At 53.5% G+C, this 141,743-nt stretch overlaps 3 protein-coding genes across 3 annotated transcripts; 1 reads left to right on the top strand and 2 right to left on the bottom strand.

The window, feature by feature from the left end:
• The first annotated feature begins 33,985 nt into the window (after positions 1-33,985).
• GPR37L1 (G protein-coupled receptor 37 like 1) lies at positions 33,986-48,522 on the top strand. Its single transcript, XM_077839445.1, has 2 exons — positions 33,986-34,744; positions 47,707-48,522. The coding sequence occupies exons 1-2, from the start codon at positions 33,986-33,988 to the stop codon at positions 48,520-48,522; spliced, it is 1,575 nt and encodes a 524-aa protein (XP_077695571.1).
• Positions 48,523-54,880: 6,358 nt separating this feature from the next.
• On the bottom strand, positions 54,881-93,707 carry ARL8A (ARF like GTPase 8A). Its single transcript, XM_077839193.1, has 7 exons — positions 93,516-93,707; positions 66,269-66,349; positions 65,171-65,244; positions 62,671-62,764; positions 60,363-60,430; positions 58,014-58,084; positions 54,881-57,605 (listed from the first exon to the last, which is right to left on the bottom strand). The coding sequence occupies exons 1-7, from the start codon at positions 93,636-93,638 to the stop codon at positions 57,556-57,558; spliced, it is 561 nt and encodes a 186-aa protein (XP_077695319.1). The 5' UTR covers positions 93,639-93,707; the 3' UTR covers positions 54,881-57,555.
• A 12,035-nt stretch (positions 93,708-105,742) lies between these two features.
• PTPN7 (protein tyrosine phosphatase non-receptor type 7) lies at positions 105,743-123,207 on the bottom strand. Its single transcript, XM_077839153.1, has 10 exons — positions 123,117-123,207; positions 119,039-119,273; positions 118,076-118,259; positions 117,273-117,357; positions 116,846-116,922; positions 111,674-111,811; positions 110,382-110,492; positions 109,197-109,354; positions 108,011-108,124; positions 105,743-106,417 (listed from the first exon to the last, which is right to left on the bottom strand). The coding sequence occupies exons 2-10, from the start codon at positions 119,167-119,169 to the stop codon at positions 106,324-106,326; spliced, it is 1,092 nt and encodes a 363-aa protein (XP_077695279.1). The 5' UTR covers positions 119,170-119,273; positions 123,117-123,207; the 3' UTR covers positions 105,743-106,323.
• Positions 123,208-141,743: the final 18,536 nt, after the last annotated feature.

The following is a 141,743-nucleotide window of genomic DNA, read 5'->3' as shown; positions in this document are numbered from 1 at the left end:
TCCCAAACACCGATCCAGCTAGAGTGTGCTTTGCGGACCCCACTCTGTAGAAACCGCTCTGTCGCCGTTCACTCAGCCTCCTTGGGGGATGGTCTGAATTAGCTCTGTGCACAAAGCGAGCAAGTGCCTGACCCCTCTGGAGTGCGCTTCGTCGTGTGGGATTCAGGGGCGGGTTTCTGGAATGGCAGCCTTTAGCGTTACTGCAGAGCGCCTCTTCTGGGGCTGGGAAGACACGAGGCCCGATTCTGTACCATGCTGATCACTTCTTTGATGGGATACGGGTAATACACTGGTGTAGCGCATGTGAGCCTCTCCCTCTAGTGGCTGACCCCACTAATTTAAATAGCTGCTACTTACTCCCAGGTAAGTCTGCTGCAGTTTCCACGGTATGCATCTGATGAAGTGAGCTGTAGCTCACGAAAGCTCATGCTCAAATAAATTGGTTAGTCTCTAAGGTGCCACAAGTACTCCTTTTCTTTTTGCGAATACAGACTAACACGGCTGTTACTCTGAAACCTGTCATTACTCCCAAGTGAAAGAGTTCTCCTGTAGGTCAAAGAGTAGGCGTGCTTTGTGGGCTAAAGCTCGTAGACGCAAACTCCACTAGTGACTGGGGCAGGTGCATTATGCTCTGCATCCTCCGCTCCTGATTGAGTTCAGCGTCTTACAGAATCAGGCAACCAAGGAGTTTCCTTACTTACGAGGTAAGTGGTGAGTAAGTTAAGCCATCCGTCACTCAGACAGCGCTCACAGGACCAGTTTTTAAGAAATCTGCACCTTGACTCTCCTGACCTAACCTCTGGCCTCTGAGTAAACACAAGATCCTGCGAGAACAAAAAGCCAAGCAGGTGGAAAATTATATCTGACCGCAGCCTCAAGGTTCTTAGACAATATCTGGATTTCCTAAGAGCTGGTGCAATGGAGCAACACATGCGTGCAACACCAGGCTGGCTGGGTCGGAAAGCACTTGGTGAGGCGTGTATTCTGCACAGGGGAGAACAAAGTTCGGGGTAAACACAAACTGCACAGGAGCCTTGGGGAAATTACTGCCTGACGTCATCCACATGCCGATTTTGCAACTTGGTCTATTGTACATTGCAGCTTTGTGTGCGTAGCCGAGTCAGTTGCCCTGTACAGCCCACGATAATGGCAAGGGATTGTTTCTCCCCTCCGGTACATGTGGGCCCTCATTGCTACACGGCCTGGAAATCCATTCCCCAGGCTGCTCTGTTGAAAGAGAATGGGACTTTTTGCATCAGAAATCTCTGGGCCAACTGAAATAAACCCAGTCATTGACTATCCTGGGCCACAGTGCCACAAGCTTGGTAATGTAAAGATAGTTTAGTGATGCTCCCAACATCTGGGGGTGGGACACGTCTCCATGGCTGGAGATGGGACATTGGACGGGGTGGGCCAGTGCTCTGAAGCAGTACAAAGAACTCTTCCTCCGATGCTTGGTTGGCTGGTTCTTCCCCCACATGCTCAAGGTCTAACTGATCGCCATCCATGGGGTCAGGAAGGAGTTTTCTCCCAGCTCAGATTGGCAATGACCTTGGGGAGGTTCTGCCTCCCTCCCCAGGATGCGGCACCGGTCCCTTGCTGGGGTCATCAATCAGTTCCCTGCCCTCAGGGCAGGCTCCAGGCACCAGCTTTCCAAGCAGGTGCTTGGGGCAGCCTTGAGAATGGGGCGGCCGTCCCAGTCCCACGGTGGCAAGTTGGCGGCAGCTTCGCCGCTCTTCCGGGTATAGCAGCAATTAGGCGGCGACCGCTTGGGGCTGCAAAATTTGTAGAGTCGCCCCTGCCTGCCATTTGGAGATAATGGTCCAGAATCCTGAAAGGGCTCTTGCCAAGGGCTCACATAAATCCTTTGCTCCCCCGACTGACTACCTTAGCATGTCTCTTTGTTTCTAAATGGAGTTTTTATGTGAATTTAGTGCTGGTGTCAGGTGCTGGCCTGTTTGCATTCTGGGCAGGTGGTGAATGGCATGCCCTGTGGACAGAACAGGTACATTGTGGGAACAACCAGTCAACCATGCACGCTCTCACACACTCTCACTCTCACACACACACAGACACACACACACACCCCAGCCTCAGTCCAGGTAAACCACCAAACAGCCACCAGTCTCACACAGGAGCTCCTGGTCAGTGCTTAATCAGGCTTGGCTCCCACTAGTGACCTATCATCACTATTCTTCCTACTATATATTATGATTCTGCTAATGCCCTAAATCACCCATCAGGATCGGGGCCTCCATTGTGTTAGGTACTGTGCAAATACGGAGAACAACATGGTCCCTGCCTTGATGGTCTTTTGTATGTGGCACATCTGACCTGTGGAACTCATTGACACAGGACACCATTGATACACACATTACGTTGATTAGCAGTGAAAGCATAATTGTCCACTGGAGAGTGTTTCTTGCACCCCTCTCTGAAGTAGCTGGTGCTGGGTATTGTCAGAAACAGGATAGCGGGCTAGATGGGCCCCAGGTCTGATTGGCCTGGCAGTTCCTATCTTCCTGTCCATTTCCAGTGGAGCGGGTGCTTGGGCATTTGGCAAGCACCCAACACTGCAGCTGACCCCACACAGCAACTCTGTGCCAGGCCCCAGATCTCACCTGTCCAGCGGGACGGGCCCCCTCGGGCATCTGGAGCAGCATCCCAGTGAAGGAGGTTGTGTTCCCTGCTGGCGAAGGGCCAGGGAGTCGGAAGGGTCTTACAGTCCAGTCCTGTCAGGGACATCGACTCGCTGAGCAGCCGCTGGCTGAGGACTGACCTCCTTATGCCTCCTCCTGGGAAAATGAGTCTGAGCCAGGCTGAGGGATAACAAGCACCTGATGCTTCACTCTCCCCTCCCTTCCCCCTTCTCCTGCTATCTCCTCCCAGATCCTCCTGCCACTGTCCTCCCTGCAGCACTCCTGTACTTTACAGACATCACAGAGGCCCGGCCTTTTTGGGATTATCCTGACTGGCAGTGACTCCAGGATCTGTTTCCTCATTAGCCTCTGGAGCTGGGTCGGCCAGTCCAGCCTGCACATCCAGAGTTTGTCTACATGGGGAAATGTATCGGTGTGGGCTGCTTGTTCCTAGCTCAGCTATCGGTCAGTGGCAACCAGCCTGCTGACCCGCAGGGGTGAAGATGGGGTGTGGGGCTGGTGTGGGTTCGCTGTCTCCTGGCTCTGCGCAGCTGGGCCTGGCATTTGAGGTCTCGCCATGCAGGATCTGCACGTCACGGCACCATAGGCATTTGGTTTGGGGGGCTGTCCAGATGCCCACAAACTGCCTCCCATCTGCCTTGGCCCTGCTGGCTGTCTGCAGGTGTGAGACACGCCACAGAGCCAGGCACCTTCTGTGCTGGGCACCAGCAAGCCCAGATCAGCATCCCTCCCTCAGCCTGTGGGCCTGGCATGCTGTGTCCCGCCCCCTTCTGTCCACAGGTCTGGTTTGGTGCCTTTTTCTCATTGCCCGGGGTGCCCCTCCCCACCACCTGTGGGACCGGCATGGTGCTCCTTCCCCATTGCCTGCAGAGCTGGCTCAGAACCCCTCTCCCACGGTCTCAGTCCAGCTCCCAAAGGGAGGGGTGGCCCGTGTCATACAAACCCTTTGGGGCATCGACCCTGTGTTTGTACAGCGCCTAGCACAACGGGGCGCAGCCTGATAGGTGCCACCACCCTGTGAATGTTAGATGATACCGGGAGTAAAGCACCGTCCTGGGCGCTGCTCTGCTGGGTGATCTCCGCTCCAAGGGTGGCATTGGTCTTGGGAGTCTGAATCCCCCTTCACCCCTATAGGCCAGTGCACTGGTGGGGAACGTGCCTTGCCACTCTCCAGGCTGGACTCAGTCTACGGAGAGAGGACTCCCTTCTCCACAGCTCTGCCTCCAGCCCTGAACGTGTAACTCCCCCACTCCCCAAATGCACTAGGTGCTTTTAAAGCAACCAGGGTTTTGCTGTGCTGAGCCCAGCTTTCACGCCATCGAAACCGATGTGCAGGGAGGTCAGTGTCCAAATAGCAGAGAAACACAGCGCCCCCGGCGGGTCCTTCCCAGCACAGTCCAGCTCACCCGTTGGGAACAGGGAATGGGGCCCCGCAGCCCTAGCCGATATGTCTGCCTCCTTGCCGCCCACTTGCCGCTTGCCAGGTGTCTCTCCCGAGTTGCACCTCGGCAATTGCCCAAGCAGTGTGAGTAACGGGCAACTTCGCAGGCCAACCGGCTGCCATCTTGGCATGTCGTTGGTGGCCACCGGGTGGCTGGGCTCCAACTCCACGTGGTGTGGGCACCGTGCCAGAGAGAGCCTGGCAGTGCACGGCTGCGTCATCTGGTGACTCACAAACAGTAGCTATTGCGAGACGACGTCTTCCTGGTACTTGGCTTTTCTAGGGGGCAGGGCAGAAAGTGCACACCCCACCTTTATTCCAGAGTTTAGGGACTCCGGGCTTTCCACGCGCTCCTGACCCTGCGGGGCAGGTGGCTGTGTGGGGAAGTGACCCCCGTGCTGACAGACACAGTGCTCATGGGACAAGGCCCCGCAGGATGGAAACAAAATGTTCCCTTGGCAATGCAGCCTCGTAAAGCATCCAGACCCTCCTCAACCATCCAGGAGTGGGCAGCCATGCCAAGCCACGCAAGGCAGGGCAGCCCAGCACCTCTGCTGCATATCATGGCCCCCGTGCAACATGGTGACAGGCACGTTAGAAAGACACAGAGAAACCGAGACTGGAAATGCTGCACCGTATGTCACTTTCCGAGGCTTATTTGAGAGTTTCTTAACAGTGGCACCTTTGACGGGCTAAGGATGTTAACGCTACCCCCGATCCTCAATCTGGGGACCAGTGCAGTGCTGCTTAGTCTGACCCCTGTCCTTTGACCTGTCCAATTTGGGAGAACCAACTGACAGCAAAGCTACCGACAGCATAGCTCGCAGGGCCAAGGGGGACAGAAGCCATGCCAAGGTCACTCAGCCCCCAGGAAGGCAAATTGTGAAAGCAGCCAAAGACCTCCCTAGTCTATAGAGGCAGAAGATGGGGAGTACATTGCTTTGCACGTGTGGGGTCAGCCCAGGGGTGAGAGTAACTTAAAGGGCTTACCGGAGCCAGGGGTGAGAGTAACTTAAAGGACTTACCTGTACTCTGGAGTCCTGGGCAGGGGGCGGGGCCTCAACCCGAAGGGGCGGGGCCTTTAGAGCTCCAGGCTCCGGCTGCGGTAGTGGTGGCTGGGAGCCCCGGGCCCTTTAAATCGCCGCCGGAGCCCCAGGGGTCCCGGCCACCTCCACTACCCGGGGGCTCCGGCGGTGGGGCTCTGGCCGCTGCTGGGAGCCTCTGGCCCTTTAAATTGCCCCCTGGGGAATCCGGTCTGCTCTGGCGTACCGGGCGTACGGGCTTATTTTCACCTCTGGGTCAGCCTGTCAAGTGCTCACGCGGCCTCGTGGCTCGGACTCCGAAGACCTGGGTTTTATTCCTGGCACGGCCCTGGCCTGCTGGGTGACTTTCCCTCCCTGGGAAGCATCCCCATGGGGTTTAAGATACTGACTCCTTAGGAAAACCCTTTGAGATTGGCTGATGCACGGAGCTATATAAGAGCTGGGAGTGATTATTATGCGCAGGCTGAGTTCCTCCGAAGATCTGCCCCCTTTTGGGAAATCTTGGCCTAGCTTACACGCTGCGTATTCATCGGCAGCATTATTATTATTATGCTCATTCGTTCCCAAATGTGCAGCTTCCCCTGTCTCTGGAACGGGGTCACCTGGCCCCAGGGTCGGAGCACCCTGCGTGGCCAGGACTCTGCCCTCAGGATCTTCCACCTTGTTCTGCTTGGGGTAATGTGTCCCATTCATAGCAGAGAGGGGTCCTTTTCTCCCCCTCAGAGCAGATCACAGCCCCCAGCCCCATGCCCCTCAGTCTTTACTGTCCCCCAGCACCCCTGCCGTGGGCAGCGATGAATGCCCAGGAGAGCCAGCCCCTGGCACACCCGACGGGCTCTGCTGGAGAAACCGAGGAGTCGCATCCAGGAGCCTGCTTCTGACCCCAGCCTGTAGTGGATGCGTCAGAGCGAGGTGAGAAGAGGCCCCAAGCCCTCCAGCCCCATGGGAGGATTTACTCCAAAGACGTCAATACACCTCCCACCCCTTCACAGGAGGAGTGGGGCTGAGTTGGCCACTCCCAGGATCCAGCAGGGAGCAAGCCTGAGTCAGGGAAATCTCCCTCCAGATTTTGTGTCCCCCAACTACAACCTTGCTCCCTGCCATGCCTACCCCAGAGTACTCTGCCAGGAGCAGCAGGGCTGGACCTGGGGGGCCCCTGACTCTTTGGCTTTATTTGCATGCATGGGGTGCAGGGAATTTCCCAGGTTTTCCCGTGGTGGCAGCAGCCGGATGTTCTGTCAGTGACCTTGGCCCCTTGGGGGAGGGAATGCCCTGGTGCGCAGCATGCCCGTGGTGCCCCGCCCATCACTCCCGGGCGCAGAAGAACCCTGACGTGCCCAGAGGCATGTCACATGGAGCTGTGCCCGCAGGGGCCTCTGCGGGGGGGGGGGGGGGCGGGGGAGAACACGTGGGCAAGAAACGCTGGGGAGAGGTTAGTGTAGCAGGCAACAGAATACACTGTACACGTCGCATACAACACAGAGCACATGTCCACCCTCACAACACACACACACAGAGCACACATCCACCCTCACAACACACACACAGACACACACACACACACACAGAGCACACGTCCACCTGCACAACACACACACACACACTCACACACATCCACCCACACAACACACACACACACACGTAGAGCACACTTCCAGCTGCACGACACACACACAGACACACACAGACACACACACACACAGAGCACACATCCACCTGCACAACACACACACAGACACACACACAGAGCACACATCCACCTGCACAACACACACACACAGACACACACACAGAGCACACATCCACCTGCACAACACACACACAGACACACACACACACACACAGAGCACACATCCACCCTCACAACACACACACACACACACACACAGAGCACACATCCACCTGCACAACACACACACAGACACACACACACACACAGAGCACACATCCACCCTCACAACACACACACATACACACACACAGAGCACACATCCACCCTCACAACACACACACATACACACACACACACACATCCACCTGCACAACACACACGCACACACACATAGAGCACACTTCCAGCTGCACGACACACACACACACGGAGCACACGTCCACCTGCACACAATTCATACAAATAGAGCACACATCCACCCGCACAACACACACACAGACAGAGCACACATTCACCTGCACAACACACATCCACAGAGAACACACATCCAGCCTCACAGCACAGAGCTCACACAACAGACACTCGCAGCACACATCCACCCACACAACACAACATGCACAAATAGAGCACACATCCACCTACGCAACACACACGCACAGCACACATCCACCAACACAACACAGACGCCCAGAGCACATCGACCTGCCCAACACACTCCCAGCTGACACACAACGTGCTCATACATCTGCACAACACACAGAGAACACACCTTCCACCCACATTCTCACACAAAGCGCATGACGCAATCTGCTGTGTGACCCACAATGTGCAATGCTGCACAGATTTACTCATTTTTTACAATATGGTGTGGTCTGTTTGCATAGAAAGCAGACGGCGCCCGGCTCTGAGCATGAACAGTGTCAGGGTGCCAAGTCCTGCCTGAGGGAGGGGAAGGTTTTAGCTGGGGTTGGTCCTGCTTCGAGCAGGGGGTTGGACTAGATACCTACTGAGGTCCCTTCCAACCCTGATATTCCATGATTCTAAGGTCCCCTCTTTCGGAGACAGAGCTGTCCCAGGAGGCTAACAAGCACTCCTCGTGGCCTTGCTTGGCCCCTGCCCCTCTGGTTCAAGTGACAGCCTGGTTCCCAGTGTCACCTCCTGGTTTCACTGGCCCCTCCTTTCGTGATGGGTTTGGCTTTGGGCTGGGACATTCTGCATTTGGTCTCTGTCCAAAGAGGCCCATTCATTTGGAAACTTGGAGCAAAGCCCCCTCCGCTATATTTGTGCTTGGCAGCAGTCAAACAGACCTCCTGGCAAATCCGGCCATCCGGGAGAGTGGCCAGGAAGGGAAAGCCCAGATGGAGACCTCAGGACACCTCTCATTATAGTGCTGGTGACATTCCCCCTTAAGCCCTCCTCAGGAAATCAGTGGTGTGGGCTTTGCTTCCCGCTGTTCAGTTGTAACCAGCCCTTGCCAAATAGAAAGGACACACAGTGCAGATAGCAGGCTTCCCCTTGCACTGTAAACAAGCACCTGCTGTGGGCTAGGGGGCCCATGGTCAGCCAAGGGCGTGATCAGCGGCTTGTAGGAAGTGCCTGAGTCTTTCCTCAGTGGGAAGGTCAATCAGTTGACAGGAGTTCACTTTCAATGGCGGCCTCGGGTCAGACAAAGGCCACCCAGCTGGGAGGGGAAGAGACCATACCGGGCTGACGCTGGGTGGAGCATAGAGGTGGCTGGGAATTTTTGGCAGAGCGTTTTTACATCAGAAACTGCCAGTTTGTTGGAACCGGATCATTGGCGGAAAGGGCGGGCGCTGGGCACCAACCATTCTTGCAGCTCGAAAACATTGTGAAAACAAACATGAAACGGCCGGAAGGTAAACTTCTGGCTTTGCACTAGGAAATGACTTTTGTTTTGACCTTTAATCTAATGATCCGAAAACCAAAATGTTCATTTGAAAGGGTTGAAGTAGAAATGAAAGGTTTGAAAATTATTGAAATGAAACATCGATTGACCCGAACCGACATTTTGAGGGATTTTTTGGTTGGCAGAAATGGTCGAGATTTTCACCTTTTGTCCTGAATTGGGATGGGATTTCCCACCCAGCTGCAGCGTGGCATTCGTTTGGTTTAGTATTGCTAGTCTGGTGGGAGCCAGCAGCTGGCGCTGGGCATGTTGTCCTAGCATGTGAACAGCAGACAGCCGTTGAAGACCTGCTGGCTTGTTGGTTTGGTGGGGATGCAGACAGCTTGCGGGGGAGCTGTGGCAAGCTGCAGGAGAGTTTGCCGTCTGCCTTAACCTCTCTAACTCAAGTTGATTCTGGGGGCACAGTGGCTCCTTGGGAACTGGGCACTGCTGTCTGGGTTGAGAGGTCAGAGAGCTGGGATTGCCTATCCTTTGTGACCACCTCTGTTCCAGGACTGGAGTGTATACGCATGTATCTAAATGAGTTATACAAAAAATATGCCCAGACTCTGTGACTGTTCCCAACATAACCTGCAAGGCCCCAATACAGGGGGGCCAGAACATGAGGGTCAGGGGGCCATGGCCCCATCACCTTAAGGATGAGTGATGGGGGGAGGGGTGGCGAGGAGTGGGTGGGGCCTCAGGGGAACAGGCAGAGCGGGGGCCGGAAGAGGTGAAGATGGGCGGAGCCTTGGGGGAAGAGGTGGAGCAAGGGGATTTGGGGCAGAGCTGGGGAGGACTGGGGGTGGAGCCACAGGGGAGGGGAGGGGCAGTGGGCGGGGCCACAGTCTGGGTGCCGGTGACCACCCCACTTTTAGGGAACTTTTGGTGCTCCTGCCCTGATATCTGTCCCCACATAGCAGAGGGGCGACACTATGCAGGTCTGGCTTGGCGGGGCGCGGGGGTGTGAATCTGCCCCAAGGCCAGTGTGAGCATAGAATGGATTTAGAGAACTACCATACACTCCCATTCTCTGCCAGGCTCCCTGGGCCCCGTGCTCAGGAGAAATTTCCATGCCCTGTTTTCCGATCCACTGGACTGTCCCGCCTGCCAGAGCTGCCAAACCCACACCTGCCTTGTAACTGGGGCGATGCTCCTTTCCACTGTGCTCCAGTGTCCAGAGATACCTCTGACGGGAACGATCTCGCCACGCTTTGCAGCTTCCTCCCTGAGCTGCAGCAACTGCCCGTTACTGCCGACAGCCTCCCTAGGGATGTGGCAGTAGCTCTGGCAATCACCTGGCAGTTGCTGGTGACAACGATGCATGTTCCAAAGACTGTGAAAGGCTTGCCATGCCAACAGCAGCCTGCCTGTGCCCTGGAGCCTCACCCACTAGCCACGGGCCTTGTGTCATGGAGTCCCCGGGCGATGCTCTGGAACTGCTCCCTACGAAGCCAGGCAGGACTCTGGGGGAGCCTCCTTTCTGTGAGCAGCCTGTCTGCAGGACACAAAGCTCACACAACTTCCACCTTCCTGGGTCTGACCTCGGAGCATTCAGCATCCTCTGGCCCTCCCTGCGCTTCCCACAGCGAGTCAGCCCAGGCGGGGTCCTGGGGAAGCCAGAGGGTCCTGCCCCCCAACTCCACAGTCAAACGTGACTCTCAGCCAGCCAGTAAAACAGAAGATTTATTAGATGACAGGAACATGGTCTAAAACAGAGCTTGTAGGTGCAGAGAACAGGACTCCTCAGCTGGGTCCATTTTGGGGGGCAGTGAGCCAGACAACCACGTCTGCACTTCACTCCTCCTCCCCAGCCAGCCCCAAACTGACTGACCCTCCAGCCCCTCCTCCTCTGGGCTTTGTCCCTTTCCCGGGCCAGGAGGTCACCAGATTCCTTTGTTCTCCAACCCTTTAGCTCTCACCTTACAGCGGGGAAGGGCCCGGACCATCAGCTGGCCATTTATGTACCCTGGCCCTTTGCTCTGCAACAATTACACCCCCTTATCCCACCACCTAGAGACTTAAGAAATGCATAGGGAAAACTGAGGCACCCCTACAGTATTCAGAGGAAACATTAAGAACAGTCCCACTTTGTCACATCTCTCCCCCCTTCAAGACTGAACTGAGTGAGGTCACTTTAGCCGGTGACCTGGGGAAGTTTGAACCCTCCAACGTTCCCACGGATGCCCCAGCATCTCTCCCATTCCTTGGTGGGAGTTACAGCAGGCCCTTCCAGTTTTACACCCTTCCTGTTTCATGCCCTCCCTTAGGTTGGGTGTGCTCGATGGCACTTGCAGGCTGCATGTGGGAAGGTTTATGCTGCCCGTGCCCTTTTGCCACCCCAATACCCCGGGGTTCAAACTGAGATCGGGTCTTCTCCCAGTGCTCTAGTCTGAAGGGCTGCAATTCGGGCTCTCTTGGTTAAAAGCCCCATCTTGACCTTGGCCTGCTCTGGGCTTAGGCAGCCGCTCCCTACCTTGTGGCCCAGGTACAATGCCTCTGCCATCCCCATCTTACATCTTCCAGCTTTTACCATCAGTCCTGCCTCCTTGAGGCAGGCCAGCCCCCTCTTCACCTGGGACACGTGTTCCTCCCAGGTCTGGCTAAAGACACAGATGTTCTTAATGTACGCCAGGGCCAAGTTCTGCACCCCCTCAGCTTGTCTAGAATCACACCAGGCCTAGGCCTGGGGTAGGCATCAGACACGGTGGTGGCTTTAAGCTTCTGATAGTCCCCACAGAATCAGATCGACCCATCTGTCTTGGGGACCAGCCCCACGAGTGAGTCCCATAGGCTGTTGAACGGCTGGATCGCCTCTAAAGCCAGCATGTCCTTGACCTCACTCTCCAGGTTCTGGGCTGTTTTCCCAGTGACTCTGAATGGGGAACACCTGATGGGAGGACTGGCTCCCACCTCAGGGAAGAGATCCACCAGGGGGTCTTCCCCCTTCTCCTCCCAACCGTCCCTTACCAGGTCCAGGGGTCCTCTCACTCTCCTCCCATACAGCAGCTCGAAAGGGAAGAACCCGGTGGATTCCTGGGGCACGTCCCCGTACCACAGGTGGGACAGGTCCTTGTCCCCGTCCTGCGGATGCTGATTCATAAAAGTCCTCAGCATCATCCCCAGGGTCCCATAAACTCTCTCCACCAGCCCGTGGGATGGAGGGTGACCTGCAGAGGCCCAGGTGGGCCAGACCCTCCATTTCTCCCACCAGCCCCGGAGCCGGGCTGACAGGACATTGGACCCCTGGTCTGTAAGGACCCCGCTGGGGACCCTCCCTCTGCTGAAGATGATCAGCAGCACGTCTGCCCCGGTGTCTGCCTTGGTGGAGGACAGAGCCCCCACCCCTGGGTAGCAGGTGGCGAAATCCATCACCCCCAGGACATATTTCTTCCCTGCACAGGTCGCCTTGCTGATGGGCCCCACTATGTCCATGGCCACCTTCTGCAAAGGCTCCTCTATGACGGGCTGGGGTCTCAAGGGAGCTTCTCCCTTATCCCGGCCTTCCCCCCCTCTGGCCGGGGTCACAGGACCTGCCGTGCTGCCGGGCTGCGTCCCAGACTCTGGGACAGTCACGGTTCTGCAGCAGCCGCTGCCTGGGGCCCTGGATCCCCTGGTGTCCCGAGAGAGGGACATTGTGGGCCAGGTACGATAGCCTGTGGCCGTACTTCTGGGACACCACCAGCTGCCTCCTGATCCCCCACAGTCCCATTTCCCCTGGGCGAGGCCCTTCCCGGTACAGGAGTCCCTTCTCCCACCGGAATCTGTCCCTGCAACCTTCCCCAAGGGGGTTTGCAGCCTGTGGCCAGCAAGTCCCCTCAGCTCCTCCAAGGAGGGATCCTTCTGCAGCTTGGTCTGGGATTCAGCTGCTGGGGGAGGAAGTGGGACCTGCTCCCTCTCGCGGGCTGGGACTGGGGTCACAGCCCCACTGAGCCCTGTCCCTGGTCACTCCCTCCCTGCCGTGGACTCACTTCCCAGCAGTGCCTCTGGACAAGGCAAACCTGGTTGGCAGCCGACCTGCCCTGAGTGTGGGTCCCCCCTCAGCTGGGGTCTTATCTCCCCCCTTGCTCAGCGCTGCCCTTGCTGTTCCAGTGGGGGTAGGCAGCGAGCTCTCTGCTCTCCTCACAGCATCAGAGCCAGTGTGAGCCCCCTCTCCGGTGTGCAGGGGGGCAGGGAACATCTCTCTGTCCCACCCAGCCCCAGGGAGCTGGTTACAGGCAGGCAGGTATCCCGAGCCTAACAGCTCCTCCCCTCTGCCAGCCAGGTCATCTGCATTTTCACTGACCATTTCCCTCTCCACCAATTGGTTCCCTGGATTCAAATTCAAACCCTTGGCCGTTACAGGAGCAGGGCCTGGATCCTGTCCCAAAGAGACACAATCACCCCACAACAGGGTCTCACAGCTGATATCCTGGAGAACACCAACGACCAGCCAGCCCGACCCCTCCTGGGTCTGCACAGGAATCTGGGCCATAGGCAGGGCGAGGGGCTTCATCCCTGGGACCCTCACCCAGCCCCTCAGCATCTGAGGCTGCACCACCCGGGGCCTGACAACAGTCCTCTCTGTCTCAGGGTCTCGCCACCCCAGGAATGTCTCCCCATTGACTATCACCTTCCGCTCCCACTGGAGGTCCAAGGGGCCTGGCCCCAGGAGACTCCACACAGACATATAGGTTGGGGTCAGGAGTGGGAGCCTGTCCACCTCCCCACCCATCTGGCTGATGGAGTCTATGGCCTTGGGATGCAGCAAGGCAGCTAGACGCCGAGGCTTTTCCACAGGGTCCCCCTGGCTCAAATCTCCAGCCTGCTCAAAGGCAGTGAGGTGGGCATCCACATCCCACCCCTCCTTAACCAGGGGCAGCAATTTAGTCTCAAGGTTCCCTGCGGAACTGGCCCCCCGGGGTCTATCCCCACTCACCCCGGGAAGGTCCCCTAGACCTCTCCGCCCCACCACCGCCAGTTCATGCTGCTGCTGCTTCTGCACCTCTTTCTCAGGCTCTCGCTGTCTCTCACAGTCCTCTTGCTCTCTCGGGCTCAGCTCCAATCCCGTCCGTCTCCGATCCCCCGATGGGGAACCCGCTCGTGAAGACCCTCGTCTGGTAGGGGACAGGAGTCTTGGCGATGCCTGGCTACTGCTCCAGCTGCTCCCAGATCCTGCTATAGCCCCATTTGGGGTCAGGAATCTGCTCCTTAGAGCGGTCATCCTCCTCCAGCTGCACGATTAACTGTGCCTTGGTGAACTTTCCAATGCTCAACCCTTTCTTTTTGCACAGGGTTACAATGTCCTTCTTAAGGAGACGGTGATAGGCCATCACTCCGCTCTTCCCAAGTTGTTGTGGACTCACAGGCCTGTGTGCTTTCAGCTCCCCACGGTTTCCAGGGAGAACCCCTAGTGTGCCAGCCCTTCTCGAGGTCACCACCTCTTTGCCAGGGTCGAGCTGCAGACTCCTCCGCCCTGGGACCACTCGCTGCAATCCCCAGGGGACACTGTTACTGCAAAAGTCCTTCTCTCTCCCAGGGCCAAGCCGCAGGCTCCTCCGCCCCTGAGACTGCTCACTGCAGTCCCCAAGGGGACCCAATTACTGCACAGTCCTTCTTGCTGGTCACACACTCCCAGGGATTAAGCGTAGCTCCTCCACCCCCCGAAACTGCTCCTCTCTGAGCCTTCAGCACACCTGGTCCTCATTAGCCCCCCTTCGTTTTACTGCTCCCCAGTCACTTACTACAGGAAGCGCCATCCGTGGGGTGCAGTACATCCCACTGCTAACACCAGTTGTCACGGAGTCCCCGGGCGATGCTCTGGAACTGCTCTCTCCAAGGCCAGGCAGGACTCTGGTGAAGTCTCCTCTCTGTGAGCAGACTGTCTGTAGGACAAAAATCTCACACAGCTTCCACCTTCCTGGGTCTGACCTCGGAGCATTCAGCGTCCTCGGCCCCTCCGTGCGCTTCCCACAGCAAGTCCGCCCAAGCGTGGTCCTGGGGAAGCCAGAGGGTCCTGCCCCCCAACTCCGCAGTCAGACGTGACTCTCAGCCAGCCAGTAAAACAGAGGTTTATTAGATCATAGAATCATAGTATATCAGGATTGGAAGGGACCTCAGGAGGTCATCTAGTCCAACCCCCTGCTCAAAGCAGGACCAAGCCCCAACTAAATCATCCCAGCCAGGCCTTTGTCAAGCCTGACCTTAAAAACTTCTAAGGAAAGAGATTCCACCACCTCCCTAAGTAACCCATTCCAGTGCTTCACCACCCTCCTAGTGAAAAAGTTTTCCTAATATTCAACCTAAACCTTCCCCACTGCAACTTGAGACCATTACTCCTCGTTCTGTCATCTGCTACCACTGAGAACAGTCTAGAGCCATCCTCTTTGGAACCCCCTTTCAGGTAGTTGAAAGCAGCTATCAAATCCCCCCTCATTCTTCTCTTCCACAGACTAAATAATCCCAGTTCCCTCAGCCTCTCCTCATAACTCATGTTTCCAGTCCCCTAATCATTTTTGTTGCCCTCCGCTGGACTCTTTCCAATTTTTTCACATCCTTCTTGTAGTGTGGGGCCCAAAACTGGACACAGTACTCCAGATGAGGCCTCACCAATGTTGAATAGAGGGGAACGATCAGGTCTCTTGATCTGCTGGCAATGCCCCTATGTATACATCCCAAAATGCCATTGGCCTTCTTGGCAACAAGGCACACTGTTGGCTCATATCCAGCTTCTTGTCCACTGAAACCCCTAGGTCCTTTTCTGCAGAACGGCTGCCGAGCCATTCGGTCCCTAGTCTGTAGCGGTGCATGCGATTCTTCCGTCCTAAGTGCAGGACTCTGCACTTGTCCTTGTTGAACCTCATCAGATTTCTTTTGGCCCAATCCTCTAATTTGTCTAGGGCCCTCTGTATCCTGTCCCTACCCTCCAGTGTATCTACCTCTCCTCCCAGTTTAGTGTCATCTGCAAACTTGCTGAGGGTGCAATCCACACCATCCTCCAGATCATTAATGAAGATATTGAACAAAACTGGCCCCAGGACTGACCCTTGGGGCACTGCGCTTGATACCGGCTGCCAACTAGACATGGAGCCATTGATCACTACCCGTTGAGCCTGACAATCTAGCCAACTTTCTACCCACCTTGTAGTGCATCCATCCAGCCCATACTTCTTTAACTTGCTGGCAAGAATACTGTGGGAGACAATGTCAAAAGCTTTGCTAAAGTCAAGGAACAACATGTCCACTGCTTTCCCCTCATCCACAGAGCCAGTTATCTCGTCATAGAAGGCAATTAGATTAGTCAGGCATGACTTGCCTTTGGTGAATCCATGCTGACTGTTCCTGATCACTTTCCTCTCCTCTAAGTGCTTCAGAATTGATTCCTTGAGGACCTGCTCCATGATTTTTCCAGGGACTGAGGTGAGGTTGACTGGCCTGTAGTTCCCAGGATCCTCCTTCTTCCCTTTTTTAAAGATGGGCACTACATTAGCCTTTTTCCAGTCGTCCGGGACCTCCCCCAATCGCCATGAGTTTTCAAAGATAATGGCCAATGGCTCTGCAATCACATCCGCCAACTCCTTTAGCACTCTCGGATGCAGCACATCAGGGCCCATGGACTTGTGCACGTCCAGCTTTTCTAAATAGTCCCAAACCACTTCTTTCTCCACAGAGGGCTGGTCACCTCCTCCCCATGCTGTGCTGCCCAGTGCAGTAGTCTGGGAGCTGACCTTGTTCGTGAAGACAGAGGCAAAAAAAGCATTGAGTACATTAGCTTTTTCCACCTCCTCTGTCACTAGGTTGCTTCCCTCATTCAGTAAGGGGCCCACACTTTCCTTGACTTTCTTCTTGTTGCTAACATACCTGAAGAAACCCTTCTTGTTACTCTTAACATCTCTTGCTAGCTGCAACTCCAGGTGTGATTTGGCCTTCCTGATTTCACTCCTGCATCCCTGAGCAATATTTTTATACTCCTCCCTGGTCATTTGTCCAATCTTCCACTTCTTGTAAGCTTCTTTTTTGTGTTTTGGATCAGCAAGGATTTCACTGTTAAGCCAAGCTGGTCGCCTGCCATATTTACTATTCTTTCTACACATCGGGATGGTTTGTCCCTGTAAACTCAATAAGGATTCTTTAAAATATAGCCAGCTCTCCTGGACTCCTTTCCCCCTCATGTTATTCTCCCAGGGGACCCTGCCCATCAGTTCCCTGAGGGAGTCAAAGTCTGCTTTTCTGAAGTCCAGGGTCCATATTCTGCTGCTCTCCTTTCTCTCATGTCAGGATCCTGAACTCGACCATCTCATGGTCACTGCCTCCCAGGTTCCCATCCACTTTTGCTTTCCCTGCTAATTCTTCCTGATTTGTGAGCAGCAGGTCAAGAAGAGCTCTGCCCCAGTTGGTTCCTCCAGCACTTGCACCAGGAAATTGTCCCCTACACTTTCCAAAAACTTCCTGGATTGTCTGTGCACCGCTGTATTGCTCTCCCAGCAGATATCAGGGTGATTGAAGTCTCCCATGAGAACCAGGGCCTGCATCTAGTAACTTCCGTGAGTTGCCAGAAGAAAGCCTCGTCCACCTCGTCCCCCTGGTCCGGTGGTCTATAGCAGACTCCCACCACGACATCACCCTTGTTGCTCACACTTCCAGACTTAATCCAGAGACTCTCAGGTTTTTCTGCAGTTTCATTCCGGAGCTCTGAGCAGTCATACTGCTCTCTTACATACAATGCAACTCCCCCACCTTTTCTGCCCTGCCTGTCCTTCCTGAACAGTTTACATCCATCCATGACAGTACTCCAGTCATGTGAGTTATCCCACCAAGTCTCTGTTATTCCAATCACATCATAATTCCTTGACTGTGCCAGGACTTCCAGTTCTCCCTGCTTGTTTCCCAGGCTTCTTGCATTTGTGTATAGGCACTTGAGATAACTTGCTGTTTGTCCTGCTTTGTTAGTATGAGGCAGGAGCCCTCCCCTCTCACGCGCTCCTGCTCGTGCTTCCTCCTGGTATCCCACGTCCCCGCTTACCTCAGGGCTTTGGTCTCCTTCCCCCGGTGAACCTAGTTTAAAGTCCTCCTTACTAGGTTAGCCAGCCTTCTTGCAAAGATGCTCTTCCCTCTCTTCGTTAGGTGGAGCCTGTCTCTGCCCAGCACTCCTCCTTCTTGGAACACCATCCCATGGTCAAAGAATCCAAAGCCTTTTCTCCGACACCACCTGCGTAGCCATTCGTTGACTTCCACGATTCAACGGTCTCTACCCAGGACTTTTCCTTCCACGGGGAGGATGGACGAGAACACCACTTGCACCTCAAACTCCTTTATCCTTCTTCCCAGAGCTACGTAATGTGCAGTGATCTGCTCAAGGTCATTCTTGGCAGTATCATTGGTGCCCACGTGGAGAAGCAGGAAGGAGTAGCGATCCGAGGGCTTGATGAGTCTCGGCAGTCTCTCCGTCACATCGTGAATCCTAGCTCCTGGCAAGCAGCAGACTTTTCGGTTTTCCCAGTCGGGATGCCAGATAGATGACTCAGTCCCCCTGAGGAAAGAGTCCCCGACCACCAACACCCGCCTTCTCTTGGGAGTGGTGGTCGTGGAACCCCCATCCCTAGGACAGTGCATCTCATGCCTATCAATCTGTGGAGACTCCTTCTGTTCCCTTCCCTCAGATGTATCATCTAGTCCACTCTCTGCATTAGTATCTGTGGAGAGAACATGAAAACTGTTGCTTACGTGTATCTGTGTTGCTGGTACATGGCAGCTCCCCTTTCCAGGAACACGCTCTAAAACAGAGCTTGTAGGTACAGAGAACAGGACCCCTCAGACGGGTCCATTTTGGGGGGCAGTGAGCCAGACAACCATGTCTGCACTTCACTCCTCCTCCCCAGCCAGCCCCAAACTGACTGACCCTCCAGCCCCTCCTCCTCTGGGCTTTGTCCCTTTCCCGGGCCAGGAGGTCACCGGATTCCTTTGTTCTCCAACCCTTTAGCTATCACCTTGCATGGGGGAAGGGCCAAGGCCATCTGCTGCCAGGAGACAGAGTATCGGCCGTTTATGTACCCTGGCCCTTTGCTCTGCAACAATTACACCCCCTTATCTCACCACCTAGAGACTTAAGAAATGCATAGGGGAAACTGAGGCACCCCTACAGTATTCAGAGGAAACATAAAGAAAAGTCCCACTTTGTCACACCTTGTCACTCTAGGCACCATCTGCTAGCACCTGTTCAAGGTCAGGGTGCTCTGTGATGATCCTGTTGTGATGGGTTGGGTCACAGAGACCCCCTTGGGACTGTCACCTGATGTGCGGAGACTACCTCTGAGCCCGTTTTCCCTGCCACCTTGGGACTTCATAACCCTGCCTTGTTGAGCCAGACACACTAGCCTTGCTGCAAACACAGACCCTGGTCTGAACCACGTCCCCCAAAGCTGCAGGTTTTAACTGAAAAGCACTTAGCAGGTACTCCTGTCTCCAGCACCCAAAAACCCAGTTCCCAATGCCCCAAATGAATTCATTATACTCTATATAAAGTGTATACAGGGTAAACTCATAAATTGTTCACCCTCTATAACACTGATAAAGAGATATGCACAGCTGTTTGTTCCCCCTGGTATTAATTACTTACTCTGGGTTAATTAATAAGCAAAAGTGATTTTATTAAGTATAAAAAGTAGGATTTAAGTGGTTCCAAGCAAAATAAAACAAAACACGCAAGTCTAAGCCTAATACATTTAAGAAACTGATTACAGGTAAATCTCACCCTCAGAGATGTTCCAATAAGCTTCTGTCACAGACTAGACTCCTTTCTAGTCTGGGCCCAATCCTTTCCCCTGGTACAGTCCTTGTTAGCTCCAGCTCAGGTGGTAACTAGGAAATTTCTCATGACTGGAACCTCCTTTGTTCTGTTCCACCTCCTTATATGGCTTTGGCACAAGGCAGGAATCTTTTGTCTCTCTGGGTCCCCACCCCTCCTTCTAAATGGAAAAGCACCATTTTTAAGATGGATTCCAGTAACAGATGACATGGTCACATGTCCTGGATGACCCCAAGCCTTCATTCTTCCTGGTCTGGCTCACAGGAAGGCTTGCTCGTAAACAGCCATTTACAACCAATTGTCCTGGTTAATAGGAGCCATCAAGATACCAAACCACCATTAATGACCCACACTTTCAATAATTACAATAGAACCTCAGAGTTATATTTCATATTTCTCATTTCAGATACAAGAACGATACATTCATACAAATAGGATGACCACACTCAGTAGATTATAAGCTTTGTAATGATACCTTACAAGAGACTTTTTGCATGAGAATCATTTGACAGGTGCGTGTGAGGCAGAACCTGGCCTGCAGGGAGCTATATCGGCAGCCTGCAGCCCATCAGGGACATCTCCACAAAAAGAAGACTTTGGAGGGGCGTATCAGGAAGGGGGTGCCTAGACTGGGCACATGGGAAGAGGCCCTGGGATGGACAGACAGGGCCATTTGGGTTAGGGTCTTGTTTAGGGTCACAGGGCTGGCCCTGAAGTGAGATTGGGAAAGCCCCTGCTACACTTAGCCGGGCTCCATGGATAGGTAAGGGTCTGTGTTGGTGGCTCCTTCTGTGGGATCAGGGCCTTAAACCCAGCTGTAGCTAGCACGGCTCTGCTTCCACAATGACTTATGGAGCAGGAAAGCCCAAATCAGTTGGAGAAAGGCACAGTCTGAGGAGGCTTCCTGCTTACGTAAGAAACCAGAAACCATCCCACTTAGGGCGCCTGTTTCAGCTGCACTACCCAGGGGAATCAGCAGGAGGCACTGTGACTTAGACACCGCCTGATGCATCAGTCCCTCCCTGCTTCCCCATTGCTCTGGGCTGGTAAGTCCTGGCCCTGGCCTGTGCCAGCCACATATGACAGCACTCCATCCCTTCTCAGCCACACTGCGTGGCACCTGGGGCAAGGGAGAGGGAAGAGAAGGCAAAGAAAGTGGCTCTTAGGGCCAGGATTGGCAATTCTATCCCAACATCTCAGAAAGAGCTTTTACTCCCAGTCGGAAAAAAGCTGAAACTTCTTGCAAAAGAAATTCTGATGAACGTCGCTGGGCGCCCACTGGCTCGCACATTAAAAAGGAACGTTTAATACGCTGCAGCTGGACTGGCTGTCGAACCGAATGAGAATCATGTTTCCCACTTTACGCTTTTGTGTGTGTCAAAATCAGCGTGTTCCAGCGAAACGTTTGGATTTTGACAACCGCATTGGGTGACAGAAAACCGGTCCTTTGACTCTGTGAGATGTCTCCTTTCGGGCAGCTCCCTCTGGTGGCCACACATGGGCCATTGTGGGCAAAGATGTGCTGAACACATTCATCTCTGATTTTTGGAATCAGTTTGGCAAACCACCAAGGCATTAACTTTGGGTTCATGCCTCAAAGTTTTTTGGCATGTTCTGAACGAGATTAAGTTAAAAATACCATTCAGAATCCAATCCCCAGGCCCTGGGATGGAGAATTCCTTTGTCTGGTCTTCAAGAACAGCCTGAGACGAGTCTTGGGTCTTGGAGAAAGCACTGTTTGTTAGGATATCAAGAGACCCAAATTCTCTGCAAAGCCAAGAGGGTCAGAGCAGACCGAGGGTGAGCCGGGGGAAGGACGTAGCCCGGTGAGCGCACTCTCAGAGTCACAACGGTTTACACTCAAGAATCCAATGTTATGCTTCCAGAACTTGGGCTTTGGTTCTCCAGCTGACGTGCTGTGTCACGCAGGTCCCCATGCTGGTATGGCTCCGCCTTCCCCTCGCCACATCTCTACCCTTGCCTTATTCCCCACCCTAGCCAGCACTGAAGTCTCTGCAGGATCATCCTTGGGACAATCGCATAATTCCCTCAGGTGTCGCGGCATGTCCTACAATCTGCCACAAACATTGCTCCCCATGCACTGAGCCTGCAATTAAGCTGCAGCCAGGATGGGCTACAACGCTCTGCCCCTGCTTACAAGAAAAGCTAGAAACCATCTTTGCCTTTGCTGTGCCTGCTGCTGGAGGGTGGCGGCTGGGGCAGGGATGAGGTGGGTTTCTGGGGGCTGGCTGTGGGGGGAGACAGGCTCCCCCACCAGCTCCACTCAGGGGCTGTTTACTCTCAGGGCAGGAACAGGCCATCGCTCCAGGCATAGGTGTCTCCAGAGAGGTCTTTGTGGAGGATGTTGGGCCAAGATCTTTACTGACAGGGCAGCTGGGATCAAAGTGCATTGGTGGGGTAGTGGAAGGGGGTGTCAATGAACGTCTGGGGTGATACCCCGCCTTTCACAATGGCACGTTGGGGACTTTCCTCCCCTTCCCAGGATCAGCCAGCAGGGACCATCTGCGGGTATCAGCAGGGCGTGGCCCCATACCACCCCCAGGACTTCTTGCACCTCAGCTGCCCCCGTTTCCTTCCGAGTCTGGGCCTGATCCGGCCCAGGGCAGCGGGGCAGCCCACGTGTGGTCCTGGGCATCTGACAAGGATTTCTTTCATGGGCTTCCTCATGGGCTAGCGCAGGCAGGCTGCAGCACTGAGCCATCCCGGCCTGTCTCCCCTGAAAAGCAAAGGGCATTTCTCTGCCGCTGACAGACAAGGGCTCATTGCAGAACCAAGCCACAGCAAGGCAGTCTGTGCTCCCTGAGGGCAGGGAGCAACCGTCCCTGATAATTACAGACCTTGTTAATTACTCCCACCCCCACCCCCACCCTGAGCCTCCCAATCACGCCCTTCTCTGGAATCATGGGGAGGTTCCAAGTCATCAGAGGCCAAACGCAAAAGCCATTACGCTTGGCGTCTCCAATGCCCTGCAAACGCCCTGCTTGGTGACGTGCCCCAGACATGGCACCTGAGTTCATGGGGTTTCCAATCCACTGGGAACGGCAAAGGGCCCGCAGCGTTTGTCTGTGGGAGCAGGACAAGGGTCTGCTGGCACACTCCCCTAAACAGGTTTTCTCCACCCCTGCAGGAATGTGAAGTGTGTGGAGATCCATGTTCCTTTGCCATGGCCCTTACCTGCCCACGGCCCCGCGCCACTAGGCCCAATCGGGAGTTTTTGGATGAAATAGTTTTTCCCGTCAGAAAATGCTGATTTGTTAAAGCTGAAACTTTTTGCGGGACGACACTTTTGTTGGGAGGGTTTCTCAGGTCTGCGGTAGCATTTCTTTTCACAGAGGCATTCGAATGGCCAATGGTCAGGGGAGGTACCTGGTATGTAGGAGACACCGTTTAAATCCTCACCAGGCCCGATCTGGAGCGGGAATTTGGTCATCCATGTTTTTTTTTTACAAACTGGGCATGTTTAGTGTTGAGAAAAGAAGTCAGAGGGTGGGGACCTGATAGCAGTCTTCAAATCTGTGAAGGGCTGTTATAGGGAGGACAGTGATCAGTTGTTCTCCATGTCCACTGAAGGCAGGACAAGAAATAATGGGCTTAATCTGCAGCCAGGGAGATTTAGGTTAGGAAAACGTTCTAACTCTATGGCTAGTTAAGAACAGGTTTCCAGGGGACGTTGTGGAATCCCCATCACTGGAGGTTTCTAAGAATCGAGGCGGACAAACATCTGCCAGGGCTGTTCTAGGATATCTGGTCCTTCCTCAGCACAGGGGGCTGGACTTGATGACCTGCCAGGGTCCCTTCCTGCCCTACGTTTGAGCCCCAGTAAGTGCCCTAACCACCAGGCTGTAGTCACATCCCTTCTGCCTTGCTTGGCTAGTGAATATTTATTTATTTATACAAAGTGGATCAGCTCCAACAGGACAAATTGTGAGCGAGAGAGCCAGAGGCTGACTCTGGAATCTAGTGGTTAGACCCCTGACGTGGGAGAGAGAGGTTCAAATCTCGGGCCTGCCTGATTCAGAGAGGGGCTTGTGCCGCTCACATCTCAGCTGAGTGCTCTAACCGCTAGGCAATAGGTGGAAAAGGGCAGAGGGCTACTGTAGCTATTCTGCATGCACTAGGCTGGCTGGATAATTTGTAGGCACCAAGATTTGGGAAGTTTTTTGGAACCCACCATGTGCATTGTCTGGCAAAGGCAGGCTGGTTGCAGGCTCTCTTCTGAGCAAATCCCCTGCCAGGCTCCCAGGACACCTTCAGACCCACTGGGCCCCCGCCACCCCAGCTCCTCTGGCAGACACCATGTTGTTCTATTTGTCATGCAAACAAATTGCTCAGATTTTGTGGTTGCAGCTCCACCAAACCGGTTTGCATGGCCAAGGCTGGGGTGGGGAAAGGGGCAGAGACTTGCCTTCTAGCGGGAGACCAAAGAAGCTGTATACTCTCTTTAGCTTATCCAAGGGAAGGGTAAGAGAGGGGAGGCCACACTGCTATTTGCCTACCTGTGTTGGGAATGACACCTCCAACCAGCCAGGCAGACATACCCTATATTTCTAGCCCTCCTGCAGAGAAAAGCTGGACCAGGAAATGGGACCTGAGCATAAACCTCAAGGGTCGGAAGCCAGAAGGGAAAACAAAGAACTTGACGTTGGCTGTTTTTTACAAAAAAATCTTGTGTTTTTTAAACCGATCTCATGATGTTGGGGGCCGGCCTCATGATTTTGCCTTCCCTGGGGCTGGCGGGGCTGATACCGTAGCAAAGTGAGTGACTTTTGCTCTGCATCTGGGCTCTAAAGTTCATTTGCACAGGTGTCAATCCAAGGGATGCAGCTATCCATCTAAACTGACCCCCCTCCCCGCTCACCTTCCTACCCACACTCTGCCCTCTGAGCTGGGATGGGCCTAATGCTGTGAGGTTAGGCAGTAAAATGCGGTTCTAAAAGATCTACTCTAGGATTCTTTGGGGCAGGTCTCTGGCCTGTGCTATGCAGGAGGGCGGCCTAGACAACGGCAGAGGTCCCTTCTGGCCTTGGAATCCAGGAAAGATTAAGCAGCGTAATGAGCTGGCCAAGTGCATGTGTGTTGGCCCTGTACTGGAGGGAACCAAAGCCACTAATTTACACATCGGACGTGAAAGGGGGATTGTGGCAGGGGTCTGTGCTTTGGCAGCAGGGTCTGCGTTCTCGCCCTGCTCCCCAGGCAGGTGCACCGAGCCAGCTGCAGACAGCCCTGAGTGGTGGCAAATCGCCGGGGAAGCCCCAGGGAAAGGCCAAAGGGGTGAACCGTCAAAAATGGGATGGGTTGGGGGGAAAGTCACTAAATCCAGCATCAAGTGAGTCTTCCCCCATCTTTCCCATGTGAAACCCAGAGTGTCTATCCCTTGAACCGCCAGCTGGAGGAGAGCTGGGTTTGATGGGGCCCCCTCGTTCCCCCAGCACTGTTTCAGGGATCTGTGCATCTCCCCAGCATCTGTGCAGATCCTGGAGGATCTGTAGAGCTGTGGGAGGGGCTCCCGGTCCACGTCTGTGCCTTGTACAGACAGCAGGAACTGATGCTGGGGAACTGGCCAAGTGACCTCAACACAAGTGTGGCGGAGCTGGGGATTACAGCTCCCATCAGCCCCCACCCCATTGTACATCCCTTCCTCCTGGCTAAGCAAGGACCACATTTGCCCATCGGATTCAGCCCCCTCCTCACTGCACTTCCCTTTCCACTGGCTGCCAGGGAAGGGGAAAGGCCCTGAACCAAGGCTCTGTTCAGCAGTGGGAGCCACCTGGCAGCTGGGAGCTGAAGAGAAGCCCCAGGAATGTGGGCAGAGCCACAGGTGGGATGCTGGGTGCAGGCCTGGGTGGGGTTTTATGAGGGAGCAGCTGGGCAGAGAGCCAGAGGGGTCCCAATGAGAGACACTGACTGCGCCTAGCGCGGAAACCTGCAAAGGCATATTTGAACAGAGCCTGCATTGGGGAGGGACCGCAGGCTCCAGGCCCAAAGAGCCCTGGACAGCCCCAGGGACCCAGACAGGATCCGCTACTCAAGAGTGCTGGAAACTTTGTAGACATGGAGGGCGGCCAAGGCCAGAGTGGCGGGGGAATTAAAATACTACTTAACTCTCCTGCAACGTACAGCTGTAACCTAAATAACCAGAATTCGCCATGGAGCCACATGATACTATTTAAGGTTTAATTAAATTACGAACAAACGAAAAGCCAGACAACTTTAGTTCTAAACCTCAGAACTGCATTTTATTTTTGCACTTCGTATATTGTCCTTCACTTGCATTTATCATTTTAATGCGTACGCTCCACGATGAATATTGACCTGTAACTTGCCATTCTGTAACCTTGGAATCGAATCATCCTTGTTAATGGCTAATGCGTGTTTTAACAATTGTCACCCTAAGCTGTATGGCTCCTTGGGAAAAGGCATCAGCAAAATAAATAATAATAACAAGAAACAACTTTACAGGGAGGTAAATGTGTCCCCATGGAAGTGCTACCGTATAAAATGATTTTTTTTTCTAATGTTTTATAAAAAATCAAAGTCTGGATATGTTTAGAAAACCTACCAAACCCCAGCACCAGGCTGTAGCAGATCGAAGCAATACGGTGTCGATTAAGGAAAAAAATGCAAACGTCACACGATTTTGATCGTGCGATCATCTAGGGTCGCAGTGGAGATTGAGACAGGCGTCCGACGCAATCTCACAGTGCGCCTCGTCCTTGAGCTGGGAGCCTGCAGGCTCAGATTCGCCCCGAGCGCATCAGCCGAAGGGCTTGCCTGCTCCATGGCTCCTCCCGGGGCGGGCTCACGACCACATTCAGTGTGGTAACCATGGCACTAACCACAGGCCTGGCTGGCACAGGGCCCATGTGGCAGGTTCAACCAGTCCTCCTGCCTCCCAGTTCTCTGGGCAGGAGGCCACCCCAGAGTGCATGGCTCCAGAGTGGAGCCTGTCCGGTGCTGAGGCAGTCTGGGATAGCTACCCGCTATTTCCCCAGCGTGCACTGGGCCGAACAAGGTTAGACAGCGGGGTGCACACCGTGGGGGCACAAGGGGGCAGGGTTGTGAGAAATGCAGCTGAGTGGCCACAGCTCCACCCCGCTTGCTGTAACAGGAGCAGACAAGCATCAGTCGGGTTACCGAAGCGTGGGCGTTTTGTGTAGGCAAGACAGCGGCCTTCCCCGTGTGAAAGGGACTGTTCTGGGGGCCACAGGCCGTTCTCAGCCCCTGCCCCGGGCAGCCACTCCATGCCGTGAGCGGCTGCTCCAGCAAGAAGAGTGGCACAGGACCAGTGGCTGGAGAGGATAGCGTCCACAGGAGCGCAGCAGTCAGAGGAGAGGGAGAGCCAGTCTGACCCGTCATCTCTGCCCGGCCCACCGCCAGGTGTGTCAGAGGAAGGTGTGTACAGCAGCAGGCTGGGAAATTGCATGCATGGCTCCCCCCGCCTCCGACACCGCTGAGCCAACGGGGGCTGCTCCCCTGGCTGAGCGTTCCCAGACTCAGTTCCTTTCTGAAGGCACCCCTTAGCCTTGGCCAGGCGTGCTATGGAGCCAGCTCTGATCTGAAGCCTCCTCTTCTGCAGGCCTTGGTGACCATCCCCCCCCACCGGCGGACCATCCGGACGGCGAGCTGTGAAGCTGCAGTGCCGTATTTCAGTGGTTCTGTACGGGACTGAGCCAGGGCATGGGAGGATGGGATCATTTTCTGCAGGGGCCCACGGCAGCAGCTGCCAGCTGTGGTCTCATGTTTCATGAGGAGCAGGTTACCATTGCCCCCTGGCCGAGAGAACACAGGCCAGCGTGCTGAGAATGAACCAGACACCACGCTGAAACCCGGAGGGGGTGGCTCTAGAGGAGCACAAAGTGCCTTACCATGGTCCGCAAGTTAAATCTCCCAGCCCCAGGCCCCTTCCTCCCCTGGCCCCCGATGGTATGTCTCATCACCCCCCGTTTATGGGGGGAAACTGAGGCACAGAGCGGGTCAGTGACTTGTCCTAAGACGTCGGTGGCTGAGCCAAGAGTCAAATGCAAACCTTTGGCCTCTTCGGCCTGTGCTTTAACTCACCAGCCCCTTCCTCTCCCACATTACAGGCGGCTCAAGAAAATAATGTCAGGAGCACATAGGTGAGGAGGTTTGATTTTGACCCGATGTGTGACTCCACAGGAAAGGCGTTTTAGTGCCCAGCACCACGGAGCCTATATAGGGGGCTGCTCACATCCGGGGGCTGTGGAAGATTCAAAGACACGGGAATGTGATCCGCTGTGACCTACAGCAACTGCTCCAAAGAAGATCTAAGTAATAATGGGAGAGAGTATTGGGATTCGGGCGACCTGAGTTCTAGTCCCAGCTCGACCAACGGTCTGCTGGGTGACCTAGGGCACATCGCTGCCTCAATCTGTTCCTCAGTTTCCCCATCTGTAAAAGCAGATAATGCTACTGGCCTCCCTTGTAAAGCGCTTTGCGATCTACTGATGCAGCATGCTATAGTCGAGCTAGGTCCCATGCAGTGACGTCCCATCAAACATCGCAAGAGCCGAGGGCAATACTGTAGCAAAAAAACCCCAATATACCTGGGAACACATAAGGGCTCGTTCTGAATAGGGCAGGTGGGAACACAATAACCAAAAAGCCAGTGCTAGAAACTCACAAGGACCCCGGTGCGACTAGCTCATCTCTGACTTTATTACTGATCCCCTGATCCGTGACATCCATTGAAGATGGAATTTCGGGCCGGGGCTGGGACCAGTAATGCTGAGCCACCGAAATGTCACCTGCCCCCAGCCAGCCCTGCCATGCCGTGGGCAGTTGTTATTTTCAGAGAAATTCCATGACACAACAAGCTGTTGTGTAACCACGTGACATGAGGCTAAAAATAGCCCTCTCGCTTACAGGAAATTACCTTGGCAGAGTTACACAATTTCTGGGTCATGGTCCGGTGAGCTAGTCCCACGAGCAACGAGGGTCATTTGGAGTGGCTGGGAGAGCTCCCGGGGCCCCCTCAGAGTATTCGAGGTCACGGAGAGGCCGGCGTGGATTCTTGGGCTGTGACTCACCTCCGTCCCCAGCACCGATGCCCAGGGCCCTGCTCCGCTGTGAATGCTGCCATGTATTTAACCCAGCCCCGCTCTGTGTCCTGCTGTGTTTGGCCTTTCACAGGCAGCATCAGGCTGCTCTCCAGCCTTGCTTGTGCCAAAGCCCCTCTTGTGCCACACCTCCCACGGGCACACCTGGGGCAGCCGGGCTCAGCACCGTGGCAGCTTCTGCCAGGGGACCCTTCCCCCTGGCAGAGCCAAGACAGGTGGGGAATACAGGATAGGGCACTTGGCCCTCCTGGGACTGCTGTTCCTGGTTCAGTTTCAGCTCTGACAAGGGTCTGGCAGCTGGCACGTCTGCCCCTCACCCCACCCGGCAGGCAGGAGGCAAAAGGGTTCTTGGTGCTGCCCCGCAACTTATTAAAGGCACCGAGTCCTGTTCAAAGGATACATTGGTTTCAATTTTCCTTCCCACAACGCAGCACTCTTGGAACAATGAAAGTCACCCGAACGCGTCACTGGACAGGACCTGCAGCACTGAGCGCCCTTCAGCCACGGAGCCCAAAGCCGCCCACCAAGGGAGGGCGGCATCCTGATCCCCCTTTCATGGGGGGAAGGGACTTTCCTTGGGGCACCCCACGAGTCAATGGCAGAGCCAGGACTAGAACCCTGGTCTAGCTCCTAGGAGAGGAAGGATAGCCCAGTGGTTAGGACGTGCTCCTAAGGTCTTCGAGAGCCACCTCGGATTCTCCGCCCCACCCCAGACTCTGTGAGTGACTTTTTGCAAATTGCTGTTGTACTAAGCGGGGCCCAGCAGGCCGACCAGTTGTGAGCCTAACTGGTGACGTGTGGGTAAAGGTTCCTGAATTGTCGTGATGACCCGCTGTAGGACATGGCTTTGGGAGAGCTGTAAGCTGGAGCCAGGCTGAGTTAATCTAACCAGAGGGCTCACTGGTCCCGCCCGAGGCCCGGCGGTAGGATGATGACAGGTGAACAAGAGGAATAGAGGACTCCTGTCAGGGGACCAAAATTGGTGCTTTGGAAATTAGCCCTAACTGGTGGACAGAATAATGAGGGGAAAGGCTCGTCTGCCCATCCCCCCTTTCGGGGGCCCTTACAAAGAGATGTGGGAGTGGGAGGAAGAGGAATTACCACCACCCCTGCGGTCGCCACAGAGACACCCAGACTGTCACACTCCAGCGGGGACGCCTGACCATCATGGCTGCACCAGCAAGGACCCCAGCCTGATTCATGGGAGATCCTGCTCTGTCATCCCCTCCCCCAGGGGTCCCTTTCCATCTTCTTCCCGTCCTCTCTCTCGTTTGGGGAGGGCAGAGAGTCTGGGGGTATGGGGTGGTGGAGTTGAGTGTAGAAAGGGGGTGGGATCAGTGGGGCAGAGAGAACAATGGGGTCTGGGAGGGGCGAGGCCATGGAGAGCTTTGCAAGCCTAGCAGGTAGTTCTGAATGGCCTCTCAGATCATGACTCAATGGGGTGCAGTGAGGAAGCCGGTGCTGGTGCTGAAGGACGTGGGGTGCATCTGAGGTAGGGGAGATACAGACTGGTCCCGCGCAGCCCTGAGCGCAGTCAGCACCGAACCCCTCTGTTAGGTCGAAGGGCACATGCAGAGCAGTGAGTCAAAACCAGAAATTGCCTGGCTGGAAGGTTGCAGCATCACACGACTTTAATTGCCAGGCTCCAAATTGATAACACACAAGGACAGAAAACCAGAGAGCAACAAAGCAGGCTGCTCCCCAGGGCAGAGAGGCCCAGCTCGCCCACCCAGCTCCAGGCTGGCTCTACAGCGCAGACTGATTCCAATCCCACGGCACCCCCTAGCTTGCATGCGGGAGAGCCCTGACATTTAAAGTGACAGCTTGTAATTGTAACTCAGCGTTCAATACACCACACCCTCCCAGCGCCGCCTGGCTGAGAGCGTGGGGCTGGGGGCTGGGTGGAGAGCTCAGACCTGGGTGTGGGGCAGGAGGAGGGAGGGTGTTGGGCTGGGTGCAGGGCAGTGGAGGGGGCGTGTGGGAGGCTGGATGGAGAGCAGTGGGGAGGAGTAGCTGGGGGGTGGGGGGGGCGGCTGGATGCAGGGCAGCAGCGGGAGGGCTCTGGGCCCCTCCTTAGGAAAATTCCAGTTCTGCTCCTGCCCTCCAGCCCGGGACAATGTGTCCCTGAATCTCTGTGCAGCAGGCTCTGTGCCAGGCCCGGCTCCCTCTGCGGGGGAGGTTGCAGTGGTGCAGGGCAGTGGGCATTATAGAGCATCAGAGAGTCTGATGCCGGGGAGCCCACAAGCTGGCTGCACCCCAGCACTCTCCCTGCAGAAAAGGACCTGGGGGTTACAGTGGACGAGAAGCTGGATAGGAGTCAGCAGTGTGCCCTTGTTGCCAAGAAGGCCAGCGGCATATTGGGCTGCATTAGTAGGAGCATTGCCAGCAGATGGAGGGAAGTGATTATTCCCCTCTATTCGGCACTGGTGAGGCCACATCTGGAGTGTTGCGTCCAGTTTTGGGGCCCCCACTACAGAAGGGATGTGGACAAATAGGAGAGAGTCCAGTGGAGGGCAACGAGAATGATCAGGGGTCTGGGGCACATGACTTATGAGGAGAGGTTGCGGGAACTGGGCCTCTTTAGTCTGCAGAAGAGAAGAGTGAGGGGGGATTTGATAGCGGCCTTCTACTACCTGAAGGGGGTTCCAAAGAGGATGGCTCTAGACCGTTCTCAGTGGTGGCAGAAGACAGACCAAGGAGCCATGGTCTCAAGTTGCAGTGGGGGAGGTCTAGGTTGGATATTAGGAAACACTATTTCACTAGGATGGTGGTGAAGCACTGGAATGGGTTATCTAGGGAGGTGGTGGAATCTCCATCCTATGAGGTTTTTAAGGCCTGGCTAGGATGATTTAGTTGGGGATTGGTCCTGCTTTGAGCAGGGGGTTGGACTAGATGACCTCCTGAGGTCCCTTCCAACCCTAATCATCTATCATTCTATGATTCAGGCTGGCACTGTCTGGGGTGAGTCAAACCCTGCTGGGGGTGGGGTAGGAGTTGTCCCAGTAGAGTTTGTCCGGAGCCCCGTGTCTCTGACGTCTGAGGGCTCAGAGCTTGGGCATGTCTGTGACCCTCATTGGCTATGCTCCAGCGGAGGAGCCAGCCCCACTCTTAGGAGTGGTGCATTGACTTGCCGGGACAACGGGGCACTGGCTGCAGTGTGGTAACTGACAGGGAGGTAAGAACGGGGCAGCCCCAGAGGCAGCTGGCATCCCTGCGGCCAGGCTGATGTGCCGGAACGAAATGCTGCAATGCAAGTGCCTCCTGTCCGGCTCCCCAGCCCAGCGTTGAGCACTGCCTTGGCCCAGCTCGAGCGCTGGCTGCAGGGGTTGCTAGCGGGGAGCCAGGTGCCTGGCAAGATGTGGGGCACACATCGCTGAGCCACTCGCTCCTCTCAATGGGGAATAAACCCCGTAGCTCAGACCCTCCCGAGCCCCGGTGTGAGCAGCCCCTGCAGGCGGGCCATGGTGCTCAGCAAAGAAGGTCCCGGATGTGCCCCACAGATGCAGGCTGTGGGGCTGTGGAGAGTCCTGTGCTCATGAGACTGGACGGGGCAGGGCTCACACCCTGGTGACTTTCCAGACAGAAAGGCCCGCTCGCTTTGATTTGCAAGCATGCGGTCACTGGGAGGTAGGGCGGAGCACGCGGCCCATTCACACTGACATGGGCAACCCGCAGGAACAAACTGCCCCTTCTCCTTGGATCCCTTGGACTTGCAGCCGCTCAGCTTTGTCGGAGATTCAGGGTGTCACGGTTGCGTCTTCTGATCCAGTAGCTGCACTAGGCTGAGATCAGGGCCCCACTGCACCCACAGTAACGGCCAGGCCCTGACCCGAGGAGCAGACAAGCCAAGTGAACGAGATATGGAGGGAGAACAGAAACAGAGAGGACCCATGACGTGCCCAAGGTCACCCAGGGTGCCAGTGGCAGAGGTGGGGATAGACCCCAGGTGTCCTGAGTCCCCATCCCATCCCGCATCTGTCAGGAATGAGGGCTTGCAGCTGCACCTTCCCCCGCTCCGGGCAGCCTTTGAGCACAGCCAAGCCACAGCAGGGCTGCCCGATTGGCCAAGGAAGTGCCCGAGTCTATCTGCAGCTGGGACCGTCTCTCCTGTGCCTGCCCTGCTCCTGCCTTGTTCCCAGCCTGGCTCCAGCCCTGCTCGGGTCCTGATTCCAGCTCCGCCCCATAGGCCGTACTGCCAGTGACACCATCCGCTGGAGCACACAGGTCTCCTTCCATCAGCTGTCCGTTTTATTATTTAGCATTTCTATTGTGGTAGCACCTAGACACCAACCAGGTCAAGGCCCTGTTGTGCCAGGAGCTGCACAACTCTGCGCTGGCAGTCCTGGCCCCCAAGAGCTGACAGCGTCAGAGGCAAACAAACAGCGAGGGGGAGGCGCCACCCTGTGGGCGGGCAGGAGTAGGCCTGGGGCCAGGTAGCAGCATGCGCAGAACCAAAAACTACCCTCCCAAAACAAACCACGGCATGCACAGCTCTCCCCCTGGGAAGAGGATGAGAGAGACGCAGCCATGTGGGCCAGCCAGGAGCCATGTCACATCACTGTCTGCACGGGCTCAGATACCCCGGGGGATGAGGGTCGGAGAAGAACCGGGAGACACGAGACGAGAGCAGGGAGCTGGGAGAGCGACAGGCGCAGGGCGGTCAAGTCGCGTCTTAGCCTTGTCTGCACGGCCATGGGTGCCTCAGGGGTCTCAACATCCCTCGTGAGCCACTCTGGCATCCTGCTCTGCTTCGCCTCTGAATAGCAGCCCCATCCCCTGGGCACCTGCCAGCTGTCCCAACCCTTGGGAGTGGGCCTTGGCCTTCTGCTCGGTTTTTTAGGTTTTTCCTTCTTCCTCCCCACGTCGCTCCCTTAGAGGGGCTGTAGAGTTACTTGCATTTTAATCCCGAATGTGGCAATACCGCAGGCGGCTGGATGGCAGCTTGGCCCGTGACTCTGCATCTGTCTGGGCAATGGGCAGTGTTCTGGATGGAGAGCGCACTCGGCATGGGCCTGGCTCCCCCCGCCCCGGTCCCCATAGCTACAGCCCCCTGTGATCCCAGAGCCCCCCTCTCGGTGGGGCAGGTTGGGGTGTTGGTCGGTTGCTCTGGTGAGTTGCATTGCGGCCACCAGAGGGCCCGGGGCTCTGGCAAGGGCCGGTTTGGCTGTGGGAAACTCTTATTATTCTGGCCAGAGCTCTGCGGAGAACCCAGAGCGGCGGTCGGAGCTGGGAGAGCAGCCTGCAGCCTCTCTTGCCTCCCGGCTCACCCCACGCGGCTCCTCCACTCCTCCTTCAAGTTGGGGAATTTTCCGTCTCTCCGCAGCCCCGGGCTTGGGGTCACCTCTGCTTTGCAGGCGTGGTGGAGCTGGTGCCAAGGGAGCGATGCCTTTGCCTTGGTCTCTCATGCTTTCACTGCTGGTGCTGCAGACCTCAGGGGCCATGGCGACGTTGGGCACTGCCCCGCTGAGCCGGGGACGCCGTGCACATCCCGGGCAGGAGCACGGGGACGGAGGAGGTGGTCTGGGGCCTGACCTACCAGACGATGTTCTGTTGGGGTCACCTGGGAAGGTGTGGCACGCCCGGGACGGTCACCAGGTCCCGCCAGCCTCAGAATGGCTGACGAGGGAGCGGCTGCGCAGAGGGACCAAGGACGAGGACTCCAAGTCAGTCCAGCAGTACATGCCGGGGATAAGGGTGGAGTTCCCCCGGCCCATCAACCCAGCCAGTCTACAGCCAACCAAGCCCCTGGTGCCGTCCAGCACAGACCCTGCTGAGCACCGAGACGGGACCCACACAGACCTGCAAGGCACAGTCCCCCGTGGCAACCTCCCCACGGCGCCGGACAAGCGTCTGCAGATCCAGAACCCCCTGTACCCGGTGACGGAGAACTCTTACAGCGCCTACGCTGTGATGTTCCTCTCCCTCATCGTCTTCGCCGTGGGCATCATCGGCAACCTGTCGGTCATGTGCATCGTCTGGCACAGCTACTACCTGAAGAGCGCCTGGAACGCCATCCTGGCCAGCCTGGCTCTCTGGGACTTCCTCGTCCTCTTCTTCTGCCTCCCCATGGTCATCTTCAACGAGATCACCAAGAAGAGGCTTCTGGGGGACATCTCCTGCCGCATTGTGCCCTTCATGGAGGTAAGGGGCCGGCGGGGACTCCGGCAGATGGTGTATGCCCGCTCCCGCAGTGCCATTTGCCCGGTGCAGGGACCCAGCACAACCCCTCTGAGTGTCACTTCACCCCTCCGGGCTTGTGCTGGTGTAGTTCCCCCATATGGCCCAGCACTTTAAGCCTTGCCTGGGGCCCAGGCATCTGGGTTCAGACAGCGAGCGTGGGACAGGCCCTGTATGGAGCAACCACAGCCCCAGTCCCCTTGTAGGGTGACCAGATGTCCTGATTTTATAGGGACAGTCCCAATATTCGGGGTTTTGTTTTATATAGACACTTATTACCCTCCACCCCCTGTCCCAATTTTTCACACTTGCTGTCTGGTCACCCCACCCCGTCAGGCTGTAGTCTGGGGCTCCCAGAGCCACATGGGCTGTGTAGAGTGAGAAAAGGGACTCTAAAATCCTCCCTCATTCCCGCCCAGGGGTCTGCTTTTGCTAACAGACCAGAGACACAGCAGAGACCTCCTCGCTCTTGGGCCCCTAACAGTTGGCACCTAAATAAGTGGCCTGGTCCCCAGTGGTGTGGGGCATCCACACCAGCCCTCTGGAAACCAGGCCCCCTGATCTGGGCACCCAAAGCGAGGGGCCTGGCTCTCAGCACCCCAGCTGCGGGATTGTAGCCAGTGGCTTGGACTGCTGCCAGCCCTGCCAGCTAGGGACGAGTGGACCCCCATTCTACCCCCTACGCTCGCAGCCTGCTAGTGCCAGGCCCTGTGTACCGGCGGGGTGTGCGGGTGGCTAGCCAGAGGGCAGGTGGAGTTGTCGCTCATGGAGGGCAGGCTGAGCCGGGGGTGTAGTAAGTGATGTGGGCCAGATCAGCACCTGGTGTTCAGAATAAACAGACACACTGAGGTGCCATTTTCACAGAGTCACGTCTCTCCCCGTCTGCGCTCGCCCAATACGCAGGAAAACGGGCTGGACTGGAAGAGCTGGAGCCGGTCAGGAGAGCTGGGACAGAGCTGGGGTGGGGGTTGTGTCCTTGCTGGGGGAGACAGCAGCTGACGCAGGGTCGGGCCATAGACAGACCCGAGCTAGCATTGATCGAGCTAGAGAAATGACCCACGGCAGGGAAGCTGCAGCACCATGGGCTGCCGCCAGGGCTGCACAGAGGTTTTGGGGGGACAGAGGCAAAATCTGAAACCCAGGCCCCCCCAACCCTTCCAAAAATCTTATGACTGAGGAAGGGGGTCGGGGGGGGGGGTTGCAGCCTCACACTCACCCCACAGCAGCTGCTCCCATCCTGCGAGGCTGGGCCCAGCTCCCTGCTCCAGGTGTTACAACCTGGCGGCCTCAGGTGTATCCCAGCCCAGCCATCCCGCCATCACCCCGGAGGGGCAACCAGGCCAAACCTGAGTGGCCCTGTGACCCTGCACACTAGGTCACAATGCCACTCGGCCTAGGCGCCCTCTCAAACAGGGGGCCCAGGGCAACCTGCCCCTTCCCCAGCCTCCAGGGCCTGGTACCTGCCCACCCAGGACCCTGGGAAATTATTCAGCCTGCAGCTGCCCTTCTGCCAGTACGCCAGCTCGCTAGGTCACAGCTGTGTCTTCACACGCTGCAGTCACACCTCGGCAGGGCAGACCCCACAGCCTCAGGGTACCTGGTCCTGGCAGGGCTGCTCAAGGGCTGGGGGCTTGTGCCTCTGGCTAGTTCAAAGAGTCAAGCTGAGCCGCCGGTAGTGTCTTTCCTGGGCCACCCCAGGGATGAAGGCGGGAGGGTGGGGAGAGGGGCATTGTGCGGGAGGTTACCCTGGAGAACCCATGCATGCGAGCCGAGGAAAACCCATCCCCCGCTCAGCCTCTCCTGGCCCCTGCCAGCCGCACTGAGATCATGGGGGAGGGGGACTCGAAAGTGAGTCTGGGGGCCGGGAGCTTGGCGCTGGACCTGCTGCAGCCGGGGAGTCCGAGTCTCCCCTCCCTCACCCTGATAGCATGGCTAGATAGATCTCCAGCTGGCATAGATAGCTGGTGTCAGTGAGAACAGAGGACTGCGCATGGGGGGCCAGATCCTTCCTGACTGCCCCCCTGGGGCCCCTGCCTCATGTCATCGGCCACAGCTCCATTGGAGTCAAAGGGCCGGATCCCCAGCTGATGTGGGTCGACCGTCGCCGCCCTGGTGTCAGTGGAGCTCTGGTGCTGTGCGCCGGCTGGAGATCTGTCCCGAGGAGTCAGTTCGGGACTGGCCGCAGGCTACTGGATGTGCCTGGTGCATGGCAGGCCGGGAAGTTGGTCACATTCCCCAGAGCTCTCTGCTGCTCTTCGCTGTGAAATCTGCTGGTCTCAGCCTCACCGAAACGCAGCCTCCAAAAACCTCCCGCGCGTCCCTGTTCAGGAGAGTCCAGCACTTCGCTGCCATGGTGGGAGACATCTCAGCGCTGCCTCGGCAGTGCCAGAGGCACAGAAGGGTTAGACTGGAGTCAGGAAACGTCTGCAACCATCTGTTTCCTCTTCCATCGAAAACCAGTCTTTTCCTGTTCAGCATCAGGGTTTACCGAGAAGGCAAGTGAAGGCAGCTGGTAGGTAGCCACCCGATGCCCCCTCCTCCGGTCAGCCAGGCGAGGAAATTAATGCTCTGGTGTAGCATCCCTTCCCTCCTGAAGCCACCCGGCACCTGGATCTCCGCAACTGCTGCAGGTTGCCAATCCCTTTGACTGACCTGCACGTGGCGGGGCCTGGCGTCGGGCGCTGCGTCTGTCCAGCCCTCACAGTGTGGTCCTGGACATGCGCGGCTGGAACGCAATATAATTCATAATGGCTAACGAACCAGCGGGGCCAGGGCGGCGGGTGGTCTTTGTAGTTTCTGCCTCGTGCAATAACGTGCTGCAAGGCAACGCGGGTGTCATGGAGTCCCCAGGTGATGCTCTGGAACTGCTCCCCATGAAGCCAGGCAGGACTCTGGAGAAGTCTCCTTCCTGTGAGCAGCCTGTCTTCAGGACACAAAGCTCACACAGCTTCCACCTTCCTGGGTCTGACCTCGGAGCCTTCATCATCCTCTGTCCCTCCGTGCGCTTCCCACAACGAGTCCGCCCAGGCGGGGTCCTGGGGAAGCCAGAGGGTCCTGCACCCCAACTTCGCAGTCAGACGTGACTCTCAGCCAGCCAGTAAAACAGAGGTTTATTAGACAACAGGAACATGGTCTAAAACAGAGTTTGCAGGTGCAGAGAACAGGACCCCTCAGCTGGGTCCATTCTGGGGGGCAGTGAGCCAGACAACCACGTCTGCCCTTCACTCCATGTCCCAGCCAGCCCCAAACTGAAACTCCCTCCAGCCCCTCCTCCTCTGGGCTTTGTTCCTTTCCCAGGCAAGGAGGTCACTGGATTCCTTTGTTCTCCAACCCTTTAGCTCTCACCTTGCAGGGGGAAAGGGCCCAGGCCATCAGTTGCCAGGAAACAGGGTGTCGGCCATTCTCTGTGTCCAGACCCCTGCACACACCTGCCCTCTAGGGCTCTGCAAGGATCACACACCCTTACCCCACCAGCTAGATATTTAAGAACTGCCTAGGGGAAACTGAGGCATCCCCACACTATTCAGACGAAACATTAAGAAAAGTCCCACTTCGTCACAGCGGGAAATACCTGGAAATACACCCAGTTAAGGGGCCGGTGTGAGGCTCCCCTGGGGCCTGAAAGAGCCTGGGCGTTATGCTGGGCCCACTGCCCTGGGAGGAATCCCATCCCTGCCGAATGGTGCTCGGACACCTCATGCTGTACGTCCCGGGCTGGGGGCTGGCGGCTGCTCCGGGAGGGCAGGGAGCAGCCCCGGTGGTGCGCCCAGCTGCAAGTGATGCAGCCGGCACAGCCCCCTGCGGTCAGGCTGCTGTAAGGGCGCATTCAGTGGAGGAGGCAGCCGGGATAATGGGCCTCGGTGTTGGGCAGTGTCAGTCTGACGGGGGGCGTAATATGCGCTCAGCCAGGCGCTGCTGCGTTGGTCACCACTTGCTCTCCCTGGGGGGATCTAGGCTGGGGGCTGGGGCTGTGTCCATGGGCCGTGTCTTAACAACGTGCTGCTAGGGCTCTCCCGCACCCCGGCCCTCGAGAGCTGCAGCTGGCCAGGTTCACTGGTTGGCCTCCAGATTGCTCCTAGGTCATCCTAGCACCTGCTAGAACAGGGGCGGGCAAACTTTTTGGCCCGAGAGCCGCACTGGGTTTCAGAAATTGTATGGAGGGCCAGTTAGGGCAGGCTGTGCCTCTCCAAACAGCCAGGCGTGGACCGGCCCCCGCCTCCTATCCAACCCCCCCTTTTTCTCGCCCCCTGACAGCCCCCCTGGGACTCCTGCCCCATCCAACCACCACTGTTCCCTGACGGTGTCCCCGGGACCTCTGCCCCATCCAACCCCCCCTGCTCTCTGTCCCCTGACTGCCCCCGGACTTCCCACCCCTAACTGCCCCCCACCACCCTATCCAACCCCCCCCCTCCTTCCTGACTGCCCCCCCCGGCCCATCCACCGCCCCTGTTCCCTGACCGCCCCCGGAACCCCAGCCCCTGACTGCTCCCCGCCACCCCATCCAACTCCTCCTCCCCTTCCTGACTGCCCCCCCGGGACCCCTGCCCCATCCAACCACCCCTTCTGCCTGACTGCCCCCGGAACCCCTGCCCCCATTCAACCCCCCCATTCCCCGGCCCCTGCCCCACCCTCCGAACTCCCCTGCCCTCTATCCAACCCCCCTTCCCGGCTCCCTGCCCCCTTACTGTGCTGCCTGGAGCACCGGTGGCTGGGGGGGGGCGGCTGCACCAGGACAGGCAGCCGCGCCGCCCAGCTGGAGCCAGACACGCACCGCACGGCACAGAGCACAGGGTCAGGCCGGGCTCTGCAGCTGCGCTGCCCGGCAAGAGCTCGCAGCGCCCCCCTGCCCAGAGCTGAGGCTGCGGGGGAGGGGGAACAGCGTGGGAGGGGCCGGGGGCGAGCCTCCCGGGGCAGAAGCTCAGGGGCTGGGCAGAACGGTCCCACGGGCCGGATGTGGCCCGCGGGCCGTAGTTTGCCCACCTCTGTGCTAGAAGTTCAGAGGGGTGCAGGGTTCAGAGCCTGGGGAGGGGGGCGTAGCTCAGTCCCTGGCCAGTGTTGGTCCTTTCGGTTGGGGGGGCCCGCAGGAGGCACGGTGGTTGCTGGGTTTGGAAGCAAATGGCTCGGGAGCGTGCTAGGCTTAGTGAGGCAGCTAGAGAGGGCTCAACCCAGCTCCTCCTCTAGCCTTCAGAAGCCCAGAGCCCAGGAACGTGCTGCAGTGGGTCCCACGCCGGGAGGCTGGATCCTGGCTGCTGCATGTCCTGCCCCGCAGAGACTCTGGGTCTGTCCACGCTGCAGCCAGCGGCGTGACTGCACCACGGTTGGCATCCCCGAAAACAGTAGCCGTGAGGCCACGGCAGCATGGGCTGGACGAGTCCGTCCGGACCCTGGGTCTGTACTCGGGTGGCTGGGTTACTGGCCCTAGCTAGCTCAAAGCCAGCTGGCCTGTGTCTACACAAGGTGCAGCCATCCTTGGATTGGAGTGCTGAATGGCCACCTTCAGGAGCTGCCCTCCTGCCTCCTGGCTTGAGGAAGGGTCAGGCCCTGGCAATGGGAGGGGTAGGGCATGTTGGGAGTGCAGGCCAGGCCAGGGGGGCTCCCACAGTCCCAGCAGCCAAGAACCTCTTCCTCTCCCTAGCGTAGTGCTCCGTAGCCGGCTTTCTTGGGGCAAAGGCTTTGCCTGCAGAAGGAAGTGGCCCCGCTGTGACTACATTGGTTCTGATGCCGATACAGCCCCCCGGGGGTAGGTGCTCTTATTCCGGTTTAAGAATGTCCACATGGGGGGGCTGCACTGATGTACCCCAATCCAGTTTCACACTGATTTAGCCCAGCTGGGGCCATTCTTTCCTGTAGCCGAGTTCCAAGAGCCGGGCTGCATCCCTGGAGATTGGTCCAGTCCCTAAAGGTACATCTGCCCAGCTCGGGTAAACGTCCAGATGCACCAGCTCCGCTTAAGCTAGCACCTAAAACTAGCCGCGTGCCACTTGGCCAGCCATCCAAATCCAATCCTGCCCGACCCCCGGGGACGTACCTGGCGGCTACTGTGAGCTACCATGGTTGCATTGCTCCACCTAGCACAGGTCTGTCTTCCCGCACTGCGTAGCACCCTCCCAGCTGCTGAATAGAGGGGCCCTTAATTTCCATAGCTTAGAACCGTCTTCTCTTGTCCAGTTAGACCAGAGGTGGCAGAACTGGGGGGGTGGCAGGCTGAGGGGAAGCACCCGCAAGTGGAAATATTGTGATCTGTGTTCTGCCCCCATGCCCGGAGTGACTGGAGCATGTGGGATCAGGCCAGGCAGCAGAAAGGAATTGGGGTGGTGGAATCAGGGCTGGCAGCAGCTGTCCCCGGCGAGAGAGACACCCTGACCTCCCCTTCTGTACCACTGCCCCGATGCTCCACCCCTCCATTCAAAATGAGCTCCCACGGCATCAGAGTTCAACTGCGAGCTCTCACTGTCTCTGTGTGTGCAGCGCCTGGCGCGACGGGGCCATGAGCTGGTGTGGACACCACTGGAATACCAATAGCAATGCTGAGGGACCCAGGCAGGGGTCCCAGGGGACGCGCTGGGATCATGGTGAGGGGATGCTGATGTAAGCAGGCAGGGAGGTGGGCGGAGGTGAGACCGCTGGGCAGGAAGGGACTGCTGCAGAAGGAACGTCCTTGTGTCTCTGCTGATGATGCAATAGCCAGTGCGGGGGTGGTGAGCGCCCCGGAGGCACTGCTGAGACGGATAGTGTGGACATGCTGCAGTGAGGGCTGAGTACAGGATGGCGGTGGGCAGCACCCTGCCATCCCCAGAAGGGCCTGTGCCAGCATCCCCAGGGGAGTAACTTTTTTTAAATGTTAAAAGTTGGTTTTAAAAAAAAAAGGGACCAATGTCAGATATTTGCTGAGCACTGAGAACTTCCCTTGCAGAGGTCAGAAAGGGCCATGTGTGCTTGGCAGGGGGTTGCCCACTGCTGGTTTACAGTGTCCAGTTGTGGTGTCTGCAGGATTTTGCTGTTGAAGGATGTTGATAAATTGGAGAGGGTTCAGAGAAAGCTATGAGATGGATTAGAAAACCTGCCCTATAGGGAGAGACGCAAGGAGCTCCAGCTATTTAGCTTAACAAAGAGAAGGTTGAAGGGTGACTTGATCTGTAAAAAGAAAAGGAGTACTTGTGGCACCTTACACGGGGAACAAGGAGTTGATCATGGGCTCTTTAGCCTAGCAGCTAAAGGTCTAACACAGTCCAATGCCTGGAAGTTGAAGCTAGACATATGCAGCCTGGAAATAAAGACTGTAATTTTTTAACTGGGAGGATAATTAACCATTGGAACAAATTACCAAGGGCTGTGGTGGATTCTTCCCTAGCAAATTTTAAATCAAGACAGGATGTTGTTCTAAAAGATCTGTTCTACCTCCACAAGCAGATAGTTCGGGGATGGGCTCTGGTTTTCCTGCGCTGTACAGGGGTCAGACTAGCTGCTCCCAATGGTCCCTTGGGATCTAGGACTCTGGGGAACGGTGGAGCCCAGCGAGCGCACGTGTGTGTGAACAGTTGTGAACGGACAGTGACCATGTCTTTCGCACAAGGGCTGTGGGATTGGGGTTGCGAGTGAGTGGGCAGTGTTAGCGCGGTGGCTGCAGAGTGGCTGATGGTGTTTATTTTCACTCTGAACCCTCCCAGAACTTGGCATTTTTTCCAACCAATTGTGTCCTCTTCCTTTGGCAGAGGGAGACGTTTTTCCTGGGTTTCTCAATGCAGCGGAAATGCCCAGGGGCTGATTTTGGACAACAACAGCTTGGGCTTGTTCAGCACACGGGGGAGCGGATAACGAGGGACGGGAAGGCCTGCAAGGAGCCTGGGGGTGGTCCGAAGGCATGCGGCCACTCGTGAGCCTGGGTCTCCCCCTTGTTTTCAGCTGCTGCGTTGACTTAATCATAGAATCATAGAATATCAGGATTGGAAGGGACCTCAGGAGGTCATCAAGTCCAACCCCCTGCTCAAAGCAGGACCGATCCCCAATTAAATCATCCCAGCCAGGGCTTTGTCAAGCCTGACCTTAAAAACTTCTAAGGAAGGAGATTCCACCACCTCCCTAGGGAACCCATTCCAGGGTTTCATCACACTCATAGTGAAACAGTTTTTACCAATATCCAACCTAAATCTCCCCCACTGCAACTTGAGACCATTACTCCTTGTTCTGTCATCTGCTACCACTGAGAACAGTCTAGAGCCATCCTCTTTGGAACCCCCTTTCAGGTAGTTGAAAGCAGCTATCAAATCCCCGCTCCTTCTTCTCTTCCGTAGACTAAACATCTCCAGTTCCCTCAGCCTCTCCTCATAACTCATGTGTTCCAGTCCCCTCATCATTTTTGTTGCCCTCCGCTGGACTCTTTCCAATTTTTCCACATCCTTCTTGTAGTGTGGGGCCCAAAACTGGACACAGTACTCCAGATGAGGCCTCACCACTGTTGAATAGAGGGTAACGATCACGTCCCTCGATCTGCTGGCAATGCCCCTACGTATACATCCCAAAATGCCATTGGCCTTCTTGGCAACAAGGGCACACTGTTGACTCACATCCAGCTTCTCATCCACTGTAACCCCTAGGTCCTTTTCTGCAGAACTGCTGCCGAGCCATTCGGTCCCTAGTCTGTAGCGGTGCATTGGATTCTTCCGTCCTAAGTGCAGGAGTCTGCACTTGTCCTTGTTGAACCTCATCAGATTTCTTTTGGCCCAATCCTCCAATTTGTCTAGGTCCCTCTGTATCCTATCCCTACCCTCCAGCGTATTTACCTCTCCTCCCAGTTTAGTGTCATCTGCAAACTTGCTGAGGGTGCAATCAACAGCATCCTCCAGATCATTTATGAAGATATTGAACAAAACCGGCCCCAGGACCGACCCTTGGGGCACTCCACTTGATACCGGCTGCCAACTAGACATGGAGCCATTGATCACTACCCGTTGAGCCCGACAATCTAGCCAACTTTCTCTCCACCTTATAGTGCATTCATCCAGCCCATACTTCTTTAACTTGCTGGCAAGAATACTGTGGGAGACAGTGTCAAAAGCTTTGCTAAAGTCAAGGAACAACATGTCCACTGCTTTCCCCTCATCCACAGAGCCAGTTATCTCATCATAGAAGGCAATTAGATTAGTCAGGCATGACTTGCCCTTGGTGAATCCATGCTGACTGTTCCTGATCACTTTCCTCTCCGCTAAGTGCTTCAGAATTGATTCCTTGAGGACCCGCTCCATGATTTTTCCAGGGACTGAGGTGAGGCTGACTGGCCTGTAGTTCCCAGGATCCTCCTTCTTCCCTTTTTTAAAGATGGGCACTACATTAGCCTTTTTCCAGTCATCCGGGACCTCCCCCGATCGCCACGAGTTTTCAAAGATAATGGCCAATGGCTCTGCAATCACATCTGCCAACTACTTTAGCACTCTCAGATGCAACGCATCTGGCCCCATGGACTTGTGCACGTCCAGCTTTTCTAAATAGTCCCAAACCACTTCTTTCTCCACAGAGGGCTGGTCACCTCCTCCCCATGCTGTGCTGCCCAGTGCAGCAGTCTGGGAGCTGACCTTGTTCGTGAAGACATAGGCAAAAAAAGCATTGAGTACATTAGCTTTTCCCTCATCCTCTGTCACTAGGTTGCCTCCCTCATTCAGTAAGGGGCCCACACTTTCCTTGACTTTCTTCTTGTTGCTAACATACCTGAAGAAACCCTTCTTGTTACTCTTAACATCTCTTGCTAGCTGCAACTCCAGGTGTGATTTGGCCTTCCTGATTTCACTCCTGCAAGTCCGAGAAATATTTTTATACTCTTCCCTGGTCATTTGTCCAATCTAGCACTTCTTGTAAGCTTCTTTTTTGTATTTAAGATCAGCAAGGATTTCACTGTTAAGACAAGCCGGTCGCCTGCCATATTTACTATTCTTTCTACACATCAGGATGGTTTGTCCCTGTAACCTCAATAAGGATTCTTTAAAATACAGCCAGCTCTCCTGAACTCCTTTCCCCCTTATGTTATTCTCCCAAGGGATCTTGCCCATCAGCTCCCTGAGGGAGTCAAAGTCTGTTTTTCTGAAGTCCAGGGTCCGTATTCTGCTGCTTTCCTTTCTTCCTTGTGTCAGGATCCTGAACTCGACCATCTCTTGGTCACTGCCTCCCAGGTTCCCATCCACTTTTGCTTCCCCTACTAATTCTTCCCAGTTTGTGAGCAGCAGGTCAAGAAGAGCTCTGCCCCAGTTGGTTCCTCCAGCACTTGCACCAGGAAATTGTCCCCTACATTTTCCAAAAACTTCCTGGATTGTCTATGCACCGCTGTATTGCTTTCCCAGCAGATATCAGGGTGATTGAAGTCTCCCATGAGAACCAGGGCGTGCGATCTAGTAACTTCTGCGAGTTGCCGGAAGAAAGCCTCGTCCACCTCATCCCCCTGGTCCGGTGGTCTACAGCAGACTCCCACCATGACATCACCCTTGTTGCTCACACTTCTAAACTTAATCCAGAGACACTCAGGTTTTTCTGCAGTTTCATACTTGAGCTCTAAGCAGTCATACTGCTCCCTTACATACAGTGCAACTCCCCCACCTTTTCTGCCCCGCCTGTCCTTCCTGAACAGCTTATATCCGTCCATGACAGTACTCCAGTCATGTGAGTTATCCCACCAAGTCTCTGTTATTCCAATCACATCATAATTCCTTGACTGTGCCAGGACTTCCAGTTCTCCCTGCTTGTTTCCCAGGCTTTGTGCATTTGTGTATAGGCACTTGAGATAACCTGCTGATCGTCCCTCTTTCTCAGTATGAGGCAGGAGCCCTCCCCTCTCGCGTTCTCCTGCTCGTGCTTCCTCCTGGTATCCCACTTCCCCACTTACCTCAGAGCTTTGGTCTCCTTCCCCCGGTGAACCTAGTTTAAAGCCGTCCTCACTAGGTTAGCCAGCCTTCTTGCGAAGATGCTCTTCCCTCTCTTGGTTAGGTGGAGCCCATCTCTGCCTAGCACTCCTCCTTCTTGGAACACCATCCCATGGTCAAAGAATCCAAAGCCTTCTCTCCGACACCACCTGCGTAGCCATTCGTTGACTTCCATGATTCGACGGTCTCTACCCAGGCCTTTTCCTTCCACGGGGAGGATGGAGGAGAACACCCTTGCGCCTCAAACTCCTTTATCCTTCTTCCCAGAGCCACATAGTCCACAGTGATCTGCTCAAGGTCATTCTTGGCAGTATCATTGGTGCCCACGTGGAGAAGCAGGAAGGGGTAGCGATCCGAGGGCTTGATGAGTCTCGGCAGTCTCTCCATCACATCGCGAAACCTAGCTCCTGGCAAGCAGCAGACTTCTCGGTTTTCCCGGTCGGGGAGGCAGATAGATGACTCAGTCCCCCTGAGGAGAGAGTCCCCGACCACCACCACCCGCCTCCTTCTCTTGGGAGCGGTGGTCGTGGAACCCCCATCCCTAGGACAGTGCATCTCATGCCTTCAATCGGCGGAGTCTCCTTCTGCTCCCTTCCCTCAGACGTATCATCTGGTCCACTCTCCACCTTAGTACCTGTGGAGAGAACATGAAAACGGTTACTTATCTGTACCGGCGTTGCTGGTACATAGACGTTCCCCTTTTTTCTTCTGGAGGTCACATGATGCCAAATTTCTTCACCGTCCTCCTGTCCTCGCTGCGCAGCCTGCTCTGAATCTTCAGAACCTTGTGTCCGTAGAAGCATATTCTGATGTCCGTCCAGGAAATCTTCAGTTTCTCTTATGCAACGCAGGGTCGATACCTGTTTCTCCAGACCTTGAACCTTCTTTTCCAGTATGGAGACCAGCTTGCCCTTTGTACAAAGTTGCATCTGTCCTGTGGAAGAAAGACAAACATGGCACATCCAGTGCAGGTCACAACAGCTGAACACCCCCCATCCATATTACCTTCCTTCTACGAGCTTCCTCAGGAGTTGTAGTAATTACTCAGAGAATCCGGCAAGGTGTAAGCCTAAACGGGCTCTCCCCAGGCCAACTCCTTCTGTTAGCTGCTGTGCTGTTCGCTGCTCAGCTGGTTCGCAGCTGACTGGCTTTTTATACAGTCAGGCCCACTTAAGGCTCACCTGGAACAAAGCACTCCCAGTTCCCACCCTTTTCAAACAACCAATCAAGCACACAGTCAAGTGAGCTTAAGTGAGCTTCCAACCCCTCGTCCGTCTGCGCTCTTTGGAGCTGTTATGGGAGGGGCGCGCGGGACAGGCATTCTAGTCAAGCGGGTGAAAAAAGAGGAGAGCCCTGGCCTGGAGGGATGAGCACAGGGGCTCAAACCCTCCTGGCTCTGCCGCTGGACTCCCTGGGCAGCCTCAGGCAAGTCACTGAAGCCCTCTGCCTCAGTTTACTTCCTGGGGGCAGCTCGAGCTCCCTCCCAGGTGCGGTGAGGTTCCATGTAATGTCCGTGCCGTGCGCTGAAGGTGCAGTTATGTCTCCGGCTGCAGGCACCTCTTAGGCACTTGCATTGCACAGTCACTCACAGGAATGTGTGTGTAAACTGGGTTTGTAGCTGTACTTTCACCTCCCCTGCAGCCCTTGCTCCTGCCCTCAGAGTGCTCCCCACTGCTGCAGAAGAAGCAGGAAATGGTGTTCTTGGCCCCTTAACAAACAGTCGGGTGGCTGGGAACTGTTGTGATGTGTGGTTGTTAATTCCTCGGTGGCTGCTTTAGAAATGCAGGGCTTTGGAATCTGGGAAATGGTCAAACTTTGGCAGGTGGGTCAGATTTGGGGCACAAGCCCTGGGAACCCCCTTAAACTCTGGCTCAGTAGTGTTCTCACTGACGAGCAAAGAGCCGCCTTGCAGACTTCCATCTCACCAGCTGTAAAGGCCTGATGTGTCTCTGGCCAATGCAACCCTGTCTCCATTTAGTGCCACACAGTGACCCCAGCCTGTCTCTTCTTCCATGTCCCCAGGTGTCTTCCTTAGGTGTTACCACTTTCAGCCTTTGTGCCCTGGGCATCGACAGGTTCCACGCAGCGACCAGCCCTCAGCTCAAGATGCGGCCCATAGAGCAGTGCCAGTCTATCATTGCCAAGCTGGCGGTCATCTGGGTGGGCTCCATGACCCTCTCTGTGCCGGAGATTCTCCTCTGGCAGCTGACGCAGGACACGTCGCCAGTCTCCGGTTTGGTGACCGAGTACTGCACCATGAAGCCTTCACTGGAGCTGCCGGAGTCCGTCTACTCCCTGGTCCTCACCTACCAAAACGCCAGGATGTGGTGGTATTTTGGCTGCTACTTCTGCCTGCCCATCCTCTTCACCGTGAGCTGCCAGCTGGTGACCCGAAGGATCAGCAGCACCGAGAAGAAGGCGGAGTGCCGGGGGTCCAAACACGGCCAGTGCGAGAGGCAGCTCAACTGCACCGTCATAGGCCTGACGGTGATCTATGGCCTGTGCACCATCCCCGAGAACATCTGCAACGTCGTGGTGGCCTACCTGTCCCCGGATATGTCCAAGCAGACCTTGGACCTGCTCAGCCTCATCAACCAGTTCTTCTTGTTCTTCAAGTGCTCCGTCACCCCCGTGCTGCTTCTCTGCCTCTGTAAGCCGCTGGGGCAGGCCTTCATGGACTGCTGCTGTTGCTGCTGTGAGGAGTGTAGCCAGGACGCAGCCTCCAGCGAGGGCAGCAGCTCAGACAGCAAGCTGAAGACGGAGATGTCCTCCTCCATCTTCTTCGACAAGCCCAGGGAGTCGCCTCCCCAGATCGTGGCCCTGGGCACGCCTTGCTAAACTCCACCAGCCCCGAGGGAAGCAGTAGAGATTGTTCCTTTGGCGTCTCCCAAGACCAAATGTTGTTACTTTAGCCTGTGTCTGCACATGAGATGGAGCGGGGCATCTTCATGCCTGCCATGGGCTTGTTTGATACCCAGCAAGGACGTTAGTGCTGTTGCCGGCCGATGTGGCTTCTTAGGGAGCTCTCCTGCCTTTGCTGGAGAGTCACCAAGGCCACGGGCACCTTCCAGTCGCAGTTCCCTGGCACGGCTCCGAGGAGTTGCTGGCCTGGGTGAGGGGATGTCTCGGAAAGGTCCCATCTGCAGCACTTCAAGGACTGAGAGTTGCCATAGTGTCTCCTAGAGGACATAGTGACTATTAACCTGTCCAACGTACCTGGGTTCTCACCATCCTCCTCCTCCTCCCCCAGCCCATCCTCCAAACCGGGAGGCAGCTGCAGTGAAAAGACTCCTGTAGGATCTAAACTCTCCCCTTGTACGAGTACCCTATCCTCAATAAATCACTAACTAGACAGAACAAAGGGCCTCCAGCTAGGCGGGTTCTTTGATGCAGTATCACAGGGCAGCAGGCTGGGTTTGCTGAGCTGCCCATCGTGTATCCAACGGCCTGGGGCTGCCAGCCCAGCTCTTTCGGATTTAGATCAGTGTCTTCCCACGCAGTGCTTCCCTCCACTCCAGGCATGGGGAGGCGACGGCCCATCCTGGGGGGCTGGACGCTGGGAAGGGCTGGTCATTTAGATCAGTATCATCACCCTGTGTAACTGGAGACAATCCAACTGAGCCTGCTGGGCCAGGTGCTGGGGCCCAGGGGAGCCGTGCACAGGCAGGCAGGGGGCAGGTAACGAAGTCTGCTCCCACGTTCCTGGGGCTGCTCTAAGTTACGCTGGCAGGAATCAGCCCCGCGGGATAGTTCTCCCAGTGGCGGATGGCTCAAGTGCAAGGTGCTGCTCCTCCCTGGGCCTTCACCTTGACCCATCCCTGGCACCAGAGGGGCAGGGAGCAGGTGGTGCCATGCTGGCTATACCCCAGGCTGGCTCCACGCCAGCGGGAGATGCCCCTGTAGCTGAGGCACTGCATCGGTAGCGTTGCTTTCTGGCTGCGGGGCACAGCCCTGGTGGCACAAAGCAGCCTGAAGAGGCCTGAGGATCCGGCTCCCATCTTAGCAGAAACCATGTTCGTGTGGGGCCTTTAGCTCCGGGCTGAGCGCCAGCTAATCCTGAGTCCTAATCCCAGCGCGCGGGCGAGTCCCTTACCCCTCCGAAGCCCAAGAACAAGAGCTGGCCTCGCCCCTGAAGATCCCCAGAGGGGCACAGTGAGCTTGGGGCAAAGCACAGCCCCCCAGCCCAGCTCCTCCTCTGCAGCTGCAGGCTAGGCTGGAGTCCTGGAGAGCCCCGGCCTTACCCGGAAGGCTGCTGCCAGTGGGGGTGGGGAGGGGAGTAGGGCACAAGCTCAGGGTCTCAGCCTGTCGGGGAGCCTGGCACCGCTCCCCCCTCGGCACCGACACAGAGAGCCTGTTTCTGCTGGCTGCTGCCTTCACATGGCACCTGGGCCTTTTGTGAAGTAGAAAGGAGCCAACAGGAGCCGGGGCCCAGCGCACGTGCCCACAAAGCAGGCTTTCTGTGCACCCAGCAGCCGGAGGAGGAGGCAAACAACCCAGCTCTGGGTCCACCAGCTCCCTGGCAGCTTAGAAGAACCAATGTGCAAAGAAACTCCTCTGAATATCCCTAAATGGGCAAGAACCATCTCCATGCCCAGGCAGGGGAGAGAAACCGTGACCTCCGAAAGTCATTCTTTGCTGGCATCCCCCTCAGGCCCATGCTCTCTGATCCCGCTGGCCAGGCCCGGGCAAGCCCCCCCCAATGCACACCAGCAAGGTAATGTCCCCAGGTTAATAGTGATGCCCAGCTCAGCCCTGAGCAGCGTGGCACATGGCACAGGGCCACGGTTCCCTCACCCCTGGTTCTGAATCCTACGGCACCACCCTTTGCAGGACTGTCCCCAGGGCGGGGCTCCCAGGTTTGCACCACTGGCTTCCCAGGCGAGGAGAGTTTGGGCCTTTTACCCAGCACTGGCAGGGAAACCGGGTCAGCTGCATGGAGAACCAGCCTAAAACCTCACCCCCCGCTCAGCCTGAGCTCAGGCGCTGGGAGCTCTGGAAGAGGGCAGCAAACTGCTGCGTCAATGTCATGCTGCCCAGCCCCACATGCCCCACCCCGGTTTCCAGCAGGACAGATGTGGCCACATGGAGTGAGGCTGTTCTCTTGGCACGTCTGAACCAGGGTGTGTCAGAAATCAGCCCGTCCCAGGAGAAGTCCAGTGCAGAGCGGGTCGGGGACTGGCATGATGGAGCCCCATCCGCCTTGCAGCTTACCCAGCGCTTTGAGATCTCAGGCCGAGAATGCGCCGAGTGCAAAGGGCTCATTACCCAACGGCTGCCCGAGTGTTTTACAGCCATCACCCCCGACCCTGCGGCGTCCCCAGCCCCGGCTTCAGGATGGGCCAGCACCGTGAAGCTTGTGCCAGTCACTGGTAGCACGAGCCGCTTCGCTGAGGCAGCTCGGGGAACACCTCTTCCTCAGCCCCCCGCTTTCGCTCTGCCCCAGGATCCTGTTGTGTGTGAGAGGCTGTCTCTGATCACACCCTTCAGCGGCCAGGAAAGCCTGCCAGGGCCGGGGCAGGCCAGAGAAATCTCAGCTCAGGTGGCGTGAACGAGAAACTGATAGGCTAGAAAACTGGCCTCTGTTCCCACATGGCACATCTGTGCCCAGGCCCGGTGACGGAGGCCGTGGTCCCGTGACCTGCTTGGTCTCTGGACAGCAGCTGAGTCGCCGGGAGGCCCGGCTGAACCGGGGCAAGCAGCAGGTGAATGGGCCCAGCCGGTCTTTCCTGGTGGCTCGGCGGCAATGACTGGGGACGCAGGCCCATAGCCCAGGCCGAGCCGGCTGGCTCGGCTTTGCTGCCCACCCCCACCTCAGCCTCCTGGCCCCCGGTTGCTCAGGGATGTTAAAGCTCTTTGTTCTTGCGCTTCGGCAGCCACCCCCAGTCCGGTGAAATGCCACGGGGCGAGGGAGGTGGTTGCTAAGCACCAGGAGCTCAGCGAGGGCTTTGTCCAGGGAATGACACCCACCGGTTTCCCTTGGGCCTGTCGCCATGGAGACAAAAGCCCCTGTCTTTGTTTCGGGAGCATGAAGGCTGCCCCCCCCATCCCCCCACTCAGTAAAGGCACCAGGTCCCGCTGGCAGCCGTGCATGCCCGCTAGCTCCCAAGGAGACCAGCCCTCATGGGCGGGCTGGGCCGCTCGCTCCTTTCGCTGTGCAGGCAGGGGGCAGCCCTGGCATTCGAGGGGCCATCAATCAGCCCAGCAACCCCTCATCGCCCCAAGGGTGTGCATGTGTGGGGGGAGATGATGGAGGCTTCAGGCCCTGGCCTCTGCAACCAGCTCCAGCTCAGGGTATTAAAATGTGACTCTAGGGGAAGCAGCGGGAGTGGGGGCGGCCAGGGAAATGGGGGGCCACAGGGGTGTGATGAGCGCAGGGTAAATGCCTAGATGGATAGATGGGGGGGCTGGGGGGAAGCGTCCACATGCGGAGCCAAGCTGCAGCTGCCTGGGTGTACATCGCCTCACTAGCCAAGCATCCCAGAATTGCATGGCATATGCTGGGAGATGATGGAAGCCGGGGGGGGGGGGGGGGGCTGCCCTTCTGCAGCCCCCTCACTCCCTTCCAAGTGCCGCCCTGCCCTGGTGACATGCTGGAGGAGTAGGTCCCACAGGGCTGGTGCCCGGGAGCGATGGTGCAGGAGGAGTGGAGCCGCTGGACCGGACAGTCCTTCCCGCACGCCACGGCCGGGTGCGTTCCCGGCTGGGGGGGCGGGGGGCTCAGCCAGCTGGCTGGGGGCTGCTGTGACTCGCATGCAGGACGAGGGCTGCAGGGCGGGGGGAGCTGCCTTCGTGTGGCTCATTCTGTGCTGGTTTGTCCTGAGCTGGGGCCAGGGGGAACAATGCAGGGCTTGTTCCGGAGCCTGGCAGGCTGGCTGGCGGGAGAGGCTGAGAAAAGCGAGCCGGGGAGGGGTAGCCGGAGGCAGGGATGGCTGCCAGTGTGCAAACAGGGTTGAAAGTAGCATATGGGACCTGCAGCGCAGGGGGGCACCTGCCCCAGCCCATCAACGGCCCCAGGGGTAGGATGGAGACCAGAAAGGGGCCGAAACCAGTGCGGCAGGAGGGGAGACGGGCTCCTTCACACTGCGGTAATGAGCTGCTGGGGGAAGCGCCCCTGCCCCTGAGCAAGGGTCCCCACACCCCACAGGGGATGGGATTTCCGGCCCTGGCTTTGCCTGTCTCTAGGAGGGGGCTGGAGTATGGCACTCAGCCGCATTGGCATCCCATGCCCATCCCGGGTAGGGCAGTCAGGGGACACCTTATTGGGGGAGGGGGAGTCTCATGCTCCACGTCCCCCCTTTGCTCCACCAGCCTCTCGGGCCCACGTCCACTCAACACGCTCGCTCTCTCCCATAGCGGGGAGGCCCTGGTCTTGCCTCACCGGAGGGTCTCCCTCCATGGCACAGTCTCAGTGCCCTTGGAGGGGGCCCTGAATGCTAACCCCTCTGCATGCAAATGCCCAAAAACCTGTAGAACTCCCCCCCCACACACCCACATTAGCAGCAGGGGGAGCTGCCCTGTTTTGGTCACCAGGTAGGATGGGGTGCATTTGCCCCAGTGGGGCTTCTATCAGCAACCCCCCCCCGCTCCTTCATTGCTGGCAACTAGCCCAGTGCCTAGGCCATGAGCCCACACCTGAGAGGGGGGCATAAGGCTGCACCCGGCCCTGGCCAACTGGAAGGAGGCAACTGCGTGGAGAGGTGGGTACGAGTGGGGAGCAGCCAGGTGCCTGGAGAGGCCACAGCTCAGAGCAAGAGGGGGAAGGAGCCTGCAGCAGATACTTTCCCAGCACAGTAGGCGGGGGCCATGCTGGCCCTGCACCCTCACAGCTCGGGACAGCTCCCCGCCCCCCGGTGATCTGCCCCCCAGGCCACCACCTGCTGCTGAAATTCCAGGTGTGCAACAGGGCAGGGGCAGGAGGCCCCGCTGTCGCGCGGAGAGTCAGGTACACAAGGGCATGGGTGGGCCCTGGGCATGCACAGCAGAGAGGAGCACACAGCCCCAGCCCGGCCTTTCAACGGTGGGAAAAGCTTCCCCTAGTGCTGGCTGGGGCTTGAGTGCTGCGTTCGGCGCCCCCCAAGACTTGCTGGCGTGGCTCGCTCTGGCGCCCAGCCCGCTCTGCCCCTCGAGGTGCCTTCACTGTGCTAATCCAGGACGGGATATGCTGAAAGGGGGCCCGCCGGAGCTTGTTTGAGTTTCTCCCAGCAGCACTAGGCACCTCGCCAACACTTACTCAGAGCCCAGGAAGGCCAGCAGCGCAGGGAAAGGAGCACGGGAGGAGGGGCACAAGGGCACAGGCAGCCCGGAGCTGGTGGGCTGGCAGAGAGCCTGCTTTTAAGGGAGCGTATCCCTCTCCCGCTGCTGGGGGCCAGGCCTGGCCCGTAGGGCTTACCCTGAACAGACAGGGAGGCCATAGTGCAAAGCAAGGGCTGGGTCCTCAGAAGTCTGCACAGGGCAAGGAGTTGTCCTTCGTGCGGAGGGTGAGGAGAGCAGGGGGAGGGAGCTGGAGGTAGAGGTGTTCCACCCACCGCAGCCCAGACCCATAGCAGGGCATAGCCCAGTGTCAACAAGGCTAAGGCAAGGGAGCCGCCCTAAGCTGAGGGCTTTGTGTCACCGTCCCAGAAGCGGCCATCTAAATCTTCGACCCAGCTAAATGCCCTTCCCCGGGCACAAAAAGCAAGACCGCCGCGTTGACAGCCTGAGCCCCATGCAGCGAGACCAGGCCAGACCGAGGAGCACGGTGCGGAGCAGCTGGAGAGCAGCGTTGGGGGGTGACGAACGCTGCCCCCCTCCAGCTCCACCTTGCGGGTCAAGGACACGAGGCCCTGGGAGACTTCTCTCCCCCCCACCTTCTCCGTCATCTCTACCACAGCAGGAAGAGCTGACGCTGCTGCCCAGCTGACGATTCGGCTGCCAACCTAGTTACATGCCTGAAGGGGTTAAGTCGAGTGGGCTATGAGAGGGTGAACATGGGGCATGAGCCCCACTGCCAGCCTCTGCCCCTGCTCAGAACGACAAGCCCCAGCCCTGACAGCAAGCCCCAGCTGCTCTCGCCCTCGGGCAATAGGGCAGTGCCCAAGAAAGCCCTGGTTTAACTGTGCAAGGGTGCGAGTCGTCCCTGGCAGATGGACCATGTGCCAAGACCCCTGACAAGCTGGTGAGATGAGGAGAGGAAACAAGACCACAGCAAACACGCCCCCGCAACACAAAACTGTTAATTTATTATGATTAGGAGGCCAAAAAAAAAATCGTACAGTTACAAGAATCATTTCCCAACAGAGAAGGTCAATATGAGCCAAAAAATCTCTCCTAAAAAAGGAATAAATGACACCACTTTACAATTCATTAAATAAACCATGGAAATGGCTCCTTGTGCAATTCTGCGAAAACGAGAAAAGAGAAGAACAAAGCAGGCTGGACGCCCCTGCCCCCGCTCTGTGCAGAGTGGGGGGCCAGGGAAGGAGCCCAGGGCTCTTGGCCGCCCCGAGCTGACACACTGGACGGGGGGGATGCGGCTGGGCCTGGATTACAGGCAGCTGCCCTCAGCCGGACAGAGGCAGGCTGTGCGCAGCAGCCGCCTCATGGTCCTTCCAGGTCCTGCCGCTTCGCCCCCAGCCGGCTCCGGGCCACCTCCAGGCTCCATCAGCAGGCTCCAGCACAGCACAGAAGTCACATGGGCTGGAGCACACTGCTGCTCCTTTCCCCTCCTTCCAGGCCTGGCTGCCACTTCCCCTCCCTGCCGCTGGCTGGCTGGAGACCAGACCTACTAGCCGGGGCTGTAGAGGGCAAGGAATTCCACCTTGACATCACACAGGGCCCATCAGCCCCGCCGTTCCATGGAGACAGGCCTTTCCTCTGGCCCCTGCGCACTGGGAGAGGCCAACACCCCCTCGACGTGCCCCTGTGCCAGCACTCTCAGCTGTGCCCCCTCTGGGGCTGGGACAGACCTGGGGGCAGCAGTGTGACACAGCCGGCCAGCTTGTTTCTAGTCCACGAGAGCCCTGAGTGAACAGCCCTGGGATGGGAACAGAGTCATGGGGAGCTTTGCACAGCAGCCCTGGCACCTTCCAGAGCAGCTCTGCTGTGCTGGGACTGTGGGCAGCCAGACATGCCCCATCCTGCTGCAAACACCTTCCCCCCCACCCCCCCCAACAAGGGCCAGCCCTCCTCCCAACATGCACATCACTGGAATGGAAGGGAGCAGCTTAGAGGGGGAAGCACATCAAGCAAGGGGGAGCCCACACCCAGCACTGCAGGGGGTGGACGTAAGGCAGCCCCACTGCCAGAACTTGGAGCACAGGGAAGCCCGCCTCACTTCCGGGGGGGGTGGGTGGGAAGGGGGCAGAGATATCTAAAGCTCCTGGACTCACACGGTGTGGGGTGGGGTCTCTGGCTGCCAGCCTTCAACACACAGACCCTCCTGGGGAAGGGAGAGCCATGCCCCTAGACCCAGAAGCCAAGGTGGAGAGCCCCACCGCAGGGCACAATCTCTCTCCGTGGGCCCAGGGCAGGACAAGGCCGGAAGGGGCTTTCCCATCTCTGGCTCACCAGAGCCTGAGCCCCTGATCTCCCAGGTATGAGGTGGGTACATGAGCTGGGGCAGACACCCCCTCCTGGGCTGCAGCATGAGGGGAACCCTGCTCCCGGATGCTGGAGCATGGGGGGAAGGGAAAGGCCTTCCTCGGAGCTTTGTCCTTGGCTTCAGTTCTCCAGCAATTGCAACAGCACTGAGCCCTCCCCTGAGCGAAGGGGGGCCTAGCCCCACGGCAGAGACAATGACAGGTCACGAGAGCACAGGTGAGTGCGTGCTGCACACCACCCCTCTGCACGGGCCTCGGCAGGACCTGGGTCAGCAGGTGCCACGGCTCCCTCCCCAGCTCTGGGCACAGAGAGCATTCCCAAGGCGCTGGTCGCTGGCCCGCAGGTACCAGCTCACCCTGACCCCCATGCTGCACAGCTCGCCCCACCCAGAGAGCGTCTAAGGAGCTGGAGACCTCCCCAAAGCAACCTGGAGGAATGGCAGAGTGCCCCCACCTTCCTCCACAGCCAGGGGAGGGGGCAGAAGTGAGTCACTTGCGGAGACTTTGGGGCCTGGGTTGCAGGAAGGGAAGCGGAGAGGGAGGGAGAGAGGGAGTTGCCCCTGCCCCTGCCAGCGCCCAATCCCTGCCTAAGCATGGGATCGAAAGGCCGAATGCCGGGGGAAGGGGCAGAGGTCTAGGAGCAGGAGGGGTGGCTCTGTAGACGGGCACAGCACTGACTCCCCACAGCCTGGTCAAGACTGCTGACCTCAAAAGCCCCCATTGCCCTGCCCCCCAGGGCCATGTCCACATGCAGCACAGAGAGCGGGGGTGGGCATGGGGAGCTCTAAAGGCTTTTTTTTGGTGGGGGGGCGGGGAGGGGGAGAGCCGGACCTAGTGAAGATATCAGAGGGGCCCACAGGCCTCAGGGTTGGAGGGACGCCCCCATAGGGGCCTGCATTCAGCATGGAATGGTCCAGCCAAGCCGCTCCGCTCCCACGACACCCTCCCAATACTGCCTTGGGGGCTCAACCACCTCCAGCACTTCTACAGGTCACAGAGCCCAGTTTCGTAACAGCGTAATTGCTTAAATTAAAATAGATATATACATATATATATACTGTGTACACATCGACCACAACAGAACAGTGCCAAAACGAGAGGGGGAGAGAGAGAGAGAGAGGAGTCCGACAGCTTCTTTACAATAAAAACAGGAGCTCCGTCTCAGCAGGAGCAGAGCCTCGGGTCCCCTAAAAATACCCATCTAGAGAGAGAGAGGGACAGAGAGCAGGGGACTGAGAGAAGTGGGGCTTGGACAATGGCATCTTCCTCGCTCCGAGGCGTGGTCTCAGGGCTCTCAGCTTCTCCTGGACTTTGAGTGCTGAATAAGCCACTGTAGGGTGATGTCTGCAAAGGCAACGCACAGAGTTAGCGCCCGCAAAGGGCACGGTGCCCCCTCCACCACAGGGCTCAGGGGAAGGGGTCAGCGGGGCATTAGAGCACCTTCTCTAACACAGCTGTTCACTGCTGCATTTCAGCCACTACTCTGAAGCAGTGTCCCCCACGGCCTGGAAACCTTGGGCCCAGCTCCTGGGGCACTGCCCACAGCCTGCCTTTGGGATGGGGAGTGTAGGCCACTCACAGCTGAGAAGTGACACTTCTGCCCCATTTTGCCTCGTCATGAGCTTAATGGGCTTAGGAGCCAGAATACCAGGGTCTGAATTCACTGCACAACCTGAAACTGCAGGTGTTTCCCAAAGGAGCCCAGACTGTCCCCTCCCTCCGGCTCCCTGCAGACCATGGCCTAGCACTCACCAATGTTGTCCTTTTCTTTGCAGGAGATGGAATAGCAACAAATCTCTCGATCTTGGATGGCAGACAGGTTCCTGTGGAGAGATGGAGCCGTGAAAGCACAGACTGCTTACTGCAGACTCCAGCTGCTCCAGTCAGCCTGTGTAAAGGGCTCGGGGAGCAGAGTCCCTTCCGTTAGGGGGCACCCCACCCTCCCTCGGAGGTCCCTGCTATAACCTTCTGGTGCTGCTGGCTCAGGATGGGGCCAGTCAACAGTCTTTCAGCAATGAAAGAACTGAAAAGAAAAGCTTCCTGACAAATGGAACAAGGCCCCCAACCATGAACACGCCGGGCGGGCTGTGTATTACCCAGCTAGCTCCACAACCATACAGGAAACAAGAATCAGGGTCCTACCCGCGGCACCAAGCCAGACTCAGCCAGCACTTCCCCTCTCTGCCTTAGCTTCCCACTGGAAAAGGGACAAGAGCAACCCACAGTTATCAAATGCTTAAGATCCTCCAAATCCAAACCAGGACTAGAAGTATCACTGCCATGGCAGTGGGCACAGGAGGGCTCTGTGCCATGGCCCAGGCTCCAGCCCCACCGACAGAGCAGCAGAGCCTTCGAAGGACTTCGTTGGCCATTTGCAAAGAGCTCCTTGGCTGTGCTGTGTCCCGAGGTGAGAGCCTGTGGAAACGCTCTCCTACCACTCGGGCTGCAGGACCCGGGCTCCAGCCAGATGCAGGAGTCTAAGGGTACGTCTTCACTTCAGTTAACCCAGGCTCTTAGCTGAATTTACAGGTAAGAGAAGATACATATTCTCTTACCTGTAAACTCCCCCCATTCACACAAACACCTTGGACCCGGATTTGAATGTGCCTTAAGCCCAGGCTAGCTGACCCGGCTGGGGGGCAGGGTTAGAGCCCAGGATGCGCTTTACCTCGGGCTGGAACCTGCCCATTTTGCAGCGAGGATGCAGGCAAAAACCACTTACGTGCTGCGTGACCTCCAGTGTCCATCCCACAACTCCTCCTGCAATGGACTGGGCAGGAACCCTCGAGCAGCTCAGCACGGGGGAGTGCAGACACAGTGAAGTGGGTAGGGCTTTTCCCGGCTAACCTGGGGGCTCAGACCCAGGTGTCAATCACCCAGGCTTACTGTGCAGTGTAGACATACCCTTGAGATGAAGCACTGCAGTAAGAGCAAGCTGCGGCTCTAGTGCCACCATGTGGCCGAAGCTGAGAAAAGCTCAAGCAAAATGACCATCTTCACCCTGATCTAGCAACTTTCAGCCAAGGGCCCCTCAGCTCCACACAGACTGGAGATTAGCCCCATTCTACAGCTGAGGCCCTGCCCACAGTCACACAGCGAGGGTGTGGCCAAGGCAGGACAGAACCCAGGGCCCGCAGTTCCCCTTTCCAGCTGCTGGCACTGGGTAACGAGGCCTCCCCAGGTCTGTGGCGCGTGGAGAAGTGTAGATCCAAAAGAAAAACCAGGCTGATGTAATAGTGAAAAAGCTACTGTAGAGGAGCAAAGCAGAGCACCTAGGACATGTTTCCCCAAACCAGCTGCCTCGCTGGTCACTGTCTGGGCTGCCAACTCCCCCCTCTCAGCCCCCGCAGCACGAGCCTTTGCACAGCCTGCCCCAATGCCTGGGGTGTCACAAATGGGATGCGAGGACTTCATAGCAGGACCCAGGCTGGGGAGGCTCGGCACAGCTCTGTTATCATGAAGGGATCGTGGAGATGAACAAACCTTCTCTGCTCAAAAGGCTTCCAGGCCCTGACCCATGTAAAGGGGCAGCACCCAGCACTGCTGGATTGCAGAAGCACCCCTGGGCAGCGCAGGAAACCCACGCTCCTTTTCACAATGGCGCCTCCTACTGACAGGCCATTGCAGAGCAACTCCCCAGTGGTGAACTAGCAGGAAGGGACCAGGACTCTGCACATGCTAGAGAGGGTTACAGCAGTAGTCTCTCCTCCCCCGCCAATGGCCATGCTGTGGGGTGGGAGCTGGTGGAGGGGTAATGTCTTTAGGGAGTGGGACAGAGAAGCCGAGGGGCTGGGGGCATTTTGGGGAGCAAGGCTTGCTGCACTCCATGGTGGGGGATCCCTCTCCGCTGTTGCTCTGGGAAGGCCTCTCCAGCATCCTGGGAGAAGCTCCCGCAAACCCATGCACCAGGCACCTTCGTTAACCCCTTAGCAGCCACCTGGATCAGACCCCCGAGACTTTTACTCAGCAATACACAGAAACGCGGCATCCCCAAAGCAACCTCTGCTACCATCCCACCCCAACCTTTGCTGAGAGGTACAGGCAGCCGGAGTCAGACTGACAACGCCTGCCGCCAGAATGGGGGAAGTGAACCGTACTTACATCTTCTCAATAAGCTCTTTCTCATCCAAGGCACCAGCAAGATCTCGCTTGTTCCCGAGCACTAGAACCTGGAGGGGGGAAAAGAGTGTCAGCACTCTCAGTCCCAGACCCACATCAAGCCAGCTTTGACTGTGCCCGGGCCGGGGTGGGGGACAGGGAGTCCAGGAACCTAACTATAGTTTTGGCAACAGAAAATTCGTTGGTGTGAAGGAATCAAAACTGCCTCCTAGGGAATTCCTGACAGCCTGTGAAAGCCAGCTCTATTCCACCTGCCCAAGCGCTCCTCTCCCAGGATATGCTGGGGTGGAGGAGTTGATGGGGAAACTGAGGCAAGGCCCGCACATTCCTATACCCCATGGGGCTGCTGGACATAGATTAGGGGAGTCCTTTAATCTGCACCCGGGGCTGAATTGGCTGAGAAGCATCTGGGGGCTGCCAAGAGCTGAGGGTGTTCATGAATAGCTTTGGTTTGCAGGAGGAGACATCAGGGGCAGGGTGGGCACAAAGGAGAGTGGGTAATGGGAGCAGCGTGGGTCTGTTCTTCATTCTGCAGTCTCAGGTTATAGCTAGCTAAGGAATTAAGAAAACAATGAGGAGTCCGGTGGCACCTTAAAGACTAACAGATTTCTTTGGGCATAAGCTTTTGTGGGTGAAAAACCCATTAAGAAGTGGGTTTTTCACCCACAAAAGCTTATGCCCAAAGAAATCTGTTAGTCTTTAAGGTGCCAACGGACTGCTTGTTGTTTCTGTGATACAGATTAACATGGCTACCCCTCTGATAAGGAATTAAGAAAATTCCAATCTAGAAACCATCACAAAGGTGGAGTTAGAGCTGAACCACTGATGTGTGCCTGCAAGGGCATATTCCCCTAGAATTAACCCCTCAGACGTCAGCAAGTCAGAAATGCTGAGGTCAGGTTGCATGTTTCAAGCAAAGCAATGACCTACACTTAAAGGGGCAGCACCACCTTAACTCTGCCCTCGGAGAGACCGAGACAAGGGGTCACAGGTGCAGACATGTCTATCCGAATTCCACTCCACCTGCGGACTGCTCAGCAGCAGGCTCAAGTAGAGGGGCTGTAGCACAACCAAGGTGGGTGTCATATTCCTTCACTATGCAGCCTGTTTACCACACCCATATTGTCATTGTGGACAAAGGAAAATGGATGGTCCCCGCCCCAAAGAGATTAAAAACATTCACACCCTTGACATACAGATCGGACTAAAACTAAAGAAAGGCAATATTCAATGGCAACTTTCATTTTTAAAGTCATTTTCTAGTCATTCATGGAGAAAGCAAGAGAGGATGGAATCTTTCTTCTGCTCATGTCAACGACAGAAAATAATATTGGACAATATTTTCTGCTTCCTTTGGAGAATGCGTCATAGCTGTTGCTAGACAAGGGCAGAATTTGGGTTGTGGAGGTCCTCGGAGTGAGGCAGAGCCTTGTTTAATGGTAACCCTAACTCTGCACTTCCTGCTTTGCTAACTTGAGTGCTTTTTCTTCCTAAATTAATATTCTTGAAAGATTACGTGCACTCAAGGCCACTGATCAGTGGCTACAAGTGTTTTGTGTAGGAACAGACACTTGGTTTAGTTTAAACTAAAGCTCAGAATTTGCAGAAGGCAGCAAAAGTCACACAGATCCTCCAGAACAGCCGAATCTGTGATGTTCTCCTGCCCCAGCTAAGGCAGTTTTTGGGATGAGATCACGTGCTTTGTGTGCTATGTGGAGCTGCACCCCCTTCTGCATTTCTGAAGCATCAATCCCCATGTCAGGGTGAAGATATTACAATTTGCTTCTTGCAAACTGCCCCAGCAGCACCCCTAAGTCCTATTGGCCAGTCAAAAACCTTACTGCGAGCTCACAAACAAGACTTGCGTTCCAAATGGCAGCTCTCCCTCTTGAGCACGCTCAGTGGGTGCGTCAATCACTTATAATCCCCACTCAATCCCTCCGCCCCATAGGCGATGGACAGGTCATTATCTACACTCATCGCCTCCAGTCTAGCGACTTCGGAGCTTCTGGTGGGCCCACCAATGGGACCAGGGGGTTTGATGGCTTGTAGGGTTATGGGAAGCTGCGTCAAGATCTTCCTCAAATTTTCCCAAAAAGTCACCTTCCAGCCCAGCCCCAGCCTGGAGATCATAACCTTACAAAGCTACTTCAACACACGAACGAGTGAGACGCCATCACAGAACCTGCTTTGCACGTATGACCAAGCAACCCTAATGACGGGGGACCAGCCAATGAGATCTGTCTGCTCCACACTGTCTTCCACTACCCCTGGACTGGAGAGTGCTTACAGGGATGCCCTGGAGCTGCGGCTTGTCAAGCAGGTTGTGAAGTTCGTTCTTTGAGGCCTCAATCTTCTCCTGGTCTGCAGCATCCACCATATACCTGGAATGGGGAGGGAACATTATCACTGAGCCTAGGCCACTGGAAGAGGAAGATCGAATGAATCCCACCTGAGGAGCGCGAAACAACCAGTGTCCCAACCACCGCTCTCCATTACCAAGTGCTCAGGCCTCCTTAGAGAGCTGCTACTCTCCACTGGGACAGTTTCCTGACCCATCAGTATAAATCTATGCTATGAAGCAAATCAGAGTCACCGCTCTCTCTCTGAAACACTTCAGATTAGTCCCCTGGTACTCGCCGCGTGTCAACGACCCACACCCTTCCCTTCCCACCTCTGGGCTCTTAGCACCCTTGGGAAAGCCCCGATGGGTCCTTGTAGGGGCCAAGCCACATCCATCCCTCAAGACTGCAAAGCCAGTCATTAACTCTTCCCCTGCTGAGAGCCAGGAGTCCTCATGGGCATAGCAAGAACTTCAACTCACCCGGCACCTTCTGCTACAGATGCAACCTCAGCCTTGCCAGTGGGCGTGGGAACAGCGCACTGCATTTGGGTGCCCTACAAAAAGTGACTCTTGCTCTTTTAGATTCTTATCAGCATTCCTACAGCATCTAACACCCTTGTGGCTGGGGGCACTTCACCATGCTTTTTCCCAGAAAAGCAGCATACACCGTGTTCCATAACCCCATCCAGCATCCAGATAGCTGACTGCAGAGGTGGGGAAGCCCAGACAGTGGGCTGAATGCCAGAGAGTCTACAGCCAGGAGACATAAATGACAGCTATCAAGTTCTAACTGTGGTCAGGCTGGGCTCAGTCATATCTCCAGAGGGAGAGCCTGCTGGGACAAACAACTGCTGTCCCGTTCCTGCCAAAACCCATCCGGGGTTGCAGAGCACAGGAAGGGTGCTGTCTGAGTGGCCTTTGATGTTGGTCCCAGACAGCGCGTGCTGCAGTAATCCAGCCTAGAAGCAGCAATGCACTGATGATAGGTGGAGGGTCTATCAGAGAGGGAATGGCATAATCGCAGGCAGACGTAAATGACAGAGGGCATTTCTGGCTCCAGCTGCAAACCAAGCAACAACTAACAAGACACTTTTAGTTAAGGGAAAAACTATAAATTTCCTCAGATCCTCAAGGTGCTTCTCTGTGCCAGTCAGTATCACCTCTGCCTTATCTGGTCTGAGTCTAAATCTGCTAAACTCTGGCTTTCATCCAGGCCTCAGTCTCAGCCAGACAGCAGAAGAACAAAGAGTCTATTCCATTCCTGTCTGATGAAACGAGGTGGAGCTGAATGTCATCCGCATATTTATGACACCATAGCTTATGTCACCAAACTCTTCAGAGCAGCCACACGTAAATGATGATACCGAACGTGGTAAGATTAGGGGACTTGAGTTGGGCAAATAATGGATGTCCTCGCATTTAGCGAACACCTCTTTCTGCTTACAGACATCTTACGTGGATTGAGATTCTCAACAGCATTTGTTACAATCTGTGAATAGCTCCTGTTTGTAGCTTGCTGGTGTACAGTTTGCATGTATTGGATATGAAACATCTGTGTAGATTTGACTGGACTCATTTTTCAGGAGTGCTCACCATGAATAGGCTGCTATGCCTGTTGTTTCCACAGACATTGCTACCAGTAAACTCAATCCCCAAAATGTTCACAAGCAGCACCACAAAATGGGCGTAGACTCAGGCAAAGGGAATTTGTTTACAACCGGGAATGAAGATCGACTGAAGGCTGCTCCTTCTCATAAATACAGAATTTGCCAAGCAGTACGAGAGGCCTTGGGAAGGAAGAGCAACTGCCTATAGCTGTCCCCTGGGACCACCCTACAGAATGAGCTGAGCCACCCAAGTCTAGTTGGTCCACCTTCAAATGGGCGAATAGCACCTCAGGAACAAAAGGATCCAGTAGCATCAAAAAAGACAACCACTCTTCAGTCAGGAGCACAAGAGCCTGTTATTCGGGACAACATCAAGCCGAAGAGTAATTCTGCTACCTAGGGCACCAGTCCGTGGTGGGTTGGGGAGACTGGTAAACCACCAGAACACTGGGATTCCTGCACTAAGCAGACACATTCCCACGACTTCCTATCCCCAGGATGAGAACCTCTTACACCAGACGCTGGGTACCAAAAGCACAGCAACAGCGCGTCTTAGGGCTCCAGCTGCACTGGGTAAGCTGCTGGGAAGAGCTAATTCACTGCTAGGGGCCTGATTCCCAGCAGAGGATCTCTGCACCCTAGGATTAGCAATTTACTCAACCTGGGAGAGCACAAAACCCACTGGACACAGCCCCAAAGGTCCTGCCAAACCTCAACCAAGAGACTCTGTTTGAGAGCCTACCCTCTAATACTTTCCCATGCTGTATTAAAGGATCTCCAGTGCTCAGCAGCCCGGGAACGTCCGGGATGGACAGTGCGCACAGCTGGGGGGTACTTACACAATGGCACTGACTCCGCGGCAGTATCGCTCCCACATACTACGGAAACGAGGCTGACCGCCGATGTCCCAGAGCTGTGGGAAAGAGAGGCAGAGTCAGGAAGCACATCGACCAGGGAAGGCGGCATATCAAAAAGCAGAAACGGATCTTGGAGCCAAGCTGAAAGAGAGACTTTGCACACTGCTACTGAAACTCTTACCCCTTCTCCCCTTGTTGATGAGCCCTACAAAAAGGTGTCACCTTGCTCCATTGCGGGCAGGTCTGTGGAATTCATAAGCACAGTTGGGTGCAGAGCTTTGTTCATTTGTACGCAGTTACCCAGAATGTTCTGCCCACTCACAGCTACTTCCTGCAAGGGCTGGAGTCTAAGACCCAGTGTCCCAGGGAGCCTGCAGGAGTTCTCTCTGTGCTCGCCATGCTAGGATGATGGAAGAATTTCCCCCTCACTGAAGAGTTCACATGTTTTGAGAACCACATTTTGTCCCCAAAACGCATGAGCAGCAACCAAAGGCACAACCTGGGCCAGAATCTTTATAATGAAGGAGTGATGGGAAGTACTGACTAACTCAAGATTATTTTCTGGTTTTCCATCCAGGTGGATCTGAAGGAGTGGAGGGCTAAAGCGTGTGCTATTTGTCTCATTGCCGAGACACAAACGCTATGAATCATGGACTGTAGCCCTACAGCTCCAATGGGCTCCTACCCCCAGGACCTGCAGCCTCTCCCTTCCCTTCTCAGCAAACTACCTTTCCAGCCTCTGTCATGGACAAAGTTAACTGCCCGTGCTAGCCTGGGGGAAAATACCAAGGGCAGGATGAATGCAATCAGGAAATCCCATGTTACTGCAGCCTGGCCAGCAGCCCTTTCCTGCTGGAGCCTGGAATAACCTGCATCCCAATACACCTGACCCCCCTTTAGGGGAGCTGCAGCAATCTAAAACCTTCCAGACTGAACTAGTGTGGAGGCAGGTCTATTTTTAAGTCTCCTGACTGAAGCATTAGTCAGTATTATTTGCACCCCAATAACCTGCTGCATGAGAACATGTGAATCTCTAGATTTTCCCCACCCCATCTCCCCATCCAACAGCCTGCATCTTACCTTTATGGTGACATTTCCCTTGGTGATCTTTCTCATGTTGAAGCCCACCGTTGGGATCATGTCTTCATTGAATTGCCCCGACTGCAAGGAACAAACCACACTGAGTCAGCCATATCACGGGGCTGGGGACCTGCAAACCCTCAGGCCGGCACAAAGCATCTAAACTTCCCAGCCCAATGACACTGGGCAGACTGTGGTGGAACAAGACTTAACTGTAGCTATTATTAAGTCCTAGCTGGAGGTGAACCAAGATGCTCTGCAAAGACTGTCCTATAATATGCCCCAAATATTCTACCCCCTTTGGTCACACCCCTGGTCATGGCTACTGCCAGCAGCAAAAACAGCGCAAATCAGAACCAGGTATCCTACAGGGAACAAATACTGCCCAACGGCTAGGAGTGGGATGCACACTTCTGGGCCCACATGAAGAACTCCACTCATAACAGGACAAGGCCATTACTGCCAATATGCACTAGTTGATAGCTATAGATCATAGAAATGTCGGGCTGGAAGGAAACTTGAGAGGTCATCAAGTCCAGCCCCGTGTGCTGATGCAGAACCAGGTAAACCTAGCCCACCCGATAAGTGTGTGTCCAACCTTTCTTAAAAACCTCCAGTAACAGGGATTCTATAACCTCCCTTGGAAGCCTGTTCCAGAGCATAACTCCCCTCAGAGTTAGAAAGTTTTCCCTACTATTTAATCTAAATCTCCCTTGCTGCAGATTAAATGTATTACTTCTTGTCCTGCCTTCAGTGGACATGGACAACAATTGAACACAGTCTGCTTTATAACAGCTCCTCACATGTTTGTAAACCGGTTACCTCTCAATTTTCTTTTCTCAAGACTAAACATGCCCGTTTTTTTAACCTTTCCTCACAGGTCAAGTTTTCTAAAACTTTTATGATTTTTGATGGTCTCCTCTAGACTCTCTCCAATATGTCCACATCTTTCTTAACGTGTGACACCCAGAACTGGACATAGTTCTCCAGCTCAATGAGCTATTAACTCCGAAGCCTAGGGAAGAATATTCAGATGTAACCACTGTTAGACTATTTCACTTTTGACTAAAGCACATAAAGGAGAAGTGCAGATCTTCATAACCTGATCTACTGTGAATGGCCACTGATTTTGGCATCAGAAGTGGGGGAATTGTGGGGGAATCCTCATCTATTTTCCTCCAGTCTAACCCCTGGTGTTGGGGCTCCAACTGGGTTAAAAGGGTGTATAAAAATTCAAGATCTTCCTATAATTAAATCATGCCTACTTGTTATGTTTCCAGCAACACAGAAAAACAGAGGTTTCTGGCTTAAGTTATGCTGCGCTAACTCATTTTAGGGAGTTGCAGGGTGGATTAAAAATCAATACTAAAAAAAAAATAAATTAAATTAAAAAAAAACCCACCTACTTGAAACTATTACAACCTAAGTTAAGACCTAAACTTATTACAATCTATTCAAATAGTTTAAATAAAAAACATGCAAGCAGTATGCTCATCTAGTGGAAGTCACTGGGTAAGCCCTTGAAACCAGTTTGCACTGAAGTGCTAAATCAGCTTTTGACAGCAGTAACCTCTTCTGCAGATGCTGAGAGAGTATCATCTTCATTTCAGTTTATTCAGCTAGTTCAGTTCAATGACTAGTTTGTTCAAAGTTAAGAAACCAACTGAGAGTTGAAAAAGCAGGAAAGCATGTTTTCCTCTTCCAATCTAAGAATAAAATGAGGTGCAAGAGGACGAGATCTACTAGTTCTAAGGCTGAAAGACGCAATGACCAGAAACTTTCTGTTCAGTTCACTAATACTTCCTTTGTTTAATAAATCAGTTAGTTGTAAATATAAAACATGTTGTGTGATATGCATCCAGCACATTTAAGGTAGTTTTGCTGAACTACTGAAAACAATTTTAAAATGCTAGTTTTCTCAATTTTCAATTGAATTCCAATTTCCATCTAAGTACAGCTTGATGCAAATCATGAATAAAAAATTAATCATCTATTAAATAATAAATGCATCATTCACCAATTCCTAACATAAAACATGTAAAAATTAAGAATCTGAATAAATGTATGTTAAGCTATACAATTACACTAAATCTATCCGTATTTAAGTATCTGCCTGGTTAGCAAAAAGAAGCACCAAATTTAGTGTAAAGGCTATATTTAATTGCCAATTGACATGTTTTAATGGCTGCCAAACAATGAGAATCAACATCAACCATTCTTTAGGAAAAGAACTAAAAAAAGATTAAAATAGATTATTTAAATCAAGGTTTCCTGCTTGCTGACTAAATGGGTGAATTAAACCACTGCACCTGTGGGGGGGGGGGGGGGGAGAGGGGAGGGGAGGGGAGGAGTTAGCCCTGCAATCCCAAACCTGGTGGCCTTGAAACCTTCCCGTTTGTAGGTCACTCTCTCCCCAAACAAAGGCTATTAATAGGCCTGGCATCAATGTTGCTTTTGTTGGCTGCAACCAAGCATGTGAGATGGGCTGCAAGCTCCACCCAGCGGGTATCTGATCAATTTGAAATTCTTGCTCCTTTAGCGACTGGAAGCAGCTGTTGGTCTTTTCTGCTCCCACCAAAGCCTTCTGACAGCTGTGAGGATGGGATGGGGATGTGAACAGCTCTCTGCTACTCCCCTAAAACCTGGCTATTGCAAGGAGTGGGAGAGGGGAAGATTTTAAGCACAACTAATCTTAGATTTGCCAAACAGCAGCAGCAGCATGAAATTGACATGGATTTCTGGCAGCATCAATGTTGTCCATAGATTCTGAATAGCAGCACTGAAATTGACTGGCCTTGTCAAACCTATCAGGAGCAAGTACCACAGGTCCTCTCTGCAGCCCCCTCCTTCACAGACTCAGAAAGGCATCATAGATTCGAAGGCCCCAGAAGGGACCATTGCAATCACCTAGTCTGATCTCCTGCATAAGAGGTTCCTGAATTAATTCCTGTTTGAAATTGAGCAGATCTTTTAGAACAGGCCACCTTGATTTTAAAACTGCCAGTGATGGAGAATCTATCACAAAGCCTGATGAATTATTCCAATGATTAATTACCCTCAATGTTAAAAATTTACCCCCACTGTTAAAAAAAATTATTTCCAGTCTGAATGCGTCTTCATGGCTTCAGACCACATTTGGAAGGTTACTGTCATGACCACAGAGGCTGTACTTTTTTTTAAAAATGAAAACTTATGTTCCACTGAAGTTTACTAGTTAGGCCCCACCCACTTGCAAGGTATTTACAGAGGCCAATCCCCTGCGACTGACTTACGGATTTTCCATTCCCATACAGGGGGTGCTGTGGGTGGGAAATGGCACACACCAGCAGCGCAGTATGGAAACCCAGGACTGGAATAGCAGAAAGTACTGCAGGTAGGGATTCAGGTCCATTAGTACCCTCCTTCCCCCTCCCCCCGCCATTGTGCTCGGGATGGGGGCAGACAGCACTGACCCTTCGCTTTAAAGGACGCTGATAGTTTAGGCCAGATTAGTGGCCACTGATTCTGGATGCCAAGTTGAGGTGGTTAGCAGCCAAAATACCAAGTGAAGTCAGTGGGAACTACAGGTCCTGGACACCTCTCAAAATCAGTCCCAGCTTATCTTAATTTGGGCACCTCAAACTGAACAAACCAAAACCACGGGCTAGGTTTAGAAATTTAGCTTTGACCTTTTTTGTATTGGGGGTGGATGGGTCCTTTCTATCTATGCCAGAAACCTGTGGATTTTCCATTTCCATTATATGAGAGTCCTTGTGACACAGCCCCCATCTTTAGAGCTGTAGGTATGACAGGATTCGGACGCCCCTTAGCCGGTGCTCCTTCACTGGGCCCAACGGTCTGAGCACTGTTAAGTTCCCTACTCTCCACTCCCTGCTGGTCCAAGGAGAAAGAGACTGGAGAGGACAGTCTGCCCACTGCTACGCAGAAGGTACATCCTACACCTGCAGCAGCCACATCTACACTGTTCAACTTGTAGGTGTAAGCAGGCACTGCACCTTCGGGTGCCATGGACCCTTTAAAGCTGGGAGCTACAGTTGTAAGTCATATGCCAGTTTCTATTCATAAGCCCTACAGGAACTTGCATGTAAGGTGTCCTGCCTCTTATGAGAGACTGTGGTCAGGGCTGGACCTTTGAGGCGGGAAGGCCTAGTGGGAGACGTACAGGATCAGGAGCTAGCTAGGGGTACTGGGAAGGCCTTGGGGAAAGGGATAAGAACCTGTAGAGCACTGCATGTTAGATTGCTTTGTTCTGGGTCTTTGTTTCTCCGTTCCAGCCCTGAGAGAGGGAACTGAAATGGTGCAGTTGTTTGGAGCGCTATTTCCCCTTATACAATTCGTGGACAGGTGCACCAGCTTTCAAGTAGGTTTTTAATTATACATGAAATTGAATGAGCAATACTGTAGCCCACCTGATGTATTTCAACGTTGGCCATCCCCACGCGTTCTACTTAGCATGCCATTCACATCTCAGACCTATTGTTTCAGGGTATCTGCAGGTTCAGGAAGACGGAACTGCACCAGAGGACACTTAGTTCACAAGGTTTTCTTTGCAACCATCAGTGCTAGAAACTTTTAAAATTTTTTTTAAATGAAGGATTTGATTCAGGAGCGCAATAGAGTGGCAAATTCCACACCTCTGGAATCCTGACTGTAGCCGGCCTCCATCCACAGCGGTGAGCACAAACCACCAGGCCAGTCAGTCCCTTGTCTGTTTTTCCCCCGTTACTTACATGGCCAACCCAGCAGGAAGGGAAGGCAGCAGACTCTCAAGGAAGCCAGTGCCTGCCCTGGCATTGCAGCAGAAACAAAGCAGAGGCTCCATTCCAATGCTGCTCCATACTTTGTATCCCTCCTCATTTATTTTTTAATCAACCTCATTTGCCCACTTGTCTTTCTGGGCTCTCCATGGTCTGGTTGCCAGCCATGGCCCCCACAGTGCTCCAGTACCACAGATGAGTGAGGCACATTCAGATGGACAAACTGACAGACTTGTATCCACCTGACCACTCCCCACTCTATTCCCTCCCTGCCACGTGCCTCAGCTGTGGGGTCACTCTCACTATTGCTGCCTCATTTGCCTCACTCTTCCCCCCTCTGGACATTCTCTCTTCTGGTCACGTTTTCTAAGCTTATCTTCCTCATTAGCTTTAGCTGAACTCTGAGGATGCTCTCTGGATGAGGGCACAGAAAAACAGGGCCCTGGTGAGAGAGTTTCTTTTTTTCTAATTGCTGGGGGCATATTTTAGTGCTGAACTGACAGCCTGGAAGACTAGAGCCTCTCCATGGAACAGGTACAGCACAAATAGCAGGAGCACGAGCATCCCCACACTGGCTCCCACACTCACGTGCTTAACCCTGAGACCGAGCCATTGCTTTGTGGGGGACGTATAGTTCAGTCTCCACGGCCCATTCAGTCTTCAGCCTCTGCTGAAACAGTCAGCGAGAGGACCAGTGAATGCCACGTCTGATAGACGCCCTGGGAACTTGCCTGAAACACCCACTCTTTATACACAGGCCATCAGAAAACTACACCTGTCAGTCGTGAGACGCCTGTGCAAGATTTAAACTGGTGGTCTGTAGCCCATTGCTACTCCCATGAGCTCTCCAGCTTCCTTCATTAGGATTCCGTAATGCCGCACACTCTTCCCCAAGCACAGAAAGCTGCAGAAAATGAAGGAATTGGGGTACACCTCCAAAGCTTCCCGTCACTACTGTGCATCTCAAATCATTCAAGGTGGACTGCAACAACAAAGGGCGTTCACATCCTGTTTTGCCTCTTAAGGTTGAACGAAGATGGTTGGCAAATACTGTTGTTTTTGTTCCTTATTTTCTGCATTAGAATCTAAGTCTTACTAGCCCAATTTCCCTCAAGACTCTACGGAAAATTAATGACAACATCACCTCTCAGGTAACAAACAAGGGGAACCTAAACAATTGAAGAGGGAAAGGAGCTTGTCCAACTGATTAAAATCATTTTGTCTTCATTAGCACCTATTTAACTCAAACTAACAACAAGGGAGTCAGGCTCTCTTGAAGAAAGATTTTACATCCTACTGAGCTAGTTAAAGCACAGAGAAAACTCCCGCTACATTTTACTAGAAAGCAACACACACACACGCGCGCTCTCTCTCTCTCTCCCTCCCTGAGCAGGGATAGGGGCTCGATTGCTCGAGGTCCTTGTTTTAGAAACAACATTGTACTGTTCAGCATTTGATTGCTGAATGTCTCAAGCACTTCAAAACTAATATGTCCAGCAGAAGAGCTCACCCACTGCTGTTATATATTTCCAGTGATTGAGCATCTTAAAATTGCCACTATTCGAAAACTTTTTCTGGTTTTAATCTGGACTGAGGGAAGGGGGGGTTATGGGCTCATAGCCTCTAGCTACACCGCAAAATCCTACTGTCAGTGAAGACAATTTATGTAACTCTGCAATCAGAAGAATGTAGTGCTTTTAAAAAGCCATCGGCTTTTCTAGATATAGCATATTAGCAAACCTTGAGGATTTTCAAATCTCCTCACAAGGATTTTGCAATAGATGCAGTTTCTTTTTTATTTCCTCTTTTATATTTTTAAAGACAAATTCTGGTATTCATGAAAAGTGGGAAGTAATATCCCAGGCAAAAGCAACATTCCTACACCCTTTTACTACTGCAGCTCTGTTATAAGAAGCAATGCACCATGCTATTCTAGTCCAGATATAGGGTTAGTGGTGAAAGTTTTGGGAACCACTAGATCAAGTGGTTCCCAGGATACAGCCCATCCAAAACTGGTTCACTGTTTTTTATTCAGAGCTGGGGGGTAACCCTTGGGGCAGAATCCACTTAAAGCTGCCATTAGTAACTTCCCCTGCTCTCTGCTAGTGTTCAACACACAAAAACAGCTTCAAAATCCAACACAGCAGAACCCCGTTTATCTGATCTCATGGGCACCAAGGCCAGATCGGATAATCAAAAAATTGGATAAACTGGAGAATGGGCAAAGAGTTATCTAGCTGTTATTTTAACATGCAGAGTTGCTTTTAAACTAGCGACCCCGCCCATAAAAGCATTCAAGCACACCATCCTTATTTACAGTGTACACACATTATTACCTCTAGTAAAGAGTACCAGTTTTTAAAAATGCAGAAATGACCATTTTAAGTTGCAACCGCAGCCGTCCTTTACTATTTGGGAGTTGCCTGAGTTTATCATTTCTGCATTTTTAAAAACTGGCACTATACGCTTTACTAGGAGTAACAGTTCGCGTACTGATCCTGTGTGTGCGCTGGTGGGGTTCCACTGATCCTGTCAGCCGGATAATGGAGGTTTGGATAAAGGGAGTTCTAGTGTAATTAAAGAGGGATTGGGAGTTGATTCTGGTTCTACAGAGAGGTGTGCAGAGCTGAGCCAGGAACAGGCCCCCACTGGGGTCTGGGGCCAGCCACAATGAGTCTGCTTAGCTCTGGCCCTGCCTTCAGTACGTTCTAGGGGAACCTGTCCCCTAGAGGCAGCAATTCCCCATGATGGAGGGTTTTGCCATAGATAGTACAGATCCTCCCTCACTGAGACCTGCCTCCTAGACCCAGAAATTCCCTTTTTGCAGATCTGCAAATAAGAGAAGCCCTCTCATCTGAGGGCCCTCCTGGGACCCAGCATGCAAAGGTGTTCACTCTCATTTGGGGAAAGCAGTAACCCCCTAAAGCACAAAGATGAGATCCCCAGAAGCTGAGTGGAAGAGGAATGGCCACCAGGCACCCCTGTTCCATAGAAGACTGCATGGACAAGTCTTTGTGAGGAGTGACATGTGGGTCAGAGCTGGTGTGTGTAGGGGATAAACTCAGCAGTGCAGGGGAGGGGCGTGAAAGGGCCCCACTGCCCAATTTCCCCACCCTCAGGGGCTGGCTCTGCTTTTTTGAAACTCCCAAGCTCCCAGACAGCAGAGGTGTCTTTGGCAATCCCTCGCTCATCCCAGGGATCCTCCAAACACTATTTGCAGTGAACCAGTAGTAATTCAGTTAAAGCTTTGCCAAAGTGTCACGTTTTCAAAACGCAGCCTTGAGAAGTCCTTCAATGAATACATGAAATGGCTGTCAAAGACAACTACAGTAGAACCTCAGAGTTACGAACACCTTGGCAATGGAGGTTGTTCCTAACTCTGAACAAAACGTTACGGTTGTTCTTTCAAAGATTTACAACTGAACCTTGACTTAATACAGCTTTGAAACTTTACTGTGCAGAAGAAAAATGCTGCTTTCCCTTCATTTTTGGAGTAGTTTATGTTTAACACAGCACTGAACTGTATTTATTTTGTCTCTGCTGCTGCTTGATTGTGTACTTCCGGTTCCAAAGGAGGTGTGTGGTTGACTGCTCAGTTTGTAGCTCTGAGATTCTCCTGTATTCTCTGTTCCCTTTGGGGGGTTGGGAGGTGCAGTGGGGCTGCAGGGGATCTGGAGAGCTGTGCAATGGAGTGAGACATGGGCTCTGTCAGAGTCCCCCTCCTCCTCCATCAAAAAGGAGCTCCTCCTTGAGCAGAAACAGAGGAAATTTCTGGGCCAGAGGCTGCCTCACTCCCTGCCTTTGTATCCTCCCACCTCCCTGCAAGTCACTGGCACCCCACCCCACAGCGCTCCAGCGCCTTTTCTTTCTCACCCCTTCCCCCCCAACTCCATGCAAATGCCTGAGCAAAAGGCTGCTGCACCAAACTTAAAACAAGCTCCCACTCACTTGTGCTATCTACAGATGCCAAGGCACCATTAGCAAGAATGAACATTTGCGTTGGTGTCCTGGCTAAAGTCCAGCTGGGGTAATTACACAGAACCTTCTGCCAACCTAAGTTACCCATGTCATTTGAAGTGCAGATTATTTCCCTTTTTCCATCCTAAACTGTTGCTGCGTTTGTCAGACACACACTGCGTCTCACCCCAAAGATGGCTGGATTTTAAAACAGGATCAGGTATGGAGGGTGGCGGGAAGAGGGGGTACGAACTGTACGCTCAGAGGGGACAACAGTTCTCTGTACATGGAGTTGGTGCTCTGACCAATACTGGGAGGATGAATAGCATGCCCTGTAGTGAACATGGTCTTGCATGAACTGTGCGTAGAGGGGAAGTGTGAAATGATAGGCTCTCTGGCCCTTTTTATGAAAGCGAAGAGCATCTGGCCTCCAGTCTCTACTTTGTGGGCTTGTCTGCACTAGGGATGTAAAATAGTAAACTGTTAAATGGTTAACTGATAAGCATTAGTCTTATCGGTTGACCCACACTAACCGTTAACCCCAGTCACGCCGGGCCGGAGCAGCCCCAGCCATACTGAACGGATGGTATTAAGATACAGCTTCCACACATCACGTGTTTTGGCTGGGAATTTCCTTTTTTTTTTTAAAAAAAGGAGAACTAATCCTTGTAAAGAGATTTCTCCTTCTTCCTAACCCTTATAAGAATTGTTGCATTTTTAAAACCAACCACCTCTTACTGCCTTACACACTTGGTTATAAGCCAACACCCCTAGCTTGTCTTTAAATATCAAGGACTCTCAAATTTCGGAGGTGCACATACCCTACTAGCAAGCAGCACCTAGCATGACTACCTGCTTTGGGCATTTAATCCCAAAGCACGCAAAAATGAACAGTCTGGACTGGAGGGCATGTGAAAGGCCATCAGGTGCTACTCTGCTGCAGACCTTGGAAACTGCAAAGCAGCAGCTCTGACTGCAGTCCTGATCCTGGACATCTAATACATTCATCACAAGTCCTGGCACCGGTGGCTGGCTCTGCTTCCACAGAGTTTACAAACAGGCAGGGCAGACTCTTTGGGGACTCTATAAAAGTTTAGAAAGGAAAGATGGTCTTGTGGTTAAGGCCCTGGATTTGGACTCCGGATATCTGGATTCGGACTCCGGATATCTGGATTCAATCCCTATATCTGACAACTCCTTACGTAACCCGGGACAAGTCACTTTATTTCTCTGCCTTATTAGTAAAAGGGGGATGATATTTTTTCCCTCTCTCCCGCCCTCTATCTGTCTTGTCTATTTAGATTTTAAACTCTTCAGGGCAGGGACTATCTCTGACTATGCCCAGCTTCATCTCTGTTGGGGTCTCAGCATGCTACTACCATAGCTAAGACTTTCTCTGCTTCTGCAGCCTATTATTATTATAAACAATGCAGTGTGCAGAAGGAGTAATGGCCTTGGATAAGGCAGTTCTCTGATCCTGAGGAATTTATAAAATCCACATGCTTCCCAGATCCATTAAGTCTCTGTGCTCCTAAAGAATTTAGAATCCCCACGTAATCTTAGCAAGGAACCCTGCAGACCTTATACACCCTGCAGTGCTCCAAGTTTTCATAAAATAAAGCTATAGTGAAAGGCTCCAAAGTTAATCCACCTTCTATGATTAAAGCTATAATTTCCATGACCTATGCCATTCTTGGCATCCTAAGATTGCAAGCAAGGAATCCAATCAGTGACAGTTATGGGAATAGTTTCTGTGATCTGGGAACTGGACTAAGACCAAAGGCATTTCAGAGAGGGGCCACCGCATGGTAACTTTTAATCATGGCAGACCTAGCCTAGACTTGCTCAACTTAGAGGTGGTGAAGGAGTATGTATATCCCTTCGTCAGTCCCGCAAGTAATCCAGTCCTCACTGTGGATGTACTACTGACTCTCTGATTCCTTCCTGCCCTGCATCACACATTACAAAGAAGCAGAGGAAAGTTTCTGCAGAAATCCTGCTCTTACATTCTAGTACAAAGAGAAGTGTAGAGAGTTATAAACTCTCATCAATAACCCCGGCACTCTTCCCTCTTATGAAGAGTTGGTTTGTCTACACTGGCACTCTACAACGCTGCAACTTTCTCACTGAGGGGTGTGAAAAAATACACACACACACACACACCCACCCCCAAGCGCTGCAGGTTTCAGCGCTGTAAATGCCAGTGTAGACAGTGCTCCCAGCACTGGTAGCTATTCGCCTCGGGGAGGTGGGTTTTTTATGCTGCAACTGCACAAGCCACGGCAGCACTTTCACGTTACTAGTGAAGACGTGCCCTTAGCGTGCAAGCGCGTGGGAGCAGGGACGATATGGTTTGTCTGTCAAGCATTATGCATGTGGACAGCACGAGGTCACGGTTCTTGGTTTTTTACAAATTATGGATCTAGTAGCTTGGAACAGTCCCCAAGATTTCAGAAATTCTCAGTAGGAACCTGATTCAGACCCTATTTTGTAGCACAGCAATAAAATGGGCACCGTTTTGGATATCCTCCCACCTTGAAGGGCAATCTGTAAACACTGGCGATGTTAAGATGGCACTACCTTTTCCCCACAGATCTGCTCCCCATGAGTACTCCGCATCAGATCTGGGTTGAATTAATGGAGACCATTAGGCATTTTCCTCATTTAGGAAAATATAACTGAATTATGTTCATTCTGACCCTATCTCCTCTGCATTTATGTCCATATAATTCACTGGTCATTGTTGTGGGGTAAATGAGGTCAAGCCAGTCTTACTAGATGTGCTGACTGCAGCTACCCAAATCATACTCAGTTGAGGCGGATTTCTACAAATTGAGGGTTTAGCATCCCTGATGAAAGGAGAGCTTCTTTGTACAAATGGGAAACAATGATTCTTAGGACAGTATTGCTCTAGTGTGCATGTTTACATTTTACTCAATGAAGTATCAAGATGGGAGGGAGGTAGGCGAGAGAAGAGAAGAACCCATATAAGATAAGAACAATTCCATTCTTAAAGGGAACTGCATGGCTGGTTGGGGGAGGAGGGAGAAATCAATTAACAATAGCCTCTAAAAAATGACCTTGTGTCAAGGAGGTTGGAGGACTTTAGCTTTCCATCAACACCCTGGGGCTATTACTACAACACAGAGCCAAGCCAACAGAGCCAGAAGAGACCTTTCTGGGTAGAACCTGAGGGAAGCCCGGGGGGCGGGGGGGGGTGGAGAAGAGAAAGGAGAATCAACCCCAAACATGGGACATCTCTCTATTCTTTAGAAATGAGAAGTGCCTATTCGGGGAAATGCAGGCTTTCATTTTGCTTTCACTGGGAATGTGTGCAGGAGGATATGTCCCCTATATACTCACCCAGGCTGGTGGGGGAGCAGAATCTGAAATCTGGGAAGAATGTAAAATAAATCTCTCTCTCCTGCCACCCCCACTTAGTCTTTACTATGTGCCCATTCATACACCCTGTCTACACTTAAAAAAATTACATCTGCACAGCCATCCTGATGTAGTTACACCAATTTCAATATCCTTAATGCAGACAGGCTCCTAAAACAAATAAAGTGACCCATCATCATGAGGTTTATAGGCAGACACCAGTGTCTCTTCTGGTGCTCACCACTTTGCCAGGCTGCTGCATGAAATTAAGAAGATTCTTGTTGGTCTCTCTACTCCTATTCAAAACCCTGTGCTCAAAAGTGAAATTGTCAAAAATAAAGTCAGTTTCGTACTATTGATTGTGAACTCCCCAATCCGGGCAGAGGCAGAGCACCAGAGATAAGGATGGAAAAACAGAGACATGGGGAGGACAGAAAGGGATGGGAGACCTTTTCCCTCCCACTTCACAAACATTCAGGCAGCAGAGTGAGGCTGTTGGATGGCATTTCAAATTTATAAGACACTGACTAACCAGAGGATGATATGAAAGATGAAATGAAGTCCTGAAGCAGCATCCAATGGTAGGTTTCCTGCAGCTGGAAGACTGGACAGGAATTCTCAACATGACATTGCCCAGGGATCTCATTGGCAGAGACACCCCCTCCCTTCTTCTTTCATATCAATCTCGATCTAGGACAGGGGTTCTCAGAACACTTTCTTTGGTGTCCTCAGAGAGAGTGTGGCCACCAACCCTCACTTGCAGCCACTCTGAACATTTTCCAAACCCAAGCCCAGAGCCAGAGCCCAGGGGCTGAAACCTGCTGAGTATACACACTGGCCCCATGTGTCTCCAGAGGTGCTGCCCGGAGCCCCCAGGAGGGTGTGTGGTGCAGGCTGCTGATCCCCTGCTGGCAATGCCAGCAAACACCAAGGCAGCCAGGAGCAACAGCTGGGTGCTTTTGCGCCCCCCACCCACAGCCCCATCTCCACCCAGGAGGCTGTCCTGGCTGCAGAAAAATCCCCTGGTGGCTGCATTCGAGAAAAGCTGGTGTCTGAAAACTAAGGACTTGCCTACACCAGCAATTTACAGCGCTGCAACTGTCTCGCTCAGGGGTGTGAAAAAACACCCCCCTGAGCACAGCAAATTTCAGTGCTGTAAAGCACCAGCGCAGACAGTGCACCAGCAGGGAGAGCTGCGCCCCTGGCGGAAGTGGGATTTTAGAGCGCTGGGAGAGCTCTCCCCCAGCACTGCTCCGCAACCACACAAGGCACGTTCAGGTGCTGTCGCAGCAGCGCTTTAGCGTTGCCAGTGTAGACTAGCCCTTACGGAGTCTTACCTAAGCTATTACTTTGCAGGCATTTGTGCTTATATTTTTACATTAAAAAAAAGGGAGGAGTTTGGGGAAGGTAAGTGAGCAGTCAGGGCTGAGTTTGCGTAGCCAATAGGTATACCTGTTTGAGACCGTACCCAAGGCATCCGGACAATGTCAAGCCCAGCACCTAGCTGGTGCAAAAGGCTGGGAATCAAGACCTTGAGAAGGTGGGAGTGATGGCTATTGAGACTCAGCTCTTCAGGATCGAGACCCTCTATTATTAGTCTGCAGATTTCTAACATTTTTATGTACAATAGTGCCCAAAGTGTCTCACTTCTTTTAAGAAAAGGAGGACTTGTGGCACCTTAGAGACTAACCAATTTATCCGAGCATAAGCTTCCGTGAGCTACAGCTCACTTCCTCGGAAGCTTATGCTCAAATACATTGGTTAATCTCTAAGGTGCCTCAAGTTCTCCTTTTCTTTTTGCGAATACAGACTAACCCGGCTGCTACTCTGAAACTTCTTTAAGACTATTTCTTTCAAATAAGACCCACATAAACGAAAGAGGAAAGCCTCTCTAGCTGACACCCATGAGACAAACACAGCCAAAGATCAAAACCACTCCAATTAAAAAACAACACTCCACCAGCAGAATCCTACAAAAACAATTATTAAAACAACCACTTGAACAATAGCACGGCAGCAGCATTTGGCACCATTACTGCGGTACCCTCCTCCAACGGGCTGAATGTGAGGAGCAAATGGAAGTCAGGCGTTTTCTTAAATAATTGAAAACTTCTTTCAAATCATCTGTCAGTATAAACTTTGTGTGTAACAGTGGTCAGTGAATATCAGTTTTAACCTTCGATGCTGCAGGCCTGTAAGAAACAAGAAGTCTCACACATAGCTATTGCAGCGAGGTTGCAGTTACAACCGCCCGCCATCACAGATGGTCTTATGTAACCTAATTATTTTAGTTGTGAAAGCCACAGTTAATGCTGTAACAAAACTCTTACACATACGCATGTGTGCATGCCTCACTCACTCTTAACATTTCAGCTTCAGCCCAAAGGTGAAGTCTGGGGATGATCCATGCAGCTGATGAGTTATCCAAGTAGGGAAATATGGATTCGGTGTGGGGAAAAAGGTAAAGACAAGGGTTTTTTGTTTTGTTTTGTTTTACAAATAGACCAATTTTAGTCTCCCGTGCCAAGATATGGGCTTGGGAGACTAAAGAGACTTGATTTTCAAAACTGCTGAGCACCCAGCCATTCCCAGACAATTCCCACCAATAGGAGTTGGTCCAATAAAATATCCCCTCACCCACCTTGTCATTCCTAGAAGAGCAAGTTGCGAGAGCACCCTAGTAAGACAGATGAGGAGGGAGCAAACATTATTGCCTGTTACAGACGTCACTAACCAGCTATGAATTTACTATCATTTGCCTCCCCTTAGGGAGTTTCAGCTTAGACAGCTGAGCCCCATTTCCAGGGAGCTGCCTGAGCTTCTCTCCTGCTGAGGTGACAGATGCAGTGGTCAAATGATTCACCTGAGGCTGCAGTGAATTACTGACTCAGACAGCATCCTCCTGGCTTCTGTTTCTGTGCTCACACAGTGCCTTTGAAGGTCACCACCTGTGTGAAGCTTAGTCAGTTGTGGTCTGATTTTCAACAGATGTTAAACACCTGCAGCTCCCAGTGGAGCTCTGAGTGCTCAGCACTTTGGAAAAATCAGGACTTCTGCAGACAGCTGAGTTTCATAGCTATTTCTGAAGAGAACAAAAGCACCTATGCAACACACTTGGTATGTGGCGGGTTAAATCTGAAGCAGGATTGAAAGCACGCTACCAACATTCTCTAGTCTAGGGAACTACACTATAGAAGATCACACTGGAGCCACTGCCCTTACATAGTGATCCCACATGACAAGTCCTGGTCAGCTTCACTTTGCTGATCCTGCTGAGGAGGGACAAGAACAATGTGTAGCTGAAGCAAAAGCAGGCTGGGGAGCTCCAATACTACAAGACATATCTGGAGTCAAAGAAAGAGGTGTGGATCAGAGTCCCCTTTCCCTTGCTCTGGCTGAAAACTGGCCCCTTTGTAGCTCATCACATTTCTCCAGCGAATGGAACTGACCCAGATGACGTCAGTTTCGTGGCTCTGCTGTGCTCAGGAAATAATCTGGAAAGAGTGGCCTTTAAGGAAGGGAAGGATCACAGGGTGGAGAAAGGAGACCCAGTGAGGAAAAAAAATAAGTGAATTACTTTGGCACCAACTGCATCTGAATTTCGTTCAGTTATAGATTTAATGGAGCAAGTTGTCTTCAAAAGAAAAACAAGCCTCTTCGAGTGTTAGAATCATCATTTGAAAAGGGTTAGGAGGATGGAGAACATAACATAAGAACGGTCTGACTGGATCTGACCAATGTCTATCTAACCCACTATCCTGTCTTCTGACAGTGGCCAAAAATGAAATCACTGATGCTCCCAACTAGAAACGATTTTATTAAGCCCTCACCACAAGTTACTGCAGCTTTCCAGGGAGCTTCCATTTTTTGGCCAGCCAGCCTTCTCAACAGTAACAAGAGCCTTTCAGTGCAGTATTTCAGCCAGGTACACACAGACACCCTGCCACACATCTCATACAGTGGTCAAACATCGCTCTACTAAAACAAGGTTTTGTAACTGGGTTCCAATATGGCTGAGTACAGCACACTTCTCTCTGTACTGGGTGAACAGATTAAAAAAACCCAAACATGCTAGTAAAAATCTGAGATTTACTACAAGGAAGTTTATACAGCACTGTTTCTAAAAGCAACCGCTTGGGACTATGGTAAGGCTCTGTTTAAAATGGGTACAAAGAGACACCCTGGGTGAGGTAATATCTTTTACTGGCCCAACTTCTGCTGGCAAGAGACGTACGCTTTTGAGCATCTCTATAGCCAGCAGAAGTTGATCGAATAAGATACTCTCTCACCCACCCTGTGTCTCATACCCTGGGACCAACACAGCTACAGCACCACTGCATACATAAAATGGTTTCAGACAGCTACAAGCTCCGATAGCAGCACTATGCAGCAACGTCATGGCCTGAGCAGGTTCTCCCTGGCTCTTGGTTCGAGGGCAGGCATGGAAGATGTGTATTATCTGCAAGTATTGACTCCAGTTTAGTCACTAGCTGGTGTGCAGGGACCATTGAGACCAATGAATTTACTTTTGTACTTTTACTTCTCTCTCCATTCTGAAGACACTGGGGAGCCTGGGGGTCGGTGGGAAGCAAGAGGTGGGTTGCATTAGGTGTGAAATTGATAATCAGTGAATTCCCCTTTAGTTTAAAGGCTGTAAAGATAAATAAAATTAAAGCAGATATTAAGAAATACCTGTAGAAGCTTTAACATTTCTACTTAATGTCATTTCTAGTAAGTGAGGGCAATTAGGAGAAAGAAACATGTTCTGGATACAAGTTGAAAGAGAAAGCCAGCAGATTTAAACCTTACATTAAGGTAAATTTCAACATGTACGTGTCACAAAGAATGGAGTTCTGCTTTAAGTTAACTGGTATTTTTTCCCCCCCACTGTGCTCCACAGAATGAGAAAAATGAAGAAACAAGAATGAGAGACTGGACTGATGGGAGGATGTTGGGTCTTGAGAGAATCTGACAAAGTTAGAGAAGCAGTGGGTTACTTTACAAGCAAGCAGTGTTCGTTTTCTCAAGTGTCCCACACTTCTTTATATGCTGGCGACAGGCCTTGTCTCCACGCTGAAGAGCTCCATTGTTTGTTTAAATGAGACTTCAAATTTCATTCATTTTCAAGTCTCCCTAATTCAAGGCTTTTCAAACCGGATGAAGGGCGGGAAACCAGTCTAGTCCAGCAGGGGACAGAGGAGCAGACAATGCAAGGAAAAGGAAAGAAGGGGAAAAAACTGAGGGGACAGCAGGAAAAGCTCCAATACAGCCCTGCGACCAGTACAAATTCACTGTTGAAGCTATGAGTAAATGGCAGGCTGCTCCTGGACAAGTCACTTGCCTACCTTCCTCCCTGCTCTTTGCAACTTTCAGCCTGCCCCCAGGAGCACCTGGAGCCCGGCTGCAGAAAGCAGCCAATGGCACGCCATCCTCACCCACCTATCCTAGCAGCACATGCTCTCTGATGGAGAGCCAGAAGACAGTAAGGATCAGATGCAGCAGAAAGGAGAGGAGCAGCAAGTGTGTAACTGAAGTATCGAGCAAGGGACACTGGGAGAGACAAGGACAGGGGCAGCGAGTTATATCTCCAAGTGGTGCCTTAGCACCAGCAATATTCAGAGCCCAGGGGCCCAACTCCATCAATATTTGGGTCCGGGTGTCCCCCCCAGCCCCACCTGCCTCCTCCCTGCACCTCCCCCAGGTGTCCCTCAGCCCCTACTTGCTGCCCCCATCCCCTGCCGCACGCCTCCCTGGGCCCTGGAGCAGAGGTCCCTGCCTCTTCTGTGAAGCTCCATGCTGCCTCCCTGCAGCAACTGCTGCCACAGGGTCCTAGTGCCTAGTACCCCCCCTCCAAATCTCGACTGCCAGGGCAGACTGACTGAGCCTGCCCTTCCACCTCAGACCCTTCCCTTTTCTGGCGGGACCCTCCACCAGCACAGAGCCCCCCCGCAGTCACCGCTCCTGCCCCATGTTGGGCCAGGAGACAACCCCATCCCTCACGCCCAGTGAAGCTACAGTCAGGGGCAACAACAGGGGATGGGGCGCCCGCAGCACCCCCCAGCAGGTGAGGGAGATTCTTAGACCTGAGGGGGGCCCTAGGAGCACATGCAGTGACAGTGGTGGGGGTGAGTGTGCTGCTGGGGGGAGGGGCGGGAAAGGAGGGCTCCTCCCTCAGAGCTCGCTGCTGCCAGCAGAGAAATAGCTGGGGGGAGTCCTATTCTCTGGCCCTTGTCCCGGAGCAGCCTGACTGCACCCCAAACTCATCTCCAGCCCTGCCCTACCCCAGAGCCCACACCCCCAGCCAGAGCTTTCACCCCCCCACCACACCCTCAACCCTCTGCCCAAGCCATGAGCCTCTGCAGCCCGACAGAGCCCTCACTCCCTACACCTGCCCTGAGCCCCTCCCACACCCCAAACCCCTCATCTGCAGCCACAGCCCTCACCCCTGCACTCCCTCCCATCCCCAAACTCCCTCTCAGAACCTGCACCCCCTCCCTCTGCACCCCTTCCCATCCCCAAACTCCCTCCCAGAGCCTGCACCCCAGACCATCTCCCCCAGACTAGGGCCTGCACCCCAGACCGCCTCCCCTAGCCAAACTCCCTCCCAGAGCCTTGGGCAGGTGGGGGACGGAGTTTGGGCACCACCAAAATTTCTACAAGCCTGCCACCCCTGGACAAGGAGGCACAAATGCACTGCAAGGAAGATTCCAGGAGGCAGAGGTAGAGACCCATGCCCCAAATTTAGCTTGTCACATCCTTATGGCCCTCTTTTGAATCCTTAGTTCAACATGCAGCACTAATTTCTGGCCAAGATTACAGCTATTGATGTCTGCACTTTTCTGGGATTTCACAAACAACTTAGAACTTTGTTTAATTAAGGAAAGCTGACACTGTTAAAATATCTATATTATTTGTTATTAGTGGGAGAGACTGGGGACCGCCCTCTCAGGGTGTCTCCAGAACAGGATAAAAGGGTTTTTTCCTCAGCTAATGTATAAAAAAACCCTTTTATCCTACTTCACAGATACCTTTGGATATCAGTGCAGGGAGCTTCCCCCTTTACCCGCGAAAAACACAACATCGACAGAATAGTTCAAGCAAAATGCATTATTGGGTTCAATTCAAGATCTCGTCTAGACTGCTTACACTTGCCTATTCCTGCCATTACCCCTGTGCAGGGCTGCGCCAAGGCATACAAATGAGAATCTGAAAACTTCAGATTTAGGTGCATTGCACATTATTAACCCACCTCAGAACATGGAGGGTTCATGACTCAGCAATTAGAGAAGGGAGACTTGGACTCAGGAATTCTGGCTTCTAGCTGAACTCTGCCACTGACCCATGTAGTGACCGGGTCAATTGAACTCCCTGCTAAAAATTTCTTTTTGCATAACGAGATTATTATTTATGGGCATTGCAACTAATGTATGTAATTAGCTGACATCAAATTGGGTGGGCTCACTGCAGCGAGGCAAGACAGTGAATTCAAGTTTCATTTAAAAAGATCACTAGCCACCTGATTGCAAAGATAAGACTTCAAAATGGGGGCCGATGCAGTTGTCTGATGTCCGCTGATGACCTGAAACAGCAGCTCACAGGTGCAAACTTCTCTTATTCGAATCAAATAACTGGGGTGTTAATCCTGATGCCTAATGATATTAAACATCACTGTTACCTATTCACTCCTTATTGGAAACACACAAGAAAGAGGGACACAATTTGTACAGCAGCTCGTTTTGTTGTCTGGGGTGCAGTTTGGGGGATTTTTTTGCAATCTAAAATCTCAAACTTTTAAGGTATTTTGAGATCTCTAGATAAAGCTGAGCAACACTGTTCTTCAAGTGTGGGATCAGGGAAGTCCAGATATAGGCCTCAACCCACCAGTAATTTACGAAAAGAAAACATTACACATGATGGTCAACCTTACCATAGTCTAAGGTGGCTCTACACAGGGTTTCCAGCAACAAGAGAAGGTCATGAACATCCATTCAAGCGGTCCACACATGAGCCCATTTTAATGAAAAGAGACTATTCAAATGTGGGGAAGTTCTCTGGCCTGTGTTATGCAGGTGGTCAGACTAGACTGGTCCCTGTCTTGCCGTGGAATCTATGACACTGAGCCCTGTGGTAAAAATACCAAGCTCCAGATGCTGAAATCCCATCGTTCCATGTTGCGTCAATGCTTCCAGCAGTTGAAGAAGAAGAGTTTTCGCTAGAGATCTCCCTTGGAGGACACATTAACGCAAACTGGAAAATTTCTCAGCCCTTAATTGAAAGAAGGGTTGAAGCTTTAACAAAAAACCTAACCCTTCTTCTTCCAAGTGTGTCTTATGCATTTGAGCATCTTTTAAGGTCTGAAGACAAGTTAAATCCCCCACAATCAAATTTTACTTGTGTATCTATTGCCAAGTCTGCTAGTTTTCCAATTGTCCACAGTCTCTCCAAGGAAAATTTGATTGTGGGGGATTTAACTTGTCTTCAGACCTTAAAAGATGCTCAAATGCATAAGACACACTTGGAAGAAGAAGGGTTAGGTAGGCAAGACTTGAATTTCTTATGAAAGCCAATCAGAATTTGTTTTGCAAAACCTTTCAGACCTTCTTTACACATACTTCTTTGAACCTCAACTCCCCGCAGCTAGGCAAGGAAAGACAGTTGGTGTGGCAAAGAATAGGCTATATTTGGAGGTGGAATGCATCCTTTCCACTCCAGCCAGGCTAGAACAGGTCTTCTTATCATCACAGGAGCTGCCAGCAAACCTTCCACCTGCTGGACACAGAAGACACCTGAGGAGTATCTGCCTTCTGTCTCCACCTGCTGGAAGGGAAGACAGCTCCACCCATCTGAGCTGCCACAAAAGACCAACTATGGCCTTGAAATCGGATAAGATGCAACTGTTCGCTAACGGTTTCCATTGGTGCAGCTGTGCCCCGGACTAAAATCCTAAGGTAGGCAAGACCTTAGGAAAGCCTAAAGAATGACTCTGGTCTATCCCCCACAGCTGCCAGTTTGGGAAAATTCTTCACGGCCTATTCTCCAGTTCTTATCCCAAGAAGCTCCATATTCAAGAGCCATTTTGTCATAATCCCTTCTTTACATAGAATTATAACCTTCCAGTATTATGGAATCACAGTACTGACCACGTAATTAAAAGTTGGGACTAGTTTTCCACTGTAAATCTGATTTGGGTCCTTACTCCATCAGAGAGCTTTACATTTCAAACTTCACTTGTGTGGTCTGGGTCAGAAGAGATTTTTGGCAATATAGAAGGTGAATAAGACAAGCCATTTCTGAAGTACAGAGCTCAGAATCATTTTCAAAGTCTGAATTACAGCTACCTTCCCACAGCTTGTGTGTCACCACGTCAAACACAGCATGTCCCAGAAATTTCAAATGTGGTTTATTTAATAGTCCTTGACAAGACCTCGTGCCCAGGACTCTAAAAAGGTCAGGTGCTTATTTTTAAGAGATACTTGCCATGGAATTTGGAACGTCCAAACCACCATTCAAGCCACTTTATTGATTTTGTCAAATGTACGGTGGACTTTAAAAACTCGGCTGGTACACACCTGTAGTGGATAAGCCCAAGTTCAGACAGCTGAACTACTCCACTGTAAGGATGTTATAAGCTCCACTAGCATACATGACTCTTCGTAAAGCTGTTCACGAGCAGAGCGCGTAACGACCTTGAATCAGAGTGTAGAGTATATGATTTGAACGCTACTACAGTAGAACCTCAGAGTTACAAACACCTCGGGAAGGGAGGTTGTTCTTTCAAAAGTTTACAACTGAACACTGACTTAATACAGCTTTGGAACTTTATTGTGCAGGAGAAATGCTGCTTTTAAACATCTTAATTTAAATGGAAAACAGTTTCCTTATCTTGTCAATTTTTTTTTTTTTAGTAGTTTATGTTTAACACAGTATTGCACTGTATTTGCTGTGTGTCTGTCTGTCTGTCCGTCTCTGCTGCTGCCTGATTGCATACCTCTGGTTCCAAATGAGGTGTGTGGTTGACTGTTGTGTTCATAACTCTTCAGGTTCTACAGGATAACACTTTTAATGGTGTAAGTTCCCATATGTTTACTTTATTATATATTATAACAAGCTGCAACATGTGAAAAAAAAACAGACAAGTCAGGGGGTGGGGGACTGGACATAACAGAAAATCAGCACCTTGTGCATAATTGATGATCTCAGCTCATCACTCATGATATACCTGAAATGTCCTGATAGCATCTGGAAAGAGCTCTTCAAGACAGAGGGTAGGAATACAAGGGTCATATAAGGAAACAGAGTTAAGGTTGTTTATATAAAGCGGTTTTTGAATTTCTACTTTAATTCACAAAATTTAACAGCATCAAAGAGTCTGATCTGAAAAGGACATTGTTTTCCCGCCCAAAAACTCTGTGCCTTCGTCACCACACTGCTGTCCTTTCTTTCAGCATTTCTACTCTAACAGCCATTGTTGCTGAGCAAGTTTTTCACCTGTTGGGAGACAAAACCAATCAAAAAATCTTGCCGGCCTCAGGTCTCTACTGCCTTCCCAACCCACACGCTTCAGATGTGACTTGAACAATTAAGGATTTAATTACGATGACTATTCTGGAGCTGCCTGCTTGCTGGCAGCCATCTTGCAGACAAGATCTCATTTGATAGTTGCAGTCCCAGGTACATATACACTTAAAACACTGCAGCTGCACCGCTGTCACGCTTCAATGTAGACACTACTTACGTCGACAGGAGGTGTTCTTTCATCGCCCTTGCACTGTCTCCACTGGGGGCTAAGTCAGCATAGCTACTTCTCTCAGGGCTGTGAATTTTTCATACCCTCAGAGAGATGTAGCGACTCTAAGTTCCCAGTGCAGACTGCTTCACTGAGGTACTTTCCATCTGGCCCTAAAGGTTTAAAAAGTTCTTTAAAAAGATGTTCAGACTTCACTTATAAATATACACATTATAAAACAAAAGCAAGAAATTGTTTCCTCTTTTACTTATCTGGCAAGACACAACCAAGCTCAGCAGCACGGGTTTCCCATGCCATAACTAAGGCCATCACAAACCCCCAGAACAGAGCTGGAAGCGTGGGGGGGAGGATAAGAGCTGTACAGTCATCTTACGGCTCTTGCTTCCTGCTTTGCCATGGTCTAGTGCTTAACTAGCTATTGTATATAAAGACAGCCTAAAAGGTTTTTTCAGAGGTTCTGCTTATTTGAAATTCATGTCTCGTCTAGCCTGTTTCTCCTGGAAGCCCATGAACAACTGGTTGGATAACATCAGATACCAAAACAGAAACCTGACTAACTACTGAAAGGTGAAGAAGTTATTATATTTGGACTGGTTAAAATTGTTTTGTTTATACCTATTTAAAAAGGGACATTTCAACTTACACAGGTCTGAAATTTCTCTTTACTTGCTATTGTTAAAAGTAACTTCTAAGAATCCCATAACAGGGCATAGAAAGGCTCCCTATTTGACAGCACCATAGGTAGTCTGTTTTCCTGATTGTGCGGGTAAATATTTTATAGTTAAACAGGACCCTTTCAGACCAAAAACATTAGCAGAGGGACTCAACAAGAGTAGCCTCAAATTATTTCTAATTCATGTTTTTTTAGAAACAAGCCTGAGTAGATTTCAAGTTGACAATGTCCCTTCAACTCTAATGCCTGAATAATAATTTGTAGAATGGGTAATTGAGAGCGCTCAGAAAGCGGAGGTGACTGCCACCAAAACAAAGACTAGACTTGACATTCCTGATATTTCTAAAATTAAACATTTAGATGTTAAAGCCTTCTTTATGCCTCACAACCTCAACTCCTCTTCAATTCACCTTTAGCACCAGACAAATAATCTGAGTCATTTTCAGAATGAGAAGAATTTGGTGCTTACAGCGTAAGGTAGCTTTGATGTGGACATCACCACAATACTGGGCAGGAACTGGTCTCAGTCACAGTATTCTGTTTCTGCATTGCCAGCGTCAAGGGAGACCCCCCTCCCTCCTCTATATGATGGTTGCTAAGGGCAAGGGGGCTCGGAAAAGAGCTATAACATCCAAACAAACGTTTGTGATTGTTACAGAAGCTTTCTGAACTATGTACTGGGCAGAACAAGCATGCTGGTGCCGTGACTGTCTTTTGGGAATAAACAATGTCTATATTGAATGCTTTACAGATCAAAGATAACCGACTCAGAAAAAACACATGGCACAGACCATACAGGAAGTAGTAAGCAGACATACCCCAGAGGTACTGCTGCACTTGCAAGAGATCTAAGTCTATCGGCCTCCTCTCAGCCTAGGACAATGAAGTTCTCAGACATTGTGGCAGCAATAAACTAAGCCTCATCAAGGAGGCAAGACCCTGTAGTGCTGCTGCCTTTTTAATTCTGACCCCTGACAACTGATCCATGGATTAGTGTTGACTCTGAAAGAAGCCACCGACTCCCCAAACACAGCACCACATCCACTCACCATCAAGAAAAGATGGAGGAAGAATAAGGGAAACCAAACTGTCCTCTCCAAAATAAAGCACTGGGGGAATCAAACATAGCAAGGACAAAGCCTAGAAGCAGATGGGGATGCCTTCTTACCAAAAGACTTTATTCACAAGTGTGTGCTTGTGAGGACAATTCCATATGAGCAGCATTTCCACCACTGACCTTTTCTTCAGCCAAGACTTCCAAAACTTGCTGGTTTGTCTTTGCTCCCAGACGAGTTTTGCTGTTGTACCAGGGTTTGTGGAGCTGCATGGTGCATCCCTGCAGATGAACTGGCACCGTTCGGGTGCTATTACTCAGAGGAGCTAGCAGTGCATCCCTCTGGCCACATGTCTGCAGCTGCCCTGCACAAGCTGCCTCAGGTAGGACAGCCTGAGTGTTACAGTATTTAAGAACCTAGTCTAATTAATATTACATTACAAGCAAACAGAATGGATAATTTCACTCAAGCTGGTTATTTACTAAGCCTAACGTAGCTCAGGGGCATGGGACCCTAACAGAAAGGGTCACCATATGCTGCAATGCCCAGGAGGGAAGATGCCAGATGGCCACCTTGGAGACCAAAGCCTTCTGTTTATCCAGTGCAGTGAAAGCTCTTCCTCCTTACTCCAGTGAGTCATCCCAGGCATAGAAAGGGCCGTTTCTACACGAAAAAGGGGCCAAAGCCCTCTGGCCAATCAGTCTTTGGCTACGTTGGCTGCCAACAAGAGTGCCAATTTTAAGGGTGTCTGCTAGGAAGTGAACACAGACCACCACCACACACCAGATAACTGCAACTTTAAATTGCTACCACTGATTTGCGAGAGGACTGAACCAACAAGAAGTGAAAGCTTCCACATCCTTTATACCACCCAGACCTTGGCATTTCCAGTCATTTCAGCTAATGTTACATCATGAACAACTACAAGGTAGTACAACTACATTACTACAAGGTATTTCCCTCCAACCACAATTCATATCACAAGGCCCTGGATGGCATGATACACAGTCAGCGAAAATAGGGAGTGGGTTGTGAACCCTGATGGCAGACTATCAAGAGGGTGCACGGATCGAGACCTGCAGTGTGTACCATGCATCAGGCCCACAGCTCTGTCCAGCACACACTGCTAAACCAGTTGCCAATGACAGAGCAGCTCTTCCAAAAAGAAGCCTACATCTTGCCATATTGCCAGCTCCTGTTGCTATGGCTGTATACAGAAACAAACAGAATATGTTACCCCACCCTTAGCCACCAACAAAAGGCTACGAAGGACCCCTAAATACCTTGCTCAGGATTGCATTACAAACCTGCAGTCCCTCTGTGCGGCACCCCATCAAACCATACTGAAATTGCCATGTCTTATTTCAACTGGCTAAAAAAACCTCTTTGAAGTAGGGCATGACTAGTGTTATCTAGAATATTTCCTGGTGCAGATAGATTTATATAGTATGAATCCACTTTGAAAATGAAATAAAACAGGCAGCCACAACAAAGCAAGCTTCCAGCCAAGTAAACTCAGATTCTGGTTCTGCCCCTAGCTATCCCCATCTCCAGCTCAGCAGGACGAAAGGCTTTTGAGAGAGGATGGGTCAGACTTCTGAAAGACATGGGGAGGGGAACAGGCTGGCCCAGCCACTTCAGTCCCTTCTACCTCCCTCTGCTGACAAACTACTTAGCATTCTGAGGAGGCGCCTTGTGATTCTGGCCTGTGTCAGGCTGCAACCCTCTTTCCAGGAAGGAAGAAAATGGGACAGGCTCCAGTTTAACAAAACAATCAAACCCTACAGATTATTTCATACTAAATCAACTGCATAACCCGCTATAGGCCCTAAGTTCCATCCTGACAGTTTAAATAGGCACGTACTGGATATCCATATTCCCTATCCATTTAGTTACCCACGTGCTGTCAAAGGCTTTATTCTCCTTCCTAAAATGCACGCTCCGAAGCCATTACTGCAGACTACACAGAAAACCACCACCCAGGCTGGAATAAATCAGATCTTTCCAGCTGGGAAATTCTCTGCTACGAGGATTTTGCTTCTTTCCTCAGACTCTGTATTGAAAAATTAGTCACAGAAAACCCCACTAATTACAAAAAAGCAAAACAAAACAACACCCCCCACAGCAAAACTACACCCACCCTGCAGAGAGAGCCCCCAGAGCTTTCCGGCGGCCCTCCCCTGCCAAGGGCCGTACTGATCGGAGGGGATGGAGATGAAATTACCATCCCGCACAGGGGGTGAGACCGTCCCCCCCCCCCGTCCGGTCTGTATCTCCGGGTAGGCTGTCACCCCCCCACCCCCCAGAAAAAGCAACACCCGCCCGGGTGACACCCCGCGATGCCCCCACACAGCCCAGGGGCACCAGCCCAGCAGAGGCGGTTCCCCACCCCCGCCCCCCAAGCGCGCGCGCACACACACACACACACACACACACACGTTGCACAAACCCCGCTCCCCCCAGGCGGGCCGGCCCCCGACCCCCACCCCGGGCAAACCCCCTCCCCCCAGGCAGGCCGCCCCCCTGCCCCTCCCCCCCCGGGTCAACCCCCTCCCCCCCAGGCAGGCGGGCCGGCCGGCCGCCCCCTCAGAGACACGAGCCCCCCGCCCCCGGCCCGGCGGGCTGCCGGCCAGAGCCAGCCGGGCGGCGGCCGGGGCCGGGGCCCGGGCCCGCTCACCGCGATGACGTTGACGAAGGTGGTCTTGCCCGAGTACTGCAGCCCCACCAGCGTGAGCTCCATCTCCTCCTTCCAGAACAGCGCCCGGAACCAGTCCAGCAGCTTGGTGAACAGCGCCAGCATCCTGCCCGCCCGCCCGGCTCGGCTCGGCTCGGCTCGCGCTGGGTGGGGCCGCTCCGCGCGCCGCCGGCCCGGCCCGGCCCAGGGAGGAGACTCCGCGCCCCGCCGCTAGCGCCGCCTGCCGGCCGGGAGGCCCCGCTGCGCGCGGCCGAGCCGGGCCTGCCCCTGACTGACCGCGCGCCCACAGCCCGGGCCGGGCCTGCCTGACCGCGCGCCGCGCCGGGCCTGCCCCTGGCTGACCGCGCGCCCACAGCCCGGGCCGGGCCTGCCCCGCCCGCCCCCTAGAGCGGGCCTGTCCCCAGAGCCTATTCCCCCCCCCACACACACACACTCCTAGGTCCACTCCCCCCATCCCGGGGTCTAACCCCCCCCACACACAAACACACTCCTAGGTCCACACCGCCCCCCCCCCATCCCGGGGTCTAACCCCCCCGCCCCACACACACACACACACCCACACACAACACACTCCTAGTCCACACCGCCCCCCCTACCATCCCGGGGTCTAACCCCCCCCACACACACAAACACACTCCTAGGTCCACTCCCCCCATCCCGGGGTCTAACCCCCCCCCACACACAAACACACTCCTAGGTCCACTCCCCCCATCCCGGGGTCTAACCCCCCCCCCACACACAAACACACTCCTAGGTCCACACCGCCCCCCCCCATCCCGGGGTCTAACCCCCCCGCCCCACACACACACACACCCACACACAAACACACTCCTAGTCCACACCGCCCACCCTACCATCCCGGGGTCTAACCCCCCCCCACACACACACACTCATGGGTCCACCCCATCATCTAACCCCCCCCCCACACACACACCCGCACACAAACACACTCCTAGGTCCACCCCGCCCCCCCCTCCCATCCCGGGGTCTAAACCCCCCCCACACGGGTCCACCGCCCCCCCCCCACACTCAGGGGTCCACCCTGCCCCTCCCATCCCATCCCAGGGCCTAACAACCCCCCCCCCCCCCCACACACACACACTCAGGGGTCCACCCCTCCCATCCCAGGGTCTAGCCTCCCCTGCCCCTCCCCCACACAATGGTCTAACCCCACACACACATTCATGGGTCCACCCTGCCCATCCCATCCCAGGGTCTAATCCTCCCCCCACACACACACACACTCAAGAGTCTAACCCCCCCCCCCGCCAGGCCTGTCCCCCTAGACACTTAGGGCCCCCCCCAAACATACAGAATGTGACCCAAGGTCTAACCCCTTCCCCTGCCCCCCCCCACCTCCCCCTCCAGATAACCAAGCTTTGCTTACACAAGATTTCACTGGTTTCAGAGTAACAGCCGTGTTAGTCTGTATTCGCAAAAAGAAAAGGAGTACTTGTGGCACCTTAGAGACTAACCAATTTATTTGAGCATGAGCTTTCGTGAGCTACAGCTCACTTCATCGTGAGCTGTAGCTCACGAAAGCTCATGCTCAAATAAATTGGTTAGTCTCTAAGGTGCCACAAGTACTCCTTTTCTTTTTACAAGATATCACTGTATCGCATTTAGTGAAAGTGCCCAGTGTCCTCCAGGGCTTGGATACATTGCAGCTTAGCCGCCTTCTTACAGGAGAGACTCTGCACCGGTACCCAAAGAGGCGAGTTGGCTGTTGAATATTAGATATTACCCCCCCACACCTAACAACCTCCTTGAGGAAATAAAAGGAGAAAGAAAAGGAGTACTTGTGGCACCTTAGAGACTAACCAATTTATTTGAGCATGAGCTTTCGTGAGCTACAGCTCACTTCAAAGCGTTTAAACGGGCTGGAGACTGAGTTAGTAACTTCAACTCTCCTCAGTCTCAGTGTGTCAATTTCTGCAGAGGGATCAGACCTGTCAGATGCAGATTTCCAGTTTAGTTCTTACTGCTGCCTGACATGGCAGCTACTAAATGTGATCCATGTGTTTCCCCAGTGCCTCTAATGACTAAGGCAAAGGGACTGGGAGTCAGACTTGGCTTGTATTCCCACTGTCTGTATGTGTGACCTGGGGCAAGTCATTCCCTTCTGCCTCATTTTCCCCCATCTGTAAAGTGTTTTGAGATCTGTGGATGAAAAAACTAGAACCATCTAGAACTATAAGAGCTAAGACCAAGTTGTCTAGAAGTGGCAGGTGATTTGAGACACTTCAAATGGGCCTGGTTTTCAGAGTGTGGGTGCTCAAGACCACCCCAACCCTTGTAACACTGAAACGGAGACACCCAAATCTCAAGTCACTTTTGGGAAATTGAGCCAAGTATTTATTACTGCCCTACAGGGTCATGGGATGTTAAACTACTTCTGCAATCCTTATCCGTGCAGAGTGATCTCAGTAATCTCTCTTCTGTACTTCATAAGGGTGTTGTGACTCTGAGCGCTTTGCAAATATTCAGTGAACCTCAATGCAAGGTGCTAGAGAAGTGCAGACTTTGTCACTTAGATTTCATATAGTAACAATGTTGGCTCACACTTAGTCTCTCAGGGATCAGCCAAACCCAGCGATAGCTCAGTGGTTTGAGCATTGGCCTGCTAAACCCAGGGTTGTGAGTTCAATCCTTGAGGGGGCTGTTTGGGATCTGGGAAAAAATTGGGGAGTGGTCCTGCTTTGAGCAGGGGGTGGGAGTAGATGACCTCCTGAGGTTCCTTCCAATCCTGATATTCTATCTCCTTCCACGATTCTTGAGCCCACAAGGTTCATGTAAAATGAACAGGAATCATTTGAGCAGAAGCTCATTACTATTTCAGTAAATAAATGCTAGAGCAACTGGAATTTCTGGTCAAATTGGTACTGAGGCCGTTTTGTAAATTGATGGCTGCAAAAAGCGTTTTCACTTGTATTCGTTCTTTTGTCAGATCATGAAAACTCCGAACCAAACCTAACATCTCAGTCCACAACAGGATTTCTGTCCTTTGGCCTCACATGAGGGAAAATCCTGTTGTCCATCAGCCTTGTGGCAACCCAAAGCCAGTCCAAACAAGTGAAACTTACTAGATAAGTTATTGCCCTACAATTAAATGTGGGTGTGTTTATAATTCAGGCTGGATGACCAAGAGGAACTACCTGAAGAAGAGGTGGCTGCAAACCCATATCCCCAGACTATGGTGCATTCCTAGCCATTAGACTACAGAATCCTGAATTCATTTATGCCATAACAGAGCCAGCTAGCTGTCTGAACGACAGGTGTGTACTCACTGAAGGTAAAGAAACTGAATTGTCAGTATTTGCATCAGAGTGCGGATTCTACAGTGCCTGCTATAGTTAAGGTTAAAAAAAAACATTTCCATTATGTGGCATCAGTCACTATGAAGCTGCCTTGGTTTTCTGAGACAACAGCCATTTTGTTTTCAGAATTGCTGCAACCAGTGAGAGGAGGAAATTCCTGCTCTGTCATATGGAGACTTTAAATACGTAATTTTGGGCTGAAAGCATAGGGTTGTTTATTTGACTACACCACTGTAGCTCCTTTGCATGCTAGAGAAAAAGCCACACACTTTGGCTACAGTTTCCCAGTGTGAGTTTCTGCCTGAAGAAGAACTTATTTTTGGAAGGAGTTAGAAAAGATTTTGCTCACCTCTTAAATGAGCATGTGCAGCACAGGGACCATCTCTACCAAATTTCAGATTCCATACCCCAAATCATGACAACACTAGGGCTGTTTTAAAAAAATATTACCAAGATTGTTACAATAGCAAAGCATATCACATTCTTCACACCGACAGGTGGTCCATAAGTTACATTACACATTTTTGGGTGATTTTTGAGACCAACCCACACCCCTTTTAACACTGAAGCAAACATGCAAAATTAAGGATCTCCTCCCAGCCCCAATATGTTATGTAATTTGTGCACAGCCCTCCACCCCATTGCTTTGTACTTTAAGCCAGCTGGACAGTTTTGCTCAAATAAAAACAAATCCCCAGGCAGAGACCAGTCCTGGAATATTTCATCCTATAAAGGTGAAACTTTAACAGTTACAAGAAATGAAAGAGACCCTTTGAAATAAAAACACTTGTGCAACCTTACCTGCTGGGGTTGCTAGACACATCAGTTATAGACCACCTCTCTGCTATTTCTTCCTGGTCGTGATGGTTAATTCTTTTGTTCCATCCCCATTTCTCTATTCGTCTCACTCTCCGGTCCCTGGTGATGTTCTTATCACATGCTGTGCCCTGCCCCCTCTAACCTCCCCATTTCACCCTCTATCCCCCAAAATGGAATTTCACACAGACACTGGACTCCAGTTCTCAGTCTCGTTTCCAACCGACACAGAACTTTTTGGGTTCCAACCTTCCATCCCTTTCCTTGCTAAATAAGTGTGGCCCAGAACATCCCAGTCACCAGACCCAGCTGGTAGAAGTTTTCATTACAAATTTAGCTCATCTTCTGGGTACTAAATTGTTTGTGAACTGGTCCCGATTTCTGCATATATTCAGTGTCTGCAGCATAGTTTAAAGGTTTTTTCAATCTATTACTTGATTCCCTTGTCTATGATGGGGACATATATTGCCTTTTGGCTAGAAGACCCATTCCCCATCTCTCCACTCCTTGAATTTAGACTGGATTAGTTTTGTTAAGATTTAAAAAAAGCAGCAAACAGATTCTTCCGTTATTCCTGACAAAATACAATCCATTAGGCATGTAACCCACATGAATCGGCACTGTACTAACCCACAACTGCATATGATACCACACTGATTATACCCAGGGTGAGCAAAGATTAGAACTCAGGCTTCACATATTCAGACTTTTACCCAGTAAATGCATGGGGCATTATCACTTAGCCAGCCAGTATACAGAGGTTGAAATTAACCCCATACAGAAGGCCAGACCAAGGATTATCAACCATTTAAGTCCCAATTAAGCTCTCAAAATACTGTAGACCTTACATGGAACTTAAGTAATAGCCTAAGCCTTGTGCTAACCCTCTGCCAAGTAGTGAATTTTGCCCTCCAGGTGCAGACATGTGATTCAAGTCTGTCCATCTATACAAGCAGCATTGCATGGGTGTGGCTGTGAGCATGAGGGTTCTTTGCCTCACTCCTTTTCTCATTGCTAGCCAGCCATCTCAACCATGAGACTACTCACGCCAGTTCGCTTGCAGGTTCCATTGTTAGTTCAATCTTCTGTCTCCTTCCCAGCCCCTCCTGCTCCTCTGTGGTCAGTTAAACAGAATGTACATCACATGCACAATAGAAGGAAGCCTGTAATTAAAGTGACCTTCAAAGGGAAAAAATTGTATTCTCTTGAATCTTTACAATGGATTAGAAAAGCCTTGAGTGAAATCTTGTGCCCACTGAATTCAATAGGGATCTGGCCATTGATGTGAGACCAGGATTTCACCTTCTTTTTATTTAAAGATTGGGGTGGGTTTAATTTTGTTTTTTTACATTACAAATTTGAGTGCTGTGACCCCTGATTTTCCTATGGCAGAGAGAAGAAAGAGGCAGAATGGCCCAGTGGTTAGGGCCTAGGTTCAATTCTCTGCTCCAGACTTCCTGTATGACCTTGGGCAAGTCACTTAGGCACTCTGGCTCAGATCCTCATATGTACTTAGGCATTAGGGACCTAAAATTATGAATTTCAAGATCAGGGCCTCTGTCCCTTCTGCACTATCCTACCACACAGAAGGGTGCTTTTAACCCAAACAGCTACCCAAATTTGGGGTCCTGTGGGTTGTTCCAGCTAGAAGGAAAAAATGAAGATGAAGTCTAGTATTTTTGATGCAATTTTATTTGTTTACTAGGGTTGCTAGGGCAGCTCTCACCTTGGGACCCTTCAGGGCAAAACTCACCCCACTGCAAGTCTCCCCTGGTCTGTTTCTGAGGTCAGGGTAGCAGCACTGGAGCCCTCCAGCCAAAGCCCCCCTTTCAGGACATTGACATTCAAAGATACTAAAGAACAAGAACAAACCACTCAAAGCCAGGGTCATCCCACAGACCTTCACTGGGACCTCACCCTTCTATTCGGGGCTTGTTTCCAAAACAGTCTGTGCTTCTGCCAATTCCCTTCCCAGGATCTGGTCATCCCCTCCAGGAGGATTGATCCAGCTGACAAACAAATGCCATCTCAGGGCTAGAACTGGGCTTTTCTTCCCCAAGAAACAGAACTCCACCTGCCTTCTTAGTCAGCACTCAAACAGTGCTGGGCCCATTCCTTTTATCTCCCCTCTCCAGGCCTGACACTTGCTGCAGGTGTAGTGGGGCGGGGCCACTTGCCTGACAGGTCCACAAGTTTTCCCTAACCCTTTGATTGCCAGTGGGGAACCAGTCAGCCTCCTTAACCCCCTCATTGCCAGCATGGGGCCTCTCTCACCCCACCACAACAAAGAATAGCCAAAGTCCTGTTTCCACAAACACAGGAGGAACCAAACAACAGTCTCATTAGCCAGTTAGTCCAGCCCCAGCCCCCTCTCTGGGCTTCTCCCAGGATCAGGGTCCCACACTGTGCTTGTCCAGGCTGACCTGCAGCTGGCCTGTGTCAGCTGACTCAGGCTGGTGGGATTCGGGCTACAGATTGTTTAACTGCGGTGTAGACGTCCAAGCTTGGGCTGGAGCTCGGGCTCTGTGACCCCATGAGAGGACAGGGTTCCAGGACCCAGCCCAAGCCCAAACACCTACACCGCAGTTACACCGCCCCATAGCCCAAGCCCCACAAGCTGGAGTCAGCTAACAAAGGCAGTCAGAGGTGTTTGCTGTATAGACATACACTTACAGCCTGCTGTGCTTTTTTAACGCTTAACCTGACCGAAATGCAGCTGTTACACTCATCAGTTTTAAGGAGGTTTTAACTCAACCCACAACACTACATTATAGATTGTGAGCTGCTCGGATCCTATGTATCTTATGTTGTTGATGTACACACCGTTGAACTGTACACCCTAGTGAATGCCTTCAGAACTTTCCCTCATTATCCCTTCTACGTATATGTTGAATAGTTGCAGAGACAGGATACAATGTGGGTGTATGCCTTCCTTGATGCTGCGATATGCCAATATTTTGTCTGGCTGGCTGCTTTCTGTCCCCAGTACATAATTGTATTTCATAATGACAGCTGTTGGCACAGTCTGCAGATATTGCTTTATTAGTAGCAGTATTCCAGTAGCACCTCTAGGCTCCATTGTATTTGCCGCTGAACATACACAGAGGGCAGCTCGACACTACAATGTTTTGTTGGCAGAGCTATGTCAGTCAAAGATGTGAAAAAAACACCCCCCTAGCCAACAGAGCTATGCCAGCAAAACCCCTGGTGTGGACACCAACATCAGCCTGCCTCTGTTAACATAGTTGGGCAGGGTCTGCACCTAAAACTTAGTTCGACCTAGCTACATCATTCAGGGCTGTGAGCTCAACCTAACCCTTACTGTAGATGCAGCTACATTGCCAAAGGAATTCTTCTGTTGCCCTAGCCCTGTAGTGTGTAGACATACCCCTAGAGTCATTTGGGGAGGTTGTGTTATGCCAGCAGAATAACGCCTTCTGGCAATATAAGCTGTGTTTACATTAGAGGGCTCCAACAGTACAGCTATACAAGCTAAGCATTTGTAGTGTAGACAAGGCCCTAGTAAGAGAATCCCCATCCCAAAGAGCTTGCAGTGTAAATAGAGGAGACAGCAAGGACGGGTGTGTGAACAGAGGCACACAGCAGGTTATTGGCAGAACTGGGCATAGACCCTGATCTCCAATGCCCAAGTCACCACCCATTCTGCCGCTAGTTATGGCAGAACCCACAAGCAGGGCAGAAAATAAGACTCTAATCAGTAATAACACTGGGCCCTTCTCAGGGTATAGGTGCAGCTCTGCGGCTGTCACACCGACCCTTAGTATAGCAATGGAAGGGGGTTGCCATTGGTGTAGTTAGTTCATTTCTCTAAGAGGTGGTAGTGAGGCCGACTGAAGAATTCCTCCATGGACCTCGCTGCATCTACACTGGGGATTAGGTCGCCCTAACTACACAGGGCTTGTCTATGCTTGAAAATAAACGCTACAGCTGCATAGCTGCACTGCTGTAGCACTTCAGTGGGAGGGGTTTTCCTTTAGGTGGATTTAATCGACCAGCTAGGTCGACAGAAGAATTCTTCCAGCAGGCTAGCTCCCGTCTCTTGGAGAGGTGGGTTAATGGATGGGGAAAAGCCCTCCTGTCAATGCAGGAAGCATCTACATTCCAGCTGCAGCTCCATAGCTGTGTCTTGTAGCAGCCATAGTGTAGACTGAGTCTTCTTTACAGATGAAGGGGCTTGTCCACTGTCAAGGTGGGTCAGCAGCAGAACCAAGTGGCAATGGAAGGTTTTTGCATGGTTGCTCTCACCGGCTCTTACGGTCCCTCCTCAGAGAAAGGAGATGGCCTGGAAGGGACCCTGCTTCCTCAACCATTAAGTGATAACTCTTAGTGAATGAAGCCTGCACTTCTGGTTTCAGAGACTTTCACTCTGGCAGAAACATGGGAAAAAAAATAAATTAAAAGGCACCAATGCAAGGGATAGAGTCCAGAGTGACCTAGACAAATTGGAGGATTGGGCCAAAAGAAATCTGATGAGGTTCAACAAGGACAAGTGCAGAGTCCTGCACTTAGGACGGAAGAATCCCGTGCACTGCTACAGGCTGGGAACCAACTGGCTAAGCAGCAGTTCTGCAGAAAAGGACCTGGGGATTACAGTGGATTGGAAGCTGGATATGAGTCAGCAATGTGCCCTGGTTGCCAAGAAGGCTAATGGCAATTGGGCTGCATTAGTAGGAGCATTGCCAGCAGATTGAGGGAAGTGATTATTCCCCTCTATTTGGCACTGGTGAGGCCACATCTGGAGTATTGCGTCCAGTTTTGGTCCCCCCCACTGCAGAAGGGATGTGGACAAATTGGAGAGAGTCCAGCGGAGAGCAACGAAAATGATCAGGGGGCTGGGGCACATGACTTACAAGGAGAGGCTGAGGGAACTGGGCTTGTTTAGTCTGCAGAAGAGAAGAATGAGGCAGGATTTGATAGCAGCCTTCAACTACCTGAAGGGGGGTTCCAAAGAGGATGGAGCTCGGCTGTTCTCAGTGGTACCAGATGACAGAACAAGAAGCAATGGTCTCAAGTTGCAGTGGGGGAGGTCTAGGTTGGATATTAGGAAACACTATTTCAGTAGGAGGGTGGTGAAGCACTGGAATGCGTTACCTAGGGAGGTGGTGGAATCTCCATCCTTAGAGGTTTTTAAGGCCCATCTTGACAAAGCTCTGGCTGGGATGATTTAGTTGGGGTTGGTCCTGCTTTGAGCAGGGGGTTGGACTAGATGACCTCCTGAGGTCCCTTCCAACCCTAATCTTCCATGATTCTATGATTCCATGATTCTATGTATTTTGCTGTGTCCTCTTTGCTTTTATTTCTGATATTTGTGCTCTTGCTCCAGCCCTGTGGTGAAATCACATGCCATGACACTGCCATGGAAAGATCACATTCTTTTCATGGCCACGGACAGTCAGTTGGATATGGATACAGTGAGCGTTGTCTTTAACCTCTGAACCAGACTCAACGTCCACCCCACGCTCAACCTGCCTTCAGACAAGCATACCTCTAGTTTCACGTCCCTCTGCAGAGCCTGGAACCAGAAGCAGAACCATCCCAAGAGCACAGCGGGGCTGTTTTTACAGTATTTCTGGCCTGACTCAAAAGAAAAATGACCCAGGATCTCCAGGGAACTCCTGTTCCTGAGCCATTTCCATTCCCAAACCAACCAGACGAAGGAGAGGTTTCTGTGAGATTTGTCTCTCACACTGAAGGAAATGGTCCATTACAGAGACAACCCTTGTTAAACACATCTTAAGTGAAAGGTACATTAAATCAAGGCTTTTTCATCTCTCTTCCAGTCACAGAGCGCAGTTGTTAGGACACATAGCAAGCGGAGAGTAATATTCAACAAGCTTCTGGGCTTTCATGAGGTTGTGTTTGTGAAGAGGGTGTTAATATTAGAATCCACACCAGGAACAAACAAACACACAGAAGAAACCATTTAAATTCACCATCCAACTTCTGGTATTGGCTTAGCTCACAGATCAGCCCGACACTTCTTCTGAGTCCATAACAACAGTTACAGACAACTGCCATCTCTTGCAACAGTCCACATGACAGTGTCCGTTCTGTGCGAGGTGTAGCCTGCTACGGGATAGGAAATAACCCGGACCCAACAGTGCTGATAGCACTTTCGATTTTAATAGCTACGCAGAGCCATTTAACCAGAGAGGCTCAAATGGCTGACTATCCTCTCCAGGGCTGAAGTGACTGGCTGCCTCTCTCTTTCGTTCAAAAGCTGTTTACAAAGAACTGATACAGTTTTTACTGCTCTCTGCCTCCAAGGACGTGACGATACAAACCGAGAAATTGACATAATATTATATCAGGGAGACAAGGAGGGTGAGCTAATATCTCTTATTGGACCAACTTCTGCTGGTGAAAGAAAAATACAAGCTCTGGAGCTACATCGAGCTCGTTGTCAGGTCTATGACCGGAAGAAGCTCGAAAGTTGGTCTCTTTCACCAAAAGAAGTTAGTCCAATAAAAGATATTACCCCACCCACCTTGTCTCTCTAATATCCTGGGACCAACACAGCTACAGAAACACTGCAAATAATATTATATCCTCTGTTATCATAATTTCCCTGGCAAACACTCTAGCAAGAGCATCGGCACGCACATGTGGGACGAGCTAATGAGGAATGACAGGGTTCAGTGATACATGAAAATTTCTGTAGTACTGGCTATTTTTATGACCAAAATGCTCCCTGAGCTGTCCTTGAAGACCCATTGAATTTGCTGCTTAGAACCAGCAAGATTAAGCAGAAATAAAAAACTTCTATGGTCATGCAAGCCGTGAAAGCCGTTCCAAAGCCTTCCCCCTATGCACGCCTGGGAACTGCTCTGGAGGCAGCTCCTTAGCTCAGCACAAGGTGTGCTGGGCAAGCGGGATAGTGCTGCCGGGGAGGATGAGGCTACACAACACGGAGGTCGGGATCAGGGGTGTAGAAGGCCTGCAGTGCTGTATCAGCAGGGTCAGGGACCCCACACACATCCTCATTCCCCAGGAACGCCTACTGCAGGAAGCGAGCCTTGCTTTATTAAACCCAAATATGACCTGCACCCAAACAGCCCTGGAGCGAGATCTTCTTTCCTTTTGAGAATTTAATGCTAATGAAAGTATTATTATTTTTGTTGTCGTAGTGCCTAGGAACTCTAGTCATGGACCAGACCCCATTGTGCTAGGTGCTGTACATTATTAGGTGTATTACGGTAGCACTGAGGCTCCCTCATCATGGACCAGAACCCCAGTGTGCTGCGTGCCATGCAAACAATTAAAAATGCTGTTTTGACAGCCCAGGGCGCTGGAGATCTGCTTATTCCCAGGGCAGGTACAGCATGGGCAGCAGCAGGGCACTCTTCCAGTGTACCTCCCCCTGTCCACAGGCGGCCTCTAGAGTTGAGAAGGGAGTTTGATCTCCACGGCCATTCACTTCTTGGAGCCTCTTTTCAGACGGTCAGTGACACTTGTGGTTTTGGGCTGTGGAGAGAGACTCCCCACCTGAGTTCACATCAGCCGTTGAATAGGCATCAAGTTTTAGTCTCTGACAGTTTGATCTGGGTCAGGACCTGTGTCCCCAGGAGCATGCCCCAGGTTGCTTCTCTCCTGGCATAAACTCTCCAGCAGGCCCCCTGAGATGAACACCGCCAGAGGCGTGGCAATTTGGGGGTGTGGAAGGCACTCTGCAAAAGCCCTGGGGCACCCCATGGGAGTGGAAGTCTCTGGGAGGAACCTGCACAGTCCCTTGCCTACGGGAATTCGCAAGGGAGATGGTGAGAGATCACTTGAGTGCCCAAGCACTATATTGGTGAATCCCTTCCTTTCTGGCTCTCCTACTACGTGGCATTCATTTCCCTAGTACCTTGCTGCAAATTCCCGAGGTTTGAACGTATGAAGCAGGGGCCAGGTGAGCTCAGCAATGCTCACTCCCTCCCCCCACCCCCCCAGGTGACCGGCCACACACTGTGAACAGTAAATCGTCAAAGTGAGCAATTAGCAAGGACCCTGGCACTCAAATTATTTCACATCAACTCTCCAGGCCGTTCCAAAGAGCGAAGTCACTCCTGTGAATCAACGTTTACTCACAAAGGAATCAAGGGTGCTATTTATTTGCAATGTAATGTAACCAGCTCCAGTCCGCACTTGATGTAACTAGTTGGAGGGTTCAAATGCACACCATGCTCCAGCTCCTAGTGTATATCCAGGTCCTTAGCACAGTTTGCTGGTCGATTCGGGGCTAGAATGCCACAGGTTTAGAAAGCAAAAGCCCTTTTCCATCAGTGAAATTGGCCTCACGCTCATAGCAAATGGCACCAACAAAAACCCGCTTGGAGCCCTCTCATTGTTCAAACCTGCCCACAACCCAACCTGTGCTAGCAACGCATTGCTGTTTGTTGGGGCGCTTCTAAGCAGCTCTAATTAATTACCCCAATTACAAGATGCCGTGAGGTAATTAGCGTGATTCAGGGCGGGTTTGCCACGGCCGTTCAAGGGTGCCGCAGTTCCTCCCATGCTGCCATGGTGGCATGATGTAAGCAGAAAGGAGCCAGGGCTAGCTGGAGCCCTCTTCTGGTAGCTCTACTGTTGGCTCAGACGCTGGAGACTTCAGAGCGCCCTGGGGCAAGTCAGAGCCCAGCAGATGGCTGGGATTATTACGGGCCTGTCGTCTCAGGGAGCTGCGACGCATACACAGCCAGCGTGTGATGGAGGAATTGGTACTGTTCACTGGTCTGAATCATTCCACCTCTGGAAGAAGAAAAGATGGTCAGTTGTAAGGTTTAATTAAACTGCAGCCGCCTGATCGAATAATTCCTTGGAGAATTCTCAGCTGCGTGGGCATTCCAGCCCTGCCTGCTGTTCCCAAATAACGACAGTGAAACACGACCTTGCTGACCTGGAATTCTCTAAGCAGCATTGGGGATTTGGAAGCCTTAGCAGGTGGTTCTCGGCCTGGATTAAAGGACAGATTCTGCTGATTTTCCATTGGTACAAATGTGGAGTAACTCCATTGAAGTCAGGATCCCCCTGCTGTAACCGGGCTCAGTATCTGGCCCTAGATTCTTACTGGTACAAGTAAATACTGCTTTTCAGCATCTAAGTGCAGACAGCAGTGTTCAGACATGGGATCTGAATGCTCTGTTTGGCGGCCACATGAAAAATAAACTCACAGCCTTAAACCCTTGATACCTAGAACTGGACCATAATGATCGGACCTTCCAGGCGGGGTGGTGGAGTGCAGCAAGTCAGAATTCAAGTGAAATTCTTTCAGGTTGCGGGGAGCTAGAGCAGACTGCGTCTCGGCTATCCCTGGATGCAATGTGTCCTGGGAAAGCCAGCAGGGGACGTGGGGCCCTCCCAATGGACAAGCCCTGAGAGGATGGTGAAAGGGTTGCACTAGACCCTCCTGAAAGGGGATCTTCTTCGGTTTTGTGTAAATAAGTGAGCATCTCTTTGTGGAGCTCTAAAGCAGTCACTCGACTACAACCTCACACCTTGAAGTCCCTAAGGTCCATTGTCCCTGACTGTGGTAGCCCAAATAGCTTCTTGTCTGGCCTAGTGGCAAGGGCTGCCCTGAGCTCTGTCTCACAGAGGCCATCCCATGTATAGAACGCCCAGGTGGGTGGGGTGAAATGCCAAGGATCTGCTGACACGTCCAGGGCTGTGCTTTGGAGACAATTCCCGGTGCTTTGAGGATGATTATATGGCTAGAGGCAGGTCAGATCCATTAGTGGAACATCCTGCTTAATGGAGTTTTTGCTCTGTGCTCACAGTTAGAGTCAGGTTTTCTATATGCCCCGGCGGGTTGTTCTGCAAACCTGGCCACGTATTTTGATGCCCCAAAGTGTGCTGGGTTCTTTTAAAAGCCTGGCCAGTAATGTGGTTCCAATGACATTGGGTCTAGCTATCTCAGTAGGAAAGTCAATGGAAAGTGGTTTTCATTTGAGGAGACCAGGCTTGCCACTGGCAGGACCTGGCGAGACACCGACCGGAATGAATTGCTCTGTTTTCAAACCCGTCGCTTCCTTCCTGGCCAGTAGGGCAGCTGATCCAAAGGCAGCTTTGCTGTGCAGGAGGGAGAGCATCATTTCCTTGGAGTTCTCTTCCTGTTCTCCTGCAGTGTTTGTATAAAACCATCCCATCCCACTTCCCTGCTCCGAATCCTTCTCTGCTTCTCTCACAGACCCCCTTAATGCGAGGGCAATCCCCCCACCTGCACTTGCTTCTCTACATCTAGAGCTAGCTCCCAAGTGCTTTGGGACCACCAAACACTTCGTCCCAGCTGTGCCCCACTGCTCATGCCTAGGTGGCCCGGGCCCCTTGCTGTCACTCTGTACGTACCTGTCTATCCGGAGCTGGCACACTATCCCCAGGATATCCACCTCTCCTTTGGCCTTCAGCTGTTGGCATCCAATCCTGGTAGCAATAAAGCAGCCCGTCCGACCAATCCCTGCACTGAATGGGACACAGAAGGCAGATCAAACTGAAGCTGGGTGGGTGATATGGGACACTGGAAAACTCAATGGACGGCGCACAAACCCTTTTGTCTCCAGCTCCCTCCTGACCCGGGTCGGTCATGTCTGTGGATTGATCAGCTGCCTGAGGCTAGTTCCTTATGGTCCTTGCTTTTGTCCACATCACAGCTGGTCCCTTGTCTCCAGGATCAGCTACCTGTCTCGCTTAGGTCTAGGGCCCCCCATCACTGCAGTATTTGAGCCCCTCACAATCTCAGACTCCTGGGAGGCAGGGCAGTGCTTTTACCCTCAAGGTACTGGTGGGGAACCGAGACACAGGGAGGCTCTGGCCCAGATTTCCATTGATGTCAACGGAAGTTAGGCGCTGAGCTAAAGTGACTGACCCAAGGTCACACTGGGAGTCTGTAGCAGAGCCAGGACTCAAACCTGGGTCTCCCAATTCCCAGGCCATCCTCCCACCCAGAGAGGCCAGCTGATGAATTGGCCATGGAGCTTGAAGGGCCAAAGGCTGACTAGGCTGTGGCGACTTCCCTGAAGGCTCCGGAAGAAGGGGGTGGAAGCCTGTCCAGCCTAGGCTGTCTCTCTTCTGGGGATGACGAGAACCTCATTCTCCAGGGCTGGCAGCATGACACCTTCCACCGGCCCAGGATTCGCTCGGCAGTAATGTGGTGAGTTAGTGACTGGGCGTGGAAGCTCTGCGGGGAGGTCACCCGCCTAGGGAGGGATCCATGGGGAAACCAGCAGGATAGCTCATGGCCCTCAGCCCATTGCATGTGTCTCGGTTCCCAGAGTCCTGCCGTGAAGCCAACCCGCTGCACCCAGAACCGAAGGGAGCAGAAGAGACTCCCAACCAATGTTCACACCCGCGGGTGCAGCAAGGAGAGCAATGGGAAAGAGGGCAGGTTCCTGCCACATGCTCCTCTCCTACAAGTGGCTCGGCCGGGTGGCCAAAGCTCCCCTCGCCACCTCTGCCAGCCCACCCCACTGTTCATTCAGGCAGAAGCAGACTCCACACCCCTCCTCCCAAGCTGGGGTTCAGGGAAGGCTCTCACCTGCAGTGAACGACCACGGGCCCCATGCTGGCTGCAGCCTGCAGGATCTGCTCCACCTCTGACACTAGGTGCAGCAGGGGCTTGGCCGACTCGGGGGCCTGCTGATCAGGCCAGGAGGGGAAGAAGACGTGCTTCACTGGGCGACATTCACCTTCGAGCTTCCCAGCCACCGGAGTTAAAGAGAAACAAGAACATAGGAACATGGCCTGGCCAGGCTGGGTTAGACCCCAGGCCCATCCGGGCCAGTGTCTGGGCTCCAACAGTAGCCAGCAACTGCTGCTTCAGAGGAAGGGGCAAGAACCCCAGAGCAGGCAGATGTGGGATAAGGTCTCCTCCTGATCTCTAATAGCTAGAGCCTGGATGAAGCCCCGGGCACCAGGGTTTCTCTCGGTTCCAATACTCTTTGTCTGCATTAACTCACACACTGGATAGTCTTGCTAGCCATGTAAATGTCCAATCCCTCTTTGACTCTAAGTTCTTGATCTGAATGGCATGCGGATGGATACAGTGTGAGCACTGCCCTTCCAGACCCGGGGGACTCCTGTTCCCAAAGACAGGGACCCAGACACTGGAGCTAAGGACAGCACTAAGGACAGCAAGGTCTGACTGTGGCAGAGCCAGTGGGGTCAGGGCTAATGGGGACATCACCAACAATGCACACAGGCAGGTCTTTCCTGAGGCTTCACCCGGCGGGATCCTCAGCCCCTGCCCCCCTCCCTCTGCCCTGACAGGCTGTGCACTTGCCAAAGGAAATTCAACCCCAAAGTGCTATGGCCCAAACTCTCCTCTCCATTACACCAGGGTAAATCTGGACTCACTCCACTGATTTCAGATTTACACCAATTCCATTCGATTCACTGGCGAAACCCCGGATTGCACCAGCGTCACTGAGAGCAGGGAGTGGGTAGGGGCTGGGGATCCGGAGCTCTCCCCTTAACTCTGGCCACTTGTGGGGAGAGGGCTGGTGCTGGGCTGGGAATTAAGGCCAAAGAGGAGCTCTGCCGGTGAACTCCTTCTCCAGACAGGGAGAGGAGAGACCCCCTCAAAACCGCTCCCCCTCCCTTCTGGGACAGATTCTTTTACCCACTTATACATTACATATGTCACTGCTGCTCAATCCCCAGATCCCCACCGCCACACTCCCCATTCCCCCCTCTGTCTTGGGCTCGGGGGGCTCCGACTAACCTGGAGGGTGAGATCCCGGACTGTGTACTCTGCACACTCGCTCACCCCCTGAAGACGGATGGTGAAAGGGCCGTAGATGGCTTCCTTTTCAGGCCAGTAATGGACGCATTTCTGGAAGTGGAAGGCAGGGATTCACGGTGAGGGAGAGGCCAAGGGCACCCGCTAAGGGGCTGATCGCGGCTGGCACCATGGCTCACAGGGGCAGCAGGGGGCAGTGCTGAGCATGAGGACACATGATGAACAGGGTCATATCGCCGTCCCTGCCCCCATCTTCCAGCCTCCTGCATGTCCCTTCCTGCCCTAATCGGTACCAGGCCCAGCAGCAGCCTCTGTGCAGGGCCCCCCCCTGCCTGGCAGTGCTCCCCCCAGGCGGCCACGACTGTGCCATCCCACCTCCTGCCCAACGAGGCAATGGCTGGGAGAGAAGCCGCACGGCAGGGAGGCAGAGGACACCTGGAAATCAGCAGCAGCGGCTGGAGTGGGGCAGGGGCAGAAGTTGGCGAGACGGCTGGATGGCGTCTAGGCTGGTTCGGCCAGAACAGGGCCAAGGCCCTGGACCCGGGGCCGGCTAGGGCGAACAGGCCACTGTCCCCTAGTCGGCATTCATGGTGCCAGCTGCCTCGGACCGTGGCTGTGCCGGCTGGCTAAGAGTCTTCCCAGAGCCAGGCCCGGGGAATGCTAGCGGCTCAGCTTGCTGCCAGCCCTGCTCCCTCTCCCGCCAGCTGCCCTAAACTCCTTATCCCACTAGCTCACCAGCAAGCCGACTTCCCAGAGAGCCCTTTGCGGAGAGCCTGCGTGACCGGGGATGCAGGGTAGGGTCGGTAAGTGCAGCTCAAAGTGTACGGTCACAGGGCTCAAGTCCCCTCTCACACACCCCAGTGTGAGTCAGGAGTAACCCCACTGGGCCCAAGTCCGTCCCCCACACTTACCCCGGTGTGAGCCAGGAGTAACCCCACTGGGCCCGATCCCCTCTCACTCACCCCAGTGTAAATCAGGAGTAACCCCACTGGGCCTGATTCCCCTCTCATTCACCCCAGTGTAAATCAGGAGTGACTCACTGGGGCCAAAGGTGTTATTCCAGTGTACAGCTGGTGTACGTGAGAGGACAGTCAGGCCCCATGTGTGAAAAGCTCCAATTTCACAGCCATTTTGATTCGTCCTCATTCTGTGTACGGTCTCCCGCGTCAGGCATTAGCTGTAGCCCCCACTGCCACCAGTTCTGGGCTGTGACTAAATGTCACCTGTCTCCCATACCGTACAGCCAGCAGGGGCGAAGCCAGCCCGGACCGTACCTCTTTGCCTTCCTTGAGCTTGGTGATCATGACGATAAGCGGCGCGCCCTCCTGCCACACCATCTGCCAGAAATCCACCACCGTGTTCAGCATGGGCCCCTGCGTGGCGATGTACTCTCGTGCATGGCCTGCATAGCCCTAGGAGGGACAGAAAGGGGAGAGAGGGCTAGGTATGAGCTGCATTGCAGGGACAACAGCCAGGAATCTGTGTGTCTCTCGGCCAATAAACAGAACAGCGCCCTGGTTGTGGTGGGGGTTGTGGTGGATATGGAAGATTGGTAGTTTTGCTAATCATGATAACTTAAGCTCTGTAGAAACATCGTCCTAACCAGCCTCTGCACTGGAGCAGAGAGCTGGCAAAATCGTAAGTCCATCGAATACAACCCGAACAGCTTGCAATGCAGGTGTCTGCGTGGAGTCTGCAAAGTCCAATGAACGGAGAGAATTAGCAACGAGGAGGCCCTCGAATGGGCACAGCTACCTACAACAGTGTAAGTAGTAAGGCAAAGAGAGGGACATATTTGGGATGTCTTTTAAGAATTCCCAATATTAGGCTTGGGCACCCAGAGCAAGAGATGGAGGGGCCCACCTAAGGCACACTCTGTAGCATGACAATGACTGAAGCTGCATTATTACATATAGAAGACCTGGATAAAGGAGCCCAGGCTAGGGATGACTGGCGCTGTTTGACCTCTGCCTTATGCACCTGATAGAGTGGGAAGAATGATCATGATGATGATAGAAGCAAATGGCTTGTGCCTGTCTCCTCCCTCTATTTTAGGATGAACTCCTGAAGAGCTGATTGTGTTTTGGGGCTCTCCCTGCAGGACCCCCCATCCCTTCCCTTAGCCTTGTTTTGTTTTAGAGACATTTCCAGACTTTTATAATCCTGCACTGAGACTTCCCTGATCTGGCTGTCAGGGTGAGTCGGTCTAATAGCTCTGCACCTCTACACTAGAACCTGGCCCCCATCACAGGGCATTTAATAGTTCATAAGTTAGCAATATTAATAGTGCAGTGGGGCTTCACACAGGAGTGAGCTCAGCAGCCCAACACACTGGGCTGGCAGAGGTCACATGGGACAGAGGCCTGAGGGGCACTTGGAAGATGCCCCACCAATAATAACCCCTCATTCTTCTCAGCTTCAGATCCGATAGGAAATGAGAGTCATGATCCTGACGTCTCAGGTGGGAAAAGTGAAGCATTGAGATTTGCCCAAGGTCACCCAGCAAGCCAAGGAAAAAAACCCAGATCTCCTGAGACCAAGGTCAGTGCTCTACCCACTGGGAAGCACTGCCCCCTGAGCTAGACTGAACACCGGCTGAGGCAAGGGAGGAAGCTGCCTTTTCCTCACATCCCAGTGAGAAGAATTGCTCCGTCAGGCGCTGGCTGGGGAAAGTCTTTCGTCCACTCAGCAAACTGTGAGCTATGTCATTGGACCCTGAGTTTTGGGAGCAGGGAGATGTTGGTAGTGAGCAGGGTAAGGGGCTCTCTTTGCTGTAGGCTAAGGGGCTGCAGAGGACACTTGGCATGGTGCAGCCGGCCCAGGAGAGATGTTGGCTCCAGCCCTGACACTACCGCAGGTTCCCGGTGTGACCCAGGCCTGCAGCGGGTTTGAGGATCTCCATTTCGGGGACCTCAGGTTCACTTTTCAGAGACACTGAGCACCCACAGCTCCTGGATGCCACTGTGTGCACTCAGCACCTCTGCCTGATGGGGATGCAGGCTGCAAAAGAGACTCTGCCCCAGATTTACTACCCCTAGGACCTATGTCCATCCACTGCCTCTCGCCCTCACAGCTGCCGGCTAGGGTGAGGGGTTCTCTGCTAGGATTTGCCCTTTCTGACCCGCTGACAGTGCTGAGTTGCAGGGCGCTGTGCTGTCAGAGAAGTGTAGAGAATTCATCCTTTAGGGGACAGAGGTTGGCAGCTCACAGGAGACAACCAGCGAAGGTCCTGGGGGTCTGGCCAAGGTGAGTTCTTATCCCCACCAACTACTTGCTGCAGAAAGAGTTTTCACCATGAAATCTCATCTGGAAATAGGCTCATTTCCATGTGGGGGTTGATGTGTCATCAAATGTGTTGGAGAGATCTTTAAAAAAGATCGTGCCCTGCCAGATATTCAAATATGAGACAACTTAGCCAGTTCCCTGCTAGGTTACAGCTATTTTTATATAGTGGCATAAGCTGAAATGACGTACAGTGGGTTTTGTGAAACACCGAAATCAAATATGGAAACGTGTGTGTGTGTCCATTTGTGTGTGCAGAATTGATATGGAAATATGTTAAGTGTGCAAGGAGAGGGTATGCACAAGGGCAGCGTGTGTGTGTGCGTGTGCACACGTGTGCACCCACATATGGGCAGGGCAGGGATCTCACACTCGGATGGCATGACTGCTATGTACCTGTGACGTGACGCATTTTCACACGGCAATGCAGCGTTACGCTGGGTCAAGCTCTGACATAAACGCAGCCAACTCTCTGTCTCGTAGACAGTTGGACTGCCCCATCAAACGCCTTTTGAGGCCTTACCATCTGCGGCCTGTGTTCAGACAGCTGCATCAATGAGGCTTGCAACCTTACAAGAGACTCAGGCTTGGTGCCTGTGGCCTAACCACAAGGCTGGGAGTCAGGAGTCCTCTAAGTTAAGCTCGACTCTGGCACTGATGTGCTCTATGACCCTTGGGCAAGTCACCTAACTGCTCTGTGCCTCAATTTACCCATCTGGCCCACACGGGTGATGATGCTGAATTAGTATTTGTGAAGCTCTGGGAAGAGGAGACCTGCTAAGTGTTATTATTCCAATCCCTCTCTCACTCAGTAGCAAATCCATTCAGATTCACCCAAGGGATGAGTTCCTGAAGGGCTCTGTGTGGGGTTGGGGCTGCTGTGAACTGAGCACTCACCTCGTTGAGGTGCTAATTAAACCTTTACCCTCCTCTCTTGTCGCCCCCCAAGTTAACTGATCCTGGTGTGTTTCAGTGGGGATCACAAACTGACCCTTATTCTCCCACCCCACCCCACCCCATAAATCTCTGTTTGTTGCTTTCAAATGTTGGCTCCTATGGGAAACGTTTCACAACCCTGTCAACGCTGATGTGTGGAGCATGTAATACCTCCTCTGACCACCAGAGGGCACAGCCACCAAATCAGTATGAAATCGCACTGCACAGAGGGTGTTTCTGCATTAGTGTTTCCTCCTGTAAAGTTCTGACGTGTTTTCCCCCGTTTATGTTCCCCGGGTTACAGTAATGTGCTGTGTGTCTGTCGGGTAGGAAACTCCATCTGCTGAACCTCCCTTTGGGAGCAGAGTTCTAGAGAGAGACACTGCTCCCAACCAGCAAACACGCCTCCCTACTTCCCGGATCCTATGGCTGACACCAATTAGCATTGGTTTAGCTGGTAGTTCTGGGGACCTAATCCCAGATGGGTGGAGATCCATCAACTCATGTCACTCAGGCCAATGAGCACATCAGTCACTGCCCAGCTGGGCTGGATCAAACAGGTGGAATAAAAGAATTCCTACTTGACACCCACTTCTCTGAGTCCTCCCCCCACACCCAATGGAGATTCCCCACCTCATTCCTGGAGTAGGCCAGACCATGCCAGAGTCCACCCCAAGGGGTCACCACCTCAAAAGAGCTGGGATTCCCCCATTAATCATAATACACAGCTCTTCTCTTGCACTTATCATCAGCAAATCTCAAAGCACTTTACAAAGGAGGTCAGTACTATGATCTCCATTTTACAAATGGGGAAACTGAGGCACAGAGCCAGAGGAAGGTTAGCTTCACAAAGGTGCATTGCAATGCCTTAACTCCTAGGTGCCTGCCGCCCAGGGGAAGTCTCAGCCCCAAGCCAGGCGTCCAGGCCAGCCCTTTTCTGCCCAACTGCAAAGGGAGAGCCTCCCTCCACCCCACTGTAGGTAAAAGCCTGGTAGATGGGGCCGTCACCTGGGATGTGGGAGAGTTGGGGTGGGATGGAGCCCTGCTGGCAAGCTAGGCAGGGGAATGCTTCACTTGAGAGTCCTGTCACAGTGCTCTGAGCTGCTCGCAGCATCAGGACAGAGCCATGCCTATGTCACCTGGGCGAAGCATGGGCCTGCAAGGTTAGGCAGCAGCATCACCTGAATGTTGGACTTAGGTGCCTAAATCCCTTTGTGAACCTAACCCAAAGCGACCATCCCCAGCAGCACCGCCTGGAATAGAATCCAGGGTCTCCTGAGTGCCAGTCCCGTGCTCTATCCATTACGTCACGCTACCTCTTTGGGGCACAGGCTGCTGTGAGCCAGAGTGGGGAAGCGGTGTCAGGCTAAGCCCGTGTGCCTTTGTAGACTCAGGGCAGCCGACTGCTCCGTGTCACAGTGTCCCCATGGGACGGGGGCGGCGCCCCGTTCACTCCTCCCGGGATCCAACATCACCAGCCCCTGTCATCTAAAAATCACGAGTCAGGTGCCCAACCCCATGAGACTGGCTTGCAGAGGAAAACAGCAAGCACATGGCAGGATCTTTGGCTCCCCTCCTGGGTTAGCAGCCTCTAGGGTCACCTTTTCTAGCTCTGCTCTGCAACCACGGAGGCTAGGAAGTGTTTTTAAGTGAACACTGAGATTGCCACACAATCCCAGGCTCCCAGGAGCTAGGGCTTTCTGATGCCTCGAACGTCGTGAGAGTTGGCAGCCCTGCAGGCAGACTCTGGCTGGCTGCCTGTACCCGCCTGGAGGCCATGCAGCTGCCTCAGGGTCCGATGCGAGGGGCGTGCATGATCCCGCGGGCCATGTGGCACTGGCCTGGGGGCTGGTCTCTTCACCCGGGTGATCTGCAGCAAAGGGCCCTGTGCATCGGCTTGCAGTAGGGACTGGGGGTGAGCCAGCCGGGGCAGGACGCTGGAAGGAACAGGAGTGAAATGGCTGCAGCTCTAGCCCCAGGTCTGCTGCTGTGTGACAGTGGATGCAAAGCACCCATCAGAGGTTTCATGCCGGCAGCCAACACCCCCTGGCACGCAGCTCCAAACTGACTCAGGGGACACCACGTCCTGCCCACCCAAATGCTCCACCAGGTCTCCTAGCCCAGCCCTGCAGATCAGATCAGCTGGGTTCCCAGGGCTGGAGTTGTGGGCTCATGGAGCGCTCCGGCTCCTGTGGCTCTGTGGGTCTCAGGATGGGCAGATCACTCACCTGGATGTAGTTGGCATTGATGTAGTCCTGCTCCTCCTGGCTGCCAGCTCTCCTGAGGCAGACGCGGCTGTGGGGATCTAGGAGACAGAGCCGGGATTAGCCCCAGAGCGGTGGAGCCCGCAGGGCAGTACTGACCTCGGCCTGGCCTCCCATCCCTTGCAAACATGCTCAGTCCCAAGCCCCCACGCCAAGGGGCAAAATCCATCGAGGAACCCGCAGGTATGCTCAGAGCTCAGTGACCATGGGCTGAACATCGCTCGTCAGGTGTCTAGGAGAAACGGGGGGCAGCTGGGCTGAAACCCAGGGGATGCTCTTTAGGGTGCACCCCTCACTGTCTTAGGATGCGCACTCCCAAGCAGAACCTTCTCCGGACGTCCCTGGGCTCTAGCTTACCCACACACACACAGCGGGAGGGTGCAGCACGTACTGGGGAGGATGGTTTTGTATCTGTCCTTGGCGGCCCGTCCAGGGATGTCCAGCTCCTCTGGGTTGACAAAGTTGGGGGGGATTTTCTGCGAAGGGGAAGGAGATGGCGGCTGAAATCCCTTCGCTTCCGCTCTGGCTGGGCCAGGCTTGGAGAGACACCTGCTGCCCCCAGGAAACTGCCCGCAGGACTGGGTTCTGGTGGGACCCGTTTTCTGGCCCCTCCTGAGAAGGGCTTATTGGCAGAGTTCGTTCCTGACCAGGCTACGGAAGGCCCCTTCCTAGCCAATGCCCGGGGCACCTGAGCATAAGCCTTGGGCACCATGCCTGCTCCCACTGCCCCAGGGATGGAGACCCCCGGCACAACCTGCATGGCATGGGCAGGTAATGAGAGCAGAGACAAACACCCCAGGGGGCAGAGTACGCTTCCCACACATACTAATGATCCAGATTCACAGCTGAGGAGAGCACTGTGCCTACTTCCCCCATATTGCCCTGCCTCCCTGGGGAAGGAGAACAGCTCTGCCAGCAGGGCCCACTCTGCTGAGGCTGCCAGGAAGCTGGTGATGGCCATGCCCCGGAGAATCCCACGCTCAGTCCCCTAGGTCATTCTGCAGAGGCGGGGATGCCCAGTCACTCCCGGCCCCGGGCAGGGTAGAACTAGTGCCCTCCCCTGTGTGGGTACTGAACACCAGGCTGACAGAGTGCCCTCGGGAGGACTGGTGGGAGGGAGCGGCCTGTCCATGGGCAGGGAGGCACCCTGACGAGACTGGGAGGGTCGGGCGAAGGATGGCGCCAGCGTCTCACCGAGAACTCCTCCTGGAGCTGTGCCAGGTTCCTGGCTCGCTGCTGCAGCTCCACGCTGGTCAGGACGTGGCTGGACGTCCTGAGGAACCGCAGCGTGATGTCCCGGGGGGTGCAGACGGAGCGGATCGGCTCCACACTCGCCAGCGAGCTCATGTCCAGCACCAGAGACACATTGGAGCCTCTCCTGCAAGGCAAAGCGGCTTGTCAAGATGAAGCTGTGGCCCCCCGCAGGCTGAGTCAATAGGCATGGGGGTGCCAGTCTGCGGTGGGCAGAGCTCTGCAGAGGACACTGTGCCAGGCGGAGCTATGGGGCTCTAATGGGAGGATGCCATGGGGGCAGAGCAGGGGTCCCCAAGGATATGTGAGGGGAGGTGCTGCCCAGGCTCTGGGGCGGGGGGCGGGAGGAGCGCCTTACTGCCATCTGGGACCCACGTGTGACTCTCCAAGGCCCTGGATTAGAGTCAGGCAATTCACCTGCAACCCAGCCTGGAGCAGGCCCCAGCCCTACTGGCCCCCAGCAGCTCCTGCTCCGGGCCCCGCAGCCCCCTACCAGCTGACTGGGCACCCGCACATAAGAGCCAGGCTGCTGTTGCTTTGGGTATAAAACGGGCACAAACCACGGCCACAAGTGGCCGTGGTGGGTGCAGACGGCAGCACACCACCCTTCCTGCAGGACGGCACCAGTGCCCTGCAGCCCTGCGGCTTGGGCGTTGGATCCCCAGGGATGCCACTTCTCTCCCCATGCTGAGCCCAGCTGGGACGCATTTGCTGGGGGTCCCTAGGCCTGACTGGGGGCTAAATCCAGGGCCTTTCTCCCTCTGGGGCCGGCTGGCGGCTCAGAGCAGCAAGAGGCTCTCTCCCTCCCCGAGGCTGCCTGCTGACGACCTGTGCGCTGTGCAGTGCTCAGAGCCCCCTGCCCCGGACGTGGCCCGGGAGGCCCATCGGGGCCTGGCTGCTGCTCACCTCTCCTGCAGCCGTACATGTCTCCTAGCAGAGGGGCCGGGCGTGCCGACCTTGTCCATCGCTCCCCGGGCTGCCCGGCCTGGCAGACTGGCGCTATGAACTCCAGAGCATGCCGCGCAGTCCTGGACCATGCTGTGCCAGCAGCAGAGCCCTCACCCTGAGGCGCGGAGGGTGCAAATGGATCCCGGCGGGCCAAGGCTCAGAGCGGATCAATGAGCCATGGGGGGAAAGGCGTCTGGAAAACACAAAGCACGGCACCCGCTCAGCTGCCAGCAGGGGCGCAGCAAGGCCCCCTGCTCCTCTCTGGGGCCGGCCAGTGCAGCCTGGATAGCCAGCGGGCAAGTGGCCCAGCGTCAGCCCAGTCCAGAGAGCAGAGCATCTCAGCCCACAGCGCTCCTGGCAATCAGGCCCAGGGGATGGAGCTGGACTCCCAGGAACAGGTCCCAAAATCAGCTGAAAACTCTGGCCTAAGTCCTTTGGCTGGTTCCTGCTAGAGCAGATCTGTAGCCCCCAGAGCATGGGGGGCACATGGTGCCGGCACAGCCCAGCTGCAGCCTCTGACCTGGCGGGCACGGTGCCGGCATGGCCCCGCTGCAGCCTCCGCCCCCGGGGTCACAGTTTCCGCAAGGTGCTGCAGCAGCCTTTCCGCCCCCATGCTCCCGATGCCGCTCGCAGTTGCCCCTCCAGGCGGAGCCATGCGTCGCTCCTGCCCCCGCCTACCGTCCCCAAACCCTGCCCCCGAGCTAGCCAGAGAGTGACACTCCTCACTGCCCTACGCCGTCACCCCCCAGTGCCCCACGGCCATATCCCCTCACAGACCCCTGCCCCTTCCTACGGCCAGGCCTTCCCTCCTCCCGCTGCAGTGGCTTACGGCTCGGGCTAGTCCCACACTCCCCCGTTCAGCTTCTGGCAATGATTTGTCTGCCCCTTTGTATTACTAGCCTAGTGACCTCCCCACCCCACGCCCCCACCGGGCCAGCTCCTCCGATGGGGTAAGTTGCAGTCGCTCCAGCCAGGCCAACAGAGCTGAACGAGCGACCCCAGCCAGGGATCGGGGCTCTCTGTGAAGCTGCAGGCGGGACTATGCTAGCGGGAGCCGGGGCAGTGCCACTTCCCTGCCTCCTGCCATCAGGAGGGCAGGGAAGGAGAAGGATAGAGGGGTAGGAACGGACTGAGGTGGGGAGAAGAGGGGTAAAGGCAATGGGGAGGAATAAGGCTGTAAGCAAGCAGCGGGAGCAACCGTTCCCTGGCACTCTGCTTCCTGAGCAATGGGCAGGGCTGGTGCGGCTTCTCTGCCTTGGGCAGCACAGCCCTGTGGGCCAGGCTCTCCAGCGCCACGGGGATCCGTCCTCCGGGCTGACACGGGAGCTCTGAGGAGAGAGGGCACCGGCTCAGAGAGATCCCCCGCCCCCTCCCCGCCACCGCCCCCTCACCAACCGTTGGAGGAAGCTGGCTTAACCATGCAGTTGAGCAAGACGGCGGGCCGCCGAGGCTGATTGGCTGGGGCAGCGGGGTGCAACTGGCATGGCCGCCGGCTGCGGAGGGTCCAGCCTTGGAGGGCCCGGGCTCACCCCTGCTGCCCAGCTTCTGGGAGGGTTGAGACTTGTGGGGGCTGGCACCAGAGGCCAAACACAGGGAAAGCGGGCAGGGAGCGGGGACGTGCCAGCAGGCTGGAAAGGGCCAAGGAGATGGATCCTCCCCTGCTTCCTTGCCTTGGTGCCTGGGAAATTGCACTGGTTTAACTCAGGCCTTCTCTGCACCCAGGTTTTATGCTGGTATAGCCATGTCGGCTGTGTCAGGAGGGATTTGTTAGCTACACCGATCGCACCAGACACCATTATACTGGGATAAAGGCGCCTTATTCCCCTTCTTGTATGGGATAAGCAATCCCGGTGTAAACCCCTTTACACCAGGACAAACCCCTTTGTACCGGCACAGCTGACCCCACCCTTTCATTCGCCTGGGAGAGCGACAGCAGGATGTTTGTGTGTGTGGACAAAGTCACAGACTGGCTTTTAAACCGAGACACTTCAGCTAATGCAACCCCCTGCGTGGGCTCCAATTTCAGTTTAAAAGCAGCTTGTTTGGGTTTAGATTAAACCTGCGTGCAGCTGACCTAAGCTCGACCGAAATCAGCCTAGTGGAAACCCGACATTTGAGCATCTGCGCAGTCTTTGACACAGGTTTCACTATTGGCTCTAAAGCCACACCTATAATTAAGCAAAAACAACGAGGAGTCCTTGTGGCACCTCAGAGACTAACAAATTTATTTGGGCATAAGCTTTCGTGGGCTTTTTGCTGATACAGACTAACACGGCTACCACTCCGAAACCTATAATTAAGGTGTCAGTGGAGTAACTTCTATGGCCCCAAAAGAGACACTCCAGGCTTCCCCTAAGGGGAGCGAGAGGGGAAACTTGCATGAAACCAGAGTGACGTTCTCATGTGGACAAGCTTCCTTCTTTCCGCCATTTTGACGGAGCGAATGAAGCGGGCTCTGGCGCGTGCTCTCGGGCCCTGGCTAAGGGAAAGCTGCACCAGCTGAACTTAAATCAGGTTTTAGGCCGGTTTTGTTAGAGCGGTGCGCTAGGCTGTGTGGACGGGCTTATTCCACTTTAACTAGGCTTAGGTCAATGTAGGTTCTGCTGAGTGGGAAGCTGTTGAAGCCAAACTGCAAGCCGCTGCTTTTAGCCTGAAATCTGAGCATCCACACAGGGGTTACACTAACCTGGTTGGAGAGAGTCCTAAGCTAGCCTGGTGCAGCTCTCCTGTGCAGACAAGAACGTGTCGCTCTGCTACTTCCCCAGTCTGCTGGGTTCGGGACTAGCCAGCCCAAGGCTGGGGGCTGCCTATCAACCTCATGTGATCCGAAATACTGAGGAGCCAGCAATGGGGAATCAGGAGGGAGAGAGATGGAGTATGGAACAGAGGTTGGGGGGCTAAGATCAGAGGTGGGGGGTTTATATTTCTCCTTCTCCATCCAATTCCCATGGGTCCTGCAGCCCCTTCTGGCTCTCACGGGGCGGGGTCCAGAGGCCCCACTTGGCTGGGCCTGGATAAAGCCTCTTCATGGGCTCAGATCCTCCTTTGGAGCCAGTTTCAGAATAACTAGCAAGCTAGTCTAGATCTGACCCACCATCTCCAGGCCTCACTATGAGCCTCTCCCCCGGGCACCCCGCTCTTGGTATTAAAGACAAAGTCAAGGCCAGGTTGGCGGGACTAGACCTTGGCACCTCCCCATAGCAAGGGGGCCTAGAGGGCAGGACAGCCCAGAGGGATGGGGTTTGGAGCAGGCTGTGTCCCAAAGTGTGGGGATGAGGTTCTGCACATGGGCAGCTGGGGATCACGCACCAAGCCGAACCCAGATCCTAACAGTGCCCAGGCCTCATGGGGCGATGGCTAGTACCCATCTGTTGTGGAGGGGGCCAGGGTGGCTCACCAGGCTGTGGTGGAATGTAGCACCCAGCCCTGCCAGGTTTATACCCAGCCCCATGCCAGAGGGTCCGTGCCTGGCTGAACGGCCCCAGGGAGACAGGAGGAGTTCCCCTGCGTGACATACCCCAGGTGCACCTGTTTTGGCGAAGGGAGGGAGGGGCTGAGTTCTGGCATCCCAGCCATTCCTGCCTTCCCCACTCCTCCCGCCAAGGCCTGTGTGAGGAACCCCACTGGCAGGCCGGGGTGGGTGCCCCCAGAGGAGTCCAGCCTTGGAGTGTGATCACTGGGTAAAGGGCACTAGCCTCCTAATGGCAACGCAGCCCCTCAGCCATCTCCAGATACACTGAGCTAGGAGCACCCGGCTGGTGCCATGCACGGCGAACCCGGGCGCCATGTCAGGACAGGCCCCACCATAGCCTCCGCCTGGCGCTGCAGTCCAGGTCCTAATCCTGTGCCCATCCCCATGGTATCTGTGCTGCCCTGCTCCCCGGGAAGCCACCAAGGCACAGACCCGCCCCACACATCATCTCTGCACACAGCTGCAGCCCAGAGGTGCCCGGGACCTGCTGCCCACCCATCCCCAGCTCGGGGCCCTGGCTGCCCCATCTCCGCAGGCGAGTCCAGGATCACTCCGGGCGCTTACCTGGGGCCCCGAGCGGGCCGGCCCCGCGGCTCCTCAGCACTAGGGCTGCGAGTGGTGCACCAGTGGGTCGGGCGCCAGGGTTTGAAAGTGTTCAGGAAACTGCTTATCAAGGAGACTCTGTTGCCTCTGCAGCTTCCTCTCCCCGCTTCTCCCCCCACCCTGCCTGCCGCCCACGCACATACCGGCCACACGCTCCGCAGCTCCACTCCATCCGGCCTCTGCGAGGCAGGCACACCCCCACCCCTACCCGGCGAGCTCCCCACGGGGCTCAGGTGGGGCCAGGCCCTGCCCACCCCTCTGCCTGCCAGGGCAGGACATGCTGCCAGAGCGCGGGGGCAGCGGGGCTGGCCCATGGGGGGGCCGTCATCCTGCCCAGCATGGGGGTGCACCAGCACATGGCCGCCCCAACAGACTCGCTGCAGCTGTGGCTGGCCTGGGCAACAGAACAAAGAGGCAGGGATCCCCAAGGGGGCGTGAGGCAGGGGGCAGGGGGGCACGGGCAATAAGCAGAAAGAGACTTTGGGTCTAGGGAAGTTTCCTGCTCCCCATGCTCTGGTGCTGCCCCCTCCCCGGTGGGTGGGAGGGGGGTTCACCTGGCCAATACCTGCTGCACGATGATCTGTCTGGCCCTACACAACCCTCCCACTGTGCTCCAGAGTCCCCGCAGGGCTGTTTCCAGCCAGTGCTCCCCGGCCTGGTCTGCAGGGGATCCCCCTTCCCCATCTGCCTCTGACTCCCGTTGAGTTCTGCCCATGGCCATCATTTCTGGGCGGAAAAGGGGGAACATGCCGTGCCCCCGCTCCAGGCACTGCTCTCCTGCCCCCAGGGAGAGTCTGCAGCCAGCGAGGGTCTTTGCATTCCCTGAGGAGGATTCCCGAGTGCTCAGTTCCATCAGCGCCCGGCCTGCCCAGGCCAAACACGGCAGCGAAATGTCTCCAAGCCCGGCGCCCAGGTATGGGGCAATGTTCCCTCTAATTTTTGACAGGCCCTGTGCGTGAAAAATTTCTTCTGTGCACATTTTTGTGCTTCTGTGCAAATTTTTGTGCACGCGGTGTTTCACCATGTGCACGGGGTTTAGGATCTGTGTGCACGCACACAGCTTAGAGGGAACAGTGGTCTGGGGTGAGGAGATCACTCGAGCCCAGCCTCATCCCCTCCTTGCCACGCATCTTCCCTCTAACCAGGAGCTTTCTGTCTCCTCCCAGCTCTGAATCCCCAGTTGTGTTCACAGCCCCCCAGAGCCCCCTTCCAATTCTGCCTCCACGGAAACCCTCCTGCAAGCTCCCACTCCTCTCCCCTCCCCTGACCTCTTAATGGCCGCCCCAAGAGCCCCCTCTCCAGCCCCTTGCCCGTGCTGCTCCTCCACGAGAGTGAGCCCCTTGCGGTCCCTGCCCCGGGAGGGGTGGCACTGGAATCCCTTAGGACTGCCAGGCTTGCCCCCTTCTCTGCCCGTTTGGCCAGTGTCAGATCTCACAGTGCTTCCCTCCAATGGCATGCCACCCCCCAGCCAGGCAGGAAGTCTTCCCTAGGCCATAAACGGAGGCCACTGGCCATTAAACAGGGAGGGGAGGAGAACGCCCATGAGATCAGTGCTTAACTTCCAGTGAGAGGTGCTGGGGCTCAAGCAATTTTTTTACATTCATAACTGATGCGCCAAGCCCAGAGGCACCGGGGCTCTGACCTGCTGGGCCCAGAGGTGCCAGGGCTCTGAACTGCCAGGCCCAGAGGCTCCGGGGCTCTAAACTGCCAGGCCCAGAGGCTCCGGGGCTCTGACCTGCTAGGCCCAGAGGTGCCAGGGCTCTGAACTGCCAGGCCCAGAGGCTCTAGGGCTCTGACCTGCCGGGCCCAGAGGCTCCGGGGCTCTGAACTGCCAGGCCCAGAGGCTCCGGGGCTCTGACCTGCTAGGCCCAGAGGTGCCAGGGCTCTGAACTGCCAGGCCCAGAGGCTCCGGGGCTCTAAACTGCCAGGCCCAGAGGTGCCGGGGCTCTGACCTGCTGGGCCCAGAGGCTCCGGGGCTCTGAACTGCCAGGCCCAGAGGCTCCGGGGCTCTAAACTGCCAGGCCCAGAGGCTCTAGGGCTCTGACCTGCCGGGCCCAGAGGCACGGTTCTCTGACCTGCTGGGCCCAGAGTCTCCAGGGCTCTGAACCGCCAAGCCCAGAGGCTCTGGGGCCATGAACTGCCAGGCCCAGAGGTGCCAGGGCTCTGAACCGCTGGGCCCAGAGGCGCCAGGGCTCTGAACTGCCAGGCCCAGAGGTGCTGGGGCCATGAACTGCCAGGCCCAGAGGCTCCAGGGCTCTTACCGGCCAGACCCAGAGGCTCCGGGGCCATGAACTGCGGGGCCCAGAGGCTCCAGGGCTCTGAATTGCCAGGCCCAGAGGCTCCGGGGCTCTGAACCGCCAGGCTCAGAGGTGCCAGGGCTCAGCCCGAGCAAGCCCTGGCACAAATTAAGCACAGCATGAGATGCAGGCCCTGGGGCTTCCCCGCTGGAGGCTTGCTCCAGGAGCCCTGGCCCTGCCTGGTCCCCACAGCACACCCCCTCCCCGACTCCTCTGTCCCCAGCCTCTCTAACCCAGAGGCTGTCAGAGCTTCACCATCAGGAGAGCCATTCTCCCTCGGCCAGGCAGTAGCCACCGTTCCCCCTCCTGCCTGTGACCTCCTTGGCTTCCCATGGAGATGGCCATGGCTGGGGGGTGAATTGAGGACAGAGCTCTGCCGACCTAGCCCCCGGGGTAGGTGCGCCTAGGTCAATGGGAGAAAGCTTCCGCCGCTCTGGAAGGTGCAGGAGCTCCTACCGACGGAGGTACCGCTGCGGGCTGTGGCATTGTAGCCATGCCGCTGGCCTCCCCTTGGTGTAGACAAGCCTGGACTCCCCTGCCCTGGGTCCTCTCCCACCAGCCCCATGCACATCCTCCTTCTCTTCCTGGCCCAGCCCCTCCAGCTCTTCCTGTTTGTCATGGCCCAGGCTCTCGAGAGACACCCTTCGCTGCTCGCTTCCTTCCTTTCTTCCGCCTCCACCTCGCTGTGCCCGAACATTTGCCTCGGGGCCCTGCTCCTCACCTGCGAGGTGCTTGGGCCATGCTCTGCAGCAACCCTTCCTGGCTCTGGGCCCTTCCTCCCGGGGAGGCCGGCTCCCCGTGTGCCTCAGCAGGGGTGCTCTGGCCAGCAGTCACCTCAGGGATCCCCGACACCCCCTTCTGCGCCTTCTCCGCAGCCTGCTTCCGGGATCAGCCGTGGTGCTGGAAGAGGCACCAGGGTTGGTGATCCCCCATGTGGCTCAGCCCCCCCGCTTCCCGTGTGGCTACCCATGTCACTGGGCTCATAGCAGGAGTGCGTGCGTGGAAGGCCTGGACAGGAGGTTATATATTCGTTCCTCTCACAACTTTACAAAGATTCCCGTCTCCATTGATCCTGGGAGCTGGGATGAACCCTGCAAATCGCACAAGCCATGAAGTAATATTAACCCAGTGCAGAGGTGTGCTGGGAACAGAGCTCCATCACCCGGGCCAAGTGCTGAGCAGAGAGATGGCCTGGCCAGGCTGATAGGTCGGGTGCAGTTGGACTAAGGAAGGACGTGATCCTAGAGCCAAGGGTCTCTAGTGGAACAGTCCCATCTGCAGCTCTCGCTGTTCCTGCCCAGGCTTGGCCAGCAGGAGGGCATCAGCTGATTCCATTCATCGCTAGTGGAGGAAGTGGGTCTCCTCGACAGGCAGGATTGAAATCACACAGGGCTTTGCATATCAGTTTCAAGCCCTTGACTTTCAGCCAGAGCTGAAGAGGAAGTATGGGCAGGTCCATGGATTACCCTTGGCCAAGCAGCCTGCTCCCTTCTGCACCAGCTGTGGGCTTCAGGGAAAGCTCCATATGGAGGTCACGAGAGCAATCCACTGTAGGAATCACAGAGTCATGGCTAATGGAGATGGGGTGGGGGAAGAGAAGGGGAAACCCCACCCCAATGCTAAACCCCGCACAAAAACTCAGAATGGTTGCTAAGATGAACAGCAGGAAAATAGTTAACAATGTGGCTATTTACACAACCTTTGTTAGGGTTCAGAGTCAACACCCTAGTGAGGAATATGGAGTAGTCCACCCCTATTCTGAGCTGCAGGACCCCATCAGTAAAACACCACTGCACCGAATCACACCCAGAAAGTTTTCTTTACAACTGTGCGGGCTAGAACTGCATTTGTTTTTCTTTAGGTGAGATGACAGTGAACTAACCTCCGGCACTCTGGCTACCATGAGCACTCCCAGTGCAGGGAACCACACCAGTGCTGCAGCACCAGTGAAAACCCAGTCATGGGCAGAAATGATCTGTGGGCGCCTCCCTCAATTATCCCCAGCTTCTCTCCCATGCAGCTCCTGAGCTCAGCCAGGTGCTGAGAAAGCAAGGACGCCTCTCCCTGCAGCGGGGCTGAAGCAGAAATGCAGAGCGGAGCATCACCTACAGGCTGCTGGCATTGCAGCCCAGGCTACAGCTAGCCCCCGCACTGGCCCCATGTATGTGACCAAATGCAACCTGAGGCACTCAACGTGAGAGAGTCACTGAGTGGATGAACAAATATATTTACCCGCCCCTTCATCCGCATCCCCATCCCTATTCCCCTCCATTCCCAGACATGTCCCATCCATTTCCATATGCATCCACCCACCCATCCATCCCCAGACATGTCCAATCCATCCCCAGACACATCCCATCCATCTCCATACGCACCCACCCATCCTTTCCCAGACATGTCCCATCCATCTCCACACGCATCCACCCATCCATCCCCAGACACGTCCCATCCATCTCCATACGCACCCACCCATCCATCCCCAGACACCTCCCATCCATCTCCATATGCATCCACCCACGCATCCATCCCCAGACACATCCCATCCATCCCCAGACACCTCCCATCCATCTCCATACGTATCCACCCACCCATCCATCCCCAGACACATCCCATCCATCTCCATATGCATCCACCCACCCATCCATCACCAGACACGTCCAATCCATCCCCAGACATGTCCCAGCCATCTCCATATGCATCCACCCATCCATCCATCCCCAGACACATCCCATCCATCTCCATATGCATCCACCCACCCATCCATCCCCAGACATGTCCCATCCAACCCCAGATTCATCCACCCTGTCATCCATTCCCAGACACATCCCATCCATCTCCATATGCATCCACCCATCCTTTGCACTAAATGCCCCAATAACAACTATGTGGGTGAAACTGGACAATCACTACACTCTCGAATGAACTCGCACTGGAAAATGGTAAAAGACAAAAACACCCTGTCTTCTGCGTAGGGTTGCGAACTCTCCAGGATTATCCTGGAGTTTCCAGGAATTAAAGATCAATCTTTAATTAAAGATTATGTCATGTGATGAAACTTCCAGGGATACCACCAACCCTACACCTGTGGGTGAACACTTTTCAGAAAGTGATCGCTCCATAGCTGACCTCTCAGTCCTCATCCTCAAAGGAAACCTGCACAACACTTTCAAAAGCCAAGCCTGGGAGCTGAAATTCATAACTTTGCTAGACACTAAAAATCTTGTTCTTAATAAGGGCACTGGATTTATGACTTATTACAACAATCTGCAACCCATTAACTCACCTTTTTGTCCAATGCTGCAGAGATGCTAATGGGCCACTTCCCCTTGAATGTTCCCTTAGAACATGTGCTAACTATGTATGCTAAACTATCTGTTTGTTCTTGTGTTTAGCCGTGCACTGACTACCTTTCCCAGACCTAAGGAAGAGCTCTGGCTAGCTGCAAATATTGTCACTGTCACCATTATAAGTTGGTCCAATAAAAGATATTACCTCACCCACTTTATCTCTCTGAGTTATTCAAGACAGAGGAACTCCAGGAAGTCCTACTAAAGCAAGGTGATTGGCCAGCACACAACCAGTTGCAATCTCCTGTAGACATTTGCAAATGTAGATAATGATCATTGGCAGGAACAATTTGAACTACACCACACATTGCTGGCTTCTACATGAGCTGTAACAGCTCAGAAGCTCTGGGTGTCATTATGTCCACAGGGAGTGACAAAAGCAAGCAAAATAGTAGGTTGCATCTAAAAAGGAGTATTGTTATTATTTATTACATGTATTACAGTAGTGCCTAGGAGGCCTAGCTATGGGCCAGGGCTCCCTTGTGCGAGGCACTCTACAAACACAGAATATAAAGACAGACAGGGTTGGAAGGAACCTTGAGAGATCATCAAGTCTTAAAAACCTCCAGTGATGGAGATTCCGCATCATCCCCTGGAAGTCTGTTCCAGAGCATAACTATCCTTAGCCCTTGTCTACATTACGAGTTTAGGTCGAATTTAGCAGCGTTCGATTGATTTAACCCTGCACCCGTCCACACGACGAAGCCATTTTTGTCAATTTAAAAGGCTCTGAAAATCGATTTCTGTACTCCTCCCCGACGAGGGGATTAGCACTGAAATCGACATCGCCGGGTCAAATTTGGGGTAGTGTGGATGCAATTCAACAGTATTGGCCTCCAAAAGCTATCCCAGAGTGCTCCATTGTGACCGCTCTGGACAGCACTTTCAACTCAGATGCACTAGCCAGGTACACAGGAAAAGCCCCGGGAACTTTTGAATTTCATTTTCCGTTTGGCCAGCGTGGCGAGCTCATCAGCACAATGACAGGTTTCAGAGTAACAGCCGTGTTAGTCTGTATTCGCAGAAAGAAAAGGAGTACTTGTGGCACCTTAGAGACTAACGAATTTATTTGAGCATGAGCTTTCGTGAGAAACTGCAGTTTCCACGGTATGCATCTGATGAAGTGAGCTGTAGCTCACGAAAGCTCATGCTCAAATAAATTCGTTAGTCTCTAAGGTGCCACAAGTACTCCTTTTCTTTCATCAGCACAGGTGACCATGCAGTTCCAGAATCGCAAAAGAGCTCCAGAATGGACTGAATGGGAGGTACAGGATCCAATCGCTGTATGGGGGGGACGAATCCATGCTATCAGAACTCCGTTCCAAAAGACGAAATGCCAAAATATTTGCAAAAATTTCCAAGGGCATGATGGACAGAGGCTACAACAGGGACCCACAGCAGTGCCACATGAAAATTAAGGAGCTCGGGCAAGCCTATCAAAAAAACAAAGAGGCAAACGGCCGCTCCAGGTCAGAGCCCCAGACATACTGCTTCTATGATGAACTGCATGCAATTCTGGGGGGGGCCCTACCACTACCCCACCCCTGTCCGTGGACACCTGCAAGGGGAGAGTTTCATGCAACAGGGATGAGGATTTTGGGGACAAGGAAGATGAGGAGGAGGAGGATAGCGCATGTTAGGATAAAGATATTCAGGCCTGTCTGCAAAGGCCTGTACTTTAAGAATTTAGGTGTATTCTTATCACTTGGCTAGTTCTAGAGGTATAAAAGAAAGAATCAAAATCACTGTCTGCTGGTGTAAGAGCCTTCTCTTACTGGGACAGTCTGAGGCCCTGTTCTTAGGCTAAGGCCTTTGGCTAAGCAGCAGAGGCAGCCATAAGCTAGGAAGCGACAGGTCACCTCCTCACATTCCAAACTAGTCACATTGAAAAGGTGCTATTGGGCTGTTAGGCACTATCAGGACAGGATTGTATCCTATCACCTCCAGAGAAAGGGAAGTGCCTAGAAAATGTAAAAGGAAACTTAGTTTGATAGCATCCTGTCTGGCAAGAACTCACTTATCAATAGCTGGGATGTGAAATCCTCACTTCTGTATTGTTTTGTCATTATAGTTCCCACTTTGCTATTGTTTGTCTGTATAATTGCTCTGGTTCTGTGATTGTTCCTGTCTGCTGTATAATTAATTTTGCTGGGTGTAAACGAATTAAGGTGGTGGGATATAATTGGTTACATAATCATGTTACAATATGTTAGGATTGGTTAGTTAAATTTCAGGAAAATGATTGGTTAAGGTATAGCTAAGCAGAACTCAAGTTTTACTATATAATCTGTAGTCAATGAGGAAGTGAGTGGGTGTGGGCGGGAGGGTGGGTGGGGGAGGGAGATGGGAACAGGGAATGGGGGTGCGGAAATTGGAATCATGTTTTGCTAAAGGGGGAAATGGGAACAGGGAATGGGAGTAAGGAAGTTGGAATCATGTTTGGCTAAGGGTAGGAATGGGAACAGGGACACAGGTGTAAGGCTCTGTGGTGTCAGAGTTGGGAAGGAGGATACTAAGGAAGGAAACTGGAATCATGCTTGCTGGAAGTTCACCCCAATAAACATCGAATTGTTTGCACCTTTGGACTTCGGGTATTGTTGCTCTCTGTTCATGCGAGAGGGACCAGGGAAGTAAGTGGGTGAAGGAATAAGCCCCCTAACAGCGCACACCAGGCAAGCGGAGAAACCGTTCTCCCCGACAGCCAGGAACTGTTTATCACCCTGGAGCCAATATCCTCCCAACCCTCCCAAGGCAGGCTCCCTGACCATGAAGCCAGAGAAGGCACTTCTGGTGAGTGTACCTTTGTAAATATAATACATGGTTTAAAAGCAAGCGTGTTTAATGATTAATTTGCCCTGAAGACTTGAGATGCATTCGTGGCCAGTACAGCTACTGGAAAAGTCTGTTAACGTGTCTGGGGATGGAGTGAAAATCCTCCAGGGACATCTCCATGAAGCTCTCCTGGAGGTACTCCCAAAGCCTTTGCAAAAGGTTTCTGGGGAGGGCAGCCTTATTCCTTCCTCCATGGTAGGACACTTTACCACGCCAGGCCAGTAGCACGTAGTCTGGAATCATTGCATAACAAAGCACGGCAGCGTATGGTCCCGGTGTTTGCTGGCATTCAAGAAACATATGTTCTTTATCTCTCTGTGTTATCCTCAGGAGGGTGATCATCCCAGAGAATTGGGTGGGGTTGGGGCGTTTAGCTGGGTTTGTGTTGCACGTTAACCCGAAAACCGCAGCCCCTCCTTTTAAATGGCCAACCCAATGGGTGCTTGGTATGGGAAAGGAGGGTGCTGCTGTTTGAAACCATTCCCACATGTTATGAAGGTTGAAGAAGCTGAAAGACTGTGGCTTATCATGGCTGCCTGCAAGCCAAATTCTGTTGCCCAGCCCTGCATGTGTGATCTCTCACACCAAACCAGCAGGCCCTCAATATAAGAGGCAAAATACAACTTTGTACCGAAAGCACATGTACTATGTAATGTTAACAGCTTGGTTCACCGTGAAAGAGTCTACCCATTGTTCTCTAAAATGTGCCTTTTAAAATATTACTCTCCCTTTTTTCCCTCCCACAGCTGCAAATGTTTCAACACTCCCCCCATCATCTCCATCCCAGAGGCTAGCGCAGCTAAGAAGGCGAAAAAAAAACACTCGCGATGAAACGTTCTCTGAGCTCATGCAGGCCTCCCGCATTGAAAGAGCTCAGCAGAACGCATGGAGGCAAACAATGTCAGAGTCCAGGAAAGCAGAAAATGAATTTGAGGACAGGAGGGACGAGCGAGATGAGAGGTGGCGGGAGCAAGATGAGAGGAGGCAGGATGCAATGCTGAGGCTACTGGGGGATCAAACTGATATGCTCTGGCAGCTGGTGGAGCTGCAGGAAAGGCAGCAGGAGCACAGACCATCGCTGCAGCCCCTGTGTAACCAACTGCCCTGCTCCCATAGCCTCCTCACCCAGACACCCAAGAATGCAGGGGAGGCCTCCAGGCACCCAACCACTCCACCACAGAGGACTGCCCAAGCAGCAGAAGGCTGGCATTCAATAAGTTTTGAAGTGCAGTGTGGCCTTGTCCTTCCCTCCTCCCCTTATCCACCACCCCACCCAGTGCTTCCCTCCTCCCCTACCCCTCCCAGGCTACCTTGGCAGTTATCCCCCTATTTGAGTGATGAATTAATAAAGAATGCATGATTTTGAAACAATGACTTTATTGCCTCTGCAAGCGGTGATCGAAGGGGGGGAGGGTGGTTGGCTTACAGGGAAGTAGAGTGAACCAAAGGGGTGGGTTTTCATCAAGAAGAAACAAACAGAACTGTCACACAGTAGCCTGGCCAGTCATGAAACTGCTTTTCAAAGCTTCTCTGATGCACAGTGTGCCCTGCTATGCTCTTCTAATCACCTTGGTGTCTGGCTGCACGTAATCAGTGGCCAGGTGATTTGCCTCAACCGCCCACCCTGCCATAAATGTCTCCCCCTTACTCTCACAGATATTGTGGAGCACACAGCAAGCAGCAATAACAATAGGAATATTGATTGCGCTGAGGTCTAACCGAGTCAGTAAACTGCGCCAGCGTGCTTTTAAATGTCCAAATGCACATTCTACCACCATTCTGCACTTGATCAACCTATAGTTGAACAGCTCCTGACTACTGTCCAGGGTGCCTGTGTATGGCTTCATGAGCCATGGCATTAAGGGATAGGCTGGGTCCCCAAGGATAACTGTAGGCATTTCAACATCCCCAACAGCTATTTTCTGGTCTGGGAAGTAAGTCCCTTCCTGCAGCTGTTCAAACAGATCAGAGTTCCTGAAGATGCGAGCATCATGCACCTTTCCCAGCCATCCCACGTTGATGTCAGTGAAACATCCCTTGTGACCCACCAGTGCTTGCAGCACCTCTGAAAAGTACCCCTTGCGGTTTATGTACCGGCTGCCAAGGTGGTCCGGTCCCAAGAGATATGCATTCCGTCTATCGCTCCACCACAGTTAGGGAATCTCATTGCAGCAAAGCCATCCACTATGATCTGCACATTTCCCAGAGTCACTACCCCTGATAGCAGCGGCTCAGTGATTGTGTTGGCTACTTGTATCACAGCAGCCCCCACAGTAGATTTGCCCACTCCAAACTGATTTCCGACTGACCGGTAGCTGTCTGGCGTTGCAAGCTTCCAGAGGGCTATTGCCACTCACTTGTAAACTGTGAGGGCTGCTCTCATCTTGGTATTCTTATGCTTCAGGGCAGGGGAAAGCAAGTCACAAAGGTCCATGAAAGTGCCCTTACGCATGCGAAAGTTTCGCAGCCACTGGGAATCATCCCAGACCTGCAACACTATGCGGTCCCACCAGTCTGTACTTGTTTCCCAGGCCCAGAATCAGTGTTCCACGGCATGAGCCTGCCCCATTAACACCATGATGTCCAAATTGCCAGGGCCCGTGCTCTGAGAGAAGTCTGTGTCCATGTCCTCATCACTCTCGTCACTGTGCTGCCGTCGCCTCTTCGCCTGCTTTTGCAGGTTCTAGTTCTGCACATGCTGCAGGATAACGCACGAGGTGTTTACAATGCTCATAACTGCCGCAGTGATCTGAGCAGGCTCCATGCTTGCCGTTGTATGGTGTCTGCAGGAGAGCAGAGTTGCAGCGGAAGCGGTGGCTGACGACAGATGCCATGAGAATAGATATTTATAGAGAACGACGAGAGGACCTGCAAGGTGGATTCATGAGAGCAAGAGAGCAGAGTTGCAGCGGAAGCGGTGGAAGATGACGGTTAGCACCGTGCACATTTCCCGAGGAAGAACACACGTACCCAGGAGCCCATGACAGACAACATAGAGCAATTCGCTATTGAGACAATAGCAGCAGAGCAGAGTTGCAGCAGAAGTGGTGTATGACGATGGTCAGCAGTCCTACTGCACCGTCTGCTGCCCGCAGCACCCAGGACACAACAGCGGCGGTGTCGGTGAGCTGAGCTGAGCAGGCTGTACGCTTGCTGTGGTATGGCATCTGCGCGGAAAAAAGGCACGAAACGATTGTCTGCTGTGGCTTTCACAGAGGTAGGGGTGACTGACGACATATACCCCAAACCACCCATGACAATGTTTTTGCCCCATCAGGCATTGGGAGCTTAACCCAGAATTCCAATGGGCGGCGGAGACTGCAGGAACTGTGGGATAGCTACCCACAGTGCACCACTCCATAAGTCGATGCTAGCCACGGTAGTGAGGACTCATTCTGCCGACTTAATGCGCTTAGTGTGGACATACGCACTCGACTGTATAAAATCGATTTCTAAAAATTGACTTCTATAATATCGACCTAATTTCATAGTGTAGACATACCCTTAGAGTTAGAAAGTTTTTCCTAATATCGAACCTAAGACTCTCTTGCCACAGATGAAGCCCATTACTTCTTGTCCTACCTTCAGTGAACATGGAGTATAACTGATCTTCATCCTCTTTATAACAGCCCTTCACATATTTGAAGACTTATCAGTTCCCCCCTCAGTTGTCTTTTCTCCAGACTAAATACGCCCAGTTTTTCTAACCTTTCCTCACAGGTCAGGGTTTCTAAACCTTCTTTTAGTATTTTGGTTGCTTTCCTCTGGACTCTCTCCAATTTGTCCACATACTTCTTAAAGTGTGGGACCCAGAACTGAACACAGTACCCCAGATGGAACTCCCCAGTGCCGAATAGAGCCATGCAATTACCTCCTGGGTTTTATGTACAACTCTCCGGTTAATACACCCCAGAATGGTAGTAGCTTTTTTCACAACTGCATCACATTGTTGACTCACTATTTTTGTGATCCACTGTACCCCTGTAGTGGAGTCCCTAGGTGATGCTCTGGAACTGCTCCCCATGAAGCCAGTCAGGACTCTGGGGAAGTCTCCTTTCTGTGAGCAGCCTGTCTGCAGGACACAAAGCTCACACAGCTTCCACCTTCCTGGGTCTGACCTCGGAGCATTCAGCATCCTCTGCCCCTCCGTGTGCTTCCCACAGCGAGTCAGCCCAGGCGGGGTCCTGGGGAAGCCAGAGGGTCCTGCACCCCAACTCCGCAGTCAGACGTGACTCTCAGCCAGCCAGGAAAACAGAGGTTTATTAGATGACAGGAACATGGTCTAAAACAGAGCTTGTAGGTGCAGAGAACGGGACCCCTCAGCTGGGTCCATTTTGGGGGGCAGTAAGTCAGACAACCACATCTGCCCTTCACTCCATGTCCCAGCCAGCCCCAAACTGAAACTCCCTCCAGCCCCTCCTCCTCTGGGCTTTGTCCCTTTCCCGGGCCAGGAGGTCACCTGATTCCTTTGTTCTCCAACCCTTTAGCTCTCACCTTGCAGGGGGGAAGGGCCAGGCCATCAGTTGCCAGGAAACAGGGTGTCGGCCATTCTCTGTGTCCAGACCCCTGCACGCACCTGCCCTCTAGGGCTCTGCAATGATCATACACCCTTATCCCACCACCTAGATACTTAAGAACTGCCTAGGGGAAACTGAGGCACCCCCACACTATTCAGAGGAAACATTAAGAACAGTCCCACTTTGTCACAACCCCCCCAGGTCCTTTTCAGCAGTACTATTGCCTAGCCAATTATTCCCCATTTTGTAATTGTGCATTTGATTTTTCCTTCCCAGATGTAGTATTTTGCACTTGTCTTAATTGAATTTCATTTTGTTGATCTCAAGCCAGTTCTCCACTTCGTCATGGTTGCTTCGAATTCTAATCCTGTCCTCCAAAGCGCTTGCTCTCACGTGACCGAGATGTGGTGGTCATGTCTAGTGGTCAAAGCAGGAGTCAAAGGCCAGATGCCAGAGCTAAAGTCAGAGGTCAGGAATTGGAGCTGAGGGTCAGAACTGGGTTACCTGGGAAGAGGCAAGACAGCACCAAGGCAGGGGCAGGGCTGGAAGCAAGCAGGAGCCAGAGCTATCACAGCCATGGGCAAATGGTTTGAGCAGCCACCGAACTGCTGCTGCTGGCTCTTCCCACCAAACAGGTCATGTAGCCAGTCAGGCACCTGTCTTAAGCCTGTTACAGGCCACCTGCACTCATTAGGTTATCCAGAGACTGGCTCCACTTCAGGGCCTGATTCCTGACACTTGCAGCCCCTCCCCGCTTGGTGTCAGCTGTAAACTGTACAAGCACGTTCTCCACTCCATTACCCAGTTCACTAATGAAAGTATTGATTCATGCCAGACTCGGGACTGAGCCCTGTGGGACCTCACTAGATACATCCTCCCATTTGGGCAGAAAACCATTGATAACTACACTTTGAGAATGGTCCTTCAACCAGTTGTGTATCCACCTTATAGTAATTTAATCAAGACCACATTTCCATAATTTGCTTATGAGACTCTCCTGTGGGACTGTGTCAAGAGCTTTACTAAAATCAAGATATATCACGTCTACTGCTTCCCCCCAATCCACTAGGCCAGTAACCCTGTCAAAGAAGGAAATTAAGTTGGTTTGGCATGATGTGTTGTAGACAAATCCATGCTGGCTATTCCTTCTAACTCTATTATCCTTGAGGTGCTTACAAACTGATTGTTTAGTTATTTGTTCCAGTATCTTTCTATGTATCCAAGTTAGGCTGACTGGTCTATAATTTCCCAGATCCTCTTTGTTCCCCTTTTTAAAGTTCTCTGGGACCTCACCTGTCCTCCGTGAGTTCTCAAAGATAATTGCTAACGGTTCTGAGATTGCTTTAGCTAGTTCCTTAAGGATGAAAGTCATCAGGCTTCGCCTCACTGATTTGAATACATCTAACTTATCTAAATATTCTTTAAGCTGTTCTTTCCCTGTTTTGACTCGTGTTCCTTCCTTTTCTTGTGAATATTAATTTTGTGTTGAGTATCCGGTCATCGTTAATCTTTATAGAGAAGACTGAAGCAAAATTGGCATTCAACACCTCAGACTTTTTGATATTGTGTTATTAGCACTCCTTCCCCACTAAATAGGGGACCTACACTTCCCTTCATTTTTCTCTTGATCCTAATGTATTTTAAGAACCTCTTCTTATTGCCTTTTGAGTCCTTTGCTGGGATAACTCTTTTTGTGCCTTAGCCTTTCTGAATTTGTCTCTACATGCAGGTGCTATTCTTTTGTACTCCTCCTTAGCAATTTGTTCATGTTTCCCCTTCTTGTAAGATTCTTTTTTGATTTTCAGGTCATTAAAGAGCTACTGATGGAGCCATATTGGCCTCTTGCTATTCTTCCAATCTTTCCTTCGTATCGGGATAGTTTGCTGTTCTGCCTTAATATTATCTCCTTGAGAGACTGCCAGCTGTCCTGAACTCCTTTGTTCCTTAGATTTTCTTCCCACAGGACCTTACCTACCAGTTCTCTGAGTTTGGTAAACTTGGCTGTTTTGAAGTCCATTGTCCTTATTCTACTGCTCTTGCTCCTTCCTTTCTTTAGAGTCATGAAATCGATCATTTCATGTTCACTTTCATCCAAACTGCTGTCCACATTCAGATGCATGACCAATCCCTCCCTGCTGGTCAGAATCTAGTCTAAAACGGCTACCCCCCTGGTTACTTCCTCCACTTTCTGAAACACCACAGGAACTCTGTGGCCGAGGCAGGGAGAGAATCCAATTCTGCAGCGCAGCATTCAACTGATTTATCCTTCCTCTTCATTTAGACCCCTGCCTCCTTCGCTCTGTGCTTTCCAAATTCTGCAACAAATGAATCTGGGTCCCAGTCTTTCTTCCACCCAGTCCCCTTCCCCCATCTCTGCATCCCTGTCTCCTCTGCAGGGTCCTTGCCCAGCCAGTCCCCATCTCCTCCTAGCCCTCATGTGGCTCCTTCCTCAATCACAATACTTTCCATGCCCCCAATCCCTGGCTGCTGGTCCCTCCCACCAGCTCCAGTTTCCCTCCAAAGGGTCTTGTTGCAATCTAATCCCTTGCGCCCCACCCAGATCTGGCTTTTCCCCTTACCCATTGTGGGGGATTTGCACATGACTCTGAAGAACCTGGTGCTGGCCCCAGCCAGAGACTGGATACGGGACTAGACGGGCCAGCTCCAAGTTGGAATCTGGCCAGGGCCTTGGACCGCTGTTCTTGTGGAAAGTGCCATGTGATATTTCAAGGCCCAAAGTGCACGGGAGATCAGTGTGCAGCTCATCTCAAGGGCAGTCCCACCCCAGGCATGCAAGATCATGAGTCAGGCCGCCAAAATTATGAGATTTTTAACATAAATTTGGGGTGCTTTTTCCCCCTTCTGAGCCTTCAGGGGGCATTCACTTCACGTTCTCAGGCAAGCACAAGGGCCAAAGCCGGGCTCTTTGTGGTTTGTTTCAAATGAAAGCTGAGAGGCGCAGGTGCTCTCCTGACTCTGGCAGCTGGGGCTGTTGGGAAAAAACCACCACATCTAACGAGAGTTGAATGCTCTGGAGCTATGGGCCCAGCTCTGAAACTGGGCCACCCTCGCTTGTGGTGAGGAGCTCCATTGCAGTTAATGGAGTGAGGTTGGTAGAATCAGCCCTTCAGAGAGAAGATGGCTTCCTGCTAACTCCATCTGTGGTTCCCACCTGGCCCATTACCCTGGTATCTGAACACCTCACTCTTTACTGTATGTATTCGTACATGGCAGGGAAGTGCTATTACCCCCGCGGCCCAGCTGAGGAAAATGAGGCACAGAGTGACTTGTTCAAGATCACACGGGGCACTAAACCCAAGTCTCCAAACGTCCAGGCTAGTGACCATCCTGCCGAAATGACCACACCTCTCCCTTCCCTGGACTGACCAGCCCCAGCCCTGCTGAGCTGGCAGCTCTAACGGGAGAAGGGCCAACAATGGTACTGATGTAGGACAACAACGCAAGTGTGATCTCCACGGTGCTTCCTGCCCTAGGTGGTCGGGGCTGCTGCGTTTGCTACGCAATTGCTTCCAGAGCAACCCAAGCAGGACCGTCCCTGCCCTCTGGGATCCGGAGCTCTTCACGTGGCACCCAGCCCTTTGTCACAGGTTGCATCGTAACGCCGAGAAGCCCCAGCTGAGACCCGGGGCCCATTGTACATCGTGAGAGGCAGTCCCTGCCCCACGGGGCTCACAGTCTAAAGAGCCACGGCAGACAAGAGCAGCATTGCCAACCTCAAGAAAGCAAAAATGAGTCAGACCCAAAAAGATCAAGAGATTGGCCCCCAAAACTTTCCTACCTGACTACACTGTGTTTCAGGGGGGCTGGCTTTTGCTCATCCTCAGTGTGCAGGAGACAGCGTTGTCCCTTCTCCCAGATTTCTTGGGTACAGTGATTTGGGATCCTGCTGCAGGAGCTCTCACCCCATCAGTCCATCCCCTGACCGCAGTTAATTCTGCCTCTCAACCTCCAAATCAACCCTGATCCCCACAAGTCCCACATCAGTTCAGCCGCCTCCTCTGTGGGATTCTTCAACCTCTATCCCAGGCCTGGGACAGGGAGGGGGCTGCAGCAGGGTCCCCTTCCCCCATCCAGGCTAGGGAGGTGGCTCCAGGGACCGTTCCCACTCGCACCCCTTCCTGGGGGTGCTGCAGGGAGGAGAACTGTCCTGTCCGGTCCCTGCTGCTCACAGGAAGGGGCGGGCTGAGCTGCCCTGAGCTGCTGGAGCTCTGCCTGCAGCAGCTGTGATTGGTTGCTCAGCCCCAGGAGGCCAGCAGGTGGAGCAGGCAGCCAATCGGGGAGGCAGGGGGGATCCCCAGGTAGGGCTGAAATTCCCCAGAGGAGCTTCCCCTGTCATGGCAGGGTTGGCTCCAGCCCTGGCCAAAATCCCATCACCCACAGAGAAATCACGAGAGTTGGCAACACTGCAAACGGTGGGAGGGCAAGGTGAGGCACAGAGCCTGGACATGACTGCCCCAGGTGACCCAGCAGGGATCAAACCCAGGTCTCCTGGTTCCCAGTCTGGTGCATGCTCTCTGCCTAGACAGCCACCAGCCACATCTCCCTGCTGATGCAGGGGTCCTCCCCACCGCCCCAGGGGATGACTTGGTCACATCCCCTTCCCCCCACATGCCGCCGGGATGACAGTTCTGAGCACAAACCCCAAGCCAGCGCCTCACCTGCCCTGGACCTGTCCTGCTGCGGGCCGGCAGGGCCCAGGCCGGCCAACTGAGTGCGATCTCCGCCCGCTGCGGGCCCTGCCTTCCCGGCACATGGCTCTCCGTAAGCACAAGCCTTTGCAGCGAGTTTCTGGTGCGGTTCTTCCCTCCCGATATTGCAGACACGACTCGTCAATTCTGCCTGTGCTTATTGTTCCTCCCACTCCGCTGATTCACCGGAGAGCGGAGACAGTGACAAACAAGTTGGTACCAGAGGTGCAGTGTGGGTGGGCGCAGGCGGGGCACACGGAGGGGGTGTGCGTGTGGGGTAAATAGAGGCATTGGCCCGACGGGGCATAAAGGAACAGGGACTGGTGGGAAGAGGAGAGTCACCCACAGGCTGGCTAGGAGATGGGGAGATGGAAGGGAAGGGATGGGCCAAAGAGGGCATGGAATAGCAGGGGAGGAAGCAAGGGAGGTGATGGAGGTGAGGGATCCCAATGGCAGGTGGGGTCCAAAGCGGGAGGGGAGGGAGAAGGGGCCGGGGGAGCTACTGATGAGAGGTGGGGGAGGTTAGCAGGGGAAGGGGCGCACAATGCAGATGATGAGCCTGGGGCAAGTGGGCCCATGGTAACGCCAGGGGGATCGTGCCAGCTTAGCCCAGCTGTGCCTTTTCCAGCTTGACTTGGACAGTCCAGCCCCGGCCTGCCAGGGGGCCAGGATGGGGCCTGGGGCAGTTCTGTGGGGCCGAAGGCCCTGACAAGCCTAACCTGGCCCAGAGTCTAGCACAGGCCGAGGGAGCAGGCCCAAGGGGATTACCCCACATATTGGAGCCCTTGGGGTCTGGAGCGTGAAGCACCTGTGAGTTTGGGGGCCTGGGTTGACTGCCAGGTGCCTGTGGGGGTGGGGAGGCCAGCTCGGACCCGGGGCTGCTCAC

Source organism: Eretmochelys imbricata, chromosome 21 (assembly GCF_965152235.1).
Source record: "Eretmochelys imbricata isolate rEreImb1 chromosome 21, rEreImb1.hap1, whole genome shotgun sequence".
Lineage (NCBI taxonomy): Eukaryota > Metazoa > Chordata > Testudines > Cheloniidae > Eretmochelys > Eretmochelys imbricata.
This window is presented reverse-complemented; position numbering and strand designations above follow the sequence as displayed.

What these genes read in the sequence shown, in the direction of transcription:
- PTPN7 (XM_077839153.1), bottom strand. Translation starts at nt 119,169, where the DNA reads ATGGTCCAGGACTGCGCGGCATGCTCTGGAGTTCATAGCGCCAGTCTG. An exon ending in CATGTACGGCTGCAGGAGAG is followed by an intron (nt 118,260 to 119,038) that starts GTGAGCAGCAGC and finishes TTTGCCTTGCAG; the next exon opens with GAGAGGCTCCAATGTGTCTC. An exon ending in AGCTCAAGGAAGGCAAAGAG is followed by an intron (nt 110,493 to 111,673) that starts GTACGGTCCGGG and finishes TTCCACTTCCAG; the next exon opens with AAATGCGTCCATTACTGGCC.
- GPR37L1 (XM_077839445.1), top strand. Translation starts at nt 33,986, where the DNA reads ATGCCTTTGCCTTGGTCTCTCATGCTTTCACTGCTGGTGCTGCAGACC. An exon ending in GCATTGTGCCCTTCATGGAG is followed by an intron (nt 34,745 to 47,706) that starts GTAAGGGGCCGG and finishes CCATGTCCCCAG; the next exon opens with GTGTCTTCCTTAGGTGTTAC.
- ARL8A (XM_077839193.1), bottom strand. Translation starts at nt 93,638, where the DNA reads ATGCTGGCGCTGTTCACCAAGCTGCTGGACTGGTTCCGGGCGCTGTTC. An exon ending in CGCGGAGTCAGTGCCATTGT is followed by an intron (nt 62,765 to 65,170) that starts GTAAGTACCCCC and finishes TCCCCATTCCAG; the next exon opens with GTATATGGTGGATGCTGCAG. An exon ending in CGCAGCTCCAGGGCATCCCT is followed by an intron (nt 60,431 to 62,670) that starts GTAAGCACTCTC and finishes TCCCCCCTCCAG; the next exon opens with GTTCTAGTGCTCGGGAACAA.